The following is a 144,179-nucleotide window of genomic DNA, read 5'->3' on the forward strand; positions in this document are numbered from 1 at the left end:
TGTTGCAGGTGCCCCAGAACCACAGGGAAAACATCACTTGTAATCTGCACTTCATCTGGGAATTCACATTGGAGTGAAAGGAAAAAATAAATAAAAGCTGATGCACATCCATTAGAGATGAATTTTCAGGGAACTAATTGTTTTAATTGCCTGGATGATTCCTTTAAACTAGCACATCTAAGAGTTAAACAGTTGGTCAGTGATTCTGGTCTCATAGAAAACAGATGTTTCAGCACAGCGCGAGAGCAGCAGAAGGCAGGCTGGGGGTTTGAAAGCAGCACATTCTGCGTGGCTTGGAGAGAACCCAAGGCCACATCCTGCAGCCTGCACCCATCTGATAAACTTTCCTCTTGGGAGCAGTTCCCCACACAGCATGTGCCAGTCTCGGCAGTCAGTGGTTGCCCTCAGGATTAGCAGGATCTCAGGATTGCGTAATTCTTTCACATTCGTAACACATTTCTTCCTGCTAGCTGTATAAAAGGGAATTCCTTACTATCTATGGCAGTGGATTTGGTTTGCACCAGAAATCAATTTCATTTGCAGTATCAAATATAGTTTCTAGCTGCTTTCAAATAGAAAGTCAGATGAGGAGTAATGTTAATCATTATGAGCATGTAACACGTCCAAAGAACTCTTTTGTCTGTATGATTGTAGGCTACAAATTACTTACATATTAGAAGAGCAATAAAGTTAGGAAGCTGGGCATAGTGAATCACCCCAAATTGCACATTAAATGCATCATACAGGTGTGTATGAATAGGCCTGTAGTTGAGTGGTCAGGATTGTATTCAATTGCTGAAATCAGCATGCTGGATCTTGGGGCTGGAGATGGTCACAGCATGTGAAGTAACAGGAACGTAGTGAGCCAAGATTTTACATCAGCAAAGGGTTAGGGTAACAAGGTCATCCATGAATGAATGACCTCAAGCTGTGAATGAGTTAGGAGATGGTGGGTCTGATTTAGCAGATCCCTTTAATCACAATACACTTACTTACGTACTTATCTCTTGCATGACGACAGCTCCATGCATGTTTGTAAATAGAATTTCTAACCCAGCCCTCTCTGAATGCATGAATGCAGTAATTGGAGGTAGCTCAGCAGTATTCTATGTGCCATAAAACGAGTCACTTTTGCCTTTTTTCACTGTTGTTTTTGAGGTAAGTTCAATATCATGTGGATTTTGAATTTAATAACATGTAGATACACCTCTTCTATGTAGATATCTCTTCTTCTTAAAGAGAGTCACCCTGTGTTTCTTCTGTCTCTGCATATTACTATATTCACAAGAGATAATTGCTTTCAAAATGCTGTGTAAGAATTGGTGTAGTGTCTTACCTTGATGAAACCCAAAATAGCATAAGGTTTGATTTGGTTGACAATTTCTTATGAAGTCTCTTATATATTCTAGCTAAAACTATAGCTATTTTAGCTGATACGTCTTAAAAAGAAGTGGCATCCCAATGTTCTTTATATTGAAGCTTCACAGCAAGGTTACTGTTTTTTTGTTACCTTTGGTCTTATTTTTCACCAGGTGTCTTATCACTACTTCTGGCAGATTTGTTAACTTGATGGTGGACATGATATATTGAAGGGAAGCATTTTGCAATCCATTGCCAGAAGCATTCTTTGTTGAACAATGTAATGTAAAATTTAGTCCCAGGATTTGAGTGATTTTAAAAGTAATTTCTTTAAACATTTAAAAGCACTGAACATGACCCCATAAATTTTAGAAATTATAGTAGGATGATTTTCCTACCTCTTGGCAGCCAAAATATAACAGTTTGCAGTTAACTTATGATAATTCAGAACTGCAGATAAGAACACAAATAGAAGCCAAACAAGATAAGGCTGATATATTGTCATTGCTCAAGGTGAGAGAAAAGCAAAATTAAGCAGTACCATGCCAAACAAATAGGTCAGTTTTCACAATCAGCAGTTTATCTGATAGAGAAGCTGGAAGATATTTCTTTATTCCAAAGTACCTTTCTAAGAATAAATCATTTGTGAGGATGCAGTACTCTGCTGTAGGGTTGTATTATCCTTGGAAATCTGAGTTGCTGTAACGTTCTCCAGTTGAGCCAAGTCTGCAGTTTGGCTTCAGCTGCAGATGGTGTGGCATCCAGTCAGTGTGTAAGGTAAGCATGAAAGCAGTGCTTTAAACCTGGTGTCAACAGATGTTCACAAAAGAGGGATTTAGAGTCTGTAGTGCTACTTAGGAATCAGGCCTTGATTTAGGAGTTAACTGCAGGCGGAGATAAGCAATTTTTAAAGGGTCATGGAGTTTATGTATTTCTAGCCTTTAAGGCATGTGAGCTGGGGGAAAAAATTACTGAGATAAACTCTTAATTTTTATTAATGATGACCTGTAATCATAAGAAATGGATAGAATAGGAAAAAATAGGGGTGTGAAAGGTATGAGATGATATTTTTGAGAATTTCAGTACTTAAGGACTAGACCCCTCTCCCTGCTGTCAGAGGTGATTATCAAGAAAAATGATTCCTTGGACATGGCAAGGTAAGAGAATGTAGAAAACATCTCCAGTGTAATATAATGGGATTCCCATCAGCTGATTTACTGCAGATATATTCCTGATACCAAATGTATTCTGAAATGAAACTGGATTGTTGGCTTGTTAAGCAGTTAGTGAATGTGTGTGCATTATTTACTTATGAATATTTCTCACTGTGGTACTAATTGAAAATTTTACACACCAAAAATCCTTTTAGCACAAAGTTATAATTTGATTGCAATATTAACTCATCTGCATTGGAGAGAAAATCATGGAAAAAATGTGCAAAGGACACCCTCCTTAAGAATTTGACTAATATTTGAAAAGAAGCTACTTTTAAAGTGATCTGATACTAGAAAAAATACTCGAGTTGTGGAGTGTTGGAATTTAACTGATGTGTATATAATATTTGGAATAGCATTCCCAGTAAGACTAATCTACATCTCAGATATCAAACCATGTCTTCTTCTGAATGTAATCATTTCTTACAGTTGTAGCGCAGCATTCTTCAATATAGAACAAAAGCAGTTTCCTTAACATTAAGGTATCTCTGTTGTAGCCTGCATACTTTGAAAAAAAAGTGGTAATAATAATGGAGGGAAGATTTAAAGGTGAAAACAATGTTATACCAAAACAATGAGATTGAATAAAATAGGGAATAAACTGATCTGAAGGGAAATCTTTTGCTAGAGGTAAATGCTACAGGATAGCAACTAAGGCATAAAGAGTTATTAGCTATCAGTTTGAAATTATTGAAGAAATGGACAGAATGTCTGAAAGCCTAAGGGACCCGCAGAAAATTTTGGAAGACCTCATTTCACCTTGAGGAAAGAAGGATGCAAATATTTCAATATGCATGCAGCAACAACACCAGATGGGATAAGTTGCAAATTCTGCAAGTGGTAAGTTATTGGCTTGTGGCATAATAATTTAAAATGTTTCTAGGAAACTGATATTTTCCAGGCAGTATATGAGAGGCAGAAGAAAAACACATCTGGAAAACACTGATTTTATTACATGGCTGAACGACAGCAGAAGGAGTGGCCTGTGACTGTGAAGACTGAATCCACTGCACCTGAGTCAGTCACCCTGGACTCACTGCAGGGTCAGTGGAGGCAAACAGGCTCACTAGAATACCACCCTCAGTTCAAAGCTCAGGCATGTACTTGGTCTGATAAACCCATAGGCTTGTTTGTAAAAATCCAGTCAGGGGAAATGAATCCGGTGATAGGTACCTATAAGTCCCTTGAGTAGTGACTGATTTGGCTCAGTGTAAGCCCTTTCAAAGGCTAAGTTAGGCTTCAGAATTTCAATGTGCAGGGCTGTTAGGCTCCCACAGCCAAAGCTGGAAAGACTGTGTTGATATTTACTGTGGTTCTTGTTCAGAGCACATTTGTGCAAGGTTATACGTGCACAAAACCAAGAAGTAGCACAGTGCTGCAGCTGTCTGGTAGGGCTGACACACACAAATGTACACTTAGCCTTTGAAAGAGCTGCTAAACTCCCCCATGGAATCAATAATTGTCCAAAATTACCTTGCTGACTGCAAGTGAGCCATAAGGCCACTTAAGAATATCCAGTCTGTTTGTTACACTGCCTTGTGTCTGTGAGGTTGGAAACAAGGAGAAAAGCCACCTTTCTAAATCTGTTCTTGCTGTCTGTTCCTCAGATGGCAATAGTACCTAAGGCTTACAGACTTTAACCACAGATACATCTGTGCATAAACAGCTCACTGAGAAAGTCCATGAAACCCCTCAGCTCAGTTCAGTGTTGTCCTTTCTATCTGTTTCCTAAAACTCTGCATATTAAACTTGGGTTTTGTGTCTCATTGTACTTCATTGTTGATAACCTTTATTCACACCATGCCTGTCACTGGGTATGGCTGGTAAATCAGTATTCAACTCTTCTTGAAGCTTCTGTTCAACTCTCCAAAAGCAGCAGTCTGGTGCACGCCAAGATGATGAGATTTGTGGCAAACGGCAAGATGACAAGATTTGCAAGTATGTGAGATGCTGCACTTAATAAAAACAACAAAAGTCTGTGGCTGAGCAGAACAACGTGCTGGTGTTTTGACAGCTTACTGCTTTCATTTCCTCTTCAGTGTCTGAGCACTGTTGACACCACTGTGCTTTAAAGAAAAATGCCCACAGAAGAGGTTTGCATTATGCGATTAGTATTTACATGCTCAATTATCTATCAGATCTGCTTTCCCACCTGCTGGAACTGATTTAGGAGCCAGTGCTCTCCACCCTTTTATCTCTGTGGAGCTTCATGCCTGCACATTGCTGGGGAAGGCAGGGGCCACCCACAGAGAGCAACCCAGAGGGAAAATGTGCCCCTGACAGTCCCCAACCCAGCAGAGTGACCTAGATGTTGTATTGCAGCATCTGACTGCTTAGCTCTCCTGTGCTCTCTTTGTAAATGGATGAATAGGATGATTAGAGCACAGGGACAGTTTTTCCATGTTCATGTCTGCAGTTCTTATTCCCTTGCTAAGAGATTTAGGGCATTCTGTAAGTCTGCTCAATAGATCCAACCAAAATAGGAAGCAGTAATCAGAATTTCAATATGTGTGTTACAGTTTAATTGGTCTGGTCTGTGTCTCTCAAGATGGTGGGAATTATTGCTTAATCCTCAGTATTAGAAGAAGGGAAGCAGAGTCAATGGGGATTAAATGTGGTAGCCAATAAAAGTCATACCCTATGAAAATATTACAATTAGAAATGAAAGATAGCCTTTCCAGATAGCTTTCCTTGAGCTCTTACAAATGTTTAGACAGCCTAATCTAACCACATATTTAGAACAGCTATTTTCAGAGAGACCCTTGTGAACTGTGCTGTTAGTTAGCATTCTTGGCCCAGGTTAGCCATGGAAAATATTTCTTATCTGATTTGGCTGTGTTTATAAGTGAAAGACATGTAAGATGTATTTTTCTTTTTGAAACATTTTTGATTTACAAAAAATAACAGCATTCATAATTTATCAAAAAAAATGCCTGTGAACATTTATGTAATTTTCTTTGATGCTACTCTGCAAATCTTTTGTAAGCAATTTATATATAAATAGCAATATATTTTGCATATGAAATCTATCTTTATATAGCTAGCTTTTCCCATTTTTATAAATGACCTCACTGTTTGGGACTATAGACAAAGCACTGTCATTTAACCATGAAGACAGCAACTGATAGTCCAGCCACAGACCATAGAAACTACATTTATGTGTAATCTGAAGTGATCTTTCATATCACAACATTGCTCTTTCCAGCTATCCCTTTGAAAAGTGAGGAAAGGAAAAATGATCTCATATTAAGTCAAAAGTTCAATATTTTGGCAAAGTTGTACTAATGATGTGCAACTTAGAACTCTCAGAAAGGACAGGAGAAAATAAATTCTCCGAAGAGTATGTACGCCCTCTATAAAAAGGGCACTCTTGATATATTCAAATTTTAGATTACTACATAAAAAATCTTATATGTGGCTTTGAAAAATGGTATTTAATGCTTAAATGGAGATGGAGTGACAATGAAGACTGATAGTCCATACAACAACAAAAGATTTTTGGCCATCCTTTGTATCCAGTGTTTGAGAAAAGGCTGGTTGCACGTATCTGTCTTAAAAGTAGAGAGAAAATAGCCTTCTTCCAGTCAACACTAAGAAAGAGTGAATCTGAATGTATTCAAGGAAAAAAACCTTCTTGTAAGGATTTTAAATTGATTGTAAGAGTATTTCAGAGTAAAAAAAAAAGTAATTCAGAAGTGTTTAGGAAGAACATACAGCCTGGTTCCTGTATTTATTTTCTTATTTAAATATCTGTTTTACTCACAGATTCTGATGATGACAAACAAAAACTTGAACTTCACTGTAGTGTATTGCCTGACAATGACAGCTCAGTTTGAGGACAATGTATTTCTGGCTTAATGATTACAGTCTGAAGGACATTTCTGCATACGATTTAAGATAAGAGTTACTGACATTGTTGCCATAAGCCATAACTGTTGGTTCATCACCTTCCTGACACACCCTTGCAGCCTTTGAAGTACAAATTTACAAACCTACTCTCAGTATTTTAGATCAGAAAGCTCCTAAATATTTCATAATGGTTGTGTCTTTCATTAATTGGTCAAATTTTTCTTAGTTTTTATGATACACATCAATCCTTCAGCCTCTGCATTAATTTTGAAGTTGGAATTGTAAAGGGGACCTTTTCTTTGACACCATCAGGATTAATTTTACCTGGACTGATAATTTCTTTTAAGTATCTTTTGCCATTATAAAAATTTAACTATCCCAGAACAAGGTCCCTTTTCCCAAAAATAGGACAAAAGGACAACAATAATAGGTCTGTAGTTACAATTAGCATGCTCACTATCCACCAGATGAGTTTCTTTTGTGTCTGGCCTGCTTTTCCAGCCCTGGGGATCTTCTGTGAGACTGTAACAGTATTGTCACTTTGAGAAAGTAGACAGCCACAGTCAGTCATTATGATTCTTCATCAATCTACATCTGGGCTACCACTCACCCTCTGTCTCATCTGATCATTTGCTGTGCTCTGCTTCCTTTTATGCCGAGTGCCCTTTATTTTAGGCAGAAAAATGGTGGGTAGGGTGTTATGCATGTCAGAGAAATATTCTGACTGTGAAGTCCAGCTTGGCAGAAAGATTCCTAAATAATTATCTGTTGAAATGTGTTTACTGTATTTGCTTTTGTCCCTCAATGGCAGAAGAGAATTAAAATCAGGGAAGTATCATCAAGTAACATTACTTGTATCAAAGGCCAGTGAAGATTCAGATCTGCCCAGAACATTCCTAATAGCACATATTTTATAAGCCTCAGGTAGCTTCTTGGATATTTGTAGGATTTTGGATGAAAGAAGGACAGTCTCTCTCCCTGAGGACAAGACACTTGTGTCCAGAGTGCTTCAGGCCACCCCATCAGGACTGAGAACAGCTTCATCTGAATCTGGGCAATAGAGAATTTGGCTCCTCTAAGCTACATGTGATGGTCCTGTGGCTTTAAGTAATAATTATCCCTTTTTAAAGACTCTTTAAACATTATTATCCTTAATAACTTAATTATTAGATCATAGTTATGCATGTACCATGCCTTGGGGCATGGCAGGAAGACACTTGTGCATGTTTGAAGAAGCAAAGCCTGCATGTAAAGCTCTGTGTGAGGGGAATCAGGGAATCCCCTTGCTTCAGCCTTGGAAAGAGATCTCTGGAATGATCCATTGCCAGAACCATACTTGGGTGTTGCCTTGGGTGAGCTAACTAGAGTGCTCCAAAACAGGACCGTGGAGCAAGGAAACCGTGACTTATGGTAGAGGAGCAGAGATCCAATGCTCAGAACTCTGTCACTGTCTCTTTTATATTTAACAGTCTAGAGATATTCCTAGTTCCCAGCCAATACTGAAAATATGAATTGATTTAAACCTGCACATTGGATTCAAATCTGATTTTTAGTGTCTTTTATGGAGCCTGAAAAGATTTTGCAACATCTTCAGCTCTTTAAAATCTTGTCTGCTTGAAGACTGTTACTGAAGATTTTCTGTCAAACTAAAGGGATCACAACAGCTAGAATTGAAGACTTAGGTATATTTCTATAGACCACGTTTTGGGGCTTTTTCAGTGTTTTAAAACTTGTTGAAAATTTGATATTAACTATTATTGTTTTTTTAACATGTTACAACAGCAATCTATTCCCAGTGAGCTTTTGAGTAATTAAGGTTTAATTTCCTTTGGACTCATGTCTGCCTGTTTTATTTGCTTTTTATTTATTTATTTAGTTAGTTAGTTGTTTTTTTTTCTTTTCTTTAAATAATTAACTCCTGTTTCAGTATCTAAATAGTGTTCACTTTTTTTTTTATTGGAATTTTTTCTATAAAATTTCTCCATTGTGTTTAAAGAATACAGCAGTTGATATGGATTTAAGAATAAATATCTCATTATTTAACTTGGTTCTTGTCTTTCCCTTTTTCTTTCAAGCAGCATAAGTTTGCTTTCTGTTCCCTGGCTGCCCTCCTGAGCTTAGAGGATTTTGTTATGAATGTTATGAATTGTTTAACTGGCCAAAGGCAGTGCTGGAGGCTTAAGTTCATGGTATATTAATCAAATACCAACAAGAGGGTAATTCCCAGATAGATAAGGAGGTCTCCCAGAGCTCTTGTGACATTATAAAACACTCTGGTTAAAACCTTACAGTTTTTATGGCCAAGTGAACTCCTCTCTACACCACTGCCACTGGTGGGGGATCCATCAGACAGAAAGACTCCTACACTTGTGAGCAGATGTGGGGGCAGCAGCCTCCTCCATAGAAAAATACATTTGCAGTGGGTGTGAGACCAGCAGGCCCCAAGATGAATGAATGTCAGGGCACTCTCTGAGCTACTTCAGGACACCTCCTGTCCTTTGAGAAGCCTTGATGGCAGCTGCTCTTCTGAGCCCTGACGTCTGCCGTGGATGGGCATCACAGATAAGCAGTTTGTTTCACACAGGTGACTGGCCAGACAGTGATGGATCTGAAATGTTCATTGGATCTCGTGTGCAGGCAGGGCTGGAGCAGCACTAACAACAGCATGGGGATTAAAACTCAGTAGAAGAGTCACTCAGGCAATCTTTTATTTTGTCTTCAAAATATGTAGGGTGAGACTGATAAACTGTATTTATGCTTACACATTATTGATAGCAGTAGGATGTAATAAAAATAGGAAATGGTGGGTTTCTTGTAAAAACACAGAGCTGTTTTTGTGTTTTAAGTGTCAGAAAATCATCCTGTCTGAGCTAGAAGTGAACTTTGTGATACACACACTTTGAAGCATGTATTTTCTTATCTAAACATTCAACAGAGATCTCATCTATTCTCTCCTGCTGATGTCAGGGAGCTGATTTGTCCTTTTATTTGCCTAGTACCTGTGAGTGTCAAAGCAGCAAAACAAAATGTAAATAATACCCATTACATCCTCAAACTCTAAGTTGCACCAGAAGGGTTTTATTTTCATATTACTTAGCTGTTGTTACTCTAAAGTGTTCTCGGATAGGTATAAGTCCTGAAATTAACTTTCAGTGCTTTGCTATAGCTGTGTGCACACTTTCGGGGTGTTCCCTGCAAGGAGAATTATGCTAAACCCTGTACTGGTTCTTTGGCTTTCTGCTCTGTATGCACATATTGCTCCAAGGATGCCACTTCAGGGTGCTACAGAACTAAATAGGGAAATCACCTGTAGAAAACAAAGGCATAAATCCCTTTATTATCACCTTCTTTCTGTCCTACTTCCCACAATGTTGTTTCAGTTATCCTTGGACTTGTAACAAAATTTTCTGCCTCTGAACATTTTAATTTCTACTTTGCCTGATTTTTTTGATCACTTAACAGTCTTTATTTGTGAAAATATCTATGTGAGGGGAAGAACTCTCTGTTTAGGAGAAATTCTGGGTGAAGGCAGTTGTTCCTAAGACTTTCTTAATGCTGAAAGGTCCTACAAAAAGCTGGCTTATGTTCAACGGAGACAGAAAGAGGCAGGGAGGGTGACTACATCTTTAAGTTGTCTTGTGTGGGGCTTAGCCTTAAAGTTCCTTGATGGCCTTGAGGGGAAGGATGTTTTCACAGTATCCTCTGGCTGTACCCACTGGGTTAAGAGTCTGGGCCTCTGGCACAGAAGCTATTCCCAGCGGATTGTTTCTTATTTCAAGGCCACATCCCCCTGATGGGACATCAGAACTAGGAAGCAAGAAAAATCTGAGCCCTGGAACTTGGCCCAGACACTTGTACTTGAGGTATTCTGTATTGCACATAACCAAGAACTTTTTTTAAGCAGACTGGATATGATTATAACGTCCAGAAAAAGGCCAAAAGCTAATTGTAAGTAGATGTGACTGTGAGATTATTCTGTTGTGAGAGACAAAGTTATGCCTAAAGTTACACCAGCTGCTTATGGACAACCATGGCAAGTTCTAGCCTGGTGTCTGAAGTGCAAAGATGAAACTAATCTTACATTTTCTATTCCTGTCTCAAAGTCTGCCTTGCCTCAAAGAAATGTTGTGATGAGATGGATGAAGCTCTTCAGGAGCACTTGAAGGTGATCATGTGGTAATGACTGCTTCAGAAAAATGTTCTGGCACAAATTTGCTTTAACTCTCCCATCCCATAACATAGACTTGCTTCTTGACCTCTGAGAATGCAACAGTCACTAGAATAAATGAGGATTTTCTCATGTAAAAGATGTTTCTTTGATGTCTTGTAGCTGCTCTTCTGTCACCATCCACTCTGCAGTCACTTGAATTATATTGCTGTGAGACTCTACTGGATGAAAAGTAAATGTTTGAAGTACAAACTGTAATGTTGCTCTGCCACGTGGACTTGCTCAAGACATTGCCAGAGACTGCAAGGTTAAGGATGTTGATATCACCTGCAGTCACATCTTTCTCCTGAGAAATTCTGGACTTGATGTGCACAGTGCAACAAATGTCTGTTCAGTTACACATGTTGGTGCAAGCTGTGCATACCTTAATTCCCAGGGTAATTTAGCAACTGTGCCACATGTGCTGGAGAAAATGAGAGTGCATTATTAATTTCTTCCTTATGAGAACCCATGAGTTCATCTGCTTTGCTTGCAACACTTTCAGGATTCAGTAGTCTGGATACTCACTGTGCTTTGCAGTTACACCTCCCTTTCTTCCTGTACAGTAGTGGAGGATGAAGACTCAGACTGAATGGAGCCACTGAACTCTGGATGCTGAATCCATCGTCTTGGTAACTACTCCCTGCCTTGACTTTGTGAACTGTTTCAGACCTGAGTTGAACAGGGAGTGATCCTCAGATGTACCTGAACACCAGCCAGTGCTTCACAGTCAGTCTGGAGGCAAGGGCCTGGCTACAGTCAATGGTAGGTGTGAAGGATATCATCTGGTCAGAGTTCCTCTCCTTCCTCCTTTCTCTTCTGGTTCACCTATCCCCTACCTCCCCACCTTTTTATTTCCCTTCTCCTTAACTGCAAGACCTGTTTTATCTTTATGTTCAGCTTCTCCCACTTCTCTGTGGAAAGAAATGCGAACTTATAAAATAACAAGTGAAAAAGGCTTATGAAAGTTATTACACATCTTTGTAATTAAAGTTTGATTATTGTTTCAGTTGTGCCCTCATTAACAGGTACGTAAACTCAGATGGATGTGAACACAAGCAGACACAGAGCTCCCATTATTGAGGATAAATATGAATAACAAAAATACAGAGAGAGCAAGAGCTGGGTCAGGTACCTCTGGGTAGGTTAGACTTAGAAGTTGGAATTACAAAAACAGACATAAAGGAAGCACTGAAACAGAAGAAGAACACATTTCTTCATACCTGATATAAAGCTGTTGCTCAGCACAGCAGCCATCCCCCAGAGAGTTCTTCTGTCTTTCCATGCATTAGACATTACAAATGTGAACTAGTGAAGGGTAGCAAGGCAGCTGTGCTCTTCATGAGGTTGAGGCAAAGCCTATTCAGAGATGGAGCAGCTACACGGTGTTTACATCTCTCAAAAGTTCAACAAACAGTGTTTGTTTGTGATTTGTATCTGTCTTTTGCTGACAGCACTCCTCCATTAACAAGGGCGTCCCTCCCTGGAGCAGGGGAGGACTGAGCCATGGGATGCTGTGGAGAGCTGGGAGTATGCCTGCCCTTCAGCCAAGGGTGTGTCTGTAGCCTGTGCAGACATTCCCTGGTGAACTTTCAGCCAGCTAGATGAAGGTATGGATAGCAGTTCAGCCACCACAGCCTGGAGCACAGAAGAGGCACCCAGTGGGATTTCCCCTCTTCCCCGGCCGGTTTTGCATCCTGCTGTGAGCTCCAGGTCTGCTGCAGCAAGTAGACAATGAAATCGTCTAATTTAAGGGCAACTAAAGAATAACCTGAGGAGATGAAGCAGTGCTGTGGCTGGTGAGAGGGATGGCTCTGGATCTGGCTCTGTGGTGCTGTCCCCATCACTCCGCTAGCCCAGCTTTGTCTTGCGCTCTGAATCTGAGATTCTGTGCATGGGATTTTGCTTTTATTTTCCTTAAATTCTACCAATCCACCTTAGCATTAGTGTGATGTTTCAAGCATTCTGCTATTTCACAGAAATTTCTGATGCCAGTAGCCGTTTTAATGTTCTTTATTAAAAAAAACCATTTTTTAGTTTAATAATTACTTGATAATTACTTTAATCATGTGTGCTAAGTGATTGGATTGCCATGTAGCTCCTATGCCATGAGTTCTTTACAAAATCTAAGTTAGATCCTAGTTTGCAATATTTTATAAACTGTCCCAATTTTCCTTTTTCTCTGTAGTTGTCAAGAAAACAAGATCCTCTGTGTATGGATTAGTTAGAGGGAATGTAGAGATCTGCATATAGAATAATCTTGAAAATACTTAATGACCTTCACTGGGAATGATGTTATTCTGAGGATTGTGCCATACTGAAACTTCTAATTGTGTGGAGCTTTCATGTCTGAAGTAGCTGGTGAAACAATACTGTATTTGAAGTAAAGGCTATGAATTGCCTTAATTTATCTCCAGTTTCAACTTTGTAAATTGATCAATTTAATTGGAGATTATTTAGGGCATATCCTCACAAACCTTCTCTGATCTGAGTAGTCCTATTGATCTGTGGCTTACTCTTGTGTTAAAAGCCTGAAATATCTTCCTTTGGTGTTCTGTTACATTTTTCCAAATGAAGACTTTTTGTTTATTTGTTTGTTTGAGGTGTTTCCTTTTAGTTTTTTTTTCCTGGCTAATAGTGACACTAGTATGGGCCTATCTGCAAGTCTAAGTTCTTTTCAGATTACTGAAGGAATTTACTGTCTCACCTGAAAGGATTTCAGCTTGAAGAACATGAGTTGTTCAGCATTGTCAGGAAATTCTTCTTGTGTGAGCACACATGCAAGAAATGCATGAGTTAAAGAAGGTGCTGTTTTGTTAGTTTTAGTCATCTGTACTGGCCGGCCTTTTTTTCTCTTTATGTGCTGTGAAGTCCAAATATAGATCCCTCAGTGCATCATGGTGAGGAGTTCCAATAAATAAACTCCACTTGGTCTGCATATCCTATCATAAAAGTACCGAGAAATTATGCTTAATCCATTCATTTACCAAGTTCTGTGTCATTTATATGTTCTCTTCCATCACAAAAACAGAGACTAGGAATCAGCAATTCAGGGTGTCTGTGCAATGGATGTGAGACTACTACTTTGGAAGAAAGGCTCATACTTCAAATATTACTGAAAAAAACATACATAGTGCTTGTAGAAAAACAGATTTAAAGTTCTAATCTGTATTGTTCATCCATTTCAGACATCAGTGTTGATCAATATTAGAAACAGATTTGACTAAACAAAATTTTAAGCTCTTCTTGCAAAGAGCTGACTCATTACCACAATATTAATGTATTAGCTGCTTACTCAAAGGCGGCATAAATGTTTGAAATTTCAATCCATTATGCAGTATTTAATGTTGCTGATGTCTGAGGAGATGATTACTCCATTACAAAAGTAATTTAAATAGTCATATGAATTTTATTTAAGCCCCTTTTTAGACAGTGTTAGATTTTGAAAGAAGTACAAACCCCAAACCCCGCACAGAACTGAGCTGGTGGTTCTACAACAGCTAACTGAGATAAAAGAAGAAACTGGAGTGTGTGTATTGATAACCTCTGTTCATAAATTAAACTAAAACAGAGGTGGCCAGACAGCAAGTCTGTGCACTGCTGTTGCAGGCAGTCTGCAATATAATCTCACCATACTTCTGAGATTTCAGCTCCAAAACAAAAGTATTTAAATTGTTCTCAAACACTAGGCAGGAAAAACCATAAGAAAGTTGTGTAAGGAGCAGAGCTGAGGTGGTGCTGAAGGGAGAACTGATTCTTACACAGAGGTGAGGAGAGAGACAGGGGATATAGGGAATGGAATGAGCACAGTGATACAGATGGTGAAAACATTTTCCTAGAAATTCATTATCTGAGTTGCTCTGGTATCCTATCGGCTGATTTCTCTTGCTTTGCCTTTGCTTTCACTAACAGCTTTGAGATAACTTTAGAGTCCTCTGCAGTTAACAAGAGGGTTTTTCTTTTTCTTTATTTGCTAGTCTTTGTGTCTGAGTCTAGGAGAGAGACTAGGTACTTTTTGTATTCTGCCTGCAGCATCTAACATGCTCTTGTATAAACCAGTTTGATTCAGTGCCTGAGGGTTAGTTCAGTCTTCCTGCCAAAAAGCCCCTTGAAGCCAGAGGTGGGTGACCTTTTCTGATGAATGGTTTGCTTTGAGAAAGATACAGGCCTGGTCCTCCCAAATGTACAGAGCTGAATTTGGTATGTAACAGTGATACATACAGTGACATACAGAAAATACTACTGAGGTTTTCCCTCCAATATTTCCAAACCAAACAGCCTTAATTTTCTAATGCCAGACTGCTGAGAGTCTCTGAAGGGCAGTTTGTGGGCACTTGGCACCAGCCCTGCCAGGGAACAGAGCAGCTCATCCCTGCACTGTGCTGTAGACAGGCTGTGTAAGGATCCCACTCACCAGGCTCTAAGGCACGTACTGCTTCTCCACTCTCCCGCGGTTCTGCGCTCCAAAGGATCCCAGAAATGAGAGGTGAGTATGGCCAGACACTCTCTCCAATTAACTGCAGGTCGATAGAAAGTTATTTTCATGTAATCCTGAGCCTACAGAGGTTATTTTTGGTTTGATCCCTTGCTCGGAAGCTGTGCATCCGAGGCTGAGGCATATCCATTTCTTTGAGCAGGCTTTCAGCTCCTGCAAGGAGATGGATAGTAGTACCAGAAGCAAACCAGAAACATTAAATGAGGTCAAGGTGACCGTACATAAGCGTTAGATAACACAATAATTTAAAATAATGAATGAAATAGTGCAAAGGGTTTTAATTATAACCTACAGTACAGACACAGGATGACCCTTGTAGCGTGGGGTGTGCAAAACTGAATATCTCTGGCAGCTGTTTGAGGTTTGAGGAGGAGCAGCAGGTACACTGCCAAAGCAGCTTTCTCACTCTCATTTCAAAGAGGTGAAATCCCTACTGTCCTTGTATTAACCAGTTTGGGGTGGGTGGAGGAAGAAGCAAAAATGAGAAATAGATTGCTTTCACAAAACAAGTGGGAAAAGACAAAGCTAAAAAATAATAGAGTTGCACATATATTTTTAAAACCTAATGGCAGTTAACAGACAACAACTGGAAAGTCTGGATAAAAATAATTTTCTTGCTAACGTCCATTTGTGGTCAATACTAAATAAGAAATTATTCAACCTAATGGTAGTAGAGAAGTGTAATTTGTATTTAAGACATCACTTGTTTGGACATCAGAGGTAGGAAACCAGGACTGTGAAGTATTATGTGCTTGATTGGTTTATGTTAACAACTGTGGAGTCTGATTCTGCAAACACTAAAACATGTGAGAGTGGAACTATTCTCCTGACCACAATATATATGAGTAGGACAGTATAGATTTAACATGCTATAATTTTAAATTATTGATCTCTGTTTTTAAATTTTTGTTTTAAACTGCAAAAATATACAGAGAAAATACATACATACCTTGGAGCAGAAATGCTGGTTGTGTTTTGTTGCAATAAAAAGTTATTTTGTCCTTTTATATGTGTAGCTTAATGAGCATTCTTTAAAAAAAAAAAATCAAAATCTTGTTGTCAGAGATAGTTCTTAACTTTGCTTTTTAAAATTTATTCAGAAACCCTTATGACACATAAGATAGAACACATGAAAGAAAGAAGTCAGTCTTTTTCTTTTTTTTCCCTCCCTCCCCCTTTTTTTTTTTTTCTTTTCAGAGAAGTAACATAAAATATGTGTGTGGTGTAAGAACGTGTGCTGAAGTTTCATGTTTCAGGTAATCTTCTTTAAAATAATGGGAGACTAGATTGCATCAGTTAGTTTAAAAACTGCTATGCTATTGGTAGGAAGAAAATGGGATTTGAGCCAAAATTTGCCTGTGTTACTGCCAAAGTCTGTATCAGATTTAAGACACATGCTTCTGCAAGCTTCCATGAAGGTTGTGAAAAAAGTTTTCATACAGAGTTGGATTACAGCTCTCGGCTCAAAACACTGGCCATTACACTACCACCTTAAAAGCCTGCTGTAACACAGAGCACAGAATCGAGAAGATTTCTAACGTTTTCTGGACCACAGATGAATTTTGAATGTCTCTTTGTGTCTTGATGGAAGATATATTAACTTCATTAACTGGAATCCATACCTGATTGCTTGTGAGTGTGTATGTGTATACATACAGATATATATCTATTTAAAACCTTATCATGATTTTATTTCAAGTGTATCTAAAATCTGCTCTAAGAAATTCCATTCTCTAGAGGAACTTACAGTTGTTTTGAGCAGCCAAGAGACAGATATTTAGTTGCAGATGCTGGAATCCTTTGTGAGTTTGTGAGAGTAATTCTGGAAGCTTTTCTGTGTTGGTGGTAGAGAAATGCCTTTTGAAACAGACACTTCCAGCTGTATGACAACGACTGCGTAGTAACCTGTGGATTTTAAACATCAGAATGTACAAACCGTGGGCAACTGTGAATATTTTCATCGTTTCTTATCTACATCTGCTGCAAGGATCTGACTATGAGAACGGATCTGTGAAGGTAAGTGAACTTTATTGTGATTCTTAATATAAATTTCCAGAATTAGCTATGTTTAATGTGCAAGGTAGGGGGTTTCTTGCTGTTTTGGTAATGGGTTGTTTTTTTCTTTGGTGATTGTTTAGTTGCAGAGATAAATCTACAAGGAATTTAAATCCATATTCTCTGTTTAATATTTGTGTTACTTTTTTTTACTAGTTAATAAGTACATGTATACTTTGTTCTTGAATTAAAATTTTAGTTTCAGTCATGCAAAATAAAAGAAAAATCTGAAAAAAATGCATGACTCAGAGTATTTAGAATATTTGTTAAATACACTTTTTTTTTTTTCAGGTATTTATAATTGCAGGAATTAGTATGCTGACGTTGAAATTTTCCGTATAAAAACACGTGTTCATCAGTTGTTCACTTGTTTTCCAGAAATCAGAGAGATACTTTTCTTTTTCTTCATTAGAAAAAGTTATATAGGATTTTAAATTAAAAAGCAATTAATAGTAGAGTACATTGCTTAAAAATAAACTTTTCTTCTGAATATAGTACATTAAATAAAATTTAAGCTGAAGCCTCACCATGAGAGTAGAATTTTTCAGATCTGACTTTGAGACAATGTGAGAACATCCAGGACAATCATTTAGAAAAATCAGAACAAAAACTGGAACAAGTTTCTACATGTGCAGTCTGTCCAAAAATGATTAATTCAGTGTGTGGTCCAGAACAAATTATTTGTTTTTCACTGGCAAAACAAGCTAATACTTTTGTTTTCACTTCAGAAAACCTCCTGCTTGCAAGCCATGACCACACACTAGTCTTTGAGCCTGTTGCATGCTGACCTGTGCTTTAGAGAAGAAATGTTGTGTGCCTAATTGCAGACTGCTGTTGCCAGCCCAATAAGTCAGCAGTGGGGAGCAATGTCTGCCTCAGGATGACTGATGCCTGCTGACTGCTCACAAGCTTTTAATTTACAACCTCAGAAATCAATTATTTGAAGGCATTAGGACCAGAGTAATAAGCCTTGTTTAATACATTAACTTTGTGCACTGAATGACAAATCACTGATTTTGTGCTTGTAGGAATCACTTTATTTAAACCAGAACGTGCTTTCTAATACAGAATAAAAACCATTTTATAATTGGCAAGGGTGATAATTCTAGCCACATGTGGGACACTAGTTTATTCAGCACCATAGTGAAACCACTAGAAAGCCCTTTAATTATAAACTTTGAATCCATATCCACTTTGCCTAGAGTAAATGCAAGAGCTCTTCTTGCTATCTTATACTGGCTTACAGTTCATTCACTGTGATAGGTTTGTCCATCTGACATAGGTAGAATTATGATTATTTTCACTGAAATATGGTGTCAGGAACAACCACTGTCAAGCAGCCAGCTTAGCAGGATACTGCTCTTGAAACAACTCACTGAGAGTTTCTTAGATTATCCTAAAGGAATCTCATAGGTCACACTCAAAAAGGTATCACACACAAATGCTCTATTTCACTTGCATTGGCTGCTGACTGCCAAAAGGAAAAGACTGGCTTTCTGCTTGTTCTAGATCTTTTGGTATAGATAGAGGTTTTTGGCTAAATTGTTTGTTTTTCTTTTAATATTTTACATAGAATGTTAACTTTCTGGGTTGTTTTTTCCGTGTTTCTGTGTGTGTACATATGTGGAAATACACCACAAAGCATCCTTCATCTTACAGTGCTGGATGGCACACAGCGTTATGACTATTTTTACCATTTGCACCTCAAATTGAATTTGCAGTACACAGAAATGATGTATTGCATTCACCTACCCTACCTTATTTTTTTAAAGTTCTTTAAGATCAACAGCAGCATAGCCTGGATAAAACCCACAAGGCCAGGATACAGGTAATACACAACTAATGAGACCTAGGAAGCACCAGCAACCTGCTCTGCCCCCTGTTACACGAATCCAAGTTAGGTGAGCTCTGCCCAGGACACCTGAAATTTTAAAATTATTTATGCTCTAAACCATCAAGTGGCATCAGTGTGGTATCATGCGATGGAGTTTCAGGGGACTAAGGGTTTAAATACTACCTTTTTCCCCTTCAAATATCCTGATTAAAGGTATGAATGTTAAAAAGCTTATGCACAGTCTGCCGTGATCCAACATGTCCATGGCAGTTGGGTTTTCCAAACCCTTCAAAAACTCCACCCTCTTCTGAGCACATGAATCCCTTTTCCATGTACATGAATTCCTTGCCTGTCAGAGCTCTTCCTTCCTTTCTCCACTCCTGACCTGTTCTACTCCCAGCACTTGACTTGTGTTCCCTCGCTTCCAGAACTCAGGGACTCAGTTTTCTGATTGGTCTCTTGTTTGTGCTATCCAAGTGTCACCCTCCTTCCCACTTGCTTCCTCCCAGATGGGGACATTCTTCTTCTCTCTTGGACCCTCAGGAGTTTTGGCCAAGTTGCCCAGAGACAGCCTTAATGGGCACTTTTGTCTTCCAGTCATATCTGACCATGGTTCACCCTTCCCTTCCCCATCCATAGCTTCCTTCTTTGTCCCTGTGGTTTTAACTGCCCCAACTTTCCTTTTCCAGACCCATTTCTCCTTCTGATCTCCAAAGATGATCTCAGCCTCCTTGGCCAGGTCTGGCCCTTCTGCATAAGTATTCATCTCCTTCCCCTCCCACAGGCATATTCAGCAGCTTCCTGTCCCTGGATGCCAGACCCCTGTGGCCTGAGGGGGAAGAAGGGCAGGTCCAGTGCTCTCAGCCCCACAGGCCAGACCTGCACCCGTGGGTGTCCTGCACCCATGTCCTGCTCTGCTCCCAAGCGGACTGGAACCAGCACAGGGCCTGACTGCTGCAAAGGTCCTCCTGCTGGGAGGGCTATGCTGCTGCTCTTGGAGGCTTTCACGTTTGGGGGGATTTTATCAAAGATAGCAGTAGACACATCTGAGCTGAAGAAAAGGTTCCTCAGGCATCAAAAATTCACATCTGTGATTCACAGTAGAGAAAAAGAAAAATTTTTTGCACGGATAAAGGAGGGGCTTCATCCTCCCCTGCGGTCAAACCATTTTGACAGAGAAAGCAACAAGAGTATTAAAATAATTTTGAGGCAGACATCAGGTATGGAAAGTTTCAGCCTGAACTCAATATCCGGCAATCAGAAGCACAACTGGAGCCCAGGGTCATGGTGGGAAGCAGTGGGCAGCCTCAGACAGAGGCAGCACAGCCATGCAGGTGTCCAACAGGGCTTGGCTCCAGAGATGAACTGATGTCAAGGCTGGTCCTTGCCCTCCAGTGGCTCGGTTCAGGATGCCAACCTAACATATGAAGTCCTCGGGGAAGAATTAGATTTCCACATGAATTTTCTGAAGACTGAGAATTATTTTTTTAAGTTTTTTCCTTTTTTTTATCAGAAAATACTTTAAAAATTCCTTATTGAAGTTCTTTTCCTGTCAGTCTCTTAGGTTTTGGATCCTCTCAGCTAGAGAACCGCAAATTTCCCTGTCTCTCTTTTTTGTCTCTCCCCCTCAAATTTTTCTTCTCCTTCAGCAGCAACAGACATAAACTACTTTTTCCGGAATTTTAAAATTAGATGTGAAGAGCTATGTCCTGTATTCATCAGAGCTGAGGCAAATTTTTTGCCAAGAAAAGCCAATGATCCATCAGAGCTGCTTCTGCCTTCCAACACTAAAACTGCCTCTCTAATGAGGCTGCGAGTTTTGATCTCGGAGAATGAAAATCTCATTGCTTTCCTCCTCAATTCTGCTGCTTCACATTATTAATAAAGTGTTGGGGGACAGGCAAGACAAAGAAACAACTGGTCACTTCCAAGTTAAACAGACTCAGAGCCTTTTCCTCATGCAGAGGTTTTCTGCCCATGTCGAACCCTCCTTTGGTTTTGTTAGAGAGAAACCCACAGTGGATAGGCCTGAGGAGCGTCCCTGAATTATAAAGCTGCTTCTTGATCAAAAGACTGAGGGGTTAGGTGGGCTTAGCTGGGAGGTGAACATGCTGCTCTCTGTTACTGTACTCCTTTTCCACAGCTAAATCTGTTCTACCTCTGCACTAAACATTCTTAAAGCCTTGAGTGGTCGTTCTTGCTCAAGCAGATCTTCCTCATCTCCTACTGCCACTGTGATCTGCACAGAGCAGTAAGCCACTTTCCAAACACAGCTGGTACGTAGTCCTTGTCTGCTGGTGAGAGTGAAGCAGCACTTCCCCATCCTCCTGAGGCCTTGGACCACCTAAGTGGAGAATGCCTTGACCTTGGGAAGGCATGGAAATACTGGAGAGCCATCACTCCATGGGCAGAAGAAATCAGCAAGTTTTTACATCTCCTTTCCAAGAGCCAGCTGCAGTCTGTCTGTCTGTACAGCTGAAACAGAGCTTGGTGAGGAAACATGAGCAGCAGAGCTGGCTGTAAGCCTTTGTCTCTGTAATTATAACTGGCACTCTTTTTCAGATAGATCTACACACCTCTCTAAAACCTGCTTGGAAATGTTGCTCAGTTTCTAGAAAAGTTAGATTCTAACAATCTTCCATGTCATGGGATTTCTTCCTCAAAGGCAACTCCTGAAGTTCCAGCAAAGTGCTCAACTGCTAGAAAAAGCAACTTGAAATGTCACTGGGAACATTTTCTCTGTTCAAACTAGGTTTTCATCCTCAAATCCAGCTTCCTTTCAAAGTTAGGAAACTCTTCTAAACAAATATTATGAGATTGTGGTTTTCAGAAGTATTTAATTTTCCCAGTTTTGTCTTCTGCTTTTGATTCTCTGTGATTACCATCTCTGATAGGCACGATGAGCCAAAAATGTGTGAAAATATACTTAAAGCATTACTGCAGAAATGATTGTGTTTTTCCTTCAGAAGTGAGAAGCTATCAGGGAAGTTGTGAGGAAAGTCAATTTGTTCTAACTTATCTGCTACTGTCTTGACAAGGTGCACTGAAGGCAAACAGAACAATCCTATATTGTTATACAATATAGCACACAGCATCCGTCCTTGGCTCTTATCAGTTTGGAAAGGCAACTACTAACACGCTGCTACTTTATCAAGAACAGTTCTCACTCATGAGAAATGGAAAAAAAATCCCTCCCAGCTGCTGATCCAACCCAGTCCATCTCAGCTAGGATTTTAATATCTGAGGATAGAGCAGAGCCTGGAAAAGTACACCAGGCTGTGTAGATTAACCAATGCAGCTTTTTAGCAATCCAATTATCAGCTGTTTGAAATAAAGCACTAATTAAACTTTGCCATCAGTTATAGCTCACATCTGAAAGTCTGTGAAACCAAGGGGAGGCAAGAAGGCAGGTTCAGAGAGCAGTGGGCCATCTTTTTGTTAATTAGTGGTCTGAAAGCAACCAAAACAAGCCATCAGCTCAGGCTGATGGAAGTGTTGCTTGTTTCTGTTTTCTGCTTTCTCCCCACAGGCATTTATGTTGTTTATAAACAGTGGTGTAGTGCTATCAGTGTAGGCTCCCACAGGAGGCAAGCAGAGAAAATATCTGCTTGAAAACAGGAAAAAAAAGCCCTGGTGCAAACTCTGGCTTGTGAGACTTCTGCCATGGTGTCTGCAGCTCTTGTTCTGATCTCAACACTGCTGCTATTCCAGACAGGGTTTACTTGTGTCTTATCTCCTGTGGACACCATACTGGCATTTGGGAAAAATAAATAAGGTACATTAGTTGTAGGTGATGACTCATTTATTCTTATTCCCACTAAAAAAAAACTTGTACAATACTTTTTATAGTTATCACACAGCGGGATCTGTGATTCTTTTAGGCCTTTCTCTAGGGCAAGTAAGTCCAGTTGCAAAATTGGCTTTTGCCCTTTCTTGAACTTGGCTTTGAGACCATATTGCTGAGGGGAAAAGTGACCTGAGCTATGCTGCTGCAGGGGAGTAAATCTGATATGGTGACTTTCCTACAGAAACACTTATTCCTGAGAAATTTCTTATTCCTCTCACTATGTGCCATTCCCTTATCTACTTCTCCACCTGCTTCCTACCTCCCCAGCACGCTTTTCAAATTGTCATACATCTTGCTGGGATCTGAGGAATGGAAACAAAATTCTGAGTGCCCCCACTACAGCTGCACAGACCCCCTTTGCCCATGGGAAGACAAAAAAGAATTTTTTTTAACATCCTGGTGATGGGCTTTTGTACCAATGAACAGCAGAACAATTGCACAGGCTATTTTAGCTTTCTTGAATTAAGAAAAATTCGGCGTCCTTCCTTTGTGAGGGACAGCTGTGTATTTTTTTATATTTTTCTCCCAAAAGTGTTTGAAGCTGGTGGTAGGACGCCATCTAGGGTCCTTCTGCATCCACAAAGCCGTGCTGAGCACCAGCTACGCGGAGCGGGGCTCCTGGGATTTGGCAATCCAATGTGGGCACCACATGAATGGGCTTGGGAAGGGATGAGCGCCTTCCTCACCCTCGGGATGTCGGGATGGGTTTTCCTGAGCCATGCTTTCATGGGAAGCAGGCTGTGTTGGGGCTGGCAATTCACAGTCACTGTCTGAGTGCAGCTGGGGAGGGAATTCTATTTGAGTCACGCTGAATTGCAAAAAAAGTTGCATCATGTTACTATATCGTATGTCACTTTGCACACAGAGAATGTGCCACAAAGACAGGCAAAACTTTTCACTTTAATTAGCAGTGTGACTCAGAAACCATGTCAGGATACTTTTCTGGATTGCTAGGGAAATATTACTCAAGAAAAACTACAATTCCAGGAAAATGTGTGCATGTGATTGGGGTAACATAAGTTCATTCGGTGTTGGCAATGGCTTGGCTTCGTGAGTGACATTTTGAAACCCAGCTGTCCAATTGGCTAGTCATACTTCCAAAACATTTATTAAAGTGTCTTGGGGAAAACCCAAAAACCAATGAAAGTGCTAACTGAAGGACCCTTCATCACATTAAAAAATATTTTCTAATATTAAAAGAACACATAGTCATCTGATTTCATGCAGGTCTCTGTTACTGAGCCATTCCAAATTCACTCCCTGAACCCCAGTGACTTCCAAAGAATGGACAAATTTCGAGAGACAGTGACTACAGCCTGGACACGCTCTTTGTAAACACATTTAATATGCTATTTTTGATGTGTGCACCCTGTCCTGGTGTTGGGCCAGCACCTGACCTGGTGTACAGTGAAGTGATAATGTTCTAGCTGAGCTCTGTATTGATCAGCACATCTGCCTCCACACATTGCAGCAATGCAAGACCATATGAACAAACATGTAAGCAGAAGCTCAGAAAATGTGCTGTAAGACTCCCAAAGTTGTCAGTAGGATTTAGGATATATCAGTGAGTTACCACACTGGACATTTATGACAAATCACCTGTGTTTTTTCACTTACCAAATGAATGCACTTTGCAGACCAGCTCTTTCATCTAGCACTCCAGCTTTTCCATTGCTGCCAGCAAACTGATGCACAGTGGACGTTGCTACCTTCAAAATCACAACTGGAGGATATTTCCCATGACAGCCCAAAGACCTGGCTGTGGGAAGAAGCGTCTGTTTAATGAGAGTTGTAGCTGATACCCAAAATGTCTGCTGGCTGAAAAAAAGTGCCTCATTTTGGTGTAAAGACCTAACTGGCTAAAAGTATACAGTTCTAAGAGGTATTTTGATAAAATATTATCTGTCTCTGCTTTGGAAATGAAAAATTATGTAATTTTCTTAAATATATATTATATTATAATATATATTATTAAATATATAATAATATATTAAGTATATGATATTCTGAGATTCCTGCTTCCACAAAACTGTGTCCAATTCTGATGTTCTCTCTTATAATGCTTTCAATATTTTGGTTTATTCAAGAGAGAATACAGCAACTAAAATGTCTCATCTCCAAGGATTTTTATAATGTAAGCATGCTACTAAAATGCAAGAAGTCTGATTTATTTGCTGTAGTACCACAAAAGATCTAGTTCAAAAGGCCTTTCAAAATATAAAACAGCTGTTCTCTTGAAGCCACAGAGAAGTTAATATGATTTACTTGTGAAAACATATCATCTTCAGCTAAAATAGAAGCTGATTTATCACCACCTTGACCACCAAGTTTAGAAAACAGGTAATTAGGTCTCCTTCTTCAGTGGAAGCTAAACTGAAGCCCAAGAAGACAGACTCAAGAAGGAGTGTCTGGAGCAAGCTTTGTTCAACCACATTGAACATGAGGTGGAGCAGTCTAGAGCTTCCTCCTTCTCTGGTTTTCTGTTTCAGACAAAGTACTGACAAGGTTTTAGCAAAAGAGGCCCTCAAACATGACAAATGTATCAGTGAGACCTGTGACAGTCTCAGGTCAATGTCTCCCTGTCAGCCTTCTGCCACCTCATACAACACCTGGCCAGACTACTAGTTTGACCAGTTCTTGTTCCCCCCAAACCCACAAGTAACACATCTGCCAGTCCTTTCTGTGCCCTGGCAACTCCACACTGCTTTTCTTACAGCCCAGGGCTCTATGCAGTTTTTCTTCCAGCATCCATGGCACACAGGTCTTCAGGATGGAGTACTGTGATCCTACAGTCACCCTTTCCTGAGAGGATGCACAGCCAAGGCCAACACTCTAACTCTCAAGACAGACTGCAGAGAGGTTTTGCACAGGTTGTGGGTGAGGGAAGCAAAATTTTCCTGTGTCTGTTCTTCAGTCCTTGAGCTTTTTCAGGGAAGAAGTTCTGTCCCTTTGCATATTTTTTGCTATATACTTGGACAATATAGCTGTATGCTTTCAATACAGCTCTCACTGGAGACAACACCCTTCTTAAAAAGTGACAGCTTGAAATTTGTCTCAAAGGGTCCAAACTTGTCCCTTCTATAAATAGAATGCCCCTTCAGGTTATTATTGCTGTAACTGTGATAATCAAGTGAATATTCAGTCTGGACAAGGCAGTGCACAGAGAGAGATGAAACATTTTTAGGAGAGATTTGAGTATTGGTTTACAATGTTTTGAAGGTGGAATGAAGCACTGCATGCTCCTGAAATTTCATCCATTCTTCTGAGATGGCAAAGACTGTAATAGCCACTTAAAATCCCATGACAAGCCCACCATGTTTCAGAGAACAATTTTAGTAGGAAGTCAAAATATCTAATTGTTTTGTCTCTCTATGATCATGTTCACTATAATTTAAAATAGTTTATTTGTGTACTAATAATGTACAATGATGTTTCCAGAGGGAATATAGTCAGGGATGAAACTTCATATATCAGGAGTTCATAGCTGATAGAGAATCAAAATTATGAATTTACTGGAGCTGTTGAAAGGTAAATGCTCTTTCTCTCCTCAGAAATGAAATACAGTGTGATGATAAAATAACTGCATGCTAATATGTGTCAGACATGTGGCAAAGTGAGATGCCTCATGATAGATATTTATGGGGTGATGCAGCTGCTTGTTGATAGGGCAGTAAGTCACTCCTTCAAGCCTCATGTTTTCAAGCTGCAGAAGATTCTCTCACTGTTTCATTACCTGTTATGCAGCACTCCAGGGATACAAAATGCTGTATTATAGACAATAATTGTTATGATAAAATTTGGCAATAGTTGAGCCCCTGCTACTTAAAAAATCACGGTCCATCACTCGGAGCAATATCTTCTGCCTTTCCTTGGTGCTCCCTTTGGATGAATGCCTTCCTCTCTTTTCTTGTATCTTTTGTTTTGGCTGCAGACACCAGGTTACAGATCATCTCTTCATTTCATGTTTTCACCTGACTCTAAACTGATAGGAGGCACAATAATGCTAGAAATACTACTGATAATGATGAAAACCCTCAAAAGAGTTCTTACTGCAAAAACATCACACAAGTTTGTTATTCTTACCAGGAAGATGTAGTTCTTTGTGTTGGAGTCATAATGGCAGGAGCTCCTTCATTTTCCTGCCAAGAGAGAACCAAACTTTTCCATGGGAACTCCTTTGCAGTTCCTTGTCCACATCAGCTCACAGTCTGTGTGCTGTGAGCCGAGCATGGCTGGGCAGCTACACCATGGCTTTGAGGCAGGGAATGGAGTGCTTTCCTCTGCCAGTGCTGGCCTTCAACCAGGTCCTTCTGGTGCAGTTGCACTTCCTGGATGGTTATATTTGTGTACCTCATAAATTGCTTCTGCTTTAGATTAGGAGAGGTTATTTAATCTCATTTGACTACTCTCACCTGAGTGGGATTCAGGTCTCTTCACTACAGCTAAGATGGTGATCTGCCAATTCATCCTTCAGTGTTAGTGGAGAGGAAGAGGCATTTTGGAGGCACAGTTAATTCAACAGGTTTTAGAATGCGATGAATGATCACCCAGTGGCCCTATTTTTCTCCATTATCTATGAGGGGAGTCTCAGATAAATAGTTCCCATTCATTCATGAGAATAGGATCATAGAATCAGAATACTTTTTATTTTTGATCATTGTGGGGTGGCAGGGAGCTGTAGGCACTCTTTCTCCACAAGATGAGCCTGCAACCATAATCAGTCTGTACACTGTGGTAAAATCACCTTGAGGAATGCATCATGGAAGAGAAAAGGAGGTTGTTTTCAGGTGTAGCATACACAGAAGCAAAATTCCTTGGTATTTTCTTGTGGTGAAGAATCATCTACCTAGTATTTAAACTTGTTTGAATCTAGTTCTGAGATTAGCCTTCAGGCAGCACTGGAACAGGGGGAATTCACCTTCTGGTCATATCAAGTCTTTTTCTTCTACATAACTTCTCTTGAACTGAATGCAGTTGCTACAGCTGTGTAAAGCACAAAATGCTGACATAAAGGTTCAAAATGTCCTCACATGCTGCCAGTACTCTTTGTGTTCAGGTGCCCTCATTTTGAGACCAAACTTCTACCCCACAGATTGGTTAATTTTGAAAGCTTTATTCTGGCCTTACCTTAAACCAAGATTTGTGATACAATGTTGTTGATATTTTGTTTGGCCAAGTTTGTGCTACAATGGCATTAAGAGAATCATCACCGTGCTATGCAGCTACAGTCTGCTTTCACTGGCAAGATAAATCTGTTACCTTCTTTCTATTGCTTAGCTGCTGAAAGGATGGATCATAAAACAGTGCAAGGTTATCGAAAGGGTCCTTAATCATATGTCCTGGCCCCAGACACAGTGGTAATGTTGAAAATTTCCATTGGTATTTATGCAGCACTTGCCACGACAGTGTCTGTGACCCTAACTCAGAAAAACATTCCTTATCAGAAGAATTCCTACATGTGTTTAGCTTTAAGCAGAGGTTTATGTCCTCCCTGTAGAGAAACACTGTGAGGCTAGGGCTTAAGGAAAGTAATGATATGTGTAAAACTTTTGGGATGTATTTCCTGGGTCTGTGATCGTGCTTGAGTACAGAGTAAAATGCAGGCAGATTGAGCAAAATATAGATATCAATCCATTTTTATTTTTGCCCACATGCACACAAATTATTATTCATCTGCATCAATGCAGATCATTTGTGCATCTGTTTTCTTAAAAACAACCTCACATGTTTTTATGCTATAGGTCTTCAAATAAATTTAGGACCTTATCAGGCCTTTTTGTTTACTGTTGTACTCCACATCTTTCCTCTGTTCAAAATACCTCCGGAAGGTCTTGAAACACAGAATTTATGCTGCTGAAAAGATCAGCACATGCCAAGAAAAAAAAAAAAAAAAAGGAGTTCTGAAAAGATGGGTTCTGCTGTCTTTCTTAGACATAAATTTGATTTACTTTTCCTAAGCAGGAAATCTAGGAGCTTGTCAAGGATGGAGGAAAGGTGCAAACTGCAGAGCTGCAGCCCCTGAGAGGATATGGGCAATACTGATACTCAAGAAAAAGCCCAGTTTGAACAGTGCAGGCTGTCTGTGGGATTGTGCATCTGTGTGACATGATGCATAAACTAAACATTGGACTAGCATAAATCAGTGGGGAAATGAACTCACTGTCTGGTTTTAGGCAGTGTCCAAGGCAGGAAAGGCCACTGAATATATCACTGCTTTTTCTCTTGTTCCTTTCCAATGCTGACTACTTTTAGGGTTCTCCTGGCATCTAAGATTACTAGGAAGAAGATAGATAGTGTATTATGGTTTCTTTTGGAAAGACAAGAGTTGTAATTATCCAAAAATCACAATGCTAACTTGCGTTATCATTTCCTGATGATTGTTCATTGTGCCAAAATAGAGGAAAACAGATATTCCTCTTTGAATTGAAGAATAATTTTGGAACATATAAGAGGTCAGTGTTTCGAAAAACAACGTCAGTTAATTATGAATCTGGTTTTTATCTCGGGGTATGGGATCCATTTTTACATAAGATACTTAGAAAAATTACATTAAGAGCAGCAGCAAGCTGAGGAGGTAAGAATGAACAACTTAAACCTGCTAATTTGATATTTGTTACTGATAAATTCTACTAAAACATTTCTCACAGGGAAATAGCATTATGTCTTTGGTGGACTATGGGATGTACATTGATGGGTACTGAAAGTTTAGGATATTTGGAGCTTCCCAGTGACATAGCTCCACAGGTAATTTTTTTAATTTTTGGGAGCATGGAAATGACATTGTCGCGGTCCTTTCCCAAGGACTCCTTGTCTAATTTGCTTTACTCTCAAGTCTTAATTCATATGTTAAGCTTCCTGGGTCCAGAGCTCATGATTTTGCTCCCTGTGTGTGCCATGCCAAGGGCAGTGAAGTTCTGCTCCACGTCTTGGCTGCAACCATTACAACCAACAACTTCCACAATGGTGACAGCTTACCTCAGCTGACTACTAAAATCTGTGTCAATGTAAAGGAAAGTTGGATGAGGACATGGAAGGGAAAAAATTGATGTTCCTCTGGACCAGGAGGCTGAGCAGATCAGCCTGAGATAGGTTTCACTAGACTCCCACCTAGCAGAATATAGGGAAAGAAGTGAAAATAAACAACATAAAAGCACAGTAGGATCCAAGCAGTTCAAGATGTTGAGATCAGAGTGAAGAATGGGAGAGGAACCTGGAAGGAGGAATGCAGTTATCAGAGAAAGACTGAAAAAGGGAGGTAGGGATATCTGAAAAGTGGGAAACAGCTTGTGCAGATGGCTGCAGTCAGGGGAAGCAGTCAATGGTTCTGTTCCCCTTTTGCTTTTTGTGAGGATATGGATCTCCCAGAAATGTCAGTGAAATGTCAGTCTGACATCTATGCATCTTACCTCTGCTCTCAGTGAAGAGCTGAGTGAAGAGCTCCCTTCCTGTTCAAATGCTAGTTTTAACTGCTACCCACTTGCTATCAAAGTGAGAGGGCATAAAGTCCTAAATCAGATGACAGGTAAGTGTGGGACTCTGTTGAACCTAACACCCTTTTCCAATTTCACATTTTGAAAGATTTATTCACATTTCTGTCCAAAGCTGCACTCTTCTAAGTAGGTCTTTTCAGTCAGCTAGCATATGCCTATATTTAAACAGAGCTTGAATTTAAACAGCAGTATATGAAAGAAGTCTCCAGACCTGTGTGGTGGCCTATGGCACTTCATCCATGGTATTATCTGAGACCATAAGAGGTTCTGTGTTTTTATTTGGTGCTGTCCTTTTCAAAATAGCATGACCAGAAATGAATGCTTTGGAAAGATTTCATGACAATGCTCTATTTGGTGTAGCTGTGCTGTAGGAAGAGGGTGGCCAGCAGAAACAGTTCAGGCTGTAGGGCTTTGTCCTGCTGATGGAGCTGATGCACCTCTTACACTTCTCATTGTTAAAGTTTTTACTTTCGAATGCTTTTTTTGTTTTGGGCAGCCACCTCTCTGGTCAAAGAGTATTAAAATGAGGATGTCCTTCTGGTTGTTTAATGTCTGCTCTGTGCTCTAGCAAGCATTTAGAACAATGTTTTAGATAAGAGCATTGTAGTAGTCTCAACAAATCAAAAGAAACCCATAAGGGGCTATTCACTGTTCCTGTTTTGACACTTAGGAAGACTGGAGCAAAATTTGGTGCTTCTCTTCAGATGTTTTATACCCCAGTTAGCTGTGTTATGTTTGACCAAAGATCTACCATACTGATACCTCTTGTGTTCTGGTGAGCCTGGCCTTGCTGGTTACCCAGCAAAAAGATTTTCAGTTTGATTTCAAATGAATCATGCTCTAAATGTGTTTATGTTTTTCTGTCTTTGCTACAGAAGGAGCTCAGGACAACGAGCTCACAAACAAAACAGATGTCCCCACTGTAAAATCCCATAACTACTTGAGATTCAGACCTCCCTTAAACTCCAGCAGTGCCTTCACTCACCATCTTGCCTAGTGTCAGCAATGCTCAGAGGCAAAGACCATATTTTATCTCAGTGCTGTTATAAGAAAGGGCACCAGGAAGTTTTGTACTGGATAGGGAATTCTGTGAAGAAGTTAAAAAGTAATTTGTGAAATCTATTCCCTCTAGGAAGAAGTCAAATATAAGAAGCAGGAGTACAATTATTCTTATGTTATCATGGTAGGCAACAGGCAATCCCACCAAGCTGCAGAGCTTGGATAGGTGTTAGGAAACATGCTGAGAGAAGGGGCAAGAGGTTTACTTCAGGGTTGAATAGCTTGGGCAATGTTGAGCAGAGCTGGATCTGACAGAGAAGTGCTAACTCTGTGTGAGTTTTGCATGATCATGGTTAGGATAATTAGGATACATATCTGATGACAATTCTACAATGAGCACTGCTCCTTCCATTTCCTTTGATCATACCCTCTAATTTCCAAAATATGAAAAGCAGTAAGAGAAGAAACAACCTGAATACATAGGCAGGTTTTGTTAGTACCACTATTATGCATCAGTATCAGAGGTGGTTTTTTTTAATTGTCAGAATTCAAATCCAATTGGAGAAGCATTTTTGGTATAGAAATGACCTCTACTAATGACCCATCTACATAACAGTATTTGTGACAGCACAAAGTTTGTTAATTTCAGTGTATTGTGTCCACATTATGGAATTTGTATACCTTTAAAAATTAAAAAGTCCTTAAAACAGTAAAAATTCTTCCTTTAGATAAAAGCAGTGATCTTTGCTTACCATGAGGAGGCATTGCTACTTTTTCTGTACTTTCATCTTAGGTTTAAACCTTATTTTGCTCATATAATAATCAGGGTTTGGTTTAGTGGTGAATCCAGTGGTGGTGTTGGGTTGATGGTTGGACTTGATGATCTTAGAGGTCTTTTCTAACCTTAACAATTCTATGATTCTATGACTAATAAAACCTCTTGATATAGGAGTAAGAGAAATTGAGAAGCTAATCATCCCAAACTGCTGACTCTTACAAGAAGTGCAGGGATATACCTTCTAAGTTCCAGAATGCTATCATCTCACTTTACAGGTTCTCTGTAAGTTCAGTCTTCTTTAGAAGTCTTGGATGCTGATTCAGCTAGAACACATTTTGTACCGCAAAGAGAGAGGAAAAAAGTTAATGCTTTAATAGAGTTCAGTTTTGATATCTTTGGTCCCAATACCATACCAGTGCTGGTCCTACATGTTTTGCAAGACCAAGGAGACAGTTTGTGAATGGGAGTGAACATAAGTTGTGGTTATTAGAACAAATAAGTCTTGACGCATTGACCTCAAACTGAATTTCAGCTTTCCTGGATCAGCAAAATTCTGGGTTTCTTGTTTGTAAAACTGTCTAGAAATCCAGTTCCTGGTGCTAAGTATTCACATTCCTTCTGAGCTATTTGTCTGTAAGTATTGAGATGGGGTTTCCAGTTTTCACCACATATGAAATGCATGAGAAATCATTCACCTATGAAGCAGCCATCTCTATAATGTAATATGGCAACTTGCTAGAGCACAATATAATGTTCTGTATGGGCATAAAAAGAGAGCAAACAACTTTTTCTGAGTTAATTGCTTAAGGAATTTTAGCTCAGTGGAAGGTAATTACCTAAAAATTAACTTGGCCCATGTGTACAGGCTAACATCTGTATTGTTGCAAAATAAATGCCACAGATGTCTTTAAAACAAGTAAAAGACACACTCAGTGCTTGGACTTCAGATCTCATCTAAAAATCTTCCTTTTATAGGTGGCCCTTTCCCTCACCCCTGCCCCAGCCCTCTACAGAGCACTCAATTGCTACTGGTTCAGACTGCTGTCTGCTGCACACCTCATCGACAGCCTCTTGTACTACAGCTTTGCTTTAAAGAGCTGGAATTTTATTTATCACAGCTGTCACTGCAGCCCTTTGTTTGCAAGTAAAAAAATACAGTTCACCAGGACCAGAGAGTACAGCTGAGAGAGCACCAGCCCAGTGCAATACAGACATTTACAGAGATAACCTCTTACTTGTGTTGGAGACAATGTTTTCAGCAGATCTGGTGAGTCAGTGGAAATAAATACTCAGTGCCTTGATAAAGGCACAAACACAGATGTCAGAAAGCAGCAGCCAAAGAAAGCAGTATTGTTACAGGATGCTGTGCAATATTAAGTGTTAAACAGCTATTTTTAAAGTGAATATTAACTTCATGCTGATGGTACAGGTCTTTGTAGGGAGTTTTCTGCTGTGGAAGCAGAGTGGTCATGAATATCACACAGGTGGAAAATGCAATGACTGTGCTAATGCTGCTGCACAACCACAGCTCTGGGGCTGGACGTGGGCATGACCCAAGTGGAGTCACAATGGGGGATGGCAGATGCATCTGCACTTTGCAGCATGTTGAATGATGTGCTTGCCTGCCATATGGATGGGCCCTCGTACTTATTGCAGCTTCCAGCTGTATCATCTGACCCTGCAGTGATGTCTCTTGGCTGGAACCAGAGTTTTGGCACTCGAGGTGGCTTGTTGCAGAGGCACATGGGCTGGGCTCACCAGCTGAACTGATCCAGGTTACCTGTAGGGTGACCTGGGATTCACTCTGGCACGACTGGCCAGCTCAGGCACAGCAGGGATGTGATCAGTGTCTGCCAGGTTCCCTAGAGACCAGGGACACAGCAAAGTCTGCATTTGTTAAATAGGTCTGAGGGCTGTGATGAACATGGTGAAGAACTTGGTATCTCCCCTTCCCAATCTATGTGGGCACAAATCCTGCAGATAAGTCTGGTGCTGGGAACTCTCAAAGCCTGGGACATCTCTGTGAACTGCTGCTTTCCCAGGTACACTCAGATGTCCCTTTTGGTACAAGTGCTCCCTGTGCTGCACTGGGGACAGGCTGTAAAGTACTGGCCTTCTGACTCCCCCCTTTCCTTCCAGAGAACATCTCTGTCAGCATTGGAGCGGTCAGAACAGCAGATTAGGAGAGCATCCAGCCTGGAAGAGCTGCTTCACATCACTCACTCTGAGGACTGGAAGCTGTGGAAATGCAGGCTAAAACTCAAGAGCTTGGCCAACTTAGACTCCCGCTCCGCTTCACATCGCTCTACCAGATTTGCTGCTGCTTTCTATGATATCGACACACTGAAAGGTAGGTGCAGGTTTGTGGCCCAGTCTGGCCTCAGCTTCAAGACCCCTCCCTGATTCTTGTGTGGTAAACTGTGAAGTAAGGGGGTTCCTAGAATATACCCATACTGGAAACAACAGGGCATTACTGGAAAATGACATTGTATGAGAAAGTGTCAGACAACAGCCTGAGTACACCTCCTTGTTTTGTGACCACTGTTTTGTCAGTGCACAAAAGAAAGAGAAGTCAATGTACAAAAACCAGGTCAGAATGACTGGCTGAGGAGCTGGACAGCAGCACTGTGCTGCATCTCAAACTTGCTTGCAGGCACAAATGAATAAACTTTACTGCAGGCATAGAAATCCCTTTTTTATTAGGTGTGCTCTGATGCAAGGCACTGCACCAGCAGCAGCGTCTGTGTGGGAATTGAGAGAAAGAGGGTGTTGTCCTAACCTCAATCTGTTTGAAGAAGTTTCTACAGAGAACAGTAGACCTTGAGGCAACCAACCAGCAACTAAAAGTGGAGAATCACAACCTACTCCCTCCATCTGGAGCAAGTATGAATATTGTTCCTTGTGGCTGTGATGCTCAAGAGGCATTACATATTCATGGATGTAAAACAAAGGATCAGTTACTATATTTTGATCCAGAAGATGAACATCCTACAGCAAAGCTAAACTGTAGACTAATGAAGGACAGGTTGAGATAATCTCTTTGTTGTCTTTATCCTGATGTGATGTTATCATATCACTTTCCTTTTGGGAAATCAGATATTGCTGATCCTGTTCCAATACCACTTCTACAACAATCCCAGCCACATTCTCACACCATTACTAAGCTAAATTATATCTGAGCAAAGGCCTTAAATTGCTTCTCTGAGCCACAACACAGAATGTGTATACAAGTGCCTGTCTGAGGAGGGTTTTCATATCACAGGCATGGCTTTACACTTTTGACAGAAATTTGGTACAGAAAAAAAGTTAAAACAAGTACACACACAAAGAACAATTAAGATAGCTTTTAATAGTGATAAACATTTTATTTACATACCCTTATAATTCTACTCAGAAACATTAAAAATCCTTAGAGTTATTAGGAATACCCAGAGTCAAGTGCTGTAATCCTCTATTCACTGCTGCTCATTTACTGAACACCACCATTTCTGCAAAACTAAAATATTCCTTTTGTCAAAACAGCATGACAATAGGGCATGTTATTAAATATTACTGAGGCAGGGAACATTCAAATGCACATTTTTCAATGGCAGAATAATGTAACTCAATATTATAACATAGATAATGTTCAGATAACAAGGTCACTGTGCCATTTAGTACGCTGTGACTAATTTGAGATGGTCACAGGGCTGGAGCACCTCTCCTATGAAGTCAGGCTGAGAGTTGGGGCTGTTCAGCCTGGAGAACAGAAGGCTCCATGGAGATCTTATTGCAGCCTTCCAGTACCTAGGAGGGAGCTGCAAGAGAGCTGGAGAGGGACTTTTCCCAAAGGCATGTAGTGAAGCTAAAAGAGGGTAAGTTTAGATTAGATATTAGGAAGACACTAGAACAAGTTGCCCAGAGAAGCTGGGGATGACCCCTCCCTGGAAGTGTTCAAGATCTGGCTGGATTGAATCCTAAACATCCTGGTCTAGAGGAAGGTGTTACTGCCCACAGCAGAGCGGTTGGAATTAGATGATTTCTGATGTCCCTTCCAAACTAAACTGTTCTGTGCTTCTATTTTACTATGGTCATATAGACACAGTTTTCTGCTTGGAACAGCTATTAGGTTGCTTCCTATTCACCCTTTGAAAGTCTAACTTTAGACACAGAGTTGTCAGATTTCTCAGTAAAAGTCAAGTTGCTGAAATTCAAGCTAAAAAAACCCATTGGGCTATCTTCTCCATTCTTCCATTCAAAGCGGAATTATCCCAGGACAGAAAGTACTTTTGTTCTAATATATAAATATGTTCAAGGTACTACAGCTCCTTTTAAAAAAACACAAGCCCATAAACATGTATTTCTTTCCCACACCCTTTCCAGTCATTAAGTAGTGACCTTTCTGTCAAGGGCATCTGTTTTGTTTTAATAAAATGTTTTGATGAGAGGGCTGGGTCAAGACTCATTGTTTCACTAGAGTATCTTTCACAGCACTCCAAACTCCATTGGGCAAAATTCAGGACTTTGTTCCTCCTTTCCAGAGCTTTAACAATGAATTCACTGAAAGTTTGTGTAACTTCATCTAACCACAGTCTCCCCTGAGCTGCTCAGTCACTGAGGACTGCAGCACTTTCAAGCTGGAGACTGTATCACAGACAAATTTCTCAGAAACCACTCTGTGCTTGGTCACAGAAATGACCAAGGTGACCACGGGGCTTCTGAACAAGATGTGACACCCACTTTCTTGGCAGCCAGTTCCTGTAACAGCCCTTCTGCTAAAGAAGTGGTTAATAAAGTGAGGATGAGTATAGCTGGAAAGGTCATCGCTGCTTATGCTCATTGAAGTGACATCTGAAGTGATTCCAGGCACATACCTTAATGAGTTTGGCAAACACTTCATTTTCTATTTTGATGTTAGGATTAGATTGCTGTTTTGATAGAACTAAAATTACTCTAGAAAATTATATTAATGTTAATGATTATTCTTATCTTAATTTATGCCTCTTCTTCACAATTCAAAAAATCAAACTTATTTGCTGTACTCTTTGCATGGCTGAAAAATGCAGCAAATCAACCCCATCAAAGGACTTTTCAGGAATAAACAAAATTATTTAAATATACAAAGTCAGTTGAAAAAAAAGTTTAAAATAACAAAAGGAAAGTAAGGAATGAGAAAACCAGATCTTCATCTCGAGGCAAGGTATAGTAGGTTGAAAGTATTCCAGAATTTCTTTTTTCTCAGACCTTCACTGTAAATGTAGGCATTGTTTTTACACTGGTAGGGAGGTGGACTGCACTGGAAGAGAAAGCATTTTTTTAACAGTATAAAAGTCGCTTTTCAGCTTTTTCAGCTTTCACAATCCAGATGTAGAGGGTAAAGAGGAAAAATGTTTCTCATCATTTTAAGAAGAACTTAAAGCATAAGCATTGATGACTTATGAGCAATTCCATAACTTGAATCAAGTAAGGAAAAGGCAAGAAAAGGAGATCCACCTCTTGACAAAACTCAAGACTGTATTATGTAAATTATGTAAATGCCACTGCTTTCTCTGTCTGGTTCAGGAAGTTAATGCGTTGTTCCTCCTCACAGTCAGAATTTGACAAATCAGTCAAGCCTAGTCTACTTGTCTACAGCAATTCAGAATTTGAAAGATGCCACGGTGTTTTGAATAGGCTTGAACTCATGCTTGAATTCATATCCCTGTTATTCAGCCTTAAACCCCCTGATGGTACTGAGGTGTGAGACTGTTTATCTTGGATTTCACTGGGCATTTTGGAAACAGTGCTCTCTGGCTGACATCCACCAGGAGTACTCATAACCTCTGACCAGAATCTGGTAATCATTAATGTGCTTCTGCACTAAGGCCAGGCTCTGCTGAGTCCGTGGTGGGGTACACTCAGAGAGAGGATAAAATGACAATAAGGAAGGCAAAGGGGAACGGGATGTGGGGCAGCTTTGTCACAGCTTTGTCAGACAGACACTGGAGCTGGGGGCTCTCAGCTAGGGGAAATCAATGCAGCTGAACCTGATCTGCTGGAATTAACAGAGATTTTGGTCATTTGCATTGAAAGCTAAAGGCAGATAAATGCAACAACCTTTCTGCCAGTGCAGCTGGTGTAAGTTACTGGGATAATTTTGCACTCGGAACTCCCTCTGGTCCTTAGATTGATCCAAATAAGTGTAAATTGATCCAAGTAAGTACAAATGTCCTGCCAGCGCTTCATTTTTATTTATATAATGCTTCTGCTTCGCTAATCAAGAGGTTCAGCTTTGCCATGATTGTTCATAAAAATGGTGTTTTCTCCAGTCATAGATGAAGAATGGCAAAAGACTCAGTGTGTGCCAAGGGAAACCTGTGTGGAAGTTGCCAAAGAGCTAGGTACAACAACCAATAAATTTTTCAAGCCTCCCTGTGTGAATGTGTTCCGATGTGGAGGCTGCTGCAACGAGGAGAGTCTCAGCTGCATGAATACAAGTACAACTTACGTGTCAAAAACGGTAAATGAGGCTATTCATCTGTTTTCTTTTTACCCTGGCTCACCAAAAAGGGAGGGGAAGGCGGATGTTTGGTTTCTGAGATCCTGTTATGGAAGATCTGTCTGTACTATCACAACAAACAGAAGAATTAATTTTTTATCCATGTGGAGTGAATGCAGGAGGGTGCCATAGCATTTTACATTCATGTTGTATTATTAAAAGTTATTTATATGCGTGTAGAGATGGAAAATCAGGCCCTGGCTCATGATGACCAGAAGTTCCATCCTTCTTTAACACATTGTTACTTGGACTGGGGACCCCTTGAGAGTGTTGTCTTCTAGGAATCCTCTGTATCCAAGGTTTAACCCCAGGAAATTTTGGTGTGTTGGGCCACTTCATTTCAACATTATCATCCGTGCAAGAAGGCTGGCTAATAACTATGGATGTGCAATTTTGCAACCCAAAAAAGGAGACATATTCATCAGGAGAGACCAGATGCTCTTAATTAGCATGCCTCAGGATCTGAATGTCCCAAATCACAAACCTCTTAGGGAAAGGAAGGCATAAACCAGTAGTCGATTACTGGATAGGCACAACAGATGATACCCAAGTTTTAGTGTCCAGTCCCAAAAATTGAGCATAGAGTAGCCAGACAGCTTCTTTCCCACTAGAGGCTATGTACAGAGATATCTTGCTCAAGTGGATGACTGAGCAGAGGTCCAAGTTTAGTACTTTGAATCCATTCTGTGGATGAAACCAACCATTGTTCAACAGCAATCTGGTCTAGTGGGTGGCACTGCTGCCCATGGGAGGGGGTAAGGGGTTGGAACTGATCTTTAAGGTCCCTTCCAAACAAGCCTTTCTACGATTCTGCGATTCATACACACAGAAGAAGCACAGGAGACTGGTCCTCTTTGAGGAACCTTCATCTTGGGCATTCCTGTTTCACTTGGCGTAACAAATGAAATTCTACTTATGAGAAAGGCTTTTCTTTAAATCGTAATAAAGATCAAGGGCAGTTGTTTCAAAAAGAAAATCGAAGCCCTTGTGGGAAACAGGTCAATTTACTTCTGTATTTATTTTATGCTTGCTGGAATGTAATTCCACTGTGTCTGGTTGTACTGGAATATAGCTGGAGTAAAATAAATCAGGGCCTGTCCTTCTTGCGTCAATGCTCATTAATTGCTTTCATTCCATACCAGAAGGAGAAAGCTGTTATGAGCTGTTGGCCACACACAAAAGACATCTGATCAGCTCAGGGAGCTAGGTCAGGCTAAGAAGTATTTATTTATTTATGTGTTTTTTTGAGCAGCAGTTCATAAGTTTGTTGAAAACCTGAAGTCTTGCAGAGTGTAACATTCCTTTAGCATCCCTCAAAATAAGCATTCCCTCAAAAGTCTCCAGCTAAGTTCCATTTCTGGATACACCACCATCAGACCAGATTTATTCATCTAATGGAATTATTCCCATATTCCCATATTAGTGAGAGGATTTTTTTCCCTTGATATAAAATATTGGCTAGAGGATATTGATGCCAGCTACAGTTGGACACTGCAACACATATGTTTTAATGCCTAAGCAGTCTGTTTAGAAATACTCAGTCCCTGCAGGTGGATGTAGCTTTAAGCCAAGACATGCTGGCACACCAAGATGTGCCCAGTGCTTTGGTTTCCATGGAAAGGAAGCTCCTGCACACAACTGCCCAAGGAACCAGAGCCCCCACAGGCCTACTCAAAGATCACTTTTAACAATTTGGATGCACTGAAAGCGGCTGCTTTGTTCCTTAAGCTCCTCTTATAGTCAACAGAGAGACATTTCCAGGATGATTGATTCCCTGCAGAAACCCAGCTGGAGCAGAATGAATCTTTCTCTATTTACTCCTGTTTTTTTCCCTTTCTGAGGAGGCTGTGGGGCTTAAGCTAGGTCCCTAAAGATGCATACAGTGATTATACCCAAGGACAGTTAAGTAGCTGTCTCTGTAAGTGGTAGAGACTCAACTGATGGCACCACCAAGAAAAAAGTTCTCAACATCTACCTCTCCCACCATTTGGCCCTACCATCCAAAAGAGGTTTTTGTGTTTGCTTGCAAATAATTTTGAGTAGTCTTGGCTGTTTAATAGCTGTAATAGAGCACTTGAATGCCCATTTTGGCAAGTTCCTACCTTGGTGGGCATTGCTTATTCTTCAAAATCCTCAGTGCACTTCTGCTCATTTATACTTATGGTAACTATCTCTAGATAAGAGAAAGGGTGGGAAAAATGGTGGAAAAGAATGTGAGATTTTTATTTTAAATTGTAATTATTAATTACTATTCAATTAATAACTATTAATAATTAATTATTAACTGTAGAAGGGAAACTGAAAAATAAATGTTATTTGTCCTGCCTAGCTCTTTGAGATCTCGGTTCCCTTGACAAGTGTTCCCGAGCCTGTGCCCATCAAAATTGCCAATCACACAGCCTGTAAGTGTACGTCAAATACCCAGCGCCACCAGTACACCATCATACGAAGATCTGTCCAGTACCCAGAAGAAGATGGGTAAGTTCCCTCGTTTGCAAACTTCTACACATGTTGAAATTGTTTTGTCCTGATTTGCATGTTATAATGGTCCATTCTCTTTCTGTTAACCCACCACTTTTTCTGAATAACTTGGTTAGAATCAGGGTTAGAAAGTTCACCCGAACCATGGGAATTTTAAGGGAATGGTCATCAGAGTCCAACAAACTAAAGGCCAGTTCTGCAGCATCTGAAGTCACTAAGATATTTAGGCTCTTGAGCAGGGACTCAAGGTGCTCATATTGGCACTATGGTCCACTGGAGCTATTTGGGAATGTGTGCATAGATGTTGCCAGCCTGACACAGCACTCTGCTCATGCATTATTTACCCACACCAAGCACACCAAGTTTATTATTGTTATTGAGCACACCAAGTTCTGTGCTCAAGCTAAAGCCCTCTGCCATACTTTATGGCACATTGGGTTGGAATTGATGTGAATCTTGGCTTTACAGTTTTTTGATCCAGTCTTGGTTTGCTCAGACTCATGGACAGGAGAAAAGTGACCTCACATCTCACTCAAAAAATTCGGCACAAAATACTAGTACTCCTGGTGATAAATTAAAAAAAAAGACTCTAGAATCTCAAATAGCTTGAGTAACTCACTGGAAGTCAGCTCCAAAGTCTCTGTCAAGCCCTGCATTCAGCTTGTCCCCACCACTGCCCCTCAGCTGGGCATTGGGGTTGGGAGAGGTGTCATTTCAGCAAAGCCACTCCAGCCCTCCCTCAGCCTGCTGGCCACTCCAAATCCTTGTTCTTGACAAATACAGAAGAACCTCAGTCTCTTTTCAGTTTGTGAGTTTCCCTCCTGGAGCAAAGGGCCTGAAAGTCAATCTGTCCCTCTGACACTGAAATAGTCCCCCGTGCATCCGTGAGCATGGGCAAATTAAACTGGAACTGAATCTTCTGGCAGCAAGACAAAATTGAGTAAAGTTACACAGCATGAATACTGCAGGACAAAGACAGCCCCGCCTGGGGTAAAGCTGTTTTATGGAAAAGTAGATGTGCAAAACTGTAGATTTTTCCTAAGGCTGTAATCTGAAATAGGTGCTGAACTTCCTTCCTGTGTCACTGGGAGCCAGAGAGCTCTTCCCTATCAGCAGAGCCACCCAGACCCTATTCTTTCTGTCTGCAGCTTTAGTGCAAACAGGTGCCAGGTACATGTAGCAGACCCAGCACACCAGCAGCTCATTTTGCCAAATGGCTACCCTGATGCCCCTAATTTTTTTTTTTAATTCCTATCTCAATTTCTTTTTCATCTAGATGCCCCTTTACCAACAAATTTTGCCATAATGGATGGATCTGGGATAGTGACAAATGTGAATGTGTTATAGACACACAGCACTCCAACAGACGAGAAGGTAAGGATGGAATGACAAAGAGACGCTTTTTGTAAGGATGGAATGACAAAGAGACACTTTTGTGTACCATCTCCAAGCTCTTTGTCTCTCATTTTGGTCCTCTTGCCTTTATTTTTTTCATTGATAGAGTTAAAGCTTTTATTCCACATCCCTAGATAGACTCGGATTATGGTGTGGAAACTCACCTGAAAACAAACACACATATGTGCTTCCCCTCATCTCATGATTTTTTGCCTGAATATTTTACTGTCTCTGTATTATGACTAGGACATAGGAAAGTACTTATAAGATTTTGTGAAGTAGGCACCCTGTACAAATTTTCACTTCACATGTGCCTTAAATTGTATGATGGGCATTAGGGAAACTTCTTAACTCTAGAAAAAAAAAAAAATCCCTAGAATACACTACATGGGTACTAATTTTTATTTTTTTTATTTTATTTTTAGTTCTTAAGAAAAAACTTAATAATGAATAAGACAGACAAAACTAGTCCTGTACATTAACTGTAATGAGTGCAAAAAATTATATAACCTTTCAAAATATTTGAGTATTTTAATGATAATCTTAAGTTATTTAGAAATATTTTAAACTGATACACCTTACATACTCAGGAGTATGTATGTATATTTCTTCAGGTCTGTGGAAGGAAATGGAAAAGGATAAAATTTGTAGAAGAATAGTAACTGCCTTTCTTCCTCTGCTTCTCCTGTAAAATTTTAATTTGTCAAAGAAAATTGCAGGAAATATTCTGGGTGGTAACTGTGTAAGTCTGAATATACTTACTAGCAATAAATATTAAGAGAAATTATATTTTCTCCAAGTCCTGTGTAAGATTTTTTTAATTTTTTTTTTTTCTCAGGAAATTGTATTGGTCAAAATAACATGGTCATAGCACTAGAGAAAACAGAGAGAATGAAATCTTGCTTTTTTGCTTTAAGCTACATTCAGCAAGAGAAAGAATAAACCATTCAAGGCAAAAATAAATCAATCTGGCAAGCAATTCCTAGAGTAGCAAATTAAAATAAAGCTAAATAACCTCATAAACTGGTCTACTGATTACAATCTCCTAATGCTAATAAGCAAGAAATAATTTGCAAAGTGGTTTCTGTTGGATTGTTTCTCACTCTGGATAAGATCCTCTGACCATCAGGTTAGGGAGTCAAACACAAGTTAGACTTTTCAGTCCAGAAGGAATTAGTACTCTGTATTTCAGACTGAGTCCAAATGCAAGTCCAATACTGAGAATAGCCAGAGCCCTCTTAACTCAGAGTCTTAAGTAAAGACAGCTTGGAGCATTAAAATCTGGGGCTTGTTGAATTATGGCCTTTGTTGACATAGACTCAATACTTCCTCAGAAAAAATATCATTCTCTGATGTACATTGTGTTTGGCAAGTGGCTGGGACAAAAAAAACTTAAAATCTGTCTTTGAGGTTGAAGCAAAGTGAGATAGAAACACTCTACACCACTTCATGCATGCCAAGCTTTATCACCTCAAGGAAAGGGTTTGTCTTCCAAGAATTTTGGGCAGACTCCCTCCTCTCTTTCAATAGGCTTTAGATTTCATTCTGTTGAGATACTGGTTTTTCAGCATTGAGTAAAAAATAATGAAAATTTCTTTCAAGTAATGTGCGAGCCTTTTCTGACCCCTGAGATCAGGGATCAGATGGCAGAGGTGCAGGTTACATTTCACATTCCATAGGTTACATCCAAGAGCTAATTGTAAAGCTACAGGAAATTACCTTCCCGATGACACCTTACATGCCATGACCTTTAACCGGGGATGTGCTGCTTGCATTTTAATAAAGCTTTCACAAAATGTGTTCCTTTTTTGCTAGGATTAGCTGCATATTGTGCTCCAGATGTGCATTTTCAGGGAAGATATTAGACAGTGAGTTCCCTTGGCTGTTTTGGCTTTTTTTCTGAAACAAAGTATTTTCTTTCATCTTTGACAAATATGAATGTGCTCCTTGTTGAAGTGCTAGGCCAGCTTGCCCCCTAGTAGACATAGCATTAATCCTTAAAAATTTCTGCAGTGACTGTGTAGTGAAGCACACATGGTGGGTGTGGTAGCTTGCATGGATGTGCCTTTTTGTCATGGGTATAGACTAAATCCCTTCTGAGATTATCTTCTTGAAACTTGCTGTCCAGTAAATATTTATGCATTCCAAAACATAGCATTAGACTCTAGCAGTATACATCCCCCATTTTTTTTTTTTGTGCTAAGTTCAACCCATAAGAAATAGCAGTATTAGAATAAACTGAAATAATCAGCTCAATCCTCTCGAGTCTGTTGCTGCACAGAAAGTTGGGACAGAAATTGTGAAATCTGGAATCTATCAGAAAGTACATGTGTGAGTCTTAATGAATAGAGAACACAGTCTCTTCAAAAGCAGGATTTAGTTATGTAAAGCTTAGTGCTAAAAGATGTATGTGCTGTTGCAGGACTCCCTCCTCTTGCTGAGCTGGCTATGTGTGGACAACATATGGAATTTGATGAAGAAAATTGTGAATGCATCTGTAGACATAAGTGTCCCACAGATTTCTTTCAAAGTAAAGAGAACTGCAGCTGCTATTTGTGTAGGGAGAGCCAGGAGAGCTGTGCTCTAAAACACAAGATATTTCATGCTGAAACCTGCAGGTAAGTGATCCTTGCCATTCAGTGTCTACACTGCAAGAGATGAATTAGAGTTGCAAGTGCTTAATTGGCTGGGATAAAATACCTTGCTAAAGTTAGGAAGATGATGATGATGATAATAATAATAATAATAATGATGATGATGGAGATTATATTTACAATACTTACTGTATAAAAGGAACTTAAGCTTTATTTGTATTTTTAAGAAATCTGGGCAAGGCCGCTATTCAACTGTCAATACTTACCACTTACTTGTTTTTTCTTGCTAATCTTTAGGGAATGATGACTAAAACTATACTACAACTGATATTAGTTCTTGCAATGAGATACCAAGTCTTGTAGGTAGGCAGAACCCATCCTGTGACAGCTGTTCTCTGCGCCAGCTGAAGGCAATCTCATGGATGGTTAGGGACAAAGGCTCCCTAAATTTGCACACAGAACACACAGCACAATCCAGTTTGTCCTCAGAGCAAGTAATTTTCTAAACCTAATGCAATTTTTTACACATATAAATCTACTCAACCAGCTCTGACTCCACTGAGAAGCAGGAAAATTGTTCTGGGGCTAGTACACTCCATGAATTTCCGTAATCTGTATTATTAGTTTTGAGGTTTCTGTGTCAAATCACAGGTAGAAAATGCTGTCTTAAAACACCTGTTTTAATAGATTAGTTAATTTTTTTAATTTTTCAGAAAGCTCTGGTTCTGTGTAGAGACCCAGGAGCATGCAGTAGCTTAGTTTCAAAGTTTATATAAGGGTAGTCAGCATCCAGTTTCCCTGGGCGCCTTGGCAGAGCTGTAGCTCACTGAGTGGTCACCCACAGGGTCCACTCTCAGTGGCTTCATAGGTTCATTCACAGGGAAGATGCTGTGGGAGAATTACCCTTTGCATCTTCAGGTTCAGCTTTGGAAACAAGGACAAACACAAAATAGTTGTCAAGTATAAAAATAGCTAAAACAATCAGCAGAGCTAAAAATGAGCAGGAAAAAATTGTTACTTATATGTTTCAGACAGGATGGAGGGGAGCAATGTAACAATTTGTTTATATGAATTTGGCTTCTAGAAATTCCTGTAATCTGGACACAGGACCTTAATGCCAGACTTCTATGTGCAGTATTTCTGGAGAAGCAAAGCTGAATCATGAAGTGAGATAAGCTACTTTGCAGAGTCCAAGGGCAGCACTATCCAGTGCCGACCTTCAGGACTTTACTGGTCTCAAGAAAGGAAAGCATCACTTAAGTCGTGAATCAGAACAAATGGACCACTGCAAGACATGTTGCTGTAGACAAAAATTGTGAGGCAGAAAATTCCTGTCTCCCTGTGTTTTAAGACATCAACACTTTCCCAAAAGATGTGTAGGGAGCATTGCAGTGTTCAATGATGAGGAAGTTGAGGAATATGACAGTGAAGAATTTTCATATTAAAATGCTTTTCTCTTTTGCATTCTTTCTTTATCAAACAGTTGTGAAGACAGATGTCCATCCCAACCCAGAACATGCCCAACTGCCAAACCAGTGTGTTCCAGGCATTGTCGTTGTCCAAAGGAGAAGAAAGGTACTCATGGGTCCCAAAGCAGAGAAACTCCTTGACTGAGCTTCCCCTACTCTTCGAAAATCCACTGCTTTGCAAAGTAGCTGTCACTGACTTTCAAACAATAGTAAACATGAACATCTTCCACATTAATAGCAGAAGAATTAATCCAGTCTGCATTTATTTATTAGAGTAATCACTAACTGCAAGTGAATCCTCTGGGACACTGGTAATTGCTCTCCAAGAGGTAACAACAGCTGATGAATTTCTGGCTGCATGGAAGAAAGATTGGAAAGTACCAGTTCAAGGTTACATTATGGAAGATGAAACTGTGTGTTGGAAATAGAGTCACAGTGTCCAGCCAGTCATTCAGAAATTGAGACTTGATAATCTTAGCCTCTGAATCCTTAGCTAATGCAGCTCCTGGGTAAAACTTTCTTCAGAAATTCAGTGTACAGGATTTGGCTTCTAATAGGTTCAGCACTGAGTTATTTGATCTACTGTCCAGCTTTGATTATAATTTTGTGTTTATTGTACAACTACTGTCAGATGTGCCATATTTAAGTGTATATAAGAAAATAAATACATCAGTTATTCGAGTGGATTTGATTTTTCTCTGTCATTTAAAAACTCTGCCCAACAAAAAGAAAATAAGGAAAACCCCAAAGCCATTTCAAGTACAGTTTTCTTACGTTTGTTCCACAGGGACTGGCTTCTGCCCAAACCCAGGTCGAAACAAGGTCACTTGACCCAAGAGTTTCAGTAAAAATGAAGCATTTTTTCCCATGTCTGCCTGACAGCATGTATGATTTATTTATTTGTTCCTGGTGTAGTGTGTTAATCTTCCTAAGGGGATAACACCACACTAGTACTAACTCTTCAGTGAATTTTTTTGGAAAAGCACTGTTCACTAGAAGATGGTTTTCCTTTCAGCCTACCATGCAATGAAAATATCTCCTTTGCACTGAAATTCCTCTCCCCAGTGTGAGGCCTGAGTAAGAGTGCTTTAACCAGATCAGGTAAAAGGGCAGTATTATTTTCTGAGCCACTGAAGTCTGGTGTGAGCTAATCCAGACAAAATATTATGAGCAATAATCCTGAACTGGAAGTGATATTCTTGACATCTGTATAATTTTTTCCGAGTTGCTGAATTCTCCAATTCTACACTGCACTGTGAACAAAGGGAACAGAGTATATGAAACAAATGCTACATAGATGGAATATTTGACACAACACAGGGAACAGAAAATGGATTTCTGATGTGCAACTAAGTTTGGGTTTTTTTTATTCATATAGGAAAAGTAGATTGCTTTATAATAAAATTAGAGCCAAGTCCCATAAGATTGATTGAATGGCTGGACAAAGCACCAAACAATTTAATATGCCTCAAGTCTCAGTAAGGCATTTAGGATTTGATCCTGAGTGTTGTGAGTGTTTCCTAAGCCAGCTGGGACCTAGGTCTGTGCAAACATACCTGCAGGCTGTTAGTGGTACCTGTTCTGTGAGCTGGCCTGGGATCCTCTGCTGGAGCAGCAGAGTCTGAGCTGTGAGCAGCCTGGCTGGAGCCCCTGCAGCAGGGTTATCTCCTGCTCTGATATCCCTGGGCTCCTGTCTGTGGCTGCTCCTCCAGCCCAAAGGACACGTGCCACAGCCTGGACTCGGCATGGACAGCAAGGGGAAGGTGATCCCTGTGCAACACCAGGTGAAGCAGCCTGGCAGCACAAGCACCCACATCTCCCCCGATCCTCGAAGAGGCTCTAAATTCAAACACCTGTGTGGTGGTGAGGTCCCTGCGCTGCACAGGGGTCCTTAAAGGGAGTGAACTTCCCCATCACTTCTCCTCTATCTCATCTGGGGGCACTCTGCCCAAATGGCTGTGTTGCCAATAAGCTACACCTGTAGCATGCTCCTCAGAAAACCAGGGAGCTGCAGAGGCAAACCTGACACTTGACAGAGGTAGAGTGAAAATACACCTCTACGCAAAACCACACAAAAGTATTCGTAAAGCTAAATTCTGTGGGAAGAAATCAAGCTTTTACATTTCCTAGCTTATCCTGGAGTTTAGCAACAAGAGTGCTGTATTAATTACATCTGTGTCAGTGTTGATCTGTAGGGGCTTCCTTGGTTTTCTATCCTGACCAGTGAATATATCCATTTCATTTCTCAAAACTGAGTGCTTTTGCCAGAGAGACAAGTAAGTCTCCTTCAACCTCAGGAGGCTCATAGATGAAGCAGTCACTAAGGGGCTGAAAACCATGTTCCAAAGCTTTTCTCACAGAGATGGAGAGGGATTTGAACATGAACCACCTAACCTCCAGGAGATTACAATGACCATTAGAATACCTGGGCTGGAAAGGTCCCATCACTGACCACCACGGTGAACCCTGCTCTGAGCTTTTCACATTTCCCCATTCCACTGCAAAAGAGACCTGTGCCTCGATGTCCAATGCAGGACTGAAGATCCCAGTGGGATGGAGTGAGATGAGATCTTGCTATATGTATAGGCTTTTTCAGTTTAAGCCTCTGGGTGAATTTAACCTTTAACCTCAGAATTTTGCTCTTAAATGTTGTGGCTCACTTTGTTAAACACTTAGGCAAGTATTTTTGATAGTGCTGTGGTTTAACCCCAGCTGTTAACTAAGCACTCCACAACTCATTTGCTCTACCACCACCCTGGTGGGGAGATTTGGAAAGGAAAAGTAAACCTCATGGGTTGAGGTAAGAACAATTTGATAATTGAAACAAAATTAAATATAACAGCTACAACAAGAATAAGAAAAATAATGCTACTACTAGTAGTAATTGTCATGGAAAAGGGAGAGAGAGGAATAAAACCCAAGAAACACAAATCATGTACAACACAATTGCTCACCACCCACTGACCAATGGCCAGTCCACCCCAGTGGTGATGGGACTCCCCTAACTCCCCCAGTTTATGTTCTGGGCATGACATACTATGGAATGGGATATCACTTTGGCCCATAGAGGTCAGCCTTCCTGGCTATGCTTCTTCACAGCTTCTTGTGCTGCTGCTCTCCTATGCTGTCAGAGCATAGGAAATTGAAAAGCCCTTGATTTAGAGTAAGCACTAGTTAGCAATAGCCAAAACATCAGTGTGTTATCAATATTATTCTCATACTAAAAACAAGACACAGCACTGTACCATCTACTCAGAAGAAAGTTAACTCTATCCCAGCCCAAACCAGGACAGATACAAGCATGCTTAAGCAACAGAGAATGTGTGATCATCAAAAACGCACTGTGAGGTCAATGCAAAATTCAGTGTTTTTTACACTGAATTTAACCCCCTGACAGATTCTTCTTTGAGGGATTCCTGCTTTGCAGGAGCAATGTGCCTGAAAACTTGTGGATTAAGAATGGTTCTCAGGCTTACTGTGAAGATGGAAAAGGGATCTGCTTGTGGTAGCATTCATGAGCAAGCATGACCTAAGCAGCCAACACACAGGTTTTTATCTAGTTTATAACTTCAATTCTCCTTAGAGGTTCTCAGCCCTAGTTTCCAGAAGCCTTAAGAATGTACTTTGCATGCTTCAAGCAGGATTGCCAGCTCTGGTGCAACCTACAGGCATCTTACAGCCTATTTCTTTTACAAAAAATCCCTACCCCAGCAGATGATCTGCTCCTAAGGCCCTGTGCCAGCCTCTATTGTAGGGTGCTGCCCTTTGCTACCCTGCTTTCCTAATCATTAGAAAATTACCAAAGCTAGAGTGTGTAGTGCATATCTGTAGCATTCACTGAAACACCATGTGGAAAAGCTCAATAATTTTAGCACTGTGCTGTGAATGACAGTGGTGTGTCTTCACTGCCACAGCCCCCAGAATACCTGGATGTCACTAAGTCTGTTTCATAGCCATAAATCCTCTGTGTGGAAGACTAGGACTAAAAGGAAGGTCTGAGTGAAGATGCAAACACAATCAGAAAATTAGATTTTGGTGATAATCTACAAAAGTTCAATGCTATTTCATTGGAGGAATTCTGGATTTTTCATTTAAAAAATATTCAACAAACTTCAAAGTAGAAATGGTTGATGTTATCTTTCACATTGATACATCAGACTGACTTTTAATTAGGATATTAAATATAACAATTCAGAAGAATTAAATGAGGTATGTAAAATTCATAGCAGATCTGTTTTTTGACTGATATCATTAACTCTTAACCTATGACTAAATGACCCTCAGAGAGAGAAGGTTATTGTGCAGTGGAATGTTCTCTTTGAAGTTTGAAAGGCCTTTTATTACTGTGTTCAGCATGACTTGCTTTTTAGGCATATGGACATGATTTACAGATTTCATAGGCAGAATAATAGTGCTAAAAATTCCTGCTGCAGTGTGTCTTAATTTTTATATAGTGAGGGATGTCTTTAATGTGATATTTGTGTTATGTATGTAATAGGAATGACAATACTTAAAGAATAATTGTTAATTCTAAATAAACACACACGATGTTTCTCAAACCATCAGATTTTATGAGTAGCTAGCTTCTGCTTACATGTGCTTTCTTGCAGGAAGGGGACAAGGAAGAATATGAATCAGAATAATAGCTAAATATGCACACTGCATTGAAAGAGTCAGGAAATATTTATCTACTTGCAAAAACCATACTTGACTTCCAGAAGGACAGAGATACATGTGATATTACCAAATGCTGGTGAGATGGAAGAAATTCAAGCACATCTTGAAAGTACTGCTCTCATTTACTTCAAAAGCTATCGCAGGTCATATGCTGTGACATTGCTTATAGCAAGAATTATTCATGGGAGGGTTGACAGAGCACTCATAAATCCAGTCACACTCATAAACACTGCAAACGTATAAATCTGTATGTATCCTTTGGGCATCATCTCCTGCTCACTCGTAAGGTCCCTTCCTGTATTCCAGAAAAAACAAATGTGAATCTGCTTAGGTTTATTTTTTGTTTTCTTGTACCACTGCAAGTCAGGATTTATGCGATTAAAGTTATTTTGCTTTACAGTAGTGTAAGAAAAAAGAAAGGAAAATCTTGAGAACCCAAAACTGAATCTGAGGAAGCTTCTTCAGCTGCCTGTTTCCTTTGTATTTTCTAAATAACTGGTATATTAATTTCAATTTTAAAATTCAGTATTTTAAAATATCAAAGAGGTTGTCATCTTCTAATTCTGGAATTGTGGAGTGAATTGTTCTTTCTGGAACTACAAGGTGGATAGCAGGCCAAGTAAGTATTTTTTCTCATTTATTAAAGTCTACATTAAAAAAAAAAAAACCAACAAAACAAGTAGGGGTTACAAGTGATGTACTGCCATTCACTTTATTTTTCAAACTCCTACATCAGCAGTTACTTAAAAACCTCACTAAAAACTTTTAACTCAGGGGTAAAAAATCTGTTCTAAATGAAAATAAAAGGCAAGTGGTCCTTTGGCCAATAAAACAAAAGCAGTACACAAAATGATGTGTCAGGGCTTGGTCTGCACTTTGACTTCAATGCCATTAACACTCTTCTTTGTTTCCACTTTTATCATACTTTACAATACTACTCAATATGAAAGGTCATACCAGGCTGAGAACAGTGTGGGATCATAATTTAGCATGAACTGTTTCCTTTCTTAAACATCTAAAGGTACCTTTAAAATGTTTATGGCTGAGTAATCAATGATTTAATTCTAGTGTGCATTGGTATATGCTATATATTTGAAAATACAACAGCAGTTATACAAAAAACACCTAGTTACGGAGTGTGATTACAAATTAAGTGGCAAAAAAACCAAGGTAACAAGGTAGGAAGCATTTCACTTAGCCTTTTGCCCCACTTTGTTATGCTAAGTGGTATTTTTAATTGGTGGAGACTATCTCTGATATGTGGCTTAGGATCACAGGTCCAGCTGAAAAGGTAATGCAAGATACCCAGACTAACTCATCAGCTTCTGTTAGGCGGCTCATTGGAAAAGCATTTATCCAAAACTTTCCCTTGACCCCAGATCCCACTGTCTATGCACACCCATGTGCCCCCTTTGATTTTTTTTTTTGGGAAAGTGTATCTTGATTCCTATTAATGGACTTTTCAGAATTGTGTTTAAACATTCAATTATAGTTGCGCAGTGGATATTTTCATTCAGTCCTCAAAATAAAATCACCAATATAAGTGATGAAAAACAAGGAAAAGCTTAATGCATCCACAAGAACTATGCAATACATCTTATCAATATTGTCTTTGCAATAAACATCAATATTTTTCTGTAGCTGAGTTATGAAGGCATATCATGAAAATCCCTTGAAAGCCATCTCAGTCTCTCTGTTCCTCCATTTCCCTGTGCATCCCATTTTAAATCTGCCCACAGCTCACTCCTACAAGTTTTCAGAGCTAAGAATGCCTACACTTCTCTCCCTGTCCCCTGGAGTACAGTTACCTTTCACCTTGCCCTGCTCCATATCAATTAAATAAACCTTGGAGCAGCACTTTCCAGCCTACACAAAGCTTGAAAACTGTGGCTTCCATTTCACACCTCGAGAATGGTTTGCATGCCCCTCTGAGTTTTCTCAATTCTAACAATCAAATAAAAATTACTTCCTCCTCCACAGACCTTGCCTTGTTTTCATCTCTAGATAGTCAAGCCTACAGTAACAGTATCAATTTAAATAAACCTGTGTCTCATTTAATGGATTTTAAAGTACAATTAAAATTAATTATTCTTGCTTTACAGTTTAAATCTGGATTCAAACTATCAATATAGAGTTAATTATAGTATAAATATATAGAACTATAGATAGTTCATGTTTATTTTTTTTAAAGAAACTCAGTTTTCTTTAAATTCAAACTGTAGAATGCAGGCAGGTATTACTCTATTTGATATAATGACTACAGAGAACAGTGCTAAAAATGTTCTGGGGCATTTGTGTGGTAGGGGCATTAGTAGTAGGAAATAAAACATACCAGCTAAAGGTTCTTCAGCATTGCACAGAGATATTTGCAGCACCACAAGGAAGAACACACTTTAAGTTTCCAATAGCTCCATCTACTGTTGTCACTGTACCTTTCTTCTCCTCCACCAAAAAGTCCTCATATATACTCAACTTTCAGTTAAACCCATTTTGTAAGCATTTTAAAGCTGAAATCCACCCGACAGTTTTGCCACTCCAGTTTGTGCCAACTCCCAGAATCATACAATGTAGAACTCTACGACATAAATTGCCAGGAGTTTTTGAGAGTTTGTGAAGCACAGTTTTAAAGATACAAACAGAAGACCTCTAGGACAGGCCTTCTCTTCTAGCACAGCTGATACACCAATGTTAAAGTCTTCTGATGCTGCCTCAAGGCTTCTGAAGCAGAAAGAGATCTGCAACTAAATAGACAGTAAAATTTAGTAAAGCTGAAAAATGAAAAAAAGAAAAAAAAAGAAAGTAGAACCAAGTCTAGAAGTCTAGTGTGGTCAGTATGCTGTGGCTTCATAACTGACACCAGACCTGTGTGTTACCATAAATCATTTGATCCAAATCACACACAGGCAGAAGTGTCTTTCTGTCAAATTAGTCAGATGGCTTGTTAGAGAGTTGATAGTAGTGGCATGCTGGCTGCAGGACAGGTATCCCCTGGGTCTGCCAATACAAAAGCAACCAGTACTTCTGACAGACTTAAATGTCAGGATAGGCACAGACACCACTTTGCATTGCGTGCTCAGGAATCTTTTTCTGCCCTATTTGACGAGTACTTAAGCTGGATCACTCGCTTGCCTTGGCTGTGAAGGTAGGAGACAGGCACCATCCAGGCTTTGTTTGCCATGCTCCTGCTAGGGACCAGGAAGGAGCAGAGACCAAGTGTTCAGGTACTGGAATGGATCCTGCACGGCAGTGGTAAATGACCCCTCGTGGGTGGTGTAAAAGAGGACTCTTCTCAGTAACAGCCCATGATGCGAGCAGCTGTCCTGTCCTGTGTCCTGCTCAGACATGTAACCTGTTTGTAAACCCAGAGGGCTGAAAGCTACTCCTGGTATCCTTGGACTGTTCCCAAGCCCTCATGCCCTTCTTCACCTTCACTTACCTGATTTGACAGGGAAGGGAATGCTCTGGGCTCTGGGGAAGAGCACTGTAGTGTGCAGAGGACAACCAAGTGATTGTGACCTCCAGGCACGCATGAGAGGCACAGGTTACACATGTGAGAGCCAACACACACGGCTTTCAGCCTTGCCAATCAACTTCTCCCTTCTGTTAGCAAATTCATGTCCCACAGATGAATTCCAAACTGCTTGGAAGGGACAAGTATCTGTAAAATGGAAAACTAACTTATTTCCTGGCATTCTAAAAGAGAAATTTGGCTTCAAGAAAAGAAGCCCTTTCTCCGGTTTGTGTTTAATGGTAATTTCCTTCACAGACAGCAGTGCGGTTTGTTAAGCCTTCAACTCTAAACTTGTATTTTAGAAGTACATTAACATGTAATTTTAGCCAGCTTCTGTGGGATTCCATGAATAGGAAAATTCAGGTGCTTGAATGAGAAAACCATGATTTTTCCTGGCTGCTTAATGGGAGGTATTCCAGCCAGGTAATGAAATTGGACATATGCAGTAGAAACCAGGCAAAACCAACCTTTCTAAGGTATTATAGAAATCTATTAGATCCTGTTGCTATTTCCTAGCAGCAAAAAACAACTGCTGAGGTAGACAGCTGGGCACTCACTCCCGCTATGCAGGAATCTTAGAAGGGACAGGCTCTCCAGCCTTACCCTGCAAAAGTAAACTAAATGGAAGGACAATTAGCCCTCCTTCTTCAGAGGAACAATTCCAAATACTGCTTTCCTCTTTGTTTTGGAGCCTATTTAATTCCAGCAGGATCAAAAACTGCAAACACTGTCATTTTTCAAACAAGGTGTTGGACTGTCTTTGGCTGTCCTGCTTGGTTTCACTAACCAGTCTCAGTTTATGATATATCAATAGGCCACAATTCTCCAATCAGCAGTACTATTTTTCACTGATGTACTTAATTTGTGGCTTCCAACAGTTTCTGCTTTCCTGAATCATGAAAAGAAAATGTCCTTCACTTCAGGCCAGTTGTGCAGTCTCACACCACTATTCCATGTCACAAGATTTCTTTTCCAGGAGCACTATGGCTCCCTTGTCATGGCATCAGGCTCTAGAGCAGCACTGCTTCACAGCTCTTTTGTGAAGTACTCTGAATAACTGATAGCCTGTTTTTGTCAATTACTATTTTTTTTTAATAATAAATGTGCATGCTTTAGGCTTATTGAGTGTAAATAAATGCATTAATTTAATACACCAGCTTATAACACAGCAAAGCCACTTCAATCACAAATGATGATAGTCTTTGCTCCATACAGACATGGAATAACAGCAATGTCACCCAACAGGCTGGGGGATAGAGTGGCAAATTCATCCTGAGAGGACGCTGAGTGGGAGTTGAAAGCGCAGAGTACTTGGCAGAAAGTTTTCCTATATTTTCAAGAACACTGAAGAGGTCTCCTTGAGGCACGATGGCATCTGCTACCTGAACAAAGACACAGGAGTCTCTTTGAGTGCCCTCCATCTTCTCTGTCCATTAACTCAATTTATGAGATGTTTTAGAGAGCACTCAAGGACCAGGCTTGGAAGTGGCAATTACTCTGCTGTCACAGGTTTTACATCTTTACTCTCTATTTATCGTACAGTCTCACTCTGACCTTGTATGTGCTCTAAGTGAGGGAGTGAATATACTGAGTGCAGGATTTAGAAAGTAAGAAAATTTCATTTTCTTCAGCTGTTGGTCCCTTCAATATCAGTTTCACCTCAGATCAGGGCAGGATAGACTCTGGATATGACCAGGATCGGTAACAGTTTTATGAATACACAACACAACACCACAGACAGTGAAAAGTGAATGTTATCCAATCCTTGTAAAACAGCTGTGGAGACAAAATTTAGCAGTATCTTTTTCAACTTGGTAGTGGCAAAGATTCCTTTCCATTAAAGTTTTTCCTAGGCTCCTTAGTAGACAAATTTTTCAAGTTCCCTTGAACAGGACAACAGGAGAAGGCTGCTGATCCAGGGGGATTTACTGAACCACTGACATGAATGACATTATGCTCAACAAGACACATTTAATGACGAACACAGATGTCAGACAACCAAAGCCAACATGCCAGGCCAAAGGCATGAAGGTTGGCCACCATTCCTGATCTCCTTCAGAAAGACATCCAGAGCCTATGACCAACAGCCAGGAAAGTAAAGAAAGGGGCTGCTATGTCATGTACCAGTTATGATTTCTCTTCAGGGTTTTTAAGTTTGCATTCCAAGAATTACAACTTCTCTAGAGAACACACATGAAGAACTAATCTAACAAAAATAATTTTCCAAATAGTTAAAACCATAAGAACTGTTTTCCTGACAGCTAAAATTGCAGTGACTTGACAGCTTGATTCTTCAGGGCAGTGTGACAGCAAGGGAGGTCACCACCACCATTTGCCAGAGCTCACATGGGGTGCTGCAGTGGAGACCCCCCAAGTGCATTCCTCCTTCTCCTAGCACTACTTTGATGGCTTTTTCCTAGATGCAATTCAAGGCCACAGCTTTACACTCTGGCTAGTTTCTTCTGAGAATGAGGACCCTACAGATTCCTGCTTCTCAAACTCCTTTCACACCCTGCTGTTGCTGGTGAGAAGCTTCCCCTCTTCTGGCCTCACACTCAGCTTCTCATCCTGAAATTCAGGTTCTTGACATGTCAGAGAAGCACCTGATGATGAAGTCAGATTTGCCAGGGCTGGTCCCACCCTTCTGAACCACATGAGAAAAATTCAATCAACGAGCAATGCTTTCCTTATTCAACACAGTGGAATTTTTCACATATTTAAGTCCCCAAAACGAAGTGCCTGATTTCCTCCTAAGTCCGTCTTGGGATCAGTGTCTCCAAAGCACATCTGTCCAAGCTTCAGTCTCAGGAATCCGGCTAGCACTCCAGTCTAGGTCAGCTTGTCACTCACAACAAACACATTTGCATACGAGTCACGACAGACTCAAATCTGACAAAATTCATATCAGAAATCATGGCAAGAAGAAGGAGCTGCCAAACATAATTTTGGGAACATACAGGAATAGCATGAACACCCTTCTAGGCAGCCAGCAGCAGCCAGGACAGTGTTGGAACTGCAAAAAAGGCTGATGGTGAGGTTTCTTGAGAAGACCAGGAATACATAGCCAAGTGATGCCAACCCAGCTCCTTTCCCAGTGTTCAAGCTCCTGGACCGTCTATACAAGCCATTTTTTAAAAATTTATTTCCATTGAGACACACCAAGCTTTCAGCACTTGGGGTAGAAGAGTAGAACATTTCGTGAGTTCCAGCAAACACACCAGAAGAGCTTCTCCACTGGGGGCAGAGCAAAGCCTTTGGAATTTTGAGGCAATCCCATACCTATACAGCATTTAAGTCACTTTTTTCAGTAGCTCCGTACTACACGTTTTTGACAACCACCGTCCGGGACCAGCTTCTCACTACAGCAAGGACATCGCTGCTGCATTAGCGCGGTGCCCTCACTGCCCGGCGCCGGCAGCAGGGCGAGATACCGGGATGCGAGGGGCCGGGAGCGGGGCGGGGAGCGGGGATGAGGGAGGGGAGGGGGGCGGGAGCAGGGCTGGGCAGGATCCCGGGATGGGGAGCCGGGAGAGAGGCGGGATTCCGGGATGGGGAGCTGGGGCGGGGTCGGGAGCGGGGCGGGATCCCGGGATGGGGAGCTGGGGCGGGGTCGGGAGCGGGGCGGGGTCCCGGGGCGGGCAGGGGCCGCGCCGCAGCCAATCACCGCCCAGCGCAGCGATTGGCGCGCGTTTTCCCGCGTGACGCAGAGCCGGGCGCTGATTGGCTGCGGCGCGGCCCCGCGGGGGCGTGGCCGCCGCGGTGACCGGGAAATGGGGACATGGCGCCGGGCAGCGCGCAGGGAGCGCCGGCCGCCGGCAGGTACGTGCACGGTTCCCCCGCCCTCAGCGCCACCCGCGCTCCCCGGGGCGATCGCCGCGGTCACTGACTGGACTCTTTTGGGGGCCGCGGTACCGCCCCGCCCTGCGCGCGGCCTGCGCGGGACGCACGGTGGGCCCGGCGGCGCCGCCGACACTGAGGGGGCCGGGGGTCGTCGCGAGCGGCCGCCAGCGAGTGATGGCGCCTTGTGGTTCCTTCCTCCGGCAGGAGCGGGCCCGGGATGGAAGGCGGAGGCCCGGCGGCGCACAGCGTGTGCATGGTGTCGGACTTCTTCTACCCCAACATGGGGGGCGTGGAGAGCCACGTGTACCAGCTGTCACAGTGCCTCATCGAGCGCGGCCACAAGGTCCTGGTGGTCACCCACGCCTACGGCCACCGCAAGGGCGTCCGCTACCTCACTAGCGGGCTCAAAGTCTACTACCTGCCCCTGAAGGTGATGTACAACCAGTCCACGGCCACGACGCTCTTCCACAGCCTGCCCTTGCTCAGGTACATCTTCGTGCGGGAGCGGGTGACCATCGTGCACGCCCACAGCTCCTTCTCCGCCATGGCCCACGACGCCCTGTTCCACGCCAAGACCATGGGGCTGCGGACCGTGTTCACTGACCACTCCCTCTTTGGGTTCGCCGATGTCAGCTCGGTGCTGACCAACAAGCTGCTGACGGTGTCCCTGTGTGACACCAACCACATCATCTGCGTCTCCTACACGAGTAAGGAGAACACGGTGTTGCGAGCGGCCTTGGACCCTCGGATAGTCTCTGTCATCCCCAATGCTGTCGATCCCACCGAGTTCACTCCAGACCCCTCGAGGAGGGATGACAGTACAATAACAATTGTTGTTGTCAGCAGACTTGTTTATAGAAAAGGTAATGGGGGATCAAATGTGCCCTTGCTTTGGTTGTTTTCACCCTTTGGAAAGGTCTTGGTCAGGTATCACTTAAGCTGTATCTGTGGAATGGATGGAATTTTCTCTGAGAGTGGGGAGGTGGCTGTTCCAAGCTTTTGTGTTTGTGAGCTCAAGAAGAAATGTACATTTCTTTTTGTACATGTTGGGTTCAGAGGTGTGTTTCCTTTGTAATCCTGAAGAGATCAAAAACTGCAGTTTGTAAAATGGAAGGTTTGGCTCACATCGCACATAAGATTTAGGGCCTAATCTATATATTTTCTTAAAAATGTTGTAGTTGTTTTTTATTTAATCAAGTGATGTCGACTTAAGAGATTTTTTTTTTTTCCATTTTTAACTCCTAAGAGGCCACAAGTTGTGGTTTTTTTTATATTTTTGTGTACAGCTGTTTAACTGTCTTCAGAAGACTTCTATTTTTTTGCTACTTCTGCTCTTGAGTATAGTTGTAGATGTGGGCTACATCTTGAGAAGTTCTTGAAATCAAATACAATAATGGCTCGCCCTAAATTTTCTACTCTTAGGTATTGATTTGCTTAGTGGTATAATTCCTGAGCTCTGTCAGAAATATCCGGAGTTACATTTCTTAGTCGGGGGAGAAGGACCAAAACGAATCGTACTAGAAGAAGTCCGGGAGAGATACCAGCTACATGACAGGTTTGTTCTGTGGGTGTCCATGACCCTTCAAGGTACTTCAGGGGTGGGGATCTGCCTGCCTCCCTCCCCCAGATAGACCCCAAAACCTGAGGCTGGAAGCCTAAAGGCAAGGCACATAAACCAGACACTGAAGACTTTGAGAGCTGGACTATGATCCAGGAAGTTAATTTATATTTCTGTGAATAGGCCTTGAATGTGCCTTCACTCAAGTCATTGGCTGCTGACTTAGATATAAATTTGTCATACTGCAACCATGATGCTTGGATCTCATATGGCATCAGGTGTTAACAGCTCATTTGTGCCATTGCATGTGGCGACTACTAGTAATTTATTATTTCAATATGAAACTCTTAAGCATAGTGCTTGTCTCATATGTCTTCTTGTGGTACTACAAACGTGTTCCCTGGTGCTATCATGTTGCCAGAATGTTGCCATGATACATATGCATTCATGTATTTCTTTGGGGTTTTCTTGATCAAGAACAGTGTCATGTCCTCAATTGTTCATTTTCTTTTCTAGGTTTTCTCTTGCCTGTTTTGTACTTTAGTCAGTGATTCCCCATATTAAAGTTGTATCGTTCTCATTTTACCCTTTTTTGTTTTCCAATATCTCTTCAAGTTGATAGGTCCTGATCATTGTATTTTAAAAACTTTTTCCCTTGTCAAACTCAGATTGGTCAGACCTTACCTTGAAAATTCAGATAATATATTTGACAAATCTTAATTATTAACTGAATGAAGCCATTTTTTCTTGCAGAACTAGAAGGCTCAGTAGCAATGTTCTGGAGGAAAATGTCATGAAAACAAACTTTTCCCACCAGCTTTATTTTCAGAATTTTCTTTCAGTGTGACAATAAAAAAGCACAATCTTCTATTTCTCCACTGCGGGAAAAATTTAGAGAAAACTAAATGGAGGTGCCTGTCTTTGTTCTCTCACTATATAAGGGTGAACCATTGGTACCTTTTTCAGAATACATGTAACACTACACAGCATTATTATGGTCCAAATCTTATGTTTATCTTTTTTTTTTTTTTTTTTTTTTTTCCCCGCTTGTATGCAGGGTACGTCTTCTAGGAGGCTTGGAACACCAGGATGTTAGAAATGTCCTGGTCCAGGGGCACATTTTTCTCAACACTTCTCTCACTGAGGCCTTTTGTATGGCTATTGTGGAGGCAGCAAGCTGTGGTTTACAGGTAAAAAAAACAAACTCAATATCCAGAAAACATGCATATATTTTAAACAAATTTTACTTTGAAATAAGATGTGCTTCTGACATTTGATTTCATCTGAGGCTCTGTCTTGACAGAGGTTAGCAAATATTATCCCCATTTACAGATCACCTGGAAGCTGAGACAGAAGGGTTAACTGAAGCTGTGTAAGCTCTGAGAAGAATTTTGTGCAGAATTGGGAATAACATTTAGATCTGCTCTCAGTACTCTGAACTAGCCAGACTGCCTCTCCAAAATACTAATTTGTATGTACTCCTTAATGGACTTTTGGGGTAGCTGCTGTTAACAAAGGTTTACTTTGACAGTACTTTGAAAGGAGCTGCAGAAAAATTGCCTTATTATTTAGGGATTCAAGATAAGCTGGGGAGAGAGAAAACCATAAAATCCCTTTCTAACTAATCTACAACTCAGATTGATGACTTAAAAAGAAATTGAGCCATAAAGAATTAGAGTTTCACATTAAAATATAAATAAATTGTATTAAAAAGACAGACAAATAGGAGTACCTAATTTACAGTAAGTACAGAAAATGTGAGGGACTTCAGTTTTTTTTTTTACTTCAGTATCCTTTGACATCAGTTAATATCTAGTTGTAGTTACTCTCTTGCCATTTCTTTTCTCTAGATATGAGGAAGTTCTGCAGTTTCTTTATGCAATCATCTCTAAACATTGGGCAATATGTGAGTCTTAGTAATTTCTGATTTCCCTTTAAAAATAATAATTCAGATTAGTATAAATAAATTTTTGCAAGTGTTCAGTAACCTAGGAAACTGAAATTTTTAGTATGTGGTAAAATTATCCTCTGCAAATAGAAGTAACAGTTTTTTTGAGATACTGTGGAGGAAATGTCCAAAATCTGGTTACACAGGTTTAGTTGTATACTGTGGCAAACACATTCAGGAAAGGAGTCTCATAACCACTCATTAGACCAAGTCTTCTGTTTTATCATGGCACCAAAGAATAATTCTGGACAATGTTGAAGGTGATCTGCTATGCTCTGTCTTCTCTGGGGTTTATACCTTTAGTTCACATACAGGTCAAGTTACCAAACCATGATGTTTTCCTATTCTTTTAAATAGCTGCATCTAAACAATGTAATAAGACTGTCATCACACAATTTCATTTTTTATGTTGCATGTGTGTTTCTTTCATTTGTTTCAAAGGTTGTGAGTACAAGAGTTGGTGGGATTCCGGAGGTACTTCCAGAAAATCTCATCATTTTGTGTGAGCCCTCTGTGAAATCTTTGTGTGATGGACTAGAAAAAGCTATTGCCCAGCTCAGATCAGGAACTCTGCCATCTCCAGAAACTGTTCATAATGAAGTAAAGACATTTTATACGTGGAGGAATGTAGCAGAGAGAACTGAGAAAGTATGTATAATCATTTCTGTTAAATTCTCTGAAAGTACATTTCTGAAACAATTCTTGCTTTGAAATATTACTATGCACATTCACCATGTAATATTCCAGTGTAATTTTTCATCATGTTTCCTGTCAAACATACGTGGTTTTAAAATGTTCAGAGAATGCGGGTTTTTTTTCCCCAAATACATTCCTAGATAGGTGATTTTTTTTTTCTTCTATATGTATTTTCTAACATGCCATAATTGCTGGTAAATATTGTGAAGAAAAGTCTAGATTTTTAGTTAGATTTCTGCTCATTTATTTATTCAAGTCTTCACATGAAGTAACTTTTCTGGCATAACTGGAAAATGTGCTGCATAAGGTGTCTGACAAGGTAAGCACAGATCATGAGAAAGCTTTGCCATGTGCTAACAAGGAGTTTAAAATTATGAGAGGTAGTTCAGTGTTGGAAGGCTGAACATGTGTGGGTTTACATAAGCTGTGGTTGTAACTAAAAATTAATTTTCATAGTTTTGAAATCATATTTCAGAACTAGAACTGCACTTCAGTATAAAAACTGTGCCATTAGTGAAGAATGTTGGCTGTATTAATGTTACAAACACCTGTGGAGATGTGTCACTTCTGACTTCACCTCCTGTGTTATAGGAAGGAGAGAGTAGCTGAACCCCATGCCCCTTACTTAGTTTGTACCACACTCTCACAAGCCAAGACTCTCACTTGTCTCTCACAAGCCTCCTCAAATTGCCATGTGCAACCAGTTTATTTTACTATTTTCAAGTCCCATCAGTACCATTCGTTTTATGATTTTGTACCTGCAGGCAACATTTGAATTGCAAAGTTTTTACAGACATTAGCCTAGATTTGAGTTTGATTTATATAGCCTTTTCTTAAAAAAACCCACCAGTACTTCATGAAGGAAAATGATCATAGAATTAGTAGAAGTAGGCATTGATCTTAAATTTTACAGAAGACAGTTGTTAGCAAATTGTTAAATTACCTGTAGAATGAAGTCTGTAACATTCGTAAGGAAAAATCTGTGTCCTTAAAGCCTTTTGGAGTGGTTTGTAGTGAGTTTGTAGTTGGCTGTGGTTGACATGTACAATAAGTCACTAGTAGCATGTATTTGCTTTGTGCAGTAATTGAGCTAGTGTTTCTTTAAACAAAAATCAGGAGCCTATTATGATTTGCTTCATTGTTCAAATACAGAGATTTGGAATAGTGCCAAACTCACCTATGAGTTCATTCATCTTCGTGTTTAAAATCTAGTAATTGCATGTTCAAGCTCTTCCTAGGACTGATGTGAATATGAGATTAGAACCCATTCAATTCATTAAACCCCCCAATCCTTTCTGTATCATAGTACATGAGAGACAAATGATGCAGGCTTCCTAGTTAATGAAATACTTCTGAAGTGTGTAAAAGAGGAAAATGTTTCATATTTCTCCTTAAATAAATGAATGAAATAGCTAGAGCAAGACTCATAAATCAGCACTTGAGATCTGCAAAGCTTTTTGGGGGGTAATATTTGTCCCATCTGGTAGCTAAGAATAGATCATTTATTTTGCCTAGTGATAGCAAAGTACTGCCTGATTTTTGAGATAGAAGCAATGCATTGTTACCTTCTGTCTCTTCTCCATTTAGGTGTATGACAGAGTTGCAGATGAAGTGGTTTTACCAATCAAGGAGCGACTTGACAGACTAATGACTCACTGTGGCCCAGTGACTGGGTGTATTTTTGCTTTTTTTGCTGTTCTGAACTTCCTTCTTTTGGCGTTTCTGAGGTGGATGACTCCAGATTCCATTATTGATGTTGCAATAGACGCTACAGGACCTAAGGGTGCATGGACTAAACAGTATTTTTTTGGGAAAAAAAAAAGAGTTAAAGAAGACCTTCCAGACTCCTAAATTGCTCAGGTGGAGAGGGAAGAATGCATCAGTCACTAAAGGTTTTAATGCTTGCTGACAGAGACATTACTCTTCAGAAACTCTTCAGTTTCTTTCTGAAGTTCTTTGAAAGAAACTCCGTTCAATGTGCTACCTCAATTTAGGATGGTGTTCTTAGTTCAGTTTTGGATTAATGCAAATTTATAGGCATCTCTTTTGCACTGAAAGCTGGCAGGAGAACATAGGTTTTTATATTTGTCAGAAGCCTTGGAAACAAAAATACAAGATTTTTCTTGATAACTCGAACATTGCAGAGAGGGACTTAAGGTGTTTCGGAAAGCAAAACATAGAAATTATTAGCTTACTGTAGTTCCTGCTAATCCCTGATATTTACTGTTTTAAGACCTCTTTCAAAATAATTAACAGCTCAACAAAATACACCTTTTTTTCTCCTAAAATGAAACTGGCACTTGAAATTAGTCATAAAGTTCATTACCATGTAAATTTCAGCTACTTAGTTCTAGCAGTTGTGTCCCAGTGACAGGTTTTGCCTGCATAGCACTGTTATTTTGAAGTTCTTCCCTAGTCAGAGGTGCTCATCCTGTTGCTAAATCAAAATTCCATAATGATTTTCTGATATTTTCAGAGGTGCTAAATTTGTCCTGTTCTCTTACATGTGTGAAAGTGACGTAAAGCTTACAGTGGTTTCAGGTTGGTTTTTTTTCGGTACATAGGCAAGGAAATAGTATTATTTAGAGATAATACAGCCTTCAGAAACATCTCAGGCCTGAAAACTTCCAGCAGACTGTGCCAAAGTGTGAAGTAACAAGTGTGTGAGAGAGCAAAACTGAAGGGCTTAACAAGCACACTTGTGCTTACTCGCTCTCTCCCACCTCCCACCCACCCACCCATCCCATTTTTCCCCCTACTTTCCTTTCTCCTTCCCCTCACTTAGGACCAAAGTGGCATTTCAGTCCATCTCTGGGAGGGACAGCATTCAGGGTGAACGATTTCACCTCATCCACGTCAGAGACACTGGCTGGCAGTTTCTGCATGTGAAATCTTGGGAAGGTGTCCCTGAAGTGGAAATAACCAGTGGCTGTGCTTTTCATGGAGAGACAGAGAGAAGCAGCATCTGTGAGCGGTCATGAGTGATGTGTACGTGGGGCAACAGGCAGCACAGCATTGTGCCAATGTGTGTGAGAAGAGACATGAATTTCATGTGTGTCAATCACCTCTAAAATTGCCCCTTGTCTGATGCACTGGGTTAATTTCTTTTTCAAGCATCACTAATGATGATAAGCTTACTATTTTATCACTCTGGAGTATTGTGTGCTGTCAGACACTGTATTAATATTAAAACTGTGCAATATGAAAATTCTATTTCCAAACCCTTGAAGGGTAGTATTTAACACATTACTTCTGCCAAATTAATGTTGTTTGGATAGAGATGTAATTACACAAACATTTTATAATTTCATTGAACATATTTTCATGAAACACAAAGATAATGTAAATAATTGCCATATATAAAGTCTATTTTCTTTTACGAGAGTTTTTAGCCTTTGATATGTAACATACAGTGTGTAATATTACAATTTGAGTTTTTCAAACTCTGCATTAAAAATGGAAGTCCTCTAAAATGGTGCCACGAGGTTTAAGGATAAATGGGTTGAATTAAGCTAATATTTTACTTCTCTAAGTTACTTTTTTTAAATATTATTCAAGCATTCAAATTTCTAACAACCTTTTGAAAATACTGACTGTTACTCCAGGGAAATGTTATATATACATATATATATATATATAAATATATATATATGTGTGTGTGTGTGTTTTTAGTAATATTTTGTTTGTTCTTTTATATTTCTGTTTGGTTTCCTGCAACATCTACAAACACAAATCAAAAGGATTGTGTGTATCTATTCAAAGTTCTTTTTTCTTTTGTGGAACGTTGTGTACTTATGAATAACATAATAAAACCTTGTTACAGTCTTGTTTACAAGACTAATGTAAAGTTTATCTAGAGGTTTATTTACCTTTCCATAAAGAATGGATACATTTCATTAATATGCAGGAACATATAATTAGAAAATACAGAAATACAAATCATAATGCTGCTTTCCACCGCTGGTTGTTGGAGTTTTTAGGAGAATATCTTTTAGTAATCATCTTTCTGTACAAGCTGCCATATAAACTTAACCCCATAGCTGGGTTATCAAATAAAAGCACTCAGTATTGTGCAGAGCTCTGTGGGAATGATTCACTCACTGGCCTCGTGCAGTGGAGTAAAGGGTGATGCCACAGAAACATTTAGTTTTACAAAACATCAGTGGGTAACACGAAAAAGGTTAAATAAAATAAGCAGAATACTAAAAAAAAAAATAAATTACTGAGATAATGAGTGTTTCTAGAAATTAAAAAAATAACTTCCTAAAAAAATTAAAATGTTTCAATTGTGCTTGTAGGTAAAGTTTATTGAGAAATACCAGGGCAATGTTAGCAAAGAGAGCTATGCTAATTTAGCAATGTCTTGCACAGAGCAGAGCCTTTGGTGTGTAGGAGGAGCAGGAACACCTGTATAGAAGGTCCTCCCCAAACTGCAATGAAATTCCATCCCCCAGGCACAAGGAGAAATGTTTCCAATACATTATGTGCAGACACTGAATTGAAGTGTTGATAATTGAAAATTGTAGGTGAAATGATACAGTATACCATACAAGCATCAAGTAAAGTATAGATAGATATGACTCCTTCACACTGTGTTTTAGTGGGTGTGGATAGATCTGAAAGAGTGTAAATACTGTAATTTACTTTTTTTATGGTCAAGTTTTTCTGCATCAGTTTATATTTTTCTCTTTTTGATATTTCTCTTTACTAGTCCCTTTTTTTCATATATACTTAGTCTTTTAAAAGTTAATTGTAAAAGTCTTTGGTGCTTTCTGCTTCAGTAAAATACAGACTTTATGTAAATAGATAAAAGAATAATCTCAAAATGGTTTATATTTTGATTTTTTAAAAATTAAGAGTATTTCAATATTTTTAGTGTTTAATTGCTATCATTAAACTACTCTCATGATATTTGCTGTGCGTCATGACACTCAGTAGTATGTTGACTTCCACAGATTTCCCTAATAACTTGAGCATTAGCATAGATAAAAGGTGGATGTTTTTTTAAGGGAACAAAACTGAAGGCAGGATGTGGTAATGCATCTGAATTTATTATTTCACCAGAATTACACATTTTTCTTGTAAATGTAGCAGGTAGATTAGGTTGCTTTCAGATCCTGATGTGATTCAACAGTGTCCTAACTCTTGAGATGCTACTTATGCAGGAGCTGGTTTAATTGTGCTTGGCTGGCTGTCTTGGACATGCTGGTTCTTCAAGCTGCTTCTAGCAGGAGGGACTGGTACATTCCCTGGGAGCACAGGCACTGTCTGCTGCTGGAATTTGCTGTCTTCCTGCCCAGGAAGTTTCAATAACCAGACCCTGCCTGGTGTGCAGATAGGTGAGATGAATCCCACACTGGCTGGAGAGCAAACAGTGAGTCACTCTCCACATCTATTTTGAAAGCAGGAGTGTTGTAAGTGTGCTGACCTAAGGATGCAAATTAAATGCTTGCATGGGAAGTAATGCCATTTATTAGATCAAACTGATAGAAAAGAAGTAGCCAGGCTCTGTATGCATGTCTTTGTTCTCATCTCTTGTGTTTGAGTGTTTCTGACTCCTTTTTTCCCCAGTTGCCTTACTTTGATTGAATACATTTGATATTCTAATCCCAACTACATACATTAGAAATAAGCTGCTGTAATTGAAAGCATGTGTAGCGTAAGAACAGACCAATACCTCTTTGAAGTTCTTTGAGATAAGGATCCTTCAAATTTTTATTTCCTTGCCAAATTCTTCAGGTTACATCTGATATTTCTCCCTAGAACTTTGTCCCTAAAAATTTCTCCCTTAACTTTGGATAAAGTTAAGGTGAATCTTACTGAAAATGAGTTGTTTTCTAAGATGGATTGCCTTTTTGTTTCTGCTTATTCTTTGCATGTTTGTAAACTAAGCATATATACACATTACCTTTCCAGTTTTTTTGAGGATCTAGCTAAAGTACTTCTATTTATCATCTCATGACAATTTTTTGAAGGATTAATGTATTTTTGGATATTTTGATTTAACAATTTAGTAACTATCCTAGAGTTATAGAAGAGTGGATCATGGAGCAGTTTGGGCATCTTGCAGAAGTTCTCAGTATTTTTTTTACAGGGGGCTGACTTGTTCACTCAGGTCTATCAATGGAATTGCACAATCCACCTCGTTCAGCTCACAGCAGTGACGCTCAAAAGAGCAAGGGAGGAACGATGACAATCCTTTGTCTGCGCTGTCATTGCTCTTGTGTTCCGCCTGTTCTCACGCCTACACGACATTGCTCATCTCTATTTCAAAAATACCAGAGATTTCTTAGTGGTCACACCCGATCTTGCTGTGGTTTGCCTGACTACCACCTTCACCAGTATTCATACTTTCCACCATGCTGTTCAGCTGTCTTCCCAATGATGATTTTCTTTTACATCCACTGCAGTAATTTTCCTAGTGCTCTTGTACACTAAGAGGAGATTAAGAGATCACACAAGTTTTTCTCAAATGACTCACTCAATAATTTAACTGAAAATCTTTATTTGTCTTGTTCTGAAGCCAGGCTGGTGATTTTGCTGCTACACAAATAGAGTTTGTCCTTCTGGGAGAGTCATGTTCCAGTGACTGCTTCCAAGCAGTCAAATTTTCTCATGGCTTTCTAGAGCACTTGGAGAGCTCTTTGGTATTATTCCATTAGGGATAAGAGAATTTCAGTGAAAATCACCTGATTTGCTGTACTTTTCCTGAGTTTTATGTACAATTCTACATACCATCTAGTGGGCTGATTATGAAAGAAATCAATGAATCTACTTTGCAACCAAAAGCCAATTTTCTGGTTTTTCTCTTAAAAGGTGCTCCTCCTTCTTGCTTGTCTCCTGTTGAGAGGCAGTTTTGTAAATCCTACATGAGAAATTTCTCTGTCATTTAGGCTGACTTTACTTTGTAATGGTCTTAATATATTTTATGTGTTCTTTTTCTCTGCATCCTACATTCTGTTCCTTACAGCTTTTGCTATTCCTCTGGCTTCAGGAGGAATGTTTTCATGATGAGATTTTTCTGGGCTGACTGTTCCTTTTTTTGGTCCACCTTTCTTTCCTAATTTCTCCTCTTTGTTTCTCAGCTGAGCAGAATTAACTGCCAATAAACCAAAATGTTTTTCTGTGATTCCTTAACTGGACTTCTCTTGTCCTGTAATCTGTATCTTCAACTGTCTTGTCCTGTGGCAAACTATTAAAGTGATTAAAAAGAAGAAGTTTTCCTCTTTTGGATTCATAAGTATTGTAGTTTCTACAGGTGTATAATACTGTTGTATAAGGAAAGGTAGATGCAATACTTTTGTAAGGAGTTAAGTAATGTAAGAATGTAATAACTTGGTTTAATTCAGAATTTTAGAAAAATTGGTTCACTTGAGAAGATTGCTTGGGGTGTTTTATCTCTGCACATATTTCATATTGCATTTTAGTGCACCTAGGAGGGCTGAGCACTGAAGACAGCAAGGTACTAAACCAGCTGTATTGCTATAAACCAAAAGAAATTACATCTAAAATGCCCAGAGAAATAATTTGCTGTATAATTTCCGTGTGCTTATCCACCATCTCTTTGGGATCTCTAAGAGAGGAATTATCCTGCTCTTTTCCTTGCCAGATGTTGGAACTAAAGGCTAAGGGAACCTGGACAAAGAGGGGAATCAAGTAAGAAATAAATCGTCCTCCTCTGGTACATATAGGATAATAGGAATAAATAACAGTTTATAATAAAAAGAGATGGGGTGTTCTACATAGACTCAAATAAATAGACACAGAAAAATAACTTTATTCTCTATGGAAGCCATGTGCCCTCAGAAAGTAAAAAGAGCAGTTAAAGAAAGGGTGCATCTTGTTCAATTTCAAATATTGCACCTTGGAATCAATGAAGGATAATGTAAAAATATTTCCAAAACAGAGAATGCTGTTTGCAGGAGATATCTATGGACACCATTCTTTATCCATGGGTAATGGGAAAACCTGAATGTTACCATGTGTTTGTTTTTGTGCAATTTCAATGCAAAATCCTCCTAGAATAAGTTTGACTTTTTAGCCCTGGCTTTGGCCATGCGGGTTTATTGCAAATTCTCTCATGATGATGCTTTTCTTTGACATGTTTGCCTTTGTTCTGTATCTGAGTACCAGCAAGACCTGTTCTTGAGATGGAAAAGACAGAAAAGTATTATTTTTGCAGCACCTCTGAACAATATCTGCAACTCTATCTATGCAGTCTTTGTAAATGGAACTGCTACCTGGGAGAATAAATCTAATGTAGATGTATAGGCTTTCAGGTGGTATGGACAGCATCTGTCTGAAAATTTATTCTCATTTATTTAGGTTTGGAAAGGATTTTCTCATTTGTTTCCTGTGTGCAGAGTTCTTCAGAATATCTTATCCTTGATATTGTTATTTAGTATCAAATACCTCATACCAAATAAAACCAGGATGTATTTTTGGTAACTGAGGAACAGCAGGTTCTGAAGGGTTTAAAATAGATGACATATGATACCAAGAATAGCCCAGTGCAACTTAGCCAACCTGAGAAACTATTCAAAGGGAAAACCAAAATGGAGGGCAGTTCTATACTCCATTCTTTCACTAACATTTATTTTGCCATTTTTGCTTTGTTTTGCTTCAAGCTTTTAATTAAGATTTCCTTGGCTTTGCTGACCCATTTCTATATTGTTAAAGGCAACAGAAAAGAAGCTGCCAGGATAGCAGAAGAGATCTATGGAATAGTCCCAGGTAAAGTAAAAAAATGTACTATCTAACATTGAAATTTTTATTTGCCACATTTTTGTAACTTGAGGATTTAAATCAGTGAGTTACCATGAAATGAGGGATTTTTTTGCTAAATGCATAGGTAAGTGTTTTAACCTGAAGTGTCTCCCATTTCTGGTCTTTGCAGTGTCAGTATGTGCTGGCATGATTTAGGTGTGCAAAATATGAGACTCCCAACAATTACCCAGCTAGAATGAGGATGACATTTGCTCAAGGCATTATGGTAAATAAAATGTTGTTCTCAGGTGCAAGGTGTTCTTTGTCAGTGGTTACAGATGGTTTTACTAAACATACAGTTTTACTGCCAGAGAATATTTAGAGAAAAGTTTTAGCATATTGATTTTCTGAAAGGAGATGTAGGAGGATATAATTAATGACTTTATGAATCCAAGCAAAGAATCCTTGTTTTGTTAAATCAGATGATAAAAATGAATGCAGCTAAAATTGTTCTGAAAAATACACAAGATTATATTGTATTTCATAAGTTACTTCGTAGGTTATGGTTTTGGTTTTTTTTTCAAGTCCTTAGATTTCAAGTTCAGGATTTTAATCCTTCATGTCACTGCTGTAATAATGAATAGGCATGTGTTTGCATTCCTGTTAATTCTACTAATTAAAATGACACAGTATTTTCAATTTACTGCTAATGAAGGCTTATTTTCCTAGCTGAAGATTCTTACCAGTATTGTGACATCACATATTTCTATGTTGGGCACTTGCTTTGTGATTGTGCCATCATGAACAGACACAGGAATGGCATCAGAGCACAAATGGAGTGGGATGGCCACCCAAAGCAGGGAGATTAACATCTGGCCAAGAGAAATACTGCAGACAAGCATTTTTGACAAATCCTTAATGAAGCCTGTATATATGCAGGCATGTCTTGGTTTTTAATTTATTTTTTATACTCTAGAATGTAGTGCAAATAATTTATTAATTGTTTCCTTTATGCAATCGTAGTCTGACGTGCTGAACAGCAGCTTTTCCTTCAAGTGGGTTCTTATTGAGGTGCCTTGAAATTCAGCAGGCCGTAACATATTTTTATCTGCAAGTTGCCATTTGCAGAAAGCCATTAAGGATAATCTTACAAAACGTAAGATCATGTGATGTTGTTGCTGGGGCACTGTATCATATTACAGTCAGAGCTCCACAACCTTTTCTCTTTGCAGTGAAGTAGCACAGCAGCAGCAGCAGGGCTGCATAATTTATCTGTAGGCATTTAGAAAGAGCACTTTCAGTCATGTCGCTCCCAGCTGAGAAGGGGAGATGTGCCCCGTATGGGAACTATATTTGCCACACCTTTCAGGGAGGTAGGTTGTGGTGGCTGGCATGGAGGTGTGCAGCAGTGTGTGTTGTCCTGAGGCTGTGTGTGCATACACATGCATTGGAAATGCCCTGGAAATGCATGTGAGAACACGCACTCGCACATGTAATACTCTGCATAAAAGGTTAAATAAGGCCCTGCAGCTCTGCTGTCTAACTCCTGGATCTTCCTGCTGTTTAAGGGCTCTGGGCTTTGTCACTTGCGATGTGTTCTGACTTTCTGAACCGAGCCTGCCTATTTCAGTCATGATGAGAGGTGTGGGGTATTTGGAATGTTTTCAGGAAGAAGTTTCTTGGTCCCTGTTTCTGTCATTTTGATTGATGTGTCATTCAGAGCCTTGCCATATATTGTGCCAGCTGGTCTTTCCATGCCAGTTTCCTGCATTAGGAGCCCAGGAAGTGCTCCATAAAAAAATGGAAACAAAAGTTAGAGTTAAAACTGTAACTCCAATAGATGAAGTGCATCCTGGTCCTTGGTTAACAAAACTCCTTTGGCCAAGGATAAAACCTCTGCTGTGTCCTTAGCCTCAAGTCCCCAAGGATGTGTCCGTGCCTCTCATTGATTTCTCCCTGCCTTGGGTAGCATTTGAAATGGAGATAAATCACCCTTTCCATTCTCTCTGGTGTGTGGCATAGCTGAAAAAATTAAACAGGACAAGGGTTTCAAATACAGTGCCCATGGGTTTGCTGTACAACAGAGTGTGAATGCAAACACTGGCATTGCTTCTGTCCTGTGGCACTGGAAATGCAGCTGGCCTTTGGAGAAATACATAATACACACTGTGTCACAGTATGGGTATAAATTTTAATACAGGACAAGTAAATTTGCTCTCTACTTGAGTGGCAGGGATTTAACCTGAGCTGAATGTCTATGCCTGTAGGTAGTAGCGAGGCTAAAGATTTATTTTTTCTTGGCATATAAATAGATTAAGATAAGAAAAAGGGCAAGCAAGTCTACTTGAAGGAGTCTGAACAGTTCAGCATCTCCAAATTATTAAAGAAGTAAGGTAAAGCCTTCAGGCAGGATTTGTTTTTCCATGTTTTCTAAAACATTTCAGTGAAGAGGATGATTAAACCTGTTACATGGTAGTCTGAGAGGGAGGATATTATTTATGAAATTGTCAATTCAGGAAATAAAACTGCCAAGAACATTCCAGACTTCATTTGATGGACAAGTCAACCCCGCTATGAGGCTTTTAACAAAGTGTCAGAGAAGCTGGGATGCAATTTGTGACAAGAGCTCCCAAGGAAAGGTGGAGGCTGATACGGTTTTGAGTAGGAAAATTGCAGGGTTCTGAAGTCTCCATGTGAGACACAGCAGCACTAAACTCGTGATTTTTTCTGAAACATGTTTTTATCTGTTCTTTTAAAAGTTCTGCCAAGAAGCTTCTGTTTTGGTCCCTTAGTGAGCAGCCAGCTTTCTCAAGATTGCTGACCCCTCAGCTGCTCTGCTGAAATCAATTCATCAAAGGGTTTCACCGCCGAGCCCACATTGATTTCAGTCCTGATCTGCATTTACACGTGGCTGTGCTTCCCAAGATCTTCTTTTGCTGCATACCTGAATTAGCTTCCATGCATTTTCTGTTTCAGGCAGCTGGGCAGACCGATCCCCTCTTCATGATGCTGCCTTCCAGGGACGCCTTCTCTCCCTGAAAACCTTGATTGCACAGGTAAAAGCCCACAGGTAAAGAAAAGGCTGGGAAGCAGGATGGTTTCACATGAATTTCATTTATGGGCTGGTGAGCTGGTAATAGACTGCAACAGGGCATAAGAAATATGGCTGTATGAATAATATATCAGCACAAACACCTCTAGGCATCTATTTGCTCTGCTAAGAAGCTGGGGACAAGCCTGGGACAGACTATCAGAGCTTGCAGCTTTCTATATAATAAACAATGATTCTTGGGCTCTTTCTCAATTATGAACCATGCAACTAGGCTTGACAATAGGGACAATACATATATATGTGTAGGCTATTTAAAAACAAGCCCAAAACAGTAAAGATTTGTAATAGTGCACCTTGTCCTTTATAAAGTGTGCCTGAAACCCCCTGCTTCAAATGGAACCGAGTTCAGGCAAAAGGAAGACAGGAGGAGAGAAAACGTGAGAAGGAAAAGAAGTTGGATATGAAAAGGGATAGGTTATGGTTCCTTGTGCTCTGCCAATCATCTTCGTTATGACCTTTGCTTAAACTTGCTGTCCTCATCTAGCATGAATAGGTAACTGTCCCCCTCTCCCTCTTGCCCCCAAGGCAACTGCAGGGAAATTAATTCCCCGAGTGTAAAGCCTTTGACTTGGCTCTCAGAGTTTTTATAGTCAAGGTAAATAATTTTTACAAGAGGCCACAGCTCTAATGGACAACATCCTCAAGGAGTGGAGCTTCAAGTGTGAAGGCCTGTTCTTCAGACATCTCTTGAGGCATAGCTGCAGCTAAAAAAAGATGCTGTTTACAGACACTGTTCATCCTTCAATTTTCTGGCTCCTCTTTCCTTCACCTGCTGACATAAAGTGATTTTTATGGAAAAGGAAGTGATGGAGGCTAGAGATAAAAAGAAAGATGCTTTATTCATTTAGGGATTTGATGGTTTTCTGACCCTTCTTTCTCCATTAATGCTGACCTTACACCACTTGCTTTGTGGAGCAGTTGTTGTTGTGGATACTCACCAGATGCCCTTGTTATTCACTGTGCATGGATGTACGCTGAGGAAGCACCCAGTGGCGTGGTTATATCCTTTAGTTAATCCACCCTTTCTCCTTTTCCTGAAGACATTTAATTTTGTGAGTAAAAGATGAAGGTCCTTGCTGTTGAAAAGAGATCAAGGCAGCAGTGTCTGTAGAGCCTGAACTGGAGCTGAGTCACCACAGACTGACAAATGTAGGGATGAAGTTGTTCATGGAGCAGCATAATCATTGCTCATTGCTTCCAATACAGTTACACTGTGAGCCTGAAATGAAGTATGGGACTGTACTTGAGTATCTGTGGGACACTCAGAAGTCTCTATTGCGGCACCACAGCTTTCAAGAGGGCCACTGAGGCTCTGTCTGCACAGGGAATGCCTGGACATAGGGAGGTGATGTAGTCCTGGAGATTTAAAATGGCTCAAGAACTCACCAACATCTGTTTCAAGGTCTGAAAAAAGAGTTTTCTTTTTCATGTACATTGGAAACAAGATTTATCATGAGTGATGTTTGGCAAAGAGCCCTTGTAAGATCTACAACTTATTCTCCATTTTGTAATGGAAGGAATTGCTGTTTTTCCCAAGATATCAGTGCTTATTCTTTCACTTGATATGACTGAGTTTTATTTGTTAAATATATATATACATTTTTATATAAATAATGATTGAGGATAGGTCTCCTTATTAGAAGCCTCTAGAAGAAATAAATCTTGAAGGAATACGCTAATCGTGAAGTATGAAACAACCATACAATTAGAAAATGGAAGAATCTGTATTTTTTCAAGGTCTTATCTATTCCCCTAGCACCATTGTAATGCATGAGAAATTTTACCAACAACTTTTGCATTAATAATATTTTCACATGACTAAAAAAGATTGTTTTTCTATCATATAATTCTTAGCCTGAAGTGTTTACAGTGTTTTTAATACTCATGGCATCAGGATTGCTGACTTTTTTGCCATGTGAGGTTGCTCCCAGATATTCCTTTCTGCCCATAGCATTGGGTACTGTGTACCAAAAAGTGCATTGCTGCCATCTCGTGAGCTGCCCTGTCTATAGCATGTCAGGCAGACATCAGCTGTGCTTCAAAATATGACATCAAACAGGCAAGGGAGCTGCTTCCAGGCCTGTTCTCATACATGGTTTTAAAATTTTAATTACCAGGAGATTTAGTTTTATTCAGGGGAAAACACATATGACAACTGCTTTCCCCTTTGTGAGTATGTCTGGTTTGTCTTAGATATGGCAACTGTCAATTAGGGAGATACCTGTAATAAGGCATTTGTAAATCACTGTTCTTTCTTCTAGTGTAAAACACTTACTGGATGGTCAGATAAGAGGAACTGATTTGTGGGTGGGATTTGACTCATCTCTCTTATAGGTTTACCAGGTACTTATTACCTCTGAGTGAAACACACTTGGGTGCCCCCTGAAGTGAATGGAAGAACTTTTAGGATACAATTCTTCTGCCCTACTGGAAACAGCTGCTTCAGCATGGGATGTATCATATCCTAGGGAATCCTGTTTCTCCCCACTGAGGGAGATGCCAGCTCCAGCTGAGCTTCAGATACCCGTGCCAGAAGCATCCTCATTCAGGAAGGCGAATCCCTCCAGCTGTAGCTCCTGGTGCAGGACTTAATAGGGAAGGGAATGCCACCCTTACAAGTTAAAGAAATGTGATGTCTTTCCTGCAATTGGCAATGCATCATAAAGAGCTAGAAATAGAAGGCACAGCTTATAATTGCTCCCTCTTTAACCCCACCACCAGCTGTGGTTTCTGGGGACAAGAAGGGAATCACTGAACAGCACCAATCCCACCTGAGCCCTTTCCCTGGACACACACCACTGACATGACTGTCCGTGCCACGGGCACCCGCACCAGCCCCGCAGGAGCCGTGGTCCAGGCAGGGTTTTCCCCTCACACCCCTGGCCCTGCCTTGCAGGGTTTCAACGTGAACCTGGTGACGACAGACCGTGTGTCAGCTCTCCACGAGGCCTGCCTGGGCGGCCACGTCGCCTGCGCCAAGCTGCTGCTGGAGAACGGTGCTCAGGTAAGGCCTGGGGACACCACTGGGACACGGGCACCTGGAATGGATGCTCCCCGCATCACCGGGAATGTTGGCGTGCTGTCCATGTGGCAGGGCCAAGATGCAGGTGGACATCTCAGACAGAAATATGGAAAAATGCAACAGTGTTCTGTTTCCCTGGGTGATAGATTTCGCTCCCCCTTGTATCATCCCATTATTTTCTTTTGTTTTCCCTTTGTGTGTGAAACATCATCACGATTGATAGAAAATGAATGAAAGATGCTAACTGAAATAACCTTGAAGAAAGTAACTCACACCTTTAACCTCCCCCTCCCTCCTCCACAATGATCACTGGAATTACATCTGGTTTTCAATGGGAAGGTTTGGGAGTCTTATGTAAGTAGAAATGGATGTGCTTGAAGCAATAAAACATTTTATCTGCTAATAAAATAACAATTCCCACAGGACCTAAGGCAGAATACATGTTCACAGTAGAGATTAAGGAATGGATGAAACATATAAGAATATTTTTATGTCATCTTTGTTTTCAAGTAAAATTTATATAGCAAGAAACCAGGCAGCAACAGACCTCCAATGCCTCTGGCAGCTCCAGCCACACCTGCCGGATGACGGGGAGGAGGTGAGGGCAGTGGAAATTTTACAAATTGGCATGTGCTTGCGTAATCCATTGCTCTTCTCCAGTGTGCCACAGAGTTAAAGACATGCAGATTTGCTTTATAACTTGGCCCTGAGGGGTTGCTACGTAGTTAAACACAGGATCAACAGGTACGTGGTGTGACTTTTCTCCTGTGCAGGGCCAGGAGTTGGACTCCATGATCACGATGAGTCCCTTCCAACTCAGCATATTCTGTGATTCTGTGATCTAGAGCTCTGCTGTCCCAATGGAGAAAGGCAATAGTGGTTCTTGCCTAGTCTTTACCTCTGAAGCTGGGGAAGAAAATTTCTGTCTTTCACAGACACCCATGCACATCAACTCCTTCAAGCTCCTTTTCTGTATGGGATGATGTTTCTATGAAAATTTCTGTTGCTGGAAATGTGTTTTCAGGTGAAAGTATTAAACAGAAAACAAATGTTTTCATTTAAAAAGCAGAGCCATTTTCATTTGAGGCTGTTCCACCTTGAGGCTGGTGCAAACTAAACAATCTTGAAGACACTCAATTTCTTCACGTTAAAAAAAAAAAAATAATAAAAAATTGCATGTTTTAGCAGCTCCAGCAGGAGCATTCATGGTAGGCAGGGTTTCTGCCTTGTGGCACTAACTATCTGGGAAAGAGGACAGACATCAAAGGAGAATGTTATATATGTTACATCACAACACGTAATTCAGAAAGTTGTTAATATAATAATTCCTGGAATTACACAAGACAAGAGTCTCACTCTGGCGCACTTCTGGTGTGCACAGGAGGCGTGTTGCGAGGGCGTTCGCTTAAAGCGGATTATCCCGAGTGTGTCTTGCCACTGCAGGTCAATGCAGCCACCATTGACGGCATCACCCCTCTGTTCAACGCCTGCTGCAGCGGCAGTGCAGCCTGTGTCAACATGCTGCTGGAATTTGGAGCCAAGGCACAGCTGGGGACCCACCTGCCTTCGCCCATCCATGAAGCAGTCAAGAGAGGTGATGTTCTGGGTGTGAGGGGTGTGAGAGAAGCCAACAATAACTACATGACAAATCTGTCTCTTGTGGTTGACAAAGCATTTAAAAAAATAATTAATTCCATACCAGTACAGATAAACAGGCTTGGCTTTTTCACAGCCCTTGTGCCTCTCAGTTGTATCTGGGTGTGTTCTGCTCTGCAGCAGTGTGTTCTGTTCTGCTTCTGCTTCAGTGACAGCTCCTCCCTCCACAGGTCACAGGGACTGCATGGAGACCCTTCTGGCCCATGAGGTTGACATTGACCAAGAAGACCCTCAGCATGGGACCCCTCTCTACATGGCCTGCTCATACCAGAGGACAGAATGTGTCAAAAAGCTTTTGGAGCTAGGTACACCTAGAAAGGGGGCTGGGAGAGAGCTGTGGTGGTGTGAGCCAGCACTGCTGGTCTCTCTGAGCTGCTGCTCTACTTTAAACATCATGGGTTATTTCCGCAAGAGTTGTTTGGGAGCTTGACTCTGTCACACTCATTTGAGGCCATTAAAAATTTCCCCTGTGTTGACAAAGAAATTATGATTTCCTAAGTGAAAAGCCTTCTTAATTGCAGACTCCTCCCTGAGGCTATCTGCATGTGAAAACGGAATTCTTTTAGTTTTCTAGAACAACAGGAAGCACAGAAAATGCTGGCTAATATTACTGACCAAAATAAAATCTTGCTTAACATAGCAGTTTATCAGAACCATTAACTTCACCTCCTCCTCAGTGGGTGATGAGGGCAGCAGTAAAGCTGCTTGGAAGAATGATCACTGCAGGTCCAAGCACAGGCTATGAACTAGCATAAATTTTTGCTGTCAGTGTGCATTAGCTGACCTACACCTGCTCAAAGTGCAGCCCTGCTGTGTGAGCCAGCCTGGGGCAAGCATTTTGCTTCCTGTGCTTCCAGAGTTATTACAATGAGATACCTAAATGTTTCAGGGTTTTTTTGTACCCCTGGCAATTAAATCAACATCATCCATGTTAGATTTTATGCCATTAACAACTTTAAAGAGCATATGGTAAGCTTTGAACATGTATCAGGTTGAAGGTCAAGCTGCTCAATTCTGAGCATCACAGACAGGGTTTGGTGGCCCAGAGCACTCTTACAAAGCAGGTGTTTGACCTGCTCAGCTTTGCACAGGTGTTGTTGAGACATGGGGGAAGCCCTGGCTGCCATCCATCCCTTCCATTTATTGAGGCCACTGGTGGAAACCAGCCTGTGTGATGCAGATTCAGATAGTCCATGATACCTACCAGGTCTAACCGTGAGCTCTTGTTCTCCCAAGGAGCCAATGTGAACGTGGGGAAGAGATTAGATACCCCCCTGCATGTGGCAGCGAGGAAATCCAGTGTAGAGATAGTTGTCTTGCTGACAGACTATGGTGCTAACCCAAAATGCAGAAATGCTGACCTCAAATGTGCCCTGGATCTTGCCACGCCCCACAGCAAAGTGGAGCAGGTTCTTCTGCTTCGGGAAGGTATTGGTTTCCTTTCTTTTCATTTTTTTAAGTAAAGCAGTATTTATATCCTTTACCTAAGTAGATTTCCTTAACTGCTTTTGAAAGTAATGTGCTATATAAATTCTCTTACTTTCTCTGCTGCCTTCAAACCTCCAACACATGACACAGAAATCTGTTTTGTTGCTAGATCTAGATTGTAGTACCACCTGGTACTGTGGTTTTAGCAGGTAAATCAGTCAGTTATTCTGTGCTTTCTTTTCCTGTCTGCTGGAGGAAAATCATACATATTTACTTAGTGGGACTCCTAGGGTTAAAAACTACCATGAAAGTTTATTAATCGATAATATTTTAGTGCCACCATCCAGTGTTCAGCCTTGCACCATGGCTCAAAGATTGAGTGTGTCCTTGGTTTCCAGGAGAAAGCAGAGCTCCTTGCCAGGTGACTCTTCAGCTTCACAGCTCTTCCATGTGGTTTCTGGGGCTGCAATCCCAGCACAGACCAGCACTTTGCTGTTCACCTCCAGGCTTCCTGCAATTAATTATCTTTCCAGTTTACTGGAAGAAACCCCTGAGCAGAAATGAATCAGGATCCACTTGTGGCGTTTTCATCTGTACAACATTTGGTCAGAACTTGATGCATCCAAGAGCAATATCCCTGTGCCATGTGCTTCCTGAATCAGCACCCCCCTCCTCTAATCTCGGTGTTTCCCAGCTCCCTGGTACCCTGTTAGCTGGTCTGTGTCCCCCTGAGGCTCCCTGACTCAGAGGGTGAATGGTGCTCTGCCCATGCAAGGCAGCCTCATCTTCCTGAGCCTGCTCACAACCCACCAGGGACCAAAGCACGACGTGCACAAAAACTCACTTCCAAACAGCTCCTGCCTGGTAAATGAATAAATGTCACTGTTGCACACAGGCTTTGTGCTGGCCCTCTGAACACAGGTGACCTTTATGGAGGAAATGAAACATTGGCTTAATATCCTTCTGTCCTGTTCCTTTTCTTCATGTTTTTTCATGCGGAGCTTTAATTTGTCATGTCTTAAACTTTCTGGGAGGAATTTTGTTTGAATGCTTCTCACCTTGTGTGACTTCTGTCCCCATACCTGAGTTGCCCATGGCTCAGTGGCAGACTGTGGGAGCAAAGGCAGTGCTGCCAAGTGTCCTGCTACCATTGTCCTGTGTGAATCTGAGTTTGTGTAGATAAAGAAATATCCTAATATTAATAATTTTCTCTTCCCAAACTTTCCTTTTGATTTCCAGTCTCAGCTTGTCATCCTGTTCTCCCTTACAGTCAGAAAGGCTCTAAAGGCATTTCAATTCCTGCTGACTCTTTGTTCTTCAGACATAAAGTTTCCTCAGTTTTCTCACCTTTGGTCCTACTTTCAGATATTTTGCTATGCTTAACATGCAACTACTCTTTTTCCCTACTTCTGTGTTTTCTGACATCCTTCTGCTTGAAATAAGTACCCCAGGCTAAAGAGTTTCTCAACCCCTAACTTCTCCACTGAGGAAACTTAGATGAGTCCCTTTAATTGCTCCTCCCACTAGCTATTAAGTGATGTGAAATATAAAATGTGTCTGTTTTCCTAAGTGCTTTAGGAGATGGTAGTTTCTTTCTTCACTTCCAGTGACAGTAGTACAAATGTTCTTTTTTATATATCCCATATTTTTCTATTAATTTCTTCTCAGAGGGGATATTATCAGCCTGTTTAAGCTCCTAAATTTTCCTGTAGTAAAAGAACAGATTATGAAGCTTACCTGTAAAATATAAAGACAGGTCTTTAAGCCCACATCTCTACCTATTACTTGTCAAAGTCTGCTGTGATTACTACTGTTTGGACAGGAACTGGAGAGAAAGGGCAAGAGAGGGTTCACAAACTGAGCATCTCTGGGCAGGTGTAAAGGTTCACCTGGAGCAGCTCTGGCAAGAGGAAAGTGAAGGGGAGGCAGGGACACATTCAGTAGCAGGGTGCACTTGTATGTACAAACTTGTGGTTGCAGAAGCAATGGAGCCTCATATCCAGAGGGTTTGTGCCTGGCACGTCCCTCACCTGATCTGTGGAGGGGACAGCTCGTGGTCACCCTGCTGGGAAAACACCAGGGCAGCACCACTGTGGGCATCACTGTGCCAGCCACTGCCCAGCATGAGACCACTGACAGCTTTTCAACCACTGATGTTTAACAAGGGTGCAAGGGAAGGGCAAAAAGATTTCTCATCCTCTCATCTTAAATTTTTTTTTGTTGCTTCTTTTTATTTTTATTTTTCTTTTCTTCTTTAATCCTCAACATCTTTTTGGAAAAAAGAAATTTGAAGATTTTCTATCTCTGAGACCTTTCTTCAAAAGTTTTCCCTTCAGTCAGACTTAGCTAAAATTAGGTGATGCAGTCAGAAATGTTTTGAGGAGCACGGAGCTCTCTCTCCAGTGCAGACACTTTATGGTATTTTAGGTGTTTGCTCAAGAAAAGATGCCAAGCAGCCTAGCTGTGCATACAGAAAAAGTTATTTAGTGTTCACAGTTTTCAAATTGCTGAACCAACTCTGACAACACAACTTAAATATGAACAATAATGTATCTAACTCTCCCTGACTTCATCAAGTGGTTAGGTAGTGCTTGGTCTGAGTTGCAAACCTTGCTGGTGTTTGCTGCTTTGACTCATACTGGTGGTGGGTTTGAGGGTGCTTATTCTTGCCTTTTATCTCTCCCCCCCAGGTCCTGCCAGCCTTGCCCAGCTGTGCCGGTTGTGTATCAGAAGGCGTCTGGGTCGGTCGTGCCTATACACAGTCCACAGGCTGCACCTGCCTGAGCCACTCGAGAACTTCCTCCTTTATCGATAAGCCAGTGACTGTCTTTAGACTGGGAAAGAAAGAGGAACAAATGGTTGTTTACTCCAAGATTACTATATCAAAGAAAAAAATTCAAAGGCATCATTCACTGTCTTCTGTGGCTGCCAAGCTGTGTGATGGTAAAAATTGAAAACATCTTTTCACAGGCAGTAAATGGTATTATGGATACAGTTTCCTCACAATCTATTACCACATCAACTTGCACCAGCCTGAGAAGTTCTACTATGTAAACAGCTCACTTGGCATGTGTTTGTAAATGCATATGCACACGTCCACTTACCCACATACACACTGAGATTTTCCCTGCATTTAGGGCTATATTTATTTGTACAATATCTGTGCAGCTTCTTCCCTTTGTCTGTCCAATCTCAGTGTCAAAATCAAGGCAGTGGATGTTTTTCTTCCATTAATATGTGAAAATGAAAGCTTTCAGTCACAAACATCAGACGTATACAACATAATGAACATATTTTATCAGCTTTGATTTTGCATCCTTTCATCTTCTTCCTATTGTCTACTGCAGCCCAATCAATTTCCAGTGGTCTCTGGCTGTTTAGCCACTGTATATGCCTGAGCACAGCTATCCCCAGTGCTAACACACCTTGTCCTTGGAGGCACAAGTGATGTTATGAAAGCAAGTGCATGGGTTTCAAGCAAACCCACAAAAATGTGTGAAAGCCTTAAAAAACCCTTTCATCTCTTCTAGGAAAAAAATCCCTCCAAAGTTATATCACCTGAGATCTGGCTGTATTCATTACATGAATATTTCTTCACAGCTTAATTCCATGACAGAACTTTTCACATGTTTTTATAGGCACAGTAAGTGATATTTCAATGTCCATCCTTTGCAAGGTTTAAAGAAAAGCAAAGGAAGGAGTACTCCTTTTTTCAGCTTTGCATGCCTGTCATTTCTCAAGGTGAGTCCTTGGACTGTGGAGCTGGAGAGAAGCAGGGCCACTAAAGATGATTGTGCATCACCCAAATGTTGAGCTTTTGGGACTGGATTGTTAATGGATAAATGTTGGATTTTCCTCACCAGGAGTGGTTTGCAGGCTTGTCTGCTCCCTCACCCCCCATTCTGGAGGCTTTGATTACCTCCCTAGAAGAAAGGATTTTTAGAGTGTTATAATTGTCCATTGTGGTATTAGTTTAAATAATGTGAGGATTAGCAGTTTGGAAACGGTGGGGCTGAAAGCTTGCACCTCTTTGAATTGAGAAATGTGGTATTCAGTGACACTTGCAGTGCCTGTCTGACTTTGAAAACATTTGTTTATTTTTCCTGGGGAGGTTCTTCTGGAGGATGAAGCATTTCTTCAGAGCCAAGTTTTGGTAAACTTCTGCCATGAGACAGGCAATGGTGTTTCACTAATTGTAGTACAATACAAGTAATTGTTTCCCATTGTAGTACAATGGGAAGCAGAATTAAAAGGAGGCTGTCTCCATTTCACTGAACTTCACAGGTCCATGAGGCTGCTGACACATTTTCAGGCTGTGAAATGTAGTGGTTTCTTTATGAGCTAGGCACACTGGTACCAATTTTCACTGCCCATACATCTTAAGTCAGAGAGAATTGGCCTCCTGGAGTCTGGATACAGGACTGGCTTCCAACAGTATTCAGGCTCCTGCCCCTGCTCCAGCAGCAGCAATCTCTGGTTCAATGCTAATCCCTTAATGTCACCATGACAGTTTCTCTGAGACAAAGGTCTAATGTTTCCCATACTTCTTTATGATTAATTCAGCACAAGTAAGATAAATTGAGCTCTCAGCAGCTCATGAGACTGGAACCTTCAACATTACAGCCAAAAATGGATGAGGTTTTCAGCCTGTGTTTGCACATATTGAGTGTTATCTGATGGCAAGAGCTATTGCCCATAAAGTTGTCAGTGACATCAATGACCTTGTATGGTATAATACATCATGAACCTCAGGTATTTGAACACTAAATTCTCAAAAGCCTTTGAAAATAAAATACTATCAAGAAAGATATGTCTATATTAATCTGATGTCAGCAGATCTCTCTCAGTTCTATCTTTACTGCAAACTCACCTGCTCTGCTAATAAGGTAGCAGTGAGAATACCAACTGCTCTCTAAATAGGGAGACAGAGGCTCAGCTGTGTGAGTTGCCAGACTTGCACTGCAATCAAGGGACTAAGGCAATTTATGAGATCTATTTCAGAATCTGTAATGCTGAATTGATTTCCTTCTGCGATCATCAATGAGAGCAGTATTTCACTTGCATAGGATTTAAAACTGAAAAAATGTATCTCCATTAAGAAAATGCAGTCTATTCAGCCTCTCAGAAAAGTTTTATCTCAAGAAGCAGGAGAAGGTGCCCTATATTTTATCCTGATGTTAGCTTCCCATAAAAAAATCACCTTACCTTTCCTTCTTCCTGGAGACAGCATTCTTTCTGAAATTCTGTATATCAGAGAGTCTGACAGCCTTAATAAATCAGGAGAGAAGTTCAGGAGTCCTGAGACTAAGAAATCTCATTACAGACTTTACCTAGACTTTCTTCCTCTTATCTCAAAATATGTAGTTACCCATTTAATTCTCATTGACTGTGCTTTGTGTCATAACATTGCATGGAAATACTGAGGAAATGGCTGGAGGAGGTATTTAATTTTTGTTTTCAAAAATTCCATCTCATGTGAGGATAAGGAAAAGCTGGGACAATTTTCTATGAGGCTATTGAGTCTTGGTGATTTTTCAAAATGAGTTTGGAAAACATCTGTCAGCTGCTTTTCTGAAGGCAGGAGATGGGAAACTAATCTCACAAGCTCTCTTTTCTTTAAAGCAAGTGGTGTCTTCTCTGTCATTCTATGATCATTGACTGAAATCAGTTATTTGGGTAAGGTATGGCTTTCCTGGGGATACAGACACTTGTATGTGCTGCAATTCCACTGCTATACAGTGCTCTCTCAGTCTCTTGCCCAAAATCTGGCTCCACAGGTTTCCCTGTAATTTGAGATTAATTTTTCCCAGAGTTTTCTCTGCAAGCATTCTGGCCAATGGGCCATGTCCTCAGGGACATACAACAGTGACTATAAATAGGCCAACACATTTTGGGAGGGCTTAATAAACAATATTTCTTAAGGCAGTTAGGAAAAGAAATTTCATTCTGATTTGGCTCCAAAAAGATCTCTGCTTTGATCTCCTGACCAGCCTGTTGGGTTCAAGGTGACTTCTGTTCTACAGTGCAACTTTGTTATTGGCATTTAACAATCCTCCATCCTGTTTAGGACTCAACTTCCACAGCAGATCTGCCAGTCCCTGAATTTCTGTCTGTCCAGTTGAATCTGTCATTCAGAGAGTGAAATTAAAAAGCGTAGGGCAATGCTAGACTGTTGAAACCTGTTATGCTGTAGGAGTTGAAATTCCCAAGGTGCCAACACCCCACCTCCCCAGGCAGATGCAGGCTGTGAGGGAGGCTCTGTCTGTCTGTCTGTCCCCCTGTGTGCTCTCTCCTTGCCTGTGCCACTTTGGCAGTGGGACGGGAGGATCATCTCCTTCCGACTCTGTCTTCCCCAAGGGAATCTGAGCCAGGCCAACATCCTCCTCAAGGCACTTAGATTTCTTCTCTCCACACACGCTAGAAATAAATGTTGTGTTGTCCTGTGCAAAGCCCTGCAAACAGGGTCAGTGTCCCCTCAGTGCCACTCCCTGCCTACTCAGCAGGACGGGAGGCACAGGGGCTGCCCAGCACCCTTCTGTCCCAAGCCTGTCCCTCTCCTGCAGCACAGCTCTGCTGTTGGCATTTAACACCCTTCCAGTCTTTACTGGATTGAAAATACTGGTGCTGTGTCCCAGCATGGCATTAGGGCAAGTCTGGTAATGAAAATTAAATACATTCACTGACTCTTAGCTGAAAAATATGTCTGACTTGTATCCTGGGGTGATGGTTCCTGATGCCTTTGTCTAATTTTTATTTTTTGTTTCAGAAATTAGCGTTTTCCACATGCCAATTGCTTCTCACTGTGTTTATTTTTTTTAATGTTCTGAGTGAGATATATAATATATTCTTGTCAAATACAGATTATTCCACACAGAACTTCTACCTGATTTGATTTTTATTTCTTGAAAATTCCTTTATTCTTAAAGTTTGTACTATTTGTAGAAACTCAAGATGCACATTGCAGCAAATGAAAAACTATGTCAGATTTAAAATTGAAAAATCTCCAAGAAAGGGTATCAGGAGTTGCAGAATAAAGCATAATCTGCATATTCAATTGAGAACATCTGGAAGGGAGGAGACAGATGAATCAGCAGAGCATGTCATACCTGCAAGGCTATGATTTCATTGTCATCATGGAGATGTGGTGGGATGGCTCCTGTGACTGGGATGTTGGAATGGAAGGATACAGGATCTTTGGGAAGGGCAGGCAGAGGGGACATGGAGCAGGTCCTCTGTCAGTGACCAGCTGGAGTGCATGAGTGGATCTCTGCCTGGCTATGGATGTGGAGCTGACTGAGAGCCTTGGGGTCAGGATTAGAGGGAGGGAAGGGACATTATAGTGGTGTCTGCTACAGGCCAGCTGACCAGGAAGCCTGAAAGGATGAGGACCTTACAGACAGCCTCACATCCACAAGCTCTGGACCCCGTGGGGAATTTCTACTGCTCCAGTATTTGCAGGATGGACAAGGCAGCAGGGCACAGGAATGCCAGGAAGTTCCTGGACTGCATTAATAATAACTTCCTTCTCCAAGTGATAGAGGTGCCAAAGAGGAGAGGTGCTGTGCTGAACTTTGCTCTCCCCAACAAGGAGATGTGGTGGGAAATGTGAAGTTCCTGGGAAGCCTTGGCTGCAGTAACCATGGAATGGTGGGGTTCCTTAGGACACCTGGAAATGTTGAAGGCCAGGCTGGATGAAGCTTTGAGCAACCTGGTCTAGTGCAAGATGTCCCTGCCTATGGCAGGGAGTTTGGAACCAGATGGTCTTTAAGGTCTCTTGCAACCCAGACCATTCTATGATCCTGTGAATTTTGCAGCATCCTGCCATATTTTTAGCTGTTTGTTAGGGACTTGCTAGCAGTATACTTTTGTAGTGAACGGTTCACTTTTTGCCAGGTCTACCTGCTGGCTATAGAGGTTAACATGCCTTAACAGAGTAGAAATTAGAACGGGAAGGGAAAGAGATGTAGAGATTTCCAAAGAAAACTTGTTCTAACTTTTATTTTTTTGTCCTAGGAATGCGAGTGAAATGTGTGAGTTTTTGTCTTAGGGAGAGAAGAATTAAAGACTGCACAGACTTACTCATTTTATATTGCCACATAATTCTCCAGCAGCTTCACAAACATGATTCCAAATTATCTTTTTTTTTTTTTTTTTTTTTGGTTGGGGATGGAAGGAGTATTGTTCTCTGTACTTTTCTTGCACTAGATGTTGATTAAATACCTATTTTACTCTGGTCACAATGAACAAATTGTTATGGGCAGTGACAATAGCCCTGAATTTCTTTGACGGCTGGTTTACCAATCCCCATGAGGGGGATAGGGTTTACTAACAGTTGAAACAAGACGTATTTTTTTTCCCATTTTCTTCATTAAAAACCAAAAAAGTGTCCTCATTCCTATGTAGAAACTAGTGCTCCCTTTTTATTCTTTCTCTATCACAATGTAAGTAAACTGAAATATTTTTAAGGACATTGGCCCAGAGGGTCAACCTTTGCATATTATTTCTATCTCATTATCCTACAGGAAGATGTTTGCTCTTAATTGTTTCAGAGTGTGAGTTCCTGCTGCCTGGAACCTTATGTGTATAGAAATTGACTTTTACCAGTCAGCAGCACTGTGCCTTTCATAACTGAGTACCTGTTGAAGACCACTTATCCTCAAATATCCCAGAGTAGCTCCTAATTAATGAATGTGCTAGTTTTTCCTTGTTACTTGTGCTTTCAGGGTCACTACAGATTGACAGCAAGATATATATATTAAACATGGAGTCCGGAATAATTACAGTGACTGAGGAACACATTTTTTGGGTTGGGGATTTCCAAGACTTCAATGAAAACTTTCCTCTAAATCAATGCCAACAAGTAAAAGTAACTCCAGCTTGTTTCCACAGACAGGTTCCTACAGGCTGTTGGTGTAGAGAGGGCAAGACATTTCCCCCTGAGCTGCCACTGCCTTTTTTCTCAAAGTGCTTTCCAGGTTTACCCCCAAAACACTCCTCTCCCACTCACTGTGGGCTGCCACTGTTGAAGGCCACCACAGCTGCTCTGCTGGGAGTCTGGCAGGATGGCACCTCATTTGACATTTATGAAAGTCTCTGAGCTGAAATGATTTACTGTGCAGAAAATCTCCCTGTCTGCTATTTACCCATTGTAAATGGCTGAGAAATACCTGGGCTTTTCATGCTTGCAGCAGCTTGGGAAAAAATATGGTTTTGCCACTTACCATTACTTTACTCATTAGGTGTTTTTTGTTTTTTATAAGTCTCAAGCATGTGACTAAAAAGGCTCATCCTTGATACATTTTAACAGATAATTCTCTTTGCTGGTACAAATCTCTAGCAAACTTTGTCATCAGAAGAAATGGTAAGTTGAGTGAGGGACTTGTTTCATCTCTTCAGATGTCTGCTCCAATGCTGTCACAAGAACAGGTGATGAGAAAATAATAACCACCTGGTCAAGTTGAAGAATTAATTAGAGAACTCTGGTTTTGTGTTCTGCATGTGCAGACGGCTCCCGGGTCTGTTCTGAAGAGGGCAGCTGTGTGGAGAACTGGCCCCTCCAAGCAGTCTGAGAGGATGTGTGGGTTCTGACGGTGCAGAAATGTGTGAGTCTGGCCCTCACTGCCTCCCTGCAGCCCGGCCAGGCAAGAGCTGGCTGCAGAGCTTTCCCTGCACCCACCAAAGGGCTGCTGGGCTCCTAGGGAGGCTCTGTCACTCCTGGTTTGTGACATGGAGGGAGCTGGAGTGGCCAGGTGAGGTGCAGCCCTGGGGGAGGTTACCTACAGCCTGCTGTGCACCAGAGATGTCCCACAGCTCGTGGAAGGGGAGGGTCAGGCAGCCCTGCTGAACATTTCCATCTTTATGCCTCAGGTAAGCCCTGCACTCTACATCAGTTTCCAGAGGAGGTTCTCCTTCTCCAGCAACATCAGATATTCAGATGAGTGGCCAAGCTGGATACAGTACTAAAACTGGTATACTTGTCACTGCACTCAGCTCATAATCCTTTAGGAAGGGAAACTTAGTTTTACAACATCAGCATTGTGAATCAGCATCCGTTGGCTGTTTCAGAGGATTTCCAGCCCCATGTAAAACAAAAGCCAAGCTGTGCTCAGGGACAGCAAAGGAAACCTACCAAGGCACACTACTGCTGTAGCTGGCTGCTTACTGCAGCCTCAACTTTGCATTTTCAACACAGAAAATGTGGGTAGCTCCTGATCCAAGCAGCTAATCTGCCCAACACCAGGCGAGTGGATTTCTTAGAACTGGAGCTAATGTTTGGAACAGTTCATATCCCATGGGTTCGACTATTCTATGCACCCTCTTCTCCACTTGCACCAAATGCCATCTTCCAGGAGCAGGACAGGGAGACAAGGATGTTGTTCAGGGGAGATGAGTAATTTCACCCACCTTAGTAATTTGCTAACAATCCTTACCAAAAGAAAATGGAAGCGCCTGCTATGCCTGGGATGCTGGAGGGAACAGACCCAGGTGCAGGGTCTGGGGACATTTTCTTTGGCTGCCATTATTTCTCATGCAGGTTGAGCTGGCAGTGTTGCTTGCTGAAGCCCATTTTTAGATGCCAACAGAAGTTCCAGTTCTGGATGAGTGTTTGGGAGACCATGGGGTATCTTTTGTGTAAGTCCACCAACTGCATTTTGTAGAAGTCATAAGGTGTTGGCAGCTTTCCCCAAGGGGAGCTCCTGGGAGAACATGCTGTAAGAACAGCTGGAACGTGCTGGCTGTTCCCATCACATGCAGAAGTGTGAAAAGATGTGCCACACAAGGCAAATTTCTAGAGGGGAGCTCCAAGGTCTGGAAAGAAGCCTGTGAGTGTGTGTGGAAGAGCTTATTGAAATGCAATATGCTCAAAAAGCAGTGAACATCTAACCCCAGTGAGACTGGGAAGAGAAGCACCAGGGCAGAGGAGACTCTTCAGTAGATACCACCATCCCATGACCCTTTTTTCACCATTCCATCTGCCTTTCCAACTCCTTAGCTGTTACTGTTGTTGCCTCCTGGTACTCATAAGGAGTGGGAAGAGACAGAAACTAGGAAAAGGCATGGAAAGTTGTTCTGTTTGGGAAGACCCACCATGCATGGGACCTGCCATGTGAGGGCTGCTTAGCAGGGCCAACCCAGCTGGCCTCTGTGGCTCTGAGCTTGTCTGTGCTACATTTGGGTTTTCTCCACACTGGTCTAACCACTGGGATTAGTGGAAAAGTCTATTTTATTTTTTTTTTTTTTAATGCAAAGTTTCTGACAAAATTAATATCTTTGAAGAAGTAATTTTGCTTTCTTCAGAAATGGCTATTTTACACTGGAAAGTCTGGGAACCAAAAAGATTTTCCAGCAAACCAAAGAATTCCTACTGTTTTTCCAAATTAATAATGAACAGTTAGAAAAGGGGAAGAAAGAAATTGAAATCTGCTCTATGCCTGGATTTGGGTTTCACTTAAAAGTTGGTGTTGGACAAGACTACCTTGCAGTTTGCCATATGCTGGAAGTCTGTGCTAAAAAACCAGCACAGCTCTCGAGGACTGGGTTGACACTTTTGCTGTTGTTACACCTACTGTCTGCTCGCTGGTGTGTACTTGTCACATGAGATGTTTCACCACACTATTCACCTGGCAACCAGGATGTGTTTGATGCTTTGTTCAGGTTTTGTTTGTTTTGAATTAGAGTCTCTCTTGCTAAATAAATCTGCCATCCTGCAGAAGGGGACAGTTTCTTGCAGAAGTCTGTCTGAAGCCCAGCCAGGATGATGGGATGTTTGCAGAGGGAGGTTTCTGTGAGGGTGAGAGGAAGGAAAATGAAAACATTTAATGTCAGAAAAACTGTAAAAGAAGGAAAGCCTTTAGAGGAGAGACTTGATTTGAGGAAAGGAAATTAGGGATACAAGAACCGGACAGTATTACTAATTTCTCCAAAGGAGAACTTCTCCACTTTGTGTCAGCTCAAGGATTTCACAGCAGATTTCCAAAGGAAACCCAGGTATCTCTGGAAATGACGCCAGTGCTTTAGTACTCCCGTGGGCAAGCTCTGGCAGATTTGACTGCTGTGATTTAAAACATGGCTGTCCCAGATGTTTGCCTTGCTTGCTGACTGGAAATTATTGCCTTAGAGTAGGATGTGGCATGTGCTAGGGTCTCAGGACTTGAGTTTGCAGGCTGGAGAAGAAAACTGCTTTTACAGGTATTTGAGCTGACACAATGGACCATGTACTGAGACACTTGTGGCATCAGTTTGTGGCCAGCTCTGCGCTCCCTCGTACAGGATATTCTCTGCTGAGAGTCGGGAGCCAGGCAGGGAGCGACAGCTTGGATCAGTGCAGACAAACCTGTCTGAACTGTCCATCAAAACCCTGCTCTCTGAGACACAGGCACACCAAAGCTGGGGCTCTGTGCTTCAGGCATTGGGCAGTGCTGGCCTTTGTCAGGACAGAAGATGTTTCACCCTGATCTGCAGCACCCAGAGGCTGTGCAGGACAAGGCACATGACAACTGGGACCCTTGGCTGTCAATTCAGCCATGTTTTAAAGTGGTTTTCAGCTGTTTACACATCCACACCTAATTCTGTGCTCATGATTTAGGGATCCCTGTTACAATTGGTGAAGACTGACTCTAAAATTCCCATATGTGTTCCCCCAGAGTAGATATTTAAAGTAGGTGAGGAAAATCATGGTTTGAAAATGCCTATATTTCTGCATTAGTGCCACAGAAAATGTAGGATTTCTCACCCAGATTCTGAAGTCAAATTGAACAAATCTTATGTTTTGTGTCCAATTTTCTGATCATTTTCTGTAATTCTGTGGTTTGCATCCTCAGAAACCAATGCTGAATTTTCATACCATGACAGATTTACCAGAAGTGCATTTTCACTTTTGTAGCAATATTTGTGCTAATAATAATAAAGTTTTAATACAAGTTATCTGCACAGTTTAAAAATCTGATTTGCAAGTGGAAGAAAAAAAAGAACCAAGATAGTAGATCAGTCCACTGAATTACAAAAAAGTTAGATATTTTAAGAAGAAAAAGAAAGATTCCTTTTATAAGACATGCCGTAAACAGAAGAAAAGTAATATTAAGTGTTGTAGATTCCACTTTACTCTGCACTTCTATGGCTGCACTTGAATAAGGACTAAGTAATTTCTGTAGCTAGGCCTGTTTATGTAGAACTTGGGGGTGTATTTGCTATTTAAGTGGAGAATAGTATTTTAATACTTAAAAGGTCTGGTGTGTCTCTGTGCTATGTAAGCTGTTTCTAATCTGTATTTGAAGTTCTGTGCTGTTTATCTTGAGATCCAGGTTGATGTTAAAACATGTTCCCTTTTTACTGGAGAATTTACTGCTTGCTTCCAAAAAAGATCAGCAACAAAGGAGATTAAATAAATCAAAGCCTTCTTGCATATTCCAGCTCTCAGCAAGGCTGAGAGCAACCTATAGGAATCCCCTGTTTTTGGGATGTGTTTTTTGTGGAGTTTAATATAGCTCGATGATGCCATTCACATCAAAATGATGCTTAAGAAGTGAGTGGCTGTAGATGGTAAAATAATATTATGGTGAACACCAGGCCAAAGCCACACTGCCTCGGCGGGTATGTCTGAATTACTAGCTAAAGCAGGACCTCAGCAGATAATTTATGCCCATCAAACTCAGGATCCATATGTTTTCTAGCTACTCTCTGCTGTAATCTGGCTGCATATCACATAAGAGCATCTTAAATGTTGATTAAATGTTAACTCAGAGGAGCACAGTTGTCATGACAGACTGGATTGGGTTGGAAAGGACCTTAAGGTTCACATAGTCCCAAGCCCTGCCATGTGCAGGGATGCCACTCTTTAGCTCAGGTTTTTCAGAGTACTATCTAATCTGGCCTTGAACACTTCCAGGGATGGGGCACTCACAGCCTCACAAGTCTCCGAGTAAAGAATTTCTTCCTAACATCTGATCTGAATCAGCCCTCTTTCAATCTAAACCCACTGACATCTGGCCTAGCACTATCTGCCCATATAAAAAGTCCCTTTCCCTCCTTTTTATAAGCACCTTAAAGTACTGGAAGGCCACAGTAAGGCCTCCCCAAAGCCTCCTCTTCTCCAGGCTGACCAACTCCAGCTCTCTCAGCTTCTCTTCATGGGAGAGGTGCTTCAGCTCTCTGACCATCTTTGTGGTCCTTCTTTGGACCTGCTCTATCAAGTCTGTGTTTTTGTGGTGCTGAGGACCCCAGAGCTGGATGAAGCACTCCTGGGGGGTCTCATGAGAGCAAAGTAGGGTGGGAGAATCCCCTCCCTCAACCTGCTGGCTACGCTGCTTTTGATGCAGCCCAGGGTGCCATGGGCCTTCTGGGCCACAAGCGCACACTTTTGGGTCATATCCATCTTTTCATAACCAGGAACTCCCAAGTCCTTCTCTGCAGGGCTGCTCTCAGTGATTTCTTCTCACAGTCCTGTATTCAAGTCTGGGTTTGCCCTGACCCGGGTGCAGCACCTTGCACTGGGACTTGTTGAACCTCATGAGGTTCCTGCAGGCCCAACCCTCGAGCTTGTCCAGGGCCCCAGCGATTGCATCCTGTCCTTAAGGAGTGTCAACTGTCAATTCATGTCATCTGCAAACTTCTTGAGGCACTCGATCTTGCCGGTCATTGCTGCATTTATCTTCTTGGTCATCAGAGAATATGACAACACAGCTCTGAGCTTGCACACTTGGATGCATACATTGATTCCTTTCAGTGGTGGAATTGTTGACATGGTTGTTAATACTAGGTCTGCTAGAGATATGATAATACACAAGATGGGGTAACCTAACCTCTAAACTCAAGCAACACTAAGGAAGAAAAATTGTTTTTCCATTCCTTTTACATGTCAATCCTCAAAAACAATGCCTACTCCACTTTCTCTGTTTACACATTCTTCCCACAACAGTTTTAGTGTGGAAATGGCTAAGACACAAATGTAATTTCCAATCAGATCAAAGTGTCAGCTTGCATCCAGCATGGGAGGCCATGCTGCATTCAGCAGGGAGAACCATGGAAAGGGCTGGCCTTGTCCTCACCTGTGCCCAGGCTGCTGTCACAGATTCCTGCTGTCAAGGTTTGTGGATGATGTTCAGCTGCTGTTTGCATCTTTTAATACAAATTATTATTTTTAAAAATACGGACAAAGAAACTCTAAATATGATTCCAGATCTCTTGCAAACATTACTGAGAGAAATATTAAAATCAAGTTTCTTAGGCTCAGCTAAGTTAGGATCAGAATTAGACTAGTATTAACAACTTTAAATCCCCAAATACACAAATACAAATTTTGCTCTAGTAGCCATACAGAAAAAAAACCAAAAAACCAAACGGAAAACATTACATGGTTTAGAATTCGCATGGAAATTCTGCCTCCTTGCACTTGTACACAAATATTCAGCGACAGAAAAAGGATTTTGTGCTTGTAAATGGCACTAAATTGGGAAGCAAAACAGACACAGCAGAGAAATGAGGCAGAGGTCCTCCTGAAACAAGGATGACTTTATTTTTTATTTATTTTTTATTTATTTTATTTTATTTTATTTTATTTTATTTTACTATTTATTTATGATGTTTGATTTGTGATGGTTTGTTTAGGCTGAGAAATTGCTTACAAATAAAAGGACGCAGCTTTGGCACAAAGTTGCTGGTGTGATTGTGACTCGGTGAACTCAGCTGAAGAGGGTGAAGGGACGAAATCCCCGCTGCAGCCTCCTCTCTCCGCGCTCGGCTGGGATGCAGCTCGGGCTCCGCGGGATGAGGCTCGGGATGCAGCTCGGGGTCCGCGGGATGAGGCTCGGGATGCAGCTCGGGCTCCGCGGGACCGGCAGCAGCGCACCCGCTCCGCCCTGGCCCCCGCCCGGCTCCGCACGGCGCGCAGCCAAGGAGCCGCAAAGCCCTGCCCTGCTGCCCGTGGCTCTCTGCGGGTCCCCTGCAGCCAGAGTTTGCCCAACTAGTTGAACTGGCTCTTTTTTTTTTTTTTTTTTTTTTTTTTTTGGCAAACTAAGAATTTCCTTCCTGATAAAAATGAACGGCGGGCGCCCCGATTGGGCGTCGCGTTGGAGAGGATGTGACATCAGGCACATCTCTCGCTGGGCTGGATGGCCGGCTGCCGAGCAGGGCAGCCCGGGGGCTGTTCTGTTAAATGCCACCCCCGGTGCTGGAGTTTGTGCACAGAGAGCTGCCGGCACCGTGTCCCGGGCTCTGCCTGCTCTGCTCGGCTCATGCGTGCGCAGGCTGCTCCAGAGAGCGCTCCGGCCGCTGGGGGCTCCGCGGGGACCATGGAATTTGAACTCTGGAAACCAACCACAAAGTGAAAAAACAGCGCTTGGGCAGACAGAGCTGAGATGGATGATGAGAGAACAAATCAAAATGCCAGCAAATTGCAAGGAGCTGGAGGCCAGGCATGTGCAGCGTCTCCATCAAACCCGCTGATGAGGGGTAAGTGACGCTCCTGCCTGGCCAGGAGCCCCAGCTGTGCCGGAGGCAGCGAGGGACAGGCTGCGGTGGCTCCCTGTGCCCTGATTCGGGACAGGTCCTCGGTCCGTCCCTCTAAACACCCCCATGACTTTGTACTTCTGAGGGGATTTAAAAAAAGTTATTTCTGTTTGATACTGAAATTTTTATCGTTTTTCTTTTGTGTCATAGAAAAGAGTGGTTGATTTTGTAGTACGTTTTATGCAAGCAGAAATAAGTGGACCTCAGCATACTGAAAAATAAGTTTGACTTAAATGAGTGCCAGCAGAAAGCTCAGCACTGGCTCTTTTTATTTTTCTCCTTTTTCTTTTTCTTTTTCCTTTTTTTTTTTTCTTTTTCCTTTTTTTTTTCTTTTTTCTTTTCCTTTTTTTTCTTTTTCTTTCTTTTTCTTCTTCTTTCTTTTCATTCCCTTCTTTCTTTCTTTCTTTCATCCTTTCTTTTGACTATTTTAATTTTTGTTTTTCTTTTTTGTCTTCTCTTTCTTCTTTTTTTTTCTTTTTCCTTTATCTTTTATCCTTTCCCCTGCACTTTAAGATGAACAGACCTGAGTGTTGTTTGAGCCTACTGGGTTCTTCTGCAATGGCATTGTTGTGACCAATGCTGTTGTGGGCACATAATAGTGAGCAGTTACGCAGACAAATAGCCTCACTCTGTTCATTGCTTTATGTCTGGCCCAGAGCCATTGAAAACATGACATGGTAAAAAAAGACAAGTAATTTAACTTCATATCCTTAGCTGGACGTGTTCCATGTAGCTCTGTTTCTGTGAAGTTGCTCCTTCATCTAATGGCGAGTGCAGAGAGAATGAGGTAAATTCAGAAAACGTGACTTTATGCTGTTCTTGCGCCTTTCCTGGGCTGTTCAGGATGTTTCCATTAATACCAAAATGAAAATTAAGACCATAAAACCAAAATGCAAGGCTGACCAGTCTATCTGCAGTGTAGTCTGCCTGTCCTCGTGTGTGTCACGTATGTACAGCCTGAGGCTGGGGTGAGAGGGAAGGCAGAGATGTTATTAACAGTGTGAACCAGTCCACGCTGGAGATGAGCTCCAGCAAAATAGAGGGTGGAAGGAGGGAATCCCACATGGCACAGTGCTGGGCACAGATCATTTGGTCCTTTGAAAATCAAAGTTCAGTCCATTCCTTTTGTGTCTGCCTGTTCCTTAGTAGAGTCACTAAGCTCTTCTGGCAGTTTCCAGCGGCAATGTATTTGGCTCAGGCTGTGTATATCACAAACTTTAAGGGGCAGCCTTTGACTATGAAAAATACCATTTGTAATCTGTTCTATATAATGCCTTGGGATTTTTTATCTGCAAATATGAATGCAAGGGCATACCTTCACTGGAAGGACTTCAGAGCCCCTTTCAAGCTGCACTGTGCGTGAGAGGCACAGAAGGAAACCAGCCTGGGGACAGGCATGGAGGATGCAATGCCCTCACATGGTCAGAGGTTGGAAAAAGTTGCTTCAGCCACAAAAACCAGTGCTCTAGAAAGGTCCTGTAAGAGCTCTGTTGTGCAAGGGAGCAGTCAAAATTTGCGTGTGTGCATGGTTGTTGCTATAAGGCTCCCTCTGTGTACACCACCCTGCCAGTGTCACGTGCCTGAGTGATGGCAATGCAATCAAATATGACCAGAGGTTTAATGGAACCTCTGGGCTGGCTGGAGTCTTCTGCAGTGGAAGGGGAGCTAAGTGACCCAAAGCCACTGAAAGCCAGTGGGGTTTGGATGTCTAGATGCTGAACTGCTGGGGTCTGACTCTACCTCCCTGTGGACTAAGGTGTGGGTAAATTTCAAATTTGGACAAATTATCTTGTTTCTTTGTGAAAGAGCAGTTGTACATATTTTTGACAATCAGGAATCCTTGTTGCAGTGGTGGTACATACAATGAACACAGCTGTGTCCCCTACATACGCCAGCCTTGCTACTTCACGTGCAGCTCTGGTGGGCAGAGTGTTTTGAGTACTTTCATGAATGTCACTAGTTCAGGAATTTGAAAGCCTGTGGTCAGCTGGAACTCACATTTTCTTAGGCCTTAATCAAATACAATACAGATCTTTTATATTCTGACAGTGTGCCTCCTGGCAGTGAGGGCAATGCGACATGGAAACCCACTGCAGCATTTCTCCTCTTCCAGGCAAGAAACACGAGTTCCAGCCTGGAGCAGGCAGAAAATAGAGATACTGTTATTTGCCAGAAGATGATGCCCTGGGTCAAGAAACTTGGGAAATTTGCCATCCCTTCAAGGAGGCTTGTCTCCCTGACATTGCTTCAGGTTAGAGGTGTTTGCTGCAGATGGAGATAGGGCAGGAAAGACATCAGCCTGGGGCTGTGCAGTTCATGGCAGCAGATCTGGAGTTATGCCATCACAATTAGTCATCAGTCAGGCCTTGAATACCACTCTTCCAAAAGTATCCAAAGCTGGTGTGATGGTCTCCACAGGGCTCCACAGGACTCCAGTTCCTCCTGGGATAAAACTCTCAGTTTCTCTGTTACAGAACTCGCAGATAAATCATGTCTTAGCACATATCTCTATTATTTTTCACTGACATTTATTTTTGATGCTTATATGGTCAATCTTTTTACTCATTTTTAAGACTTGTAAAATTGCAAGCTAATGGCCAGTCCACAGATGGCTGGTCTGGCTTTTTGTAGAGTTTCAGTAGAAACCTGTCTTTTCTCAAGCAAGGACTGAATGGATAAAATCTGCACATGGATATGTCCTTCTTAGTAACCAGAATTCTGACATGATGATATTACAAGTTGGTACAATGCACAGGTACAGGCACAAATGGCTGCCAGTATTTGTGTGGCCAAAAAGAAGTTCAAGTTGCAGCTCAAAAAACTTGTACTTGCATTGAGATTTTTCGAATTTCTGTAAACACATTTCCCTTACAACTCATGCAATTTAGGCAATAGCATTAGTTTTCAAATGAGGAGAAGCTTTTTGCATACCCTGGAAACACAACTGACTGTAATACAGGCAGGATCAGCAAGAACAACAGCATAGTCAGATAAGAATCAATTTGACACACATCACAGGGTAAAGCTGTTTTAATTCAGTTCAGTTAATAATTCTGTGCTTTAATAATTGTAGCCTAGTTTTTCTATCCATATAAACCAGAACTGCAGCTTCCAGAACTGGCTGTCCATTTGCTAAAGTGGAAGGATCTTTGGGAGCCTGATAAAACTGTGTAACTGTTGTGGGATGCAGCCCATGGAACATAGGAGGAGGCAGGCAGAGCTCAAATAATGCCAATAACAAAGAATACAAATTCCTTTAAAAGCTAGTTCATAGACTCAGAGCCAGGTTTTGGTTGGAATGGACTTTTAAGGGTTGTCTAGTCCAACACCCCTGCAATGAGCAGGAACATTTCCACCAGACCAGGTTGCTCAGAGTCCCATCCAACTTGACCTTGAATCTTTCCAGACATGGGACATCTACCACCTCTCTTGGCAGCCTGCTACATTATTTCACTACCTCATTTTAATGTCTGGTCTAAATATACCTTCTTTTCATTTAAAACCTTTATGATCATCAGTTTATGTGTAAACATTGTTTTAAAGAATTATAGTGGCTTATTAGGGTTTTTTGCTGAAGGCAGACTCCCCGCTATTAAGGATTCCATTCCATACATGTACTCTATTATAATTCCTGAGAACTTCAGTAACTCAGCAACTTGGTCACTGGAGTTTTCTCTGTAGTTAATGGTAGGAGAGTGGGACATCTCCAGAGAGCAGCAAAATGTCTTTTCACAGGAAGTTGTGGGAAGTGCCCTCTGTCAAGGCTTCCCTTCCTTCCCAGGGGGAACCTGGGACATTGACATAGAGCAGACACTGGGTTTTGAATGCTGGAACATACATATCCCAGAAGGATTATTGCTGTCAGTTGGCTCTGAGCCATAAAATCTGTAATACTGAAGATCTCCCTCTATTAATATTTGCACGGTATATACGTGCTGTACCTCACTTTGTGGTTTCAACAATGCAGAGAGCACAGCTATTACTTAAAATGCACCACTCACACCAGACACTGAAAACTGAAAGATGGAATCAACAAGCAGCACAATTTGCCTCCTTGTACTTTGGTCCCTTCTCCTGCCAAGTGTTGTTGATTCTAGTTCAGCTCGGAGCAGGGGTAAATGACTGATCAGCCAAAGCCTCTTCAAAACATATTCCTTTTGAGTTAATTGGTAAAATGTCATAAGTTTATGAAAAAAAAGGCCTTGGAAATAATTCAGCGAGAGGGACAAGCCCAGCCAGAGCCAGGTGATGTTCTGCAAATCCCTCTCCTGTCTTCTAAAGGGGAATGCAGCTGTGCAGTGCAAACATAGGATGAGTTAAAAATGCACCCAGAGAGAAGATATCCTCTTGTCTGTATCCCTCACAGCATCTGCTCCAAAGAAATCTTGGCAGCTCAAATAAAGTAGAAGGGAGGTCACACGGTTGGGGTAAAGTATGCTAGTGAAATAGAATTTTTAGCCTTTTTCCTGTCTTTTTTTTATACAGACTTTGTTTCAGACTGGTCTCCTTTACATGAGGCCTCTATCCATGGGCGTCTGCTTTCTCTGAAGAAGCTCATTGAACAGGTACCTCTCCACTGATTTCTTTTCAGGGTTTGTTCAGTGGATGAATTCAGTTTGTGCTTTACTGTGAAACTTCCAGGGTGAGACAGTTGTGTTAACCAGGCCACAGTGAAATCTGCATGCAACAGGGTTTTTTGGGTTTTTTTTCTACAATCAGTTCCTTGCCCAGCACAAACTTTGTGCACTAATTTGATAATGTACTGAACTGTCCTGTGCGATGAGTTGACTTTGGCAGAGGTAATGAGACCCTGATCACCGGGATCTCTGGATGGCTGAGGGCAGCTCCTCTGCAGCTCCTGTGTGTGCCTGTGAGCGGTTTTTGGTGCCCCAACTGAGGGCCAGCTCTGGACCCAGTCAGGGGTCTGGTTGAGGCTTCAGTTCAGTCACCCATACGTTTGTTTCTGAAGTGCCTGAGTGTATCCCAAGGCCCTGGTCCCACTCCAGAAGGTCAGGGACAGGTAGAAGTGATTTGTGAACCTTACCACTTTGTTTCTTCAAATCCCTGGGTTTAACCTGTGAAGGAGTTGATGGAAAGTGAAGGGGGATTGGAGACTCTTCCAGCTTAGTCTTCTGGAGCACCAAGACTGCTAGAAACAAAAGATCTTGTAGAATCCAAACAATGTTTCTGATGCATTTCTTTCCTTCAGTGGTTGTCTCCAGGCAAAGAGCAGAAAATACTTCAGGAGCATTTCAGGGTTCAACCCAGTCAAATAACGACAGACTCAGTGGGGAGAAGGTCAGAAGGCTTGAGCAGTGATAGAGAAAAGCAGCAGTCCTGGCCCTGCCAAGAGCTCTAGTAGCAACTTTTCATCATTTTCTTTTATTTCAGATTTTGCTATCTGCAGTGTAGTAGAAACCAAATCACGCTGAGTTCCTAACAGGATGTATTTTCCCACTGGACACTCCACTAAGCTTTCTGTGCTGGTTTTCAGTGTGCACAAGACATGACCTCAGGTACTCTGTGCCAGTATCCACTTCATCCAAAACATCACAGCCTCTTCATCCTCTTCATCCTTACTTTTTGAGGTGAATAGCTTCAGGCAGTTGAGGAAGGTCTAGTTACATAAAGCTTTTAAAGAAGGGTTGTTTTTTTTTTTGTGGGTTTTGTTTTTTTTTTTTTATTGCTGGTTTTTGTATGGGGGTTTTAGTAGCTGTTTGTAATGATATTTTCCATTATCTTATCAGGGGAATGATGTCAATCTTGTTACAGCAGACCAGGTGTCTCCCCTCCATGAAGCCTGCCTAGGAGGTCATGCTGCCTGTGCCAGTGTCCTGTTAAAACATGGTGCTCTGGTGAGTACGTGATGGACACACCACTGTCTCTAGTTTCAGTATGTTGTATTACCACCCTTTAGCGGTACGTGATGGCAGAGTATCTCTGTGATTTATATTCTGTACTTAGCTCTGCTTAAAGTACTTATGAAATGCATGTCCTTAAAAACGATCCAAAAAAGCACAGATATAAGAAGCAGTTATTATTGTTCTTTAGATGAGGATGAAATGTTCTCATCTTTCACAAGAACAAGGGTAAGTTCATCTTGCAAAGTGTTTATTATCCTGCAGAAGCTAAGGGTGTTTTTTATGCACACATTAATCTTGTTGGTATCAATATTCAGAGTCTTAAGTAGAGGCACAGGAATGTTGGGATCAGTTGACAATAAAATGGGAAAGAAATGGAAACAAGTTGCAAATAAAATGGTGAAATGGTGTCTCATGGCCACTACTTTCAAGCTAATGGCAAAATTATAATGAATAAGAAAATTGATTCATACGTACATTACCTTACCAGTAAAAAACCCTTCCCATTTAAAATTTAAAATTTAAAAAAAAAAAAAAAAAAAAAAAAAGGAAAAGCTGCACACATTCAGCCAAAAATAGACTGTTTCAGGAGAGGGCTATGGGATGGTGTGTTTCAGCTAAGATAACTGAGAAATGGTCATACTTTTAGCTTGGTAGCTCCTGAGAGACCCTGGAGTGGCCCTGATGATTTATAAAAATTATCAAAAACCCTATATTCTGCTGAGAAACTGGTTAGTTGTCATCAATTCTGAAATACTGAGGAGATAAAAACACTTGCCGGATTGTGTTATTTTCCCCCAGGTGAATGGAGTCACTCTTGACTGGCACACACCGTTGTTCAACACATGTGTCAGTGGCAGTGTGGCATGCTTGAATTTACTGCTGGAGCATGGAGCCAGCCTGCAGCCTCCCTGTGACCTGGCATCCCCCATCCACGAGGCTGCTAAGAGAGGTAACCCCACAGGCGTCAGCCCTCCCTTCCATGCTACTAGCAGCATGCTGCAGTGGAGGAGAGAGATAAAGAAGATAATTTTCTTGCTTTGGGTCATGTAAAATGCCTTGCTAATTGGTCTCATCATGAGGGGTGCAGTTCTTCCCACCCCTGTTGCTCATCAAGGGCAGGTCAGCTCAGCTGTCAGATCCTCTGAGTTCACATGGTGACACCTGGAAGGGAATGCATTGTTCAAGTCAGCTGCCTGCAGTGTGGACATTTGAGGGAGACATCTGGCTATCTTCAAAAGGAATGGAGAGAAACATGGAGTGATTCATCTCATCTTCAGTAGACATCTGAAATGAGTCAGATAAAATGTGAGGGCTTTAGCCTGTGAGGCTTTAGCCTGTTTTGCTAAACGTGGCTTTTCAGCTTCTGTTTTGCTGACTGGATCCATTGGAGTGAATGAAAGTATTACACTACCACCTCTTGACAAAACTTTGAATCTTTGCCAAACTACAGTGCTGCAACAGGGAATTTGCTGGAAAAAAAAAAGGCCTGATCTCTGTGAGTTGACTCTTTCTTTATCCCTTTTAAGGTCATGTGCAGTGTGTCGAGCTCCTTGCATCCCGTGGGGTAAATATAGATCACAACATCAAGCACCTGGGTACTCCTCTTTATGTAGCGTGTGAGAACCAGCAACTGAACTGTGCCAGGAAGCTGCTTGAGTCAGGTAAAAACAAAAATAAAGAATGGTGTACTTCTGTTTCCTGCAACATCTATCTCTGGATTATCTTTGTGTTTTGGGACCAGGTGATGTGCCATTCCTAATAGCAGCCCTGGTTAAATGTGGGAGATCAGGCTCTTCTTGACCCAGGAGTTCAGCTTGGTAGCTCCCAACAAAATGATGGGTGATCCTGGATTTCACATGGCTGATTGTGCCTGAAACAAGCTTTCCTTTCCAGTGTCTATGCATGTGATGCTGCAGTTATTTGAAGTGGATAGGAATAAATTAAATTTTTAAAATTTTTTTTACTCCTCTTTACCCAAAACAACTGACTCAGCCACTTTTACATCGTATTTCTGCAAACATATTTTAATTTCCAATGAGTTCATGAAAGGTTTGCGACATTAACAACACAGAAGAAGGTTCAGCACTATATCTTTTGCATCACTCAAACCTAGCTGTAAGTCTATACGCTTGGCTAATTACACAAAATCATTTCTTGTTATCTACAGTAGTACAGGTCTTCTAGCTAAAGGGGTCATATAACCTGAAGTGGCCACAGAGCTGGTACAAAAATGATGCACCAACAAAGCTACTTTGGAAAAAACAAGCAAAAATCATATATAACACCTTTTAGGTAGGTCACTGTTTAGTATAATGACCTTTTTTGGGAAGAGGTCAAATACAAATTAATCTAAATATTAAATGGTTGAGAACTATTTTCTTTTTTCTGCTAATTTTTTTTCTGCTGGTTCCTTTATATGGGAATGTGTACTATAAAAACCTTCCAGTTTTGAATTAGTTTTGCAGCTCACCTTTCTTAGGCTGCTTTAGGAGGCATTAATCCAGGGTAATGAACGGGGGAACTGTCATCAGGGGTGCTTATTCCCTCTTCTACCAAGAACCTCTAGAGCTTTTCTATCCTCACATTTTTTCCCTAACAGATACTTTGGCATTTGGAAATCCCACTAGCTTAAGCCTCCAGTCCAGAGGAGTTGAAATCCTGTGTTTATTTTAAGGGATGGGAAGCAGAGGTGGGCCATAGGCATTTGTCTTGCTTCAGGATGTCCATGGGCTGGGCTGTGGGTGAAGGACTTCCTCATGCACCATTCCTCTGGGATCGTTTTCTTACTCACAGCCCCACTGCTCAGCCAGCGAGAGTTGTGCTTGTGCAAACTGTAGCCCCAAGCCCAGCATAAGGGAGTCCACCCCTGGCTGCATTTGTGTGTTGTTCAGACAAATAGCAGCTAGTGCAGTGAATGAAAACGGGCTACTGTTTAATCATTGCTCTTTGTCATTGTTCTTTGCCCTCTCTTACTGTTCAGGAGCAAATGTGAACAGCGGCAAGGGCCTGGACTCCCCTCTGCACACGGCTGCCAGGAATTGCAGTGTGGAGCTGGTGAAGCTGCTGATTGACTTTGGAGCAGATGTTTGGGTGAAGAACGCTGAAAACAAGAGGCCAGTGGAGCTGGTCCCACCTGGCTGCCCTGTGGGCCAGCTGTTCCTGCAGAGAGAAGGTGCCCCTTAGAACTTGTGTTAGGGAAAGCCCACACAGATGATTGCAGAAGGCTATGCTATTCCAGGCTGAAAGCACTAGAAAACTGGGAATAACTGAGCTTGCCTCCATTTGCTGACTTAAGGACATTGTTCAAGTGCCAGAATATAGTGGTGCACTAGCAGAGATAATGTAAAAAAAATAACCTTTCCTGAACCTCCAGATTTTGAATCTACTGCATCAGGAGGCAATCATACAGAGGTTGCCATATAATACAAAATAGAGTTGAGGGTGAATAAACAGGCAAAAGACTCCTTAGAAATTAATGGTAGCTTTTTTCATTACCTAAAACTTTGAATTTAGCGAGAATCTCTTGATTCCCTTGAGTCAGGTGAAGTGTGCTGACAAATGCAGGCAGCAAATCATCTCTGATGGGAATTGAGGCTGGGTAGTGAGGTTGAGGTTTGGGATCTCTGGCTATACAGTAGATGGTCAGGTTTGTACATCTCAGTGCAAATGCATAAATGGAGATTTGCAACCCCAAAAATTTTAATGTTTGTAATAGTAAAAAAAACTATATTGAAGAATTTGTTTTCTTATTCGTTGCCCTTTTATTCTTGGCTCAAACTTTACATGGATTCAAAAGTATCTTTAAAATGAAAGATTGCCTGATTTTTTTTTTGGACATTAAGGAAAATTGCACAGGAATGATATATGGAATTATATATTTATATTAATTTGTACACTAGACTTTCTCTAAAGACCAACTTTATGTCCTGAATAATAACAGCAGTATCAAACCATAAAATTAAATTTTAGGAAGAGTCCATTTTGTACATGTGAATTAAATAGTTCCAGGTAAATTTATTTTATTTTATTGATTATGAAATCTGTAATGAAGTATGGAGAGAAATGTTACTTATTATTATTGAGAGAAATTTAGAATAAGATTTCTAGTGTCTACTCATTTTTGTACTTGTCTTCTTCCTAAGGTTTTCTCATTCAGCCAGCAAGCTATATACGTTACTAAATAATCTGGATTTTCAGTGTTGTAAACAAATTGGTGATGGTAGGGTTCATACCAGTTACATGTTGATGAGATTGTTGCCATTGAAATATTCACACTCAGATAAAATTGGAATGACAAAATGATGAATCAGGCCCTGCTTAAAATAATAACGTGAAAGTAGCGTGGAAACACCTGTGCTGTGCATGTTACGCCTGAGCAGTGGATATTTGGTTTCCCAGCCTAATCTATGGCACACAGAGCAATGATCTGCTTGTCTTCCAGTCCCTGCTGCATTTGATTCCTGACTGCCATGGCACTGCATGTGTCCTATTTATTTGAGATAGAAAAACATTTCAGGAGCTGGCCTAGAAACACTGCTCAGGCTAAGCTGACAGCATGGGCAGCAAGGAACTTTTCTAAGCGAAATTCAGCAATCAAAATCAGAAACAATAAATGCCTGAAGGTAATTTTCCTGTGGAACAGTGTTTTTTCTGATGTTCTCCAACGTGTCCTTCTCTGCATGGGGTTGTGCCTGTGGACAGCAGATGTCTGTCTTCTTTGGCTGGCTGAACAATTGCAGTCTAGGAGTGGTGCAAAAGCTGCTCCCACGGCAGACCCCAGCTGCTGGAGCCCTGCAGCCCGTGGCCAGGCAGGCTGCAGGGAGTGTGTTTGGCCACCAGAGATGAGTTGGTGAGCATGTTGACCCAGTCAGCCTCCCAGGACCAGCCCAGAGCAGGTGTAGTGCATGTGGTGGTTCCCTTCCTAGAAGTTCACCGTGCTGCCTGGACCATCCCAATCCCTGGTTACATCTCAGGGACAGTCCTGTGTGTGGGTGGGAGAATTAGTGAATGCTCCAAAAATGTACTGTATTTTTAAAGAGTGTGCTTGTGTTTGCAAAATATTTTCCAGTGTAGTGTCACTGCTTGTGTTTTGATAAGTCTTTATGTTTTGGGTTTGGTTGTTTTTTCTTTTAATGGAAGCCTTTGTTTTTCAATGAGATGTTTGCAGGCACAGCATTTATCTTTGGGGTCAGAGTCAAGCACAAGTGCAGTGTGATACTGCAATACTTTAACTAGCTTGCCTTGTTTTCTACCCAAGAGCAGGGTAACAGCTCATGTGCTGGCTCCTAGCAGAAGGGTGTAGCCCTTTGCATGGCCCTTGTGATAGCACAGCAGCTTTCAGCCTTGCAGAGCTGCTGGAAGTGTGGTGTCCTGCACGAGGGAGGTCTCAAAAGCTGATCAAAGCTGCCACCTCACCACATTGTTGTTGTAGCATTCCTTCCTTCCCTCTGCTCTGCAGGAGGGAGGGCACCTAACCTGTCCCTTCCGAGCTCACTCACCTCCCCCTTGCTTTCTGCAGTGTCCCTTCTCATGTCCTCCCCACCCCCTGCATCCAGCCCCCTCGTTGGTGCCCATCTCCTTACCTGCCCTCCCACAGCCCCTGCCACCCTGCACACCCCTGTGCAAATGATGCTCTGGAGTGTTGAACGCTGACAGGTGCCACAGGTAAAACTTGATACAGGATCTTCCTCTTCCTGGAAAGGATAAGTGACCCAAACAAGTGTATAATGCTAATATACCTTGATTTTTTTGTAAAGTGACAAAGATTCTTCAACAGGGCTCCCATCTATCAATGTGGTTAACCTGGAAGGTTTAAATAAAGAGCTATATAGTGTTTCTTTTGCTTTGTGTTCGTCAGTGTTATGAAATATGCCTCCAGAAAGCAGTGGACTGAAAACTTTGATCTCACTGGAGGAGTTAGAGGAGGGAAGAGCTTTTAAAGTAGCATCAATCATCTCTTCTCAGACAGAACAAACATCTGTACTGCTTAAAAGGGAAAGGCTGATGCTGCTGATGCCAGCTGAGTAATGACAGAGTGACTAGGCATGGACTGGATTGCAGGTGGGCAGCTGTCCTTTGGGGGGTGCAGGTCTGACTTTTCACTGCTGTGTGTGAAAACCTGATGAGAGGTTGGTTACAGGAGGTGGGCTGCACAGTTGCTGTTTCAGGTTTATAGTCTTGGCATTATAAAGCCATGTGTGTAACCTCTTCCCTGGATCTTTCTCCAGGGCCACTGTCCTTGATGCAGCTGTGCCGCCTGTGCATCAGGAGGTGCTTTGGATACAAGCAGCATCAAAAAATAACTGGACTTCTCCTCCCAGATGAGCTGAAACATTTCCTTCTCCACATTTGAGCCTTTTCTTGTTCAAAACGGTGCCTTTAATAACACAGCAAGGTTTGTTGCCTTTTTTCATCACTAGTGTCACCAGTGTTTGCAATGATAGTTTATGGCAATTTTTGGTCACCAATAAAGCCTGGGACTGACCAGCTTGCTCAGTCTTCATTGCCATCACCCCCACCAAATCCTTTTGGAAGGAAACAATCCTGTGTGATTGCATGGTGAAGCTTGGAAATATGGTGTGAGAGCCCCCTTGAAAGCGCAGAAGATTACCGTAACATTTTAAAGTAGATCTCTTGATTCTCTGGCACAGTTCCAGAGGTCTTGTGGTTGACAACCCCTTACAAAGAAAACACATATCCCAGCCCAGCAGTAACAGCATTTCATGTAAACATCAGGCATACCAGGAGAGCTACAGAGAGCTTTCTCTAAGCAGTGCTCACGTGCCTGTCATCTGTGAGGGCTGTGCCCTCAGCACCACGAGTAAAGGGAGGGAACCCAACTGAACCCACTTGCCAAGCAAGGAAGGCCCTCAGGCAGAAGTTTTTTATTTTCTAAGAGTATCACAGAGTGGACAGATAAGCACCAATAAGCATTTCTGCCATAACAGCAAATAGGTCACTGCTGATGGCAGCTCCCTACTGTGCAATAATAGCAGGGCAAAAGTTTTTAATCATCCATTAAGGCAATTACTCCTGATACTTTGAGACATAGAAGAGCTACACTTCAGAACTACCCATTTTATCCTTGTAGCATGTTATTTTTTCAAAGACATGGGTTAAGAGGCTATCAGTAGTGGGCATTGAGGTATTTCCTGCCCTGAAAATTAGGTGGTATTTCCAAAGCATTTTTCAGTATGCATCAGAAAAACAACAGCTTCTATACCCCTTCTCCACCCAAGAAAATATTAAGAATGAGATACTATTTTTTTCTGGGATGGTTGCTACCTCATTCATAGCATTTTCCATGGGAGTGGTAATAATAATGCCTCTAATGTGTAGTCATAAAACAAACAATGAAATCGAAGTCCATTCCAAATTTTAAAAAACAGTGGACAATTACTGCCCCTGCTCAGTTGCTGAGCAGTTGGCTCAGTGCATGACGTATGTAGTTCTTATTCCAGTGAGGTCATAAGAACAAATATTTCCAGCTGAATGTTAACACTGGGTATTTTTCTTTCCCTTTCAGAAATGGGTCATGTTGACACCGAAGTGCAGTTCTGACCACTCTGCTCACTTGGCTGCTCCCCCTGGGGTATCAGCTGCCTGAATCTTGTAGGAGCAAGGATACCGAGACTCCAGCTCTTCTTCCCATTGCCCTGTTTCCTTTTGAGTTCTAAACCAAAGTGCATCTGTATCACCTGGGAGCAGCAGCAAGCCCAGTTCCCTGAGGGCCTTCCATGTCACCCTGAGCTGAAGAGGCAGCACACATTTGGGTGCTCCTGGAGATCCTTTTCCACTTTGCTGTGGAGACTCCGTAAGAGTGGGCTGGGAGTGCAAATGCTGGTGACATTGCTAACACCAGCAATGAGAGATACATTGTCCTCATCTCAGAAGTGGAGAGACTGCCAGCTTTCAAGTGTATGAAAGCTGATTTTGGTGTTTGCCAGTGTGCCAGTGGGAGCAGAGCCAGCCTGCCTTGTGCAAGTGGAGGAGAGATCAAATGCTGGTATTTGATGTAAATCACAGTTCAAGTCCTTGTCTGCACAACATGACTGCTGGCTATAGGTATCCAGTGTGATGATTCGGTTCCTTTGTGCTGACCAAACACAGCACAGTTCTCTTGGGTTTTTGGGACACCAAATTGTACCCTAATGGGACAAAACACTTATCTGACCCAGTTCATCACACATCTTTGAGCCTTGTAAAAAATAACTGGCTGGTTCAAAATGGCTTTCTATATTGTTGCCCTCATGCCCAGGAAGAAAAGGAGATACCTGTCTTCACAGAGGTTGAATAAAAGCAGGTATCTGGGATAGGAAAGGTATCTTCTTCTAAAATCAGTGTCTTAGTTAAGCTGAATCTGCATTGAACAGACAAGGAATGGACAATGAACCTGGTGCTTAACTTTTGGACATTAATGTGTGAAGAATCCCTGCTTTGGTGACAGAGTGGAAAGCTGGAGATCCAATCTCATTGTATTCTACATGATGAAACATTTTTGTACATACTATTTTTTCTTTTGCTTGTAGGCATCTTATTTTGTAACTTCAGCCAGTGGGTTTATATAGGAGTAATGATAATACCTGGAGAAAATTGCTCTGAGAACCAGGTGAGCGTGTTACTTCTAGTTTGCTTTCCTTATAAAAATTTTATGGTATGACTGTTTACTTGAATTTCTTTGCCCAGATGTAATTAGGATGAATTCTTTATGCTCAGCTTGTATCATCTCAGTGTGTTTACTTATTTATTTTCAAAAAAATTTTGTTCAACACTGGTGAATTACAGCTTTACGCATCAACACTTACCCAGTTATAAACTGTAGAAGTACAAGATGCAAACTGAATAAGCTCATTATAAGTGAGGTTTGGATTTTTTCCTATATTTGAAACCATTCAAACTGTAATGCAGGAGTTAAATGATTGTCAGAAATATATTTTATCAGATTCTTTCCTATTTTTATGTTAACAGTTTAATGGCAGTTAAGCCACAATTTTGTAGACTATTTTCTCAGAAATAAATAGTTCATACTCTTTTGCTTGTTTGTTTTCATTCAGTTTTGAAATGATAGCCCTAATTTTGTGGATTGACTGCTACTATGGGGTTTTGAATTCTAATTTCTTGTAATCCCACCTGCAGGCAGGTGGTGAACAGAATATTTCCTTCAAATAAAACTGTAGTAAAGATGAGACTAAAATGCAAATACTGTGCAAATCTTGCCTTTTGTTGATGCTTTAATATAGAGCTGGACTCCTGAAATTCTTTCTTTTCTCACTTGAGGGTTAGTGAAAAGGAGATAGAGGTTCCAGAAAGCAGAAGATGTAAATTTAGATGCTCATTGTCTTCAGCTTGGCTTTGTTTGTTTGTTTGTTTGTTTGTTTTTTTAACTGATTTGCATCAATTTATTTATCCTGCCAATTAAGCAAAAAGCACACACAAAGTTCTGGTGCTATTGTGCAGGTGCAAAGGTCCACAGCTGTCCTGTGCATTTCTTGTTGTTTTGTATTTCCTCTTAACTGGAAACCGCAGACATGCAAATCTAGTAAATGTAACATACAGCTTTGGAGCATATTCAGAGAATGTCCTCTTGCTTGTCTACGAACATGAATTCTTTTCAAGATGACTAAGAAGGAAATAAATTTTACTTTACTAGCTTAACAAAGTGGGACAGACTGGCTGAAAAATAGTGGGTTAGTGTTGAAAAAGAGAGTACTTTTATGGGATATGCTAATATGGGATATGCTCAATTCCCATCAGACTCATGTTCTTGAGAATCATGGATCTGAGACTTGATGGTCCTGAATTCACTTTTTCTTGCTTAACACATGCACTGTATTTGTCAGAGTGGAGGCTTCCTTGCTCTGGCAGTTCCAGCCTGAACCCTGCTGGCTTTGGATAGAAATTCCCTGGAGTTATTTCTATGCATACTGAGCAATTATTTGCCATTCCTTGACACATTGCTCAGCTCACTGCTCCAAGGGATACTCACTTGCATGCACCAGGCAACATTTGATGCAGAACTGCTCTCTAGGATACCTAGGGAAGTCCACTTTTCTTTAAAATTACAGCAGTGAACTATCGCTGGAAAGATAAATGTTTCAAATTCTTGTATCATTCAACACAGTAACCCTTCCTCCATCCCTGCCTCAGTGCTGGAGAATACCTGGCTTATGTCACCGTGCAACAAGGTCTTGTCACTTCTGTGCCAGGTGAAGACTTTCCTTTTTGAACTACTTCCCTTTGCAGTTTTAAAGGTCTTGAAACTCATTAATCATCACTGATTCAAGCAACACAGCTCTGGATTCATGGCTTTAGTGACTGTGAAGTAAAATTGAGTTTGTAATCTGTCAGCTGTCTTACTTCACAAATTAAACTGTGGAGTCTCTGCAGAGTCTACGGCTTTTGAAATCCCTGTAGCTTTTCTTTCTGTGGTTTGTAAAATGCAGCCATAGCAGCTCTTTGTCTCATGAAAGCACTGACTCTGAATCACAGAGGTTCATACAGACCTTGCAAAGATGTTATGAATAGGACAAGTACAGGGTTGCCTCATTGTCATCGAGACTGCACTTTTTATTACCTTATTTTGAGGAAAGGGAGTTGCATTTTTTTTTTTTTTCCTCTGATTTAATAATTGTACCAAAACAGGAACAGTTGCTTTTGGGAATTTCTGCATGGGGCAAAGCTCCTGGCAGCTGCTTTGCTCTTCCCAGGCTTCTCTGAAGGAGCATCACCCCTGAACTTGATTCAGCTTTTTCACCCTCTGACTGAACATGGTGACAGACTGACAAACGCTTTGTCCCTTACAACTCTTTATATATAATTTTTCCTGCAAGTTGGCAAGCAGAACCTCTGCCTTTCCAAGTCTCTCCAATGGGGACTATAGACATCCCTTTCTGAAATAACTCCATTGATAGCCATCGGTTAAGGATAGGTGACCTGTGCATTTCTGCTCCTCAGATAATCACAATGGTGAGCACAAGGTGTGAGCATGTCCTGACTTCACTGGGATTGTTTCTATTCACTTATCCCATAGAAAAGATAGAGCACTGCTCCAATTCTGGAATTACCAGCTCAGTCTCTTTGTTCACTGACCATTAGAAGGAGATGTTTTTTTCCACAGCTCCCTGTCATTTTTTTCAAATTTCCCTGTTGTTTTTTCAAACAACAGCCTTTCCCTCATGGAGCAAAAGTTAAGAAGTAGCTTTTTCTCTTTTTCAAGCTATAATTACTTCTGTTATTTCTCAGACTTGAAAACATACAAACACAACCCCAAACAGTTCAATCCAAGTCAAGTAAATTGCTCATTTTTCTTGCAGGAACAGAAAAAACACATGGCAAATATTTTCTACCAGCTGGGCTATTGGGACATATTCATTAGAGGTGGTGGAAGCAAGTTCAGACTCCCTCCTAGAATGAAAAAAGTTCTTTCTCTATATTTGCTATCCCTGGTGCTTTGGGAGTATATCCTCCTTGATTCTGGTGACTCTAAGCTTTCCTCTCACCCAATTTACCCAGCAAGACTGTATGACTTCAGTTCACTAATATTTTCTCACTGATTCTGCCCAGTACATAAGAGCATAAGACCAGATGTTTGGATTAGGGCACCCCTGGGCAGGGACTGGAGCCGTGGGTGGCTGCCATGGGGTCATGGGAGTGGGGCAGGGGGAGCCCCAGGGGGCTGCCATGGGGCAGTGGTGCCCTCAGGGCTCAGACATCTGGGTAGCCATGCGAATTCTCAGCATCCACGACATCCATGAGCATGGCAAGAGATCTATTAATCCAACACATACCTTTTGTATGCCTAATCCCCTCCTTCTTTGTTCTAAAAGAGTTTTCAGTTAATTTTACCTAAGAAAATGAGGAATTGTTTCTTAATCTCTCCTCATTACTCCGTTTATAGTCATCTCTCTCATCCCTTTCTCTTAGTTTCTTTTTCTCCCAGACCAGACTCCCAATCTCTTTAGCCACTCCATGGACAGAGACCTGGGTGACCAAAATACTGTGATTTTGTCTGTAAAACACACATTCCCTCAAAAAAGAAAGAGAAGCCAGAACCCAGAGCTACCTACTGCTTCTGGCTTCTTTCCCTGAATGTCCTTTACTGTTTCTGAGATACTTGGCTGTTCCTGGCTCATGCAGTCAGACGTCTTAGTCCAAAATAAATACCTAGTGAAAACACCCTGAGCTCAGTTCAGGCATTTTGCATATGATCTCTGCTTTCAGTTACCTCATTCCATAAAAATTATCATAGCTGTTTTGAATGCCTGTCCTGTATTAAAGGAGAACTGCTACGTGCAAAGCTCCAACAAAGGACATAGCACAGAGACCTCTTCTTTTCTTGAGATGTGAAAAAAGGGTTGTGTCCCATCTCTGTGCACAGTCTGGACTTTTTATCTGCTATTCCTGTGCTTGGACAGCTGAGAAGTGAACAGGCAAGGCATTTCTTTCAAGCATGACAAAGAAAAAGCCCCAAGCCACTGTGAACCAGAACAAAAAGACAGAACATTGAGAGACATAAGGGATAAGAGTAACTGGACACATTTCTGGCTCGGAAGACTGATCTCGGGATCTCATCCCCTGCCACAGCAGCCCTCTCCCCTTTTCTCATAAGCGCTGGCTGCTGCTGCCCCAGGCAAGGAGCCCTCCTGGGGGAGGAAGGCAAGGGCAAGCGGCGGCTGCCCGGGGACTGCCAGCCCCAGCTCCCCGGGACAGTGCCGGCATCAGCCGCCAGATGGTACCGCTGCCACGCAGCTCCGCACTAAAGCTTTGCCAGAGGAATAATCGGCGAAAAAATCGAGCTAGAAAAGACGTGGTGCTGAGAGTGAACGCAAACTCAGGCTCACACGGACCAGGGAATATCCCATCATTGCCATTTCCATCTGCGAATGGTGCAAGTTTTTCCTTTTACTGTCCTACTTATTGCCCAGCCTTTCTACATCGATTGTCTGAAAGAGGCAGGATGCATACAATGCTCAGAGTTTGTCTTAACAGATAGGTTACTTAATGCTTGTCTTTTATCTTTTTTATCTATTTTTTTATTTATGTTTTTTTTATTTATTTAGTGAAATCTAATGTTTTTTGTTTTGTTTTGTTTTTTTTGTGAAATCTAATTTTGTTGTTATTTTTGGGTGTTCTTTTTTTTTGTGAAATCTAATGTTTTTACCATACTATGTGAAGAAAGCACCAGAAAAGTCTGAAAAACATGAACGTAAGTGTTCTCAGTCACTGGTTGTCAGTGACCTGTAATTAGAGGTACCCTGCAGCACTCCCACTCTTTGAAGGGTCTGCTTAGTTTTTTTACATAGCAGCTTGCTTAATATATTTTTCCTCTAACCTCCATTAGCACTCGACAGAAAAAAGATCAGTTCCAGAAAATGGAACATTCGTACCTACTGAAATTACATATAATTAACCAATTAGAAACAGAAATCTGTCTCGGTTTTCAGAATGAGTGCTTACTGGTGTATAATGCCTTTCAAAACCCCTGCTCTCTTCTAGGGAAATAATTGCTGGCTTCCTAATTTCACAGGCTGGCTGTTATCACTTTCTAGACAGCAGGTCTAAGCAAGAGTCCTTCCCATAATTTATTTTGGGTGATCCTTGGAATCTTCTCCTAAAAGTAATTTACCACAGAACTTTACAAAGTTCTTTGGCATCACCGCCAGGACTTGCCACGTCTGTGCCCCATGCTGTGCAGTGATTCTGACTTCAGAGAAATGTTTTATTTCCATGTCCTCTCTAAAATGCTTTGTTTATCCCACTTCCCACAGTCTACAGCCCAGGAGATGTAGGCATTGCATATGACAATCTAATTCAGCTCCATGTCACAGAAATAAATGCCCTCACACACGGCCTGCACATAGGCTAGGCCTCTGAAGTGTAATACATGCTGTGAGTTATCATGGCAGACTTTCACACATCCCTGCAGATAAGGTAATTTAGTAAGACATCCAAGCGACTGCCTGGAGATGTGCATTTGCCTTTGCACAAATGGAGGCAGCTACTTTGACAGTGCTCTCATTTCTTTGAATCTTCTACAGGAGCTGCCTAGAAAATTGCAGCTATCAGTGAGTAAAACATTAGGGGGTAGGAATGGCATCCCAAACTTGATGTGTTTGTGCCACTTCTGTTCAGCAAATTGCAGCTAGGGGATGTAAACATATAGGGTGCTTTAGCCTTCTTCTGGCTCCACAAAAGCCATGAAGAGAGGAGACCTGTGCTCTGCTTTGCTCTCTACCACCTGTGTGCCTCTGGAATGCCTCTGTGAGAGGGGAATGATGCAAGCACTGGAGACACACTGGTTCATTTAATATGTGTCCCATCTCAAATTGATGCATATTTTGATGCAAAACTCCTGCTGTGATCATCCTGAGACTGCACTTTTCACAGCAGAGTTGTATTTTGTGTGCTGGTTGTTAAAACAGTGCATGAGGTATGGAAACCTTGCCTTATATCATATATCAGACTTTGAAGATATTTTGGCTGACAGCAAAAACATAGTGGTTTAACTACCATTTTGGCCTTTTCAGACTTCTGTTAAAGTGCAGATATTCAAATATAACCATAGGTAAAAAAGAATATTTCTTGGTGGAGTTTTGTACAAATTGCTACTCTTCTAATTTCTGATAATTTTAAGCAATTTTCTCTCCAAGATCCCATTGTTCCTTTCACTAATACACTTATTGACTCATATCTATGGAAGCACCTTGCCTCCTGGCTTCTTTTGCTGGCTCATTACTTGCATTTATTGCTGCATTTCTCTGAAGCAGTTTCATTAAATTCTGCTTTATGGCTATCACAGAAATCTGCTGTTAGGATACAGCGCCCTTTCATGTTCATAGGAAGTGGAAGTTCATTCTGTCCCCTGAATTTTATTAATTTCTTTCAATCATTTAAAAATGAAAAAAACCACAAACCTAAAACAGTTAAGTTACTGCAGGATTTTGCCTCTTTCCCTTAACAGCAAAATAAAGCTAATTTCCTGCAGCTTTCTTCTTTGAGCTATAAAGCTTTGTGTGCGGATTACTTTTTTGAGAGCTATTATGATTGTCCACAGGCAGAACAAGTTCAGTAAAATATCAGCATCTGAATCTCCAAAGAAACATTCATTGGGGAAAAACTTGGAGCTCTTTGTTTGCAGCATTTTGTAGTTGGTTAAGAGGCATTTATGTAACCTTCATCTCATGAAGGGTGACAGCTAACATTAGTATTTTTAAAGCTCCACACAATTACGAGGCATGAATGTGAACATTGTTGAGGGAATTTTAAAACACTTTTGAAAGCAAAAGGCAGATTAAATTAAAAAAAAAAAAAAAAAAAAGCCAAAAATGCCCCACAACATAAAAAAAAGGGAAAAACCTTCACAAAGCTGGGAATTATACATTGGCTCAAGGGTACTTTTACATCCACATCCAGGACAAGAGACTCTAAAATAGACACCTGTAATTTTTGATAGCTATCCTTGATGTTCCAAATGACACTGTCACAAAACTTCCCTTGACAACCAGATCCTCAAAGCTGTTCAGATACCATAGTACAGAAATTTTATTTGGGCCAGAGTGTGAGGGAGAAGCTGTATGGTCTCATGGGTGGCCATCCCTTAGTGTAGTGGCATGTACACTACCTTATGAAATCCTGCTGCATTTTCAAACACCTCTCTTTAATTAGCTTCAAAGAAATCTCCACATTCCTCTTACTTCACAGTGCAAGGTGTAAAATGTACCCTCCATGTCCCTGGAAGTTCCTGGATGCCCCACAGACAGCTTCCATGGCTACATGGGACCTCTTTCCTCCAACGTGTGAGTGACCTGAGGGTTTGGAGTCCCACACCTGCCCTTGCATGGCAGCATCTCATCCATTTGCAAAGGCAGTGCACAATGAAACTGGAATTAAGGATTCCCCCCAGATGTTTCATAATCGCTGAAAAGAAGCCCATGGTTGATTTGGCATCACTAAGGCTGAACAACATTTGGGTGCCACAGCACAACCTGGTTTCTGCTCCACACATTGCCAACATCAGGGACCAGACTAGAGAATACTTTTTCTTCCTTCAGACCACTGTGACTGGATGTCTTTTTTGTAAGGAGGAAGTGGGTTACAAAGTGGAGGTAGTATTTACCTGAATCTCATGCACCAACGAGGCAGAATGATGATTTGTGTGCACCTGGAACAGCTGGATGGTCAGATGGTCAGACTGTAGATGCTATTCCAGCAACATTGAGAATCACAGGATATTGTTCACAGCCCTTACCCATCTGAAGGGTTCAAAGGTTTTGTAAGCTTATTTATCCAATAGGTGAAAGAAAAGGGTGTCAGAGTGCTGTTAAAGGAGCCAGCACAATTTGGCAGTTTTGTTTCATCAATTATTGGATAACATGCTTCTCCCAAAGAAAAGAAGTGAAAATATGTAGGCTGTCCTGGAGAAGGGTACCTTACACTGCCTTTGCCAACTGCTCTGTACATTCTGCCAGGCAAGGTACATAAACGTGGCATTTAAGAAGAAGCAGCCATACTGGGTGTATTTTCTCTACATCCAGATCAATAACTTTCTCACAGTTATAACCAAAATGAAAACCTGCTGCATATTAAATATCTACAGTGTTAGGTAATGTCAAACAGTTACGGAAGAAAATTAAACCATAAACCTCAAATGGGCATCCAAAATTAGAAATCTTGCTGTGACTCTGCTCCTTGATTGTACAGCAGAGCCTCCTTGCTGAGGAGCTACAACAATACATTGACTAATGTTTTTGTCACAGCAGTGATCAGCCCTAAAGAAAAGCATTGGATGAAATTAATAACCTTATCACCAGGGCATGGCTTGAACAGCCCATGATGAATGAGGCAGAATGCCAAAACACTGAGTGATGAGAGGGAACCACATTGCTCCACATGTCTGCAGTGACAATATAGGGTCTAGGGGAAAAACAGCTATCCTACACTTAAACACCACAGCTGGATTCACAGGTCTGAGGAGACTGAACTGAAGATAAAGGGACAGCATAATTCCTAGCACTGCCCAGATTATAGGGATTCATCATGAACCTTTAGTTGTTGTGGTAGTAATTAGTTGGGTTAGTAGGAAATGCACTGAAAAGGAGAGAGAAAAAAAAGAAGAAATTATTTCAAATTGTCTTTCCTCACGTGTTTTTTTTAAAAAATAGACTTAAATAAAAGAGTAGGGGTCATGAAGTATTGGTTCTGGCTTTCGCAGTAGTATTTGGGTGAAGTCCAGTAAATATCCCACCACTAACATCCAAAGTTCTTATCATAGTTAAGTCTCCTAGAACTTGGTCCTTTCCTGAGGGAGACCAGCCCTGAGGGTGACAGGCTCCCAGTGCCTGCCTGGCTGGGTGGGTTTGTCTGAGGGTTTGCCACAGCTCCTCACAGGGAAGGGCAGGAGAACCTCAACACATCTGTTTAATGGCTCACAGTCCCTCCCTTTCTTTATCCTCGGCTCATCTCTCATCTTCTCTGTTGCTTTGGCACCTGAGATATCTCAAGGATGTACACACTCCATGACTTCTGAAATAGGTGAAAACATATGGAATCTTTCAGATGCTATTTAATTTAATAGTTAACAATTAAGTAATTCACAATAATGTTGTGATGATTGTTGCAAAGGCTAACTAATTTTCTAAATCTTTAAAAGCATTAATTGGGTTTTGGCATTCTGTCCCTTTGCTGAGCTGTCAGGAGGGAGTGACAGATGATCTGTAAACCAAATAAGTCTGTTGTTATACAATTTCCCATGCAGGTAAGCTTTGAAAGAGAAAAAATTGGGCTAAGGTGATTTCAATACTCAGAGACATTAATGTCCTTCTGTCAGAGGGGCAGACCACATCTACCTAAATAGACTGGAATACTCACCATCAGAAGTTCTAAGACTTCTATCAAGGATAGACGGAAGTCATTTAACTGGAGAATTGCTGACACTGCACCTATCTTCAAAAAGCAGAAAAGTGCAAGTCTGGACAACAAAAGAATTCACATGTCCTCCTCCCTCCAAACAACTGTCCTTGATATTACCTGAAATTGCATAGGGAGATGCTTTAGTGGTTGAGGAGGAAGAACATAAACACATATTGATTGTTTCAGTAGCCCTGTGTCCAGGTTTTTGTTCTACCATTGCTTCTTGTCCCTGGCAAGAAGGTGACACCGTTACTGCTGGCAAGTTTGGGCTCCCTAAGCTGTTTGAGATCTGACTCATCCTGTGGGATGAAGAGCTTGCTGAGTAACATCTTATCTGAAGGGCATCCTTTGTAGGAGAAAGACTGTGATTGTGTAAGATGTCCAGCCATGAAAGAGACTCTTGAAGGCGACATCCCCAAAGGCAAATTGTGAGTCACACTGGTTCCTCTGCTGAAATCAGTATCATATCACTTTGGAAATTGATCTGTTGTTTGGGTAAGTGTGATGCATGGGGTTGTTCAAAAAGGTGGGATGACTTTTTTCTTTCTCTTCATCCCCAAAAGAGCACTGTTTATATGGACTGTGAAAATAATGTGAAGTGGGATGTGATGCTGCTGAGCTAACACCAAATGTTATACAGGCTGCTGGTCATAAATGTCTTCAAGTAATCTTACAGTTTCTGTTATGTTGTGAGGTTTCTACACAGAATTCAACCAGGCATTAATAACAGCTTATTAGTCATTCTGACTGAGCCCCTCTACAGGATGTCAAACACCCTCTGCTTTTGACAACTATTTCATGGGATCCTATGTCTTGCCAAAATATTTGCTTTAATACTGAGCCTCCACAATCCAGTTTCTCATCTGAGAATGACAGTAAGACAAAGGGCTCAAAATCCAGAGTATCTGAGGCTAAAGAATTATGGGAAAATAAGGTTACCCTGGAAAATGTTGCAGAGATGTCCATTCAAGCAATCCTTACTCTTTTTGATCCCTATTGTCTTTTCATTCCTAGGCTCTTCACATACATGGCCAGCTTGATATTCTTGGAAGGAGCACCTGTATCCCACTGCTGTGGAGGTAATTGTCCTTGAAATTCTGAAAACAAGGAGGACTAAATTGCCATTCTTTTGTGAAGAATCCTGCCTTCAAAAGTCTCATGTTTTGCCTTTCATAAGAAAAACTCTCAGTATTCTCTGCTCCAAAATAGTTTAAAGGTGTAATTTATCATGGTTTTTATCCTTATGTTTGAAGACTGTTCTGTGAGTCAAGAGACCTCAGTATCCAGAAAACTTCCTTGTATCAGGCCTGTTTTCTTTTCCTGCATTTCACCTCATTAGCCCAGGATCTATTTTTCTGCCTTCTCACCCTGCACATGAACAGTCAGTTATGAAAGTCAGGGAAAACATAACCTGCATCAAAGGGCATCCCAGCAAAGCTCTGAGACCTTGTCTGTTCCCAAAAAGAAAAGAGGTAAAAAGAAAAAGGGGTTTACTATGCAGCAATACCGATTTCTATAAAACAAAAAATGTCTGAAGCATACCAATGTTTTGAATGGGATGTCTAATAGCAACTTCAGCTGTTGGATGAGAAATAAAGCAATATCTGCTTGGAAGGGAATACTCTGAGAGGCCAAAAGAGGAGTCAAAAATCAGCACTGAATATTAATAGTACAGAAGGCTGTAATTCTTAAAAACAACTGTATGCTCAAGAATTTGAGTGTCTCAATGGCAATAAAGCTGGCAAGGTAGGATGAATTTTACAAGGAAAAACAGAGCTGTATAAGCATGACTTATTAACCAATATCCTAATAAGAGACTGGAACAACCACAAAAAGAATTTTCAAATATCCATGAAGGTTTGGGTTTTTTTCCAGCATAAACACAACAATCTACACAGCTGAGCTGTACATTAGAGGTTGTGGACTGACAAAACACTAAAGCACTGTTATGGAAAATGTGGGATCAGGCAACTTTGCAAGAACTATGAATATGGCTTATTTTCTGTCCCATTAAAGCTAGCCTTTAGGGTGGGTTTTAAGCTACATTGAAGAGAAACATGATTGTTAAGGGATAGTTAACAAGCCATAAAGCAAACAGTTTTACAGTCAGCCTCACCTATTACAGCAAGGGGTACATGCTGTGAGAGTAGGTGGTATTAGGCAGCCACACTTTTTTAGGAATGTACACAGTTGTTCCTACCTTGAAATACAAGTAATTGGCAAGGATGAGTGTGCACTGCTGAACGTAGGTAGCACTCTGCATTTGATGAGGTTCAGATTTTTTTCTGCATTATATGCAGAATTCAAAGAGAAGTGCCCACTAAGAGGGAGGATAAAAGTTACTGCTCTGCAGGGGACACTTACTGGGTATACTCTCCTCTAAATGATCCTTTGGCCATGAGGAAAGTTTTTACATATAGGTTATGGCAAAACAGAGATAAAGGATCTTTACCTCTCATTCAAGGGTAGTCATTCAGCTCTATCTGGACAGGACAGCAACACACGTTTGAGAAAACACAGGATCCCAGTGACTCCAGCTAGGTTTTGAAGATGGTAACCATTATATTGGTCACTTTTTGGAAGGGAGAACATGAATTATGGCAGGCAAACACAAGGGATCTGGCTTTGTAAGATACACATTAATATTTTGAATTATGGAGCATATGTACTACCCTGCTAAGCATTTTCATGAAAGGACAATAAATTTCTGATTAGAGATGTGCACCAATACAGCTGTCAAGGGAAAGAACAATTAATGGAGAAACTAAAGAGTAGCCACACCAGAGAGGTCAATGTCTTCTGAAGTGGCAGCAAAATACTGCATTCACAGGCAGTCCCACTGTGTTGAAAGGTTTTATTTGAAGAACTGCAAGTTAATTAGAGGAAAGTTGAAGGGCTGTCAGATAATGCTAAGCTTCATTAAATTCTGGCTTCCTGGCAAAAAAAAAAACAACCTTAGAGAGAGACAGGATACATTTGTTTTAATTGCTTTATGCTTTTACCATGTCTTGGCCAACTTAAATATCAACTTCCTCCACAGATGTAACTGATCAGGCAAAAGGGAGAGGACACTAAGAGTGCATCACTGTCTTGGCAGGCATTGCACTAAGCCAAAAAAAGAAGTAATTAGTGAATGTATTTTTGTTTATAGCAGTCTGGCAGAAAACGTAACAACAAAGTACCTTCGGTACACACTGGAGCTTTTATAGAGCTAGGAAATGAGACATGTAAATGTGACAAGCAGAGTAAAACAGAATGAATTTTTCCTTCAATTTGAATAAAATCACTTAATTTTGCTTTCTGTAGGCTTATTGGGATATTTTTGCTCTCTTTAAAAGTTGTTCTCTGTTATATTAATAAAACTTTAGGACTTCAGAGAATCCAGCAGGATTTGGATTTGTAGTATATGGGCAAATATAGATGCCTGCTGAAGACTAAAGAGAGTAGCAGAACAGAAACAGGACATGAACAGTCATGGGATCAGAAAGAAGTCATTCAGTGCTGTGGTTTTGAGGACACTCAGATCCATAAATCCACTTACATGGCTATTTCTCCAGCATACAGATTTGATAATTAGAAAACTATTCCTGAGGATGTGAACGCTGCACAGAGGCTTACAGGAAAGTATGTAGGGGTCTGCAGGTGAAAAAAGGTTACAAACCACATGTTTAGTCCAGGCTAAAGAGCAAAGTAAGAGTTCATGAGTGTCTGGGGTCCTTCACGCATTCGTGGCTGTAGTTCTGAACTGCCTGACTGTACACATGCATTGTACACTGTACTGTACAAATGACTGTACACTGTACCAGGCACACAATGCCTGGTGCTCCTGCCATTTGCAGAGTAAATCTCTGTGGGATTTCATGCAGTGCTTTTAGGAAAATAATAATTTCTAAATCTACAAAATCTATGGTCATCTTATAGGACAAACCATATTGAGTGTTTAATCAACAACTCCTGCATGAAAATCTTGAATTCCCTAAGCTGTCTCTTTCAGATAGATTTGAAACACAGAGGGAAAAATTTCAAATTACAGATGTCTCTGAGTTGTTGCAATGCCTCACTGATGATTAATTACACTTCAGTTTCAAGTTGAATTTGCCTAGCTTCTGCTTTCAGAAGAACATGGTTTTCCAAGACCTTTTTCTCCCATACTTTCCAGACACCATCTATTACTTATTTTAGGAAACAATACAAAAGACTTCTTCAAAATGATGGGATTTGGAGAGGATGAGAAGAAATCAATACTGTTTGCTTTGGGAGGAAAATGATTTCCAGGAATGGTGCAGCAAATTGCAGCCTCAGCTGTGAAACCTTCCTAGGAAAACTATACAGCAGCTAAGTTACAAATTGTGGCTTTGACTTCTTTTTCCCATTTACAGCTCTGCACAGCCTTGCCCTTATCAATGATCATTAAGGACTGTGTTCAAATCCTGTAATTCAGTCAGATTGAGAGAACCTTCTTTGACAGATATTTAGATACAGAAGAGCAAGGAAAACACCTCCTCCCTCCTGCTTCTGATGTTTTCTGAGGAGTTTGTCTAAAGCATATAACCTTTGCTAACAAGCCTCTGGTCATTGCCATCTGATTTTCCTGCCAGGTATGGCTCTGTTACTCCTTCTGGTGCTAAATGCAGAAAACAAAGCCTGTGGGCTTGCTGTGGCCACCAGTGTGACCCAGCATTGCAGGGCCAGCCTCAGGCACTTCTGGTCTCCCAGGCTGTGTGGGAGTCCTGCAGCTGGGTCCCCTCTGGAACAATGCTCAAAATGCAGATAAAGCCCCTTAGTTTCATATATAAAATAGTCTCTGCTGGCAAAACCCACTGCCTGCATCACCTTAGGGTTACAGAGATACTCACACTTCTCCCCCTCTCCCAGGGAAACAGCAAAAGGAAAGGGAGGACATGGTCCAAAAGGACATCTGGCTCATTCTTCCTTCAGGCTAAACAGCAGGAAAGTAGGGCAGCTTCCAGGAAGAGATTTTGCCAAGGAAGATGGAATCATATTTCATATGTACAATGGGAGACTGACAAAATGACACCAGTGCTTTTTATCTGAATGATACATCTTTTAAATTCACTACTAATTCAGTGGTTAGTGTCCATTCATAGGAGTGTTTTATCAGGATTACATTACCCTGTGGAACTGGCAGTCAGGTAAAAATGAGAATTTATTTTGCGAGGAAAACCAAAGATGTCTTCCTGTCCCTAGTCAAGGCATGAAAGGATCCTTGCATGCAGAGTAGCAGGGCTATGGCAGCACACACATTTCTGTGGATGCAGGGACATGCACTCTTGCCTCTCCCTGTTTGTGCAGTAACTGGGGAGGCTCTACCCATGGGCATCTTCCCCATTGGTAATGGGATGGGGGCTCAGTCCCATGCCTGATAGTGGTGTGGAAACACTGTGCACGTGGGGAGCTTGAGGTTGGTCTCAAGCTCTTCATGCCAGCATTAGAACACAGAAGTGTGTTTTGGAGGACAGATCTAACCAGCTCTGCCATGCAGCTCCCAGCAGAGAGCTCTACCTTTTGAGTTGCACCAAGGACTGACCTGCAGTCCAACTAGAAATGTTACCCCTATATATAGATCTGGGCGTTTTTCATTCTGACTCACAGAGCATCTTGCTTGCCTTGCTACATTGGTGTCATTATCAGTGACAACCTGACTTGCTATAATCTCTAGTGAAAGTGCACTTTATCTGCTTTTCTTATTAAGAGGGTGAATATATGTATGAATTAATCCAGTTGCATATTTCTTTGGGTGTTTTTTGACCTGTTTTGTCCTTCTCTTCCCTTCTTCTGTCTTCAATCCTTTTTTTTCCTGGGTGTTACATTATTTATTCAGTCTATGGTTTCCCGCAGGCTTATTATCTGGTGAAGATCTCAAAGGTAAGTTTTCTTGTAGACCTCTCTGATGGCACAGGGAGGATATTTGTTTAAGGGTATTATATTGCAAAAAAGGACAGTGTAGATTATCTGTTATCATGATGAGCCTAACAAGCTAAGAATATTCTAGTGATATAGTGAAAAACAGGGAAAAAAGGACAATATCTTGTAAAGCACCTTGTAACTGTATTTTACATGTCCCTTTGCTTGCTTAACCTGAGTTGTCTGCTTCTGCCAGGTTGAGCCACTGAAATCTCCACTGAGGATTATTCTGCAGGCACATACACATCCTTCTTTTGTTGATGTCCTGTTGTAGCACTTTATAGTGTCCAGCTTGAATGGAAATTAAGCTCAGAAACCTGTTATCAATATTGTTGCAATTGGTGAAAACAACAATATGTTGTTTTCTTCAGGATAAAAGCAGCCTTGTGTTCAATATGAGAAACTACATGTGGGATTTTTTTTTTTGTTTAAAAGGATAACTTTGTTTCAATTCAGAAAATTCCTTTTCTATCTTTTCCTCACCTATTTAAACAATCATAGTAGACTAATGCTTTGTGAGCCTGTGTTCATCAGAGATGATGCTTTATAAGATAACCTTCAATCAAGTTGCATCCAAGGTCGTGGGTGAATGCAGCTCATCTCTACGCCTCAATTTCCATATTGTGAAAACACCAGCTGTGAAACAATGAGAAAATGTGAGTGTCTCAGGGCTGTGTGCTCTTCTACCTGATGTTTTGCATGCCTGACCAGCAGAATGGGGTGTACTACTCCAGAAAGCAGAAGAGAGAAAAAATGAGAGGTCTCAGAGCCAGATAGCCAGGAATTAGTATGTTGAACAATGAGACATTTAATAACCTACTGTGAGATATGGGTACCTACCCCTGGGCCACAAATCCCCACCTGTCAGTTCTGCACTGAACCCACCCCTCCACTCTTCCCTTCTCCTCAGGTAAATGCTTAGCCAAGATTTGCTGTAAGAACTCAGCTGAATCATTAAGGTTTAATCTTTTTCTCCAAGGCAATAAAAATAAGATTATTCAGGTTGTTAGTTAAAGGGTATTCAAAGTTATTCAGGGTATTGTGGTTGGTGTTTTGGGTTTTTTTGGTCTGTTGGACCTTCCAACCAGAGTGTTCTAATCATGAAGCTAAAGCTAAATGCAACCTGAAAAGTGCTTTGGAACTGGTCCCTGTTGGGGAAGCCTTAGCAGATGAGGGATCGAGTAGCTGGACAGCTGCTTTTGGAGAGGGAAGCCATAGGATGACACAGGAGAACACAGCTTGACTGTCACTGTGCTGGGACAATCTTGGGCTGATGTGGTGTGAAGATAGCTGAGAGCTTGGGCTCCTCCGCCGACACAGAGGAGTTTAACTTGTGGGTGCCAGGAGGATGCAAGCGTGGGCCAAGAGAGGGGCACACAGGACTTCAAGGCTTGGAAACATAATTTCTACTTGGAATATTTGCATCTAGCTAGCATATTGAATGCTGCACTAGATACCTGTATGCACTCCAAGCTTCCAGCACTGGAAGAGGACAGGTTTTAAAAGATTGCAGCTTCAGATTTAGGCAAGACTTGAGTACTAAAAGCCTTTTGTGACTCTATTCCCAAATCATTTGGAGTAATTAGCTGCCTGTTTTCCAGAAGAAGCATCATCCTGTCTTAATTTCTCTGAATGCTAATTTCATCTGCCAGCTGACTTGGTCTCTACTGTGCTTCCCAGGTTTTGCTGGGAACACATCCCAGAAGAGGAAGTCTTCTGCATTAAGTATAGACCTCTTCTTGCCATGTGCTCCCAGCACACTGATTGTCCACAAGAGACATTTGGGACATCATCTAACATAATCCTGTGGAGCTTCACATAGGAACCACCTGGAGAAGAACACCAGTACTAGGAAAAAAAAAATAAAAAAGCTTGCAGCCACAGGAAAAGGATGGTTCCTTCTAAAAGGGTCTGTGCACAGAACAGAATGTCTTTGGTGCAGCTGGATTGGCTTCAGCTGTGTTGCTCAATTCACACTTAGGCAAAAGGAAAACAAGGAGAGGTGAAGACAAACATTTATTCAAATTAATCTGTTGCTTCTTTTTATTGAAAATATACATTTAATCTGAAAAAAGCAAAACAGCCCAGAATCCTTATGAGAATTTTTAATTGTTTATTTCTAATGCATGTATCTCTTGATCTTTCTTATCCAGCATATCTTGAGGCCTTAAATTTAATCCAAAGATGTTGTAATGTTGCAGAAATGAATCAAACAAGGTACTTCCAGGTTGAGTTTTAACCAGTGGGTAAGCCACATTGTCCTTTCAAAATTATTTTCATTAAGGTACTCTGGATTGATCATTAATATAAATATACTTGTGAAAGTATGACCATTATCTCAGAAAAGTCTTAAGTAAACCTAATTAAACGCCTTTCAACTCCCTCAGGTCTAAAGTAAGTAAACTCTTCTACATTGGAAATTTTTGTGAATGAGGAATAGGGAGGGCAAAAAATAGAAATAAATTTCCTAAATAAAACATAAGTAGGAAGTATGCAACATTTCAGGCTATTTTAAAGGACTTCTCTGTATTAAAGCACTGAAAAACATAAAAAGCAGATAAATCATTCAGCCTGAGCTGATTAGAAAGTGTTTTGGTGCAGTAAAAATTCATTACATACTAAAGAACATACACTTTTTACAGATTAAGATGGAAGAAAATGCTGGTTATTGAATCTGTTATTTACATTATTTTAATATAATACTAGTTTCAAACTAATTTTTAGTGTGATATTCATTCAGATGTGATAATAACTTGCAGATGTTTTAACACCATCAGTTTTAGATGACTGCATCAAACTGCCATTAATTACAAGATGCTACTTTTGTTACAAGGGCTGTTAGGAAGTCTTGATAAAGCTAAAACATGCCAAGAATTACTAAGAGCTCTCTTGACAACAGCTGAATTCACAGCTGGACAAAAGGCTTTAAATGAGTCTGGTTTTACCTCTATGACCAATATCAGTGCTGGAGTGGAGCACATTTGCTCTGTCTGTCACTGATGATGTCCACAGCATTGAGAAGTGCCGTGGAATGGCAGCTGAAGTTGTTCTTCAGTGGAAGATTTGAGCAAGTTTTTCTTGAGTCCTTAGCCTTCCCCACAGATTTTGTTTCAATGCATGCTTCAGTACAGATGTGCAACCAGAATTATAAACTGTCTCCTCAAAATCCACTTCCAGTGAAGAGCAGAGGGAAATTTGTCTCTCCTGATCTGACACCTGGTGTCTCTTGAACAGATCACTGCAGTTTGATGTGGGAAAGGACATAAAGAAAACTCCCTCTAAATAATTTTTTTTACCTTATTCTTTATCTTAATTAGACTTTCATTACTAAGCCTACTTACTCAGAAAAGTTAGTAGGTAAGCACTTGTTTACAATCACATGCTGATTGCTCCATTACAATTGTAAAATAAAACTGAAGGATTTATGCAACTTTGCTTTTTCTCTTACTTGAGATTCTCTCATCACATTCAGTGGTCTGGAGGAATGGACATGCTGTTGCTGAAAATCAGTTTCATCAGACCCCTCTGACTTTTATGGTTTTTGAAGAATGAATGTCTTCAGACAATGATACTACCAGGGGTTGCAGTCCATCCTGTGCTGAAAATTTACAAAGGTCACTGAGTCAGCGGTGGGTCTTTGTGATCGTATAAGGTTTGCATGACATGGATTTGGTAGCAGGGGGACTACAGAAGTGTCTTCTGTAAGAAGCTGCCAGGATCTTCCCCCATTTCTGATGGAGCCAATGCCAGCAGGTTCCAAGATGGACCTGCTGCTGGCCAAGGCTGAGCTCATCAGCGAAGGTGGTGGCTCCTCTGGGATAATGTACTTCAGAAGGGGAAAATAGTTACAGAAACAACAATATGTAACTGAAAAAAACCCTCTGCAGCCCCCAAAGCCAGTGAAAAAGGAGAGGCAGGAGGTGCTCCAGGTGCTGGAGCAGATTCCCCTGCAGCCTGTGGTGCTGATCATAGTGAGGCAGCTGTTCCCCTCAGCCCATGGAGGACCATGGAGGGCCATGATAGAGCAGAGATCCACCTCAGCCCATGGAGGGCCATGGTGGAGCAGAGATCCACCTCAGCCCATGGAGGGCCATGGTGGAGCAGAGATCCACCTCAGCCCATGGAGGACCATGGTGGAGCAGAGATCCACCTCAGCCCATGGAGGGCCATGGTGGAGCAGAGAACCACCTCAGCCCATGGAGGGCCATGGTGGAGCAGAGAACCACCTCAGCCCATGGAGGACCCCAAGCCAGAGCAGGTGGATGCCCAAAGGAGGCCATGGGGAGCCCAGACCAGGGCAGGCTCCTGGCAGGACCTCTGTACCTGTGAAGAAAGGCACCTACACCAGAGCAGGTTTGCAGGCAGGACTTGTGGCCCTGTGGGGAACCACTGCTGGTGCCTGCAGGAACAGCACCCTGTGCAAGGAGCCCATGCTGGAGCAATTTGTGAAGTGCATTCTGTGAGAAGGAGTTGCACTGAGGAAGGTCATGGAGGACTGTTTGCTGTGAGAGGAGCCCCATGTTCCTGTGAGTGGAGAGTGAGTCCTCCCCCTGAAGAAGCAGCAGCAGCAGGGACGTGGTGAACTGACCACAGTCCCTGTCCCTGTCCCCCTGCACTGCTGCAGGGAAGGAGGGAGGGAACTTGGGATTGAGGTTGATCCTGGGAGGAAGGGAGGGGTGGGAGGAAAGTTTTTTTAATATTTAGATATAACTTTTTTAATCTGTTTTTTCTTTCTCTTGATTCTGTTGTGCTTCTTCTCACACGTGGATTTCCCAGTCTCCTCTGAGCTGAGCTCCTTTGGAATACTCCCTCACAGGGAGTTCCACTTATCTCAGTTCTCTGGGTCAGGAAGAAAACTCCAAAGCCTGTTAGGATCTTCCTTCTCGTGTTTATTAGGATGTTATCACAAAACTTGGCAGGTCTCTCCAGACTTTCTGGCCAGGTTTAATTCACTGCAACCTGGCACATTTCGGCTCTGATGGCACAAAATGGCCCAGAACTGTGCAGCTTTTTTATCTTTATACTTATTCTTACCCAATTAACAATAGGCATGTATATTATTTTTCTTAGTGACCCAATGACCCATCACCTGTGTGCTGCACTGTGGCATTTTCTATCCAATCACTTACTATTACCCAAAAACCTCTAGAAGAAAAAGAAGATGAAGAAGAAAGAAGAAGGAAAAGAGACAACACCCTAAATCCTCCATTTTGTCTTCTGTTTTCTAAACTAGTTTAACTTTTTCACCCAGTGACTTAAGAAAACTTTCTAATCTACACACACTTTTAGCTTTTTCTATCTAACTTTAACAGTTGTTTTTATGTCACACCATGAAAACATGCTCATAAATTTCATGTTTTATGAAATTCAGTGTTCTCCTGGATCTCAGAGCTAAGCATCAGAGACAAGGACACACATTCTGTGTCTCAGACTCCAACATTTAGCTTTATTTCTCATTACTCTGCTCTGATTGGATCACTAATAAATACAATTAATTTCCTCAAGTCAGACCTGTTTTGCTCATGACAGGAAGTGGTGAATGAGTTCTCCCTGTTCTCTCCAGCCATTAGACTTTCACTGTTTTCTCTCCCCAGTCCTACCAAGGAGGGGAGTGACAAGAGTGGCTTTTGTGGGCACCTGTCATCCAGCCAGGATCAAACCACCACAGTGACCCAGGTCTTGATGGATTTTCTGTCATGTAATTTCACTCTCTGGACAGATGAAAATGACTCTTATATTGTGGTTATATTGTATCCCATCAACAATTCAGTACAAACAATAGGAGGAATCAAATTCTGCTTTGGTACTTATGTCCAGTATATGGTGTGCTGAAAATCAGGCCACTAAATTGATGTGACGGGCAGATAAGACTGTCAGGACAGGACCTACTGTCTCCAGAGTTCTTCACTTGTAATTAAAAGCCATGGCTGCTATTAATACCTGCCAAGGTGATTAGTGTGTACCTGTGTGCCTAAGTACCTGTGCATGTGTGCATCAGTCATATTTGCTTCTCATCTTACCTAAAGCTTCTTTTGTCTCTGTCATGGAGGTTGATTTAAGACCACATTAGAAGAAAATAAGGAAGATTTGAGCTATTTTCCAGTGAAGGGGTGTGATAATTTATTGATCTTGGATTCATGTGAAATATTATATTCTTAATAAGAGAACTTATTGAAAAAATAAACATGTTTGTATTTTAGAATTGATGCACACTCTTGTTGGAGAATAAATGAGTTTCTTGCCCCTCAAGCTGCCTCTCTGAGTTCTACTGTATAATGTCTTGCTCTCAACATACTCAATTTCTCTTATCACTGTCAAATAAGATGAGACCCCTCTGGCTTTTCCTGGCCTGCTTCCCTAATGGAGTTTTTAAAATTACTTTATAGGTTTCTGTTCTAATTTTTCGTCACTTCTCTGGATGTACTTGTTTCAAATCAGCTCTGAGCATTTCTAGAGCTTATGTGTTCAAATAGAAGGCATAACCTTAGATAGGAGTTTTTTAAACTACTTGGTTGTAGTCCCATGTAAGAGACAAAATAAAATAAAAATTAGAGTAAAAACACATAGTAATTGTTCCAAATAGAGGTTAAGGATCATTGGAAGATATAAAAATAAGCCAATAAATATATTCAATGCCAGATAAACTTTGTCAGCCCCACTTGAAGAATGCACATTGCAGAACTATAAATTTGTTTTTCAGATAAATGGTATCTTTCTTGGGCTTCAAAGACTTTTATGTGGAGGAAAAAATTGGAGATTAAATGATAATTGCTAGAATGGAAATTATTTTGTCAGCCAATACACTTCAAGGTTTTTGAGCATATTTGCTCAGTGCTGATTCTGAAATACTAGTGAGGAATAGGTTCATCCCACAGAGGTTTCCTTACCCTGCGAAGATTTTTTGTCCAGAGGAAAAATAATTTTGCTTGTATGATTTGACAAATTATGGTTCTGCAACAACATGCAGAAAATGTTCAAAAATAATTATGTGCATAATGAATGAAAATGAAAACAACCCTAAAAGGAGAGAAGAAGATATATAAATCAGGGAAACCTGATTAAGAAATTAAAAAGAAGGAAAAATACATGTTGGCAGAAATCTTATGCCTCTTATTTAACTTCAGCGATTAATATGGGTGATGATATCTGCAGATGAAAACCTCTGAATGAAAACAGGTTAAAGGACAGAGGAATGAAAATGGCTTCTGGTCCTCTCTTTCATTATCTCAATCAGCATTTTGATAACGTAATTGGATGTGATCAAGCAATTTCATCTTAGTCTAAAAAGGTAAAATATTGACTACTTGGTATTCAGGATATTTCTTTTGAATGTCATTTTGTTGACAACCATGGCTCAAAATTTTCTCACTCTTCTATAATATATTCATCCTGTAATCACCACTTAATGTAAGTATAGATAGGTTGATGGATGCTTCCTCTAGAAGGTAAAGGAAAACTTTTAAACCACTCATGCTGTTATTTATTGACTAATGGTTCTTATAGAAATTTGCTGCATTATCTCTTGTTAAATATTACCTCTTGTTTGACTGGAGGAGAAAGGCTTCTTTTGTTTTCCCCGAGCACCAGGAGAATGAGTCATCAGTTGTAAATTAGGGGATTCACAATGAAGACTTCAGTCTAAGTCCCTGTATCTCAGAAATACACCCTTCAGGGGCCTGTAGGCTCCAGACAAGGGAGCAGAGAGATATGTGATACTGAAACTTATCTACAGGTGTAGATGAAACCCATGGAGAGGCGTCTCATATATATATTTATATGTGTGTATATAAATATATATATAGTTATTCTCTTGGTGTCCTCAAGATGCTTGTGTCAATGAAGGGTTTTTTTGGTTGGGTGCACTTTCTTGGCCATGTGAAGCTGGAAAATAGAAACTTTGCCTGTACCTGAGGATTCAGCCATTTTTCTAGAGCCAGATTCAGAAATCAGCAACAAATTTGTACACCTGGCCAGGAGAGACCTGTTTGCCAAAGGACATGTTCATTACCCAGCAAACCTTCAGGCTTCCATGTCCACGCTGCATCACCAACAGGGTTTCCTCTGGTGTAGGAAGTGTGAGGTGTGCTCCCAGGCTCCTGATCTAATACTTGGTTTGTCCAGTCAGTGGTAAAACCAAGGCTGGCAACATGTTGTTATGGCCAGAGCACACTGTCAAAGCAAGCCAAACATTTTATTTGCCTTTATTGGGTTTGAAAGTTTTGGCTGACAGTGGGAGAGAGGGTTATGGAGTGTAGCACAACACAGTACACACAGGCAGAGCTTTTAATGAGCGAAGGAGCTCATTTATGTTATGACCCTTGGTTGAATGATTCAGAAGATGGAATTTAATGATGAGTGAATCAGACATGCTTATACAGGAAGGGATTGCCATCCCCTGAAAGTAACTCTTGATAGTGCTCTTTAATACAGTTACAGATGATGGTGAGGTTTTAGAAGGAAAAAGGAAAGGAATAGGTGATAGCCTGGAACCAGCCAAGGGTCTGCAGTAAAAAGAAAGGAGAAAATCCTGAGTGAAGATTTGAGAAAAGGGATAAAAACCTTGAATCTACATGCAATAGGTGTCTGCTTCGTCAATTAATAAGATCCAAGGTAGGGGCAACAGTTTTAATTATCTTGTAACCCTTGTTAAGGAAGTGCAGATAAAAACTAAAATCTTTTGCTTGTGATTCAGAAGGGCCTGTGGACTTCTGTACATTTCAAACAAAGTTCAGAAGTTCATGACCAGAAAGAAGTAGAGGTAAGGGCTCTTGCACACAGTTTCAATGTATCAGCAGGTAGGTCTTTTCTCTGGTCATGAAACTACTGAGTGGAACTCTTCCTTGCTCCTGTAAAAACTTGATACAAACGAGATTCTCAATGAAAGGTTATTTTCATTTCCTAGTTTGGTTTTTTTTTTTTCTTTTTTTTCCCTAGTTTTATTTTTCTCTTTTTCTTTTTATGAAAAGGTTAACTTATTTGCCAAACCAAAATATTTTCTGATAAGAAACCATTCCAGCAAAATGCTTTCACCAAGTTTGCACACCACACATTTTTAGTTTTGAACTTTTTTTGGAGGCACACACTTTAACAAAAGCGATCCAGTCTCTTTCTGTCAGCCTATATCAAACACCTTATTGGAAAAGATTAGGTCATGCACATTTCCTTCTCCGAGCTTCACCTTTCAGTATATTAAGCCTTTAATTCCCCTCCCTGATTCAATATCCAAACCAATTATGTCACCTGACTCTGTATTTAATGCATTTTATATCACTCATCCATAAATCATGGTTTACTTTTGCACTTTTTGGATTTCTGCCCAGGTTCTTCTCAGACCACGGGCATAGTTTAGCTCAAAGATACACACGCACTTAGACATACTCTCTCTAGACATCCACAGTGTATCCTAAAGACAGGCTGTGAGAGAAAGAGGAAGATGTGATCCAAAAGGACAGAGCCTGTTTGCATTTTGCAGCAAATTTGCAAATTGCATTATAAACGTTCATGAAGAAGTCAGTCTAGTCTGGAGGGTTTTATCCCTACAATTCCAAACAATTTGTCCCATTGAGTACGTTAAAAGAGTGAAAAGGATTATAACTGGCTTCAGTTCAGGTGTTGCTGGAGCACTGCATTTCTTTTATGTGCTCCTTGCAGGATAAGTGCTAGTTTGTGGTGGCAGGTGGGATAATTTTCTTCCCACAGGTCAGTACTCAGCAGCACCAGCCCTCCACCCCAGTTTGTAGATGGGCAGCAAATGGCCCCCAGCTCCTTCCAGGAGAACATTTTTGTTTTCATTCTCTGCCCACTGGGAGACAATGCATTCACCTTCATCAGTTTCACAGTGATTCCCCTTGCCTCCTCTCACACTCTTCTCTGAACAACACAGGAATGCCTAATGAAAAAGAAAAAGACAATTTTCTATTTACCAAATCTGAAGGGCAACTATTTTGGGGGAAAAATAAAGACTGTATATGAAGATGCTTTTGTGCAAGCTTGAAGTCTTGCCTCATTCACAGTCTCTTACCTGTGCTTTGTTCAGTACTTGCTAAATGAAAAAGTTGAGAGTGAGGGTTTATAAAATGTCTCTCTTCACTTACTCTTTCCACACCTCTAAGGCCTCTCCATTTGGTTTAAATCTCTGAAGTTCAGAGCCTATGGTCATTGCTAAATGGAGGAGGACTGGAAGGAACACCTCCTGCAATCTGAAGGGATCAAAAGTTGTTTCCTTGGACATGCCTATAAATCTCTGCCTTCTTCCTTCCTCACCCATCAACACTTACCAAGTCTTTTGTCTCAAAGGAAACAGAAAACAATATAAAGAGAGTAGAAGCTGAACAACAGAAGGTATGTTTTTGTCAAAGATATGAACTGCAAAATCTGAAAATCCTGAGTATTTCACCCCTTCATTTCACCAGACTTTTTTCTTTCATCTTCTCTACAAGCAGGTTGGTAGAGACAGTACAGTTTAAATCAATTCCAATCTATTTTCTGGTCTTTACTCACTCCAAAGAAAAAGATAATTGGTCTTTGTTGTTTTTTGATTGTTGTTTTTTTATTGTGGTTGGTTGGTTTTGGTGTGGGCTTTTCATTTTATTGTTTTTTTTTTTTTTTGTTGGGCACAGATCACCTAAGAAAGTTTTTCTTTCAAAAGTTCATGCAAATTTAGTTCAATTTCAGTAAATCCCTATGCAAATATTCTTCCTTCAGGATGGAAGTCATCCCAATGGACTTAGTTAAGTCACTTTCAAAATGTATTATACTAAACTAAATTAATTCTACTTTAGGCCTGTCAGTACCATAGGCAATACAGTGATATGTTAGGGTGTGCAAGAATGCCTGGGTGCTGGAATATATGTAAGGATATCAGCATGGAGCTCTGTCCCAGATGATTTGCTTCCCTGAGAAACAGCATCCATTAGCAGGAGGGAGCTGCTGTAGGAGTGCAGCAATATTGCTGCTGGCTCGTGAGCCTGGCTGAGGAATTCTGTGTGCCAACATTTTGGGCAGAGGGAGATGCACCCCCTTAGTCCTGAGAAAGATTCTCCACTGGTGTTTAATGAAGTTTAGCTCTGCAGTCCTCAAACTCTGAAGATTTGCTTCTTTGCAGTAATTGCTTCATCTCCATAGTGGGGAATGAGGGCATCACCCCAGTATAAGAATGTCTGATTACACTCAGCCAGCTTAAATTCCAATTTAATTTTACTCTCACTACTAATACAAAATTTGTTTCAGCTTTCCCAAGTGTTCCTCAAGTCCACTATGAAAGAAATGAGGTTTGTGTTCAAAGGGAGCAACTCTGCTTTAGACAAAGTACCTAATCAAAGTACCATCATATTGCTCTTCATACCGAGTGTGAAAGAATCATAGGAAGGAATGAATAGGACAGCTCTGTGTGGACAGAGGACAAGACTGCTCTGTAGTCTACCTACCTGATGAAAAATTAATGAGAACTAACTGAATTCCCCCTTTACTTGAATAGTTTTGGAACATGGCAATAACAAAGCCTTTCAGTCAGGCACTGCAAGCACGTGGACATGGTTAGCCTGCCAAAGCAACACACCTCTCTCCAGAGCTAGTTAAAGGCAGGTTACCCATTTGTTCTGAACTGGAAAAAACATTAACTTGTTTCAAGAAATATTCTGTTGAAAAGACACAGAAGTTAAGTCTGAGAACATGCTTTCTTTCGAAACAGACTTGATCCTAGAACAGCAAAGCCGAAACACACAGGTGACCAGACACATGGCAAGGAACCTGGAACGCTGATACCACTGGGAACCTCAGTGCTCCCAAACCATGTGTTGGCCCTGGGCACATCCTACCTCCTACCAGGAATCTCCCCTGGTGCCAGATTAATAGTACAGAGCCTGGCTGAGCCAGGATTAACCACACAGTAGCCCAGACACTTCAGAAACCCTGCAGGGGAGCTGGCAGGAAGGCAGGACACAGCTCTCTCCCAGGAATCAGAAGTGTTTTCATAGGTGATGTATCTTCACAGTATGAACTTCTGGAAAGTCCCAGCATGACTCATCCAGAGTGGGAGGATGCTGATTCCATGTGCCACAGGGCCCCTTCTGAGCTTCCTGGGAGCATCTGGGAGTAAAAACTGCCCTTTGATGCCTGTGCTTGCTTTGCATTCTGCCTGTGCTTGCTTTGCTTTCTGCCTGTCCCTGTGCATTGAAATGAAGCAGAATGGAATTGATCCTGTTGAGGGGAAGTCTTCTTGTCAGTGCCCATTTACCTGTAGTTTGAAATTAGCTGAGTGAGGGCTGAGGGGCCTCCTCCCTAGGCTGGCTATTTGCCTTATTTAGAGAGAGGATTAACCTTGCTTTGGCTCACTGCATTAACTGAGGGAAAACCATAAATTTGTAAACCCATATCCCCTCGAGATCAAGATTTTCCTCCTCCCTCACTGAATTGTCATATGACTGAGAGAGTAAATCAGTCAGACTTTTTATTTTTCTCCTACTTTTCTTCCTTCAAAACTTATCAATTCAGCCTCATAATTCAATAGTAATAAATGCACAAAACCCTCAAATATCCTCCAAGGCGTCTATGACCTACACAGGGTGAGATGTTGTTTTCTGTTTCTTTTTTCCTAGTCTCCTGTGAAATGCACAGATTTCATAAATAGGCCACAAACTGCACATTTTATTATTAGCTACTTAGCACATTTATTATATGCTACTTGTTTTCACTCCTTACTCTTTCTTCTTATCACTTGCTCTTTGTATCCCAGATTGTGTTAGGTTATTTTTCTCTTTCCTCTAATAATCTTTGTATTTGTAATCTTCTTCACATGATATGTTTGCTTGTATCCTCAGATTCCCCACCTCCTTCACTTTTCTATGCCCTTATTCTTTGTGTCCTCTCTCACATATGGACAACTTCCTTTCTTCCCTTTTCCTCTACATTTCTTGGTGTTCATGCTGACATCATCCCTTGAGTGGTCACACAACCCTTGTGGTTCTGTCACTGGATCTTCCACCCTGGGGAACACAACACTCACTCTGCTCTTCCACTGTGAATTGACACCAAGGGATGCTGTGGAAGGCTCCTGTACCCCTCTGGCACAGCCCATACAGGCTTTCCTTCCCAGCACTCAAAAAGTGAAAAAATACACAGTATGTGCAGGTGCTGTGATCAGTATCTTCAGTCAAGAACTTAATCTTCATTATAGGGTGCTCTTGGTAACCAGTAACATCAGTATGAAATAGGGTAGAACTGGGGGAAAGACTTCAGTGTGAGATGGTACAGAAGAGAAGATGACATTATTTACAAACTCCTTAATCTGGTTGACTTTATGAATCTGCGCGCCTTCATTTGCTTCTGCTGCCACACCCCCATCAAGCAATCAGCAAGGTGTGTGTGTGTGTCCTGTGCTCAGCAGGAAGGACTGAGGCTGCCAGCTCCTCTTGAGTGTCTCTGGGCTTTCTTTTGCCCTGTGACAACAAAATGACAGTCTGGACAGACCTCTTATACCCCTTCAGAGCTGTGATCTCTTATGGAGCAGTGCCTACCCCCAGCATGGTTCTGGCTCTAAATCTTAGGTAGGGCTGCTGCCCACTGTTTTATTCTGTTTGGAAAATATCTGTTTTCCTGCTAGGCTGATGGTAAAGGGAATAAAGTGATCTGTTGCCATGTTGGTGTCACCCTCCATTGCTGAGATGCAGTTTCTGGGGAGGCAGCTGGGCTGGGGTCTTCTCATAGTGCATATTTTCTGTGTTTGGTGTAACAATGTGTCCCCATTTTGCTGCTGGAAACAGGGTCCTAGGCATGGTATGCCAAGTGCAGTGCACTTTGTTGTTATTGCAGACCTTCTTAAAAATCCTCTTTCAGCTGCTTCTTTCCCTGCTTACACACAAAACATTTCACTCCTCTGCCTGCACATCAATTTTAATATTTTTATTACAAAACTCTAGAAAATCACCAATAAAACTGATTGATCAACAAAGCAATATATTCTAGAGATAAATTACAAGAGAGGTGGCACTGTACGAAACACCATAAGTCTTTATAGGTATTTAGAAACGGATGTAATTAATTGGTATTAATTAGTGTACTTTCTGTATTATTTCACTCAGTCAAGGCACTTGTGTCATTCTCAGAAGAATAAAAAGATGTAAATACATGAGTGTAACAGCTCACTGCAAGACTGGACAGAGTTTGGCAGGTCTTAGACTGAGCCTAAGTAGTTTTTCTAGGAACTGAACACTGACTGTAAAGCATTGGACAGAACAGTAAATGCAATTGACTTCTCAGTGTAGTTCAGGAATGAATTGAAATTTCCTCCCGTTGAAACTGAGGATCCTGCCAGCTGGTTTGACAGGAAGAGGATGTAATTCTAACTATGCAGGTTTTTGGAAGCTGCCTTCAATATTGAAAATGCAAAGACATTTTACATCTGTCCTGGCAAATGTCAGACTGTTCTAGAAATGTTCATCCAATACATACTGATGAATAGATGTATGCTTATATTTTTATTATTAACCATCGCCATGTATCAGAAAAGACTGTAATTTAGTACTATTTTATCTGCACTAAGAATAAAATACTCCATGATTTGTTTTAGTGGAATTTTTGGGACCTACAGAGCAGGGCAACAGCTGTGAGAGTGCAGGATGCAAAGAATCCTTGGAAAGTTTTTCATTATGTCCTGAATGCTAAGTGCAGTGACAAATGGACTGTGATTGAACTTCTTAAGGAAGAGACAGAATAATTCTAGAAACAGAATAGTCTTTCCTGGTTGCTATCAAACCCATTGTACATGCAGATCTATTGGGTTTTCTTCTACTTCACACATCTTAGAAGCTTAGGAAAAATCTGACAAAAAGAAGCAAATGGCAGGGAAGAAAGGATCCCAAAAAATGAAGATCTTTCATCGTTTGCAAAGGAAAAAAAGTCTTGTAAATTCAAAGACACAGTGAAGACAGCAAAACTTCAATTCCCATCAATACTTTCTTTGATGCAAAGTTGGATAAAAAAATAAAGAGAAAGCTGGCTTTGGTCCAATATATTGATTTTGGCTGGGATAGAGTTAATCTTCTTAATGGTATCTGATATGGGTCTATGCTGTTGATTTGTGACCAAATTACTGTTGATAATGTAGGGATATTTTAGTTATTGATAAGCAGTACTTGCACAGTAGTCAAGACATTTTCTGCTCCTCACCCCAACCCAGCAGTGGGAGGGCTGGGGGTGCACAAGGAGCTGGGAGAAGACACAGGCAGGACAGCTGACCCCAGGAATAGCCCACACCACATGGCATCATGTTCAGCTTCGAGAGCTGGGGGAGAAGAAGGAAGGAGAGGATGTTCAGAGATCACAGCGTTTGTCTTCCCAAGGCACCCTTACATGGGATGGAGCTTTCCTGGATGTGGCTGGACACCTGCCTGCCCATGGCATGTGATTAATGAATTCCTTGTTCTGCTTTGCTGTGTGCAGCTTTTGTTTCATGTATTAAACTGTCTTTATCTCAACCCATGAGTTTTCTCAGTTTTCCTCTCCTGACTTCCTTCCCCACCCCACAGGGCGAGAGTGAGGGATCAGCTGTGTGTGGTTGAGATGCCCAACAGGGTTAAGCCATGATATCCAAGAAAACAAGCAAACAACTGTTCAGATAACAGCTGGTTTAAATAGGATGAGAAAGGCTTTTGAAACATTAAACATAGGTTATGGTGCTACTGGACACCAGATACGTTTTATGCAGGTGATTATAGTTTCAAATAATGACATGACTAATTCCAGTAAAAGGAAGTCCACCATCATATGGCAACAATGGGGATAGAAAACTGCTTGCCCTCTCAAGCTAAAGTTGGCAAACTACAGGCAGGACAAAGCACAGCTTAAATGCCCTGGAAACAAAGATATTTCCTGACTGCAATCCAATTAAATAATACTTCCCTTTGGTTTTATTCTTTTTTCCTTTTTCTAAAGACTGGGGTTCAAATATCAGCTCTTCTTGCATTAGTATACCAGTATGAACTAGGGCACAAGGCAGAAGATCTCAGCTGTTCTTTCCAAATCACAAAACTTCAGACTTCCTCAGAACTCCTCCCTTCCTGCCTGGCTCTGTCACCAGAGGAATTTTAAAAGGAGGGTAAGCAGATCTGTGTTTTTTCACTTACTGAGAAAGGACATTTGTGCCATATTAAGAGGGAGGGTATCACCAACTAATAGAAATGAAGTGAGCAAAACGTCCCAAAAAAGCATCCAAAAAAGTCCCCAATCCCAAAACCCCTAAAGAAAGCTGCAGGGATCTGACTTCCCTGAAGCTTGATTGGTGTTGTTGCTGCAGGTACTTCAAAATGCTGGTGGGCTGATATCTCTGTGAAAACTATCCTTCACCTGCCGTTCTACCTATCTCCCTAGCACGGCAGCTGCATGAGCAGAATAATTGCTGCAATTCTTCAGGCTTATGCAGTATTAACACAGTGGGAGTTTTCTTAATTTCTATTTTTTCTTTTTTCTAAATTAGACAGTCTCAGAGCTTATCTGCCCAGTGAACACACTACTAAATGATGACATTAACAAATTGCCCTCCTTCCCCCGCTAGAATCAGCATTATCCACTAATTGCACAATGGCTTTTGCACAGCTGCCTCCGACGTGCCCGTGCCGGGATGGGCAAATGCAGATTTCCCAGAGCAGCTCGAGGCCCAGGAGATGGCACTGTTTAATAGCTCTTGTGCACACCTGGTCTGTGCTACAGCTGCTAATACAGCAGTTGGAGTAAATAACTTTCCTTCAGAAGTGATAATTTTCTGGTAAAATGATCAGCAAATGGAATTCTCCGAGTTCAGAAGTCTTAGTGGAAAAATACCAGATGAGTCTGAAGCTTTACCCTCTGATGCCAGAGTATGAAAACTGTTCCCTGACTGACTGAATCAATTCCTTTGCTAACTAGTGGTGTAGAAATAGCTTTTTTATTTATTGGCAAATAATTCCCTCAGCTGCTAGTTTCAGTCCAATGCCCAAGGTTGGCTGCTGCAAAAATATTCTTGCGGATGAAAGTAAAATGTAGAACTTGATCTGCCACATAAGACACACACAGAGCGATAAACAATAGTAAAAGCATGTTTGATTCCTATGTGCATCATTACTGGAGTTTACTTGGATTTAATCAGCCAATCCCCATGTTGGTTTTGTTATGGTGCCATTGCAGGGACAGTGTTCAGGTAAGTCTGCAAAAGCAGAAGACAGGGCAGTCTCTGAAGGCGAGGGACAGAGCACGGGAGCTGAGCTTCTGTC

General features: G+C 41.1%; 4 protein-coding genes across 6 annotated transcripts; all 4 read left to right on the forward strand.

The window, feature by feature from the left end:
• The first annotated feature begins 16,546 nt into the window (after positions 1-16,546).
• On the forward strand, positions 16,547-47,256 carry VEGFD (vascular endothelial growth factor D). Its single transcript, XM_005516654.3, has 7 exons — positions 16,547-17,140; positions 34,267-34,477; positions 38,415-38,605; positions 40,974-41,122; positions 42,402-42,499; positions 44,943-45,138; positions 46,598-47,256. The coding sequence occupies exons 1-7, from the start codon at positions 17,051-17,053 to the stop codon at positions 46,722-46,724; spliced, it is 1,062 nt and encodes a 353-aa protein (XP_005516711.1). The 5' UTR covers positions 16,547-17,050; the 3' UTR covers positions 46,725-47,256.
• Positions 47,257-58,538: 11,282 nt separating this feature from the next.
• On the forward strand, positions 58,539-66,523 carry PIGA (phosphatidylinositol glycan anchor biosynthesis class A). The gene is made up of 6 exons (XM_005516653.3): positions 58,539-58,590; positions 58,816-59,474; positions 60,034-60,166; positions 61,227-61,359; positions 62,559-62,765; positions 64,401-66,523. Exons 1-6 carry the CDS (start codon positions 58,550-58,552, stop codon positions 64,662-64,664), a joined length of 1,437 nt encoding a protein of 478 aa, XP_005516710.3. The 5' UTR covers positions 58,539-58,549; the 3' UTR covers positions 64,665-66,523.
• Positions 66,524-71,368: 4,845 nt separating this feature from the next.
• ASB11 (ankyrin repeat and SOCS box containing 11) lies at positions 71,369-83,663 on the forward strand. Of its 3 annotated transcripts, none has more exons than XM_005516650.3 (7): positions 71,369-71,546; positions 74,496-74,575; positions 77,528-77,635; positions 79,097-79,247; positions 79,480-79,614; positions 80,546-80,737; positions 83,428-83,663. In XM_005516650.3, exons 1-7 carry the CDS (start codon positions 71,369-71,371, stop codon positions 83,550-83,552), a joined length of 969 nt encoding a protein of 322 aa, XP_005516707.1. In that variant the 3' UTR covers positions 83,553-83,663. The 3 variants fall into 3 exon arrangements, with proteins under 3 accessions (XP_005516707.1, XP_014108055.1, XP_005516709.1); XM_005516652.3 differs by lacking the exon at positions 71,369-71,546 and adding an exon at positions 72,756-72,892; XM_014252580.2 differs by lacking the exon at positions 80,546-80,737.
• A 13,191-nt stretch (positions 83,664-96,854) lies between these two features.
• Positions 96,855-112,083, forward strand: ASB9 (ankyrin repeat and SOCS box containing 9). The gene is made up of 8 exons (XM_005516649.3): positions 96,855-97,183; positions 101,726-101,805; positions 102,988-103,095; positions 103,903-104,053; positions 104,631-104,765; positions 106,085-106,276; positions 109,332-109,498; positions 110,630-112,083. The coding sequence occupies exons 1-7, from the start codon at positions 97,090-97,092 to the stop codon at positions 109,454-109,456; spliced, it is 885 nt and encodes a 294-aa protein (XP_005516706.1). The 5' UTR covers positions 96,855-97,089; the 3' UTR covers positions 109,457-109,498; positions 110,630-112,083.
• Positions 112,084-144,179: the final 32,096 nt, after the last annotated feature.

Source organism: Pseudopodoces humilis, chromosome 2 (genome assembly GCF_049639895.1).
Source record: "Pseudopodoces humilis isolate 2021_Gansu_Grassland_sample_001 chromosome 2, ASM4963989v1, whole genome shotgun sequence".
Taxonomy (NCBI): domain Eukaryota; kingdom Metazoa; phylum Chordata; class Aves; order Passeriformes; family Paridae; genus Pseudopodoces; species Pseudopodoces humilis.

Coding starts and splice junctions, on each gene's coding strand:
- ASB11 (XM_005516650.3), top strand. CDS start 71,369: ATGGAGGGCAGTTCTATACTCCATTCTTTCACTAACATTTATTTTGCC. Junction 74,576..77,527: donor TGAAAACCTTGATTGCACAG/GTAAAAGCCCAC, acceptor CCTGCCTTGCAG/GGTTTCAACGTGAACCTGGT. Junction 80,738..83,427: donor GGTTCTTCTGCTTCGGGAAG/GTATTGGTTTCC, acceptor TCTCCCCCCCAG/GTCCTGCCAGCCTTGCCCAG.
- PIGA (XM_005516653.3), top strand. CDS start 58,550: ATGGCGCCGGGCAGCGCGCAGGGAGCGCCGGCCGCCGGCAG. Junction 60,167..61,226: donor AGATACCAGCTACATGACAG/GTTTGTTCTGTG, acceptor GCTTGTATGCAG/GGTACGTCTTCTAGGAGGCT. Junction 61,360..62,558: donor CAGCAAGCTGTGGTTTACAG/GTAAAAAAAACA, acceptor TTTGTTTCAAAG/GTTGTGAGTACAAGAGTTGG.
- ASB9 (XM_005516649.3), top strand. CDS start 97,090: ATGGATGATGAGAGAACAAATCAAAATGCCAGCAAATTGCAAGGAGCT. Junction 97,184..101,725: donor ATCAAACCCGCTGATGAGGG/GTAAGTGACGCT, acceptor TTTTTTATACAG/ACTTTGTTTCAGACTGGTCT. Junction 101,806..102,987: donor TGAAGAAGCTCATTGAACAG/GTACCTCTCCAC, acceptor TTATCTTATCAG/GGGAATGATGTCAATCTTGT.
- VEGFD (XM_005516654.3), top strand. CDS start 17,051: ATGTACAAACCGTGGGCAACTGTGAATATTTTCATCGTTTCTTATCTA. Junction 38,606..40,973: donor CAACTTACGTGTCAAAAACG/GTAAATGAGGCT, acceptor TGTCCTGCCTAG/CTCTTTGAGATCTCGGTTCC. Junction 41,123..42,401: donor CAGTACCCAGAAGAAGATGG/GTAAGTTCCCTC, acceptor TTTTTCATCTAG/ATGCCCCTTTACCAACAAAT.